The following is a 138,843-nucleotide window of genomic DNA, read 5'->3' as shown; positions in this document are numbered from 1 at the left end:
TCGTCATGGCCGTGATCCACAGAGGAGAACATCAATAGTATGGAGCTGCAAACCACAACCAGGTGCTTCCTGTGTCCTTTTTGGTTATCAGCCAATTATGAGAGCGTGTCTCACACTCCAGATCCAAACCCTGCAGGATTGTCCTCACAACTATGTTTGACCCATATATGCAGGAGAAAAACATGAAATAACAGCTTTTGTTGAAACCTTAATTCAAATAAGGAAAAATAAATAAAATAATAGCTTTTGTCAATATAATATCAGAAATTAGGTTTGCAAAACTGGACAGATGACCCAAGAATATGTAATAAGAATAAGAATTGTATTTAGAAAGAAAAAAACAGCATGTTTGATCAAGTGAAAACATATTCATTAAGTTTAAATGTAAGACAATAGTGCACAATAAGCATCAGTTAAAACATCTCTTCGTGTAAATAAAATGCATGCAAGACAGTAGCTGTTTTATATGTTTAATGAATGATTGGTCAAACTGGTAAATACTGTAGGTCTCACATTAAAGTGTCTATGTAAATATTCAAAGAACTATAAACATTACTATAGCTTTTTAAGCCAAAGATATTCAACACAATGCTTCCATCTTTGCTAGCCTTATTACACCCTGCTTGTCCCATCTCTCACTGCGCGTAGGTCTTGAACATGGCGTTGACAATTTGTGTGAGACAGTGTCCAAACTCGTTGAGGAGCACGTGCTGAGCCCAGGCTTCACAGCGCTGCTCCCACTCAGCCTCTTCAGCCAGAACCAGTAAGCACCCCACCACCGCCTCCACCACCCCAGGGGTAATGACCGGCACAGGCCCTCTGCCTCTGGATGCAGAGAGAACAGTTACGTCTTCTGTCATCATCAATGGATTCGTTTGTTTTCTAAGCACTGGTTGTGTTGGCACAGGCAGATTCACAGAACGTACCTGGCATTTCCACTGAAAGTCTTGTCTGCCAGGTCTGCAACACAGTTCTTACAGTCAACACATTTACAGCTGAAGGTGCAGCTGATATTAGCCTGAGAGATAAAAAATAATAATCACATACTAATAAACATGAAGTTAAAAAAGCAGAGGGGTTGTAATCAGCACCTCGTAGCACACGCAATAGTTCTTCAGGCAGCCAGAGCGCTTACAGTTGCATCCTTTGTTGTGCTGGCCTTCTAACGCTCCAGACTTTCCTTTGTATATTTTAGGTAAGGAGGCGTCAGGGTTACGGACAAGACAAGACTGGAGGAAAACAAAATAAGCATTTTTCACCACAGAGTCTACAGTAAACTTCAGTGACAGAAGTGGCACTGCGGAAGTTGTGACCAAAGAAGTTTGTTCCATTGGTTTGACCGTGTGTTAACATCATCGTGTGAAGAGTTAGGACTTCTGCCTCAGGCAAGACTTTGAGCCGCTTCAGACCTCTTACACTCACACATAAATAATATATATGTGATGTATTTAGGCTGTTTGGCTTTCATCAGACAGATGGTTGAATTAAAAACAAAAGGGCCCAATGATTCATTATATATAAGAATAAACCTGCTAAAAAATATACATGGCAAATCAAACTGAAATAGCAATATCTGCCTGAAAAGTTGAAATGTTAAGTGCGTATGACAAGTTTGTCATGAAATATTTTTCATAATCTTACATCAGTTAAGTGGCTGTTTGAGAAGAAACGTTGAAAACACAGGAAGTAGCACTGACTTCTAAAAAGTGATGCATCTATGTCATCAATACAAGCAAATCCATCCAAATAACACAGACAATTCAAGCACAAATAATGAGAATGGTAAACACTTATTTAGCAAAATAAAGGGGGTATGACTTTAATTGGAAAAATAATATCTATTGTGTGAATTAGACAACCTTTGGCCCTTGTTTACAATAATGTTGCTACGTTTACACCTGAATTAACTCTACACAGTATGAACTTGTTTGTCTAATAAGGAAAACTAGGCTAGATTTTTAGTTACAACCTCATTATAGTGAAATTAGACCCTGTTATGCCTGTATTTCGGTCCTAAACTGCTTACCCTCATGGCATTTCCTGGCTTAGCTTCATGTTTTGGGTTATTGTGGCAGTTGGTGCATTTACAATTGTTGCACTTGATTCCACTTGCAAAGCACTCGCAGTATCTGCACGAGAGATTTGTGACATTTAAATAACTGATAAAGAATCAAAGGCTGTGCAGTCGTACTCACAATTTGAGACACTTGGACTTGGTGCAGTGACATGGTTTATGAGACCTTGGTGCACGAGAGGTTCTGAAAGTCCTACAGTAACAAAGAGATGAACAAGCACCAAGTGTTAAGAATTTAGAGATCATTTAACAAATATTACACACAATAATAATGCTACTTATGAGTTATGAGCATTAAGTAACGGTTGACATCATTACATAAACCAACTAATTATTGCATATTTCCCCAACATTGTGGCAAATTATTTGATGCAAATACAATTATTGTGTATGTTCACATTATTGTCCAGCAGAGGGAAGTATACTCTTGTAAATGAATACATATGAACTTCTTTACTGTGACTCTCTATCCAATGTTAATTCAGTCTCTCTCTTTGGAGTGTTGCTGTTGTCAAAATTTGCTAATTTCTTCTGATGACGAGTTATTTTTGAGACGAGTTCTTACTGAGAAACAAAGGTTTGATGGCGTCTGTCGGCTGTTGTCCCTCTATAGTCTGAAGGACATGCTGCCTGATGATACACAGTTTGGTCTACCTGATTGCCATTGCCCCAAACAAGAAACGCTGTGAAGAAAAAACAACAGTTAATTTAAAGCCAAATGACAGGATCTAGACCTATCTGACTTAACTCACCTCTGTACTTATTGTTTACGTTTTGTCCAGTATTGAGCAATACAAGCTCATGATCAGCACCACAGTCCAAAGGGAGAGTTGGAACCACTACAAACCCAAACATTTTAGTTTCAAGTTTTCAAACACTAAAGATCCTTCAGCACGTCTAACCTTCCCCCTGACAGAAGCTATAGATTCCATGCACTGGAGCTTTTTCAGATGTAACAGGCCCTGGCTCAGATTTCACAAGGAAAAGTTGTCCATTTTGACTTCCATTGTCAAACTGTGGACAAATAAAAAAATATGACTTCTAGGTAAAACAAACTCTTGCTAATGATGCATGTAGTGTATAGCTACAGGTTGTGTGGGGGGATGCGCAGATGCTCCAATGTAAAAGCCACACAGATATTGACCTCTGAACTGGGACATAATATATTAGCCATATATTCTGTGTTTCTATGTGCCTGGGAACGTCTCGGGATACCCGGAGGAGCTGGAGGAAGTGTCTGGGGTGAGTGAAGTCTGGGAGTCCCTGTCTAGACTGCTGCCCCCGTGACTTGCCCCCAGGTATGCGGAAGAGGATGGATGGATGGATATGTGTCAAACTTACTGGCATCATGCTGCATGGAATGGGCTCGGTAACAAGCGGGGAAGCTGCAGCTGATCGTCCACCGCCCTCAGCACCGGTGAGAGAGCTGCAATTAAAGAAAATCTGAACTTACTCTGATTCTGAGATGTGGAGTAACTTCAAAGTTCATAAAACTAAAACAATGCAAACTGAGTAACTTTAGGTTATTGTGCAGCTTGAAGCAGATCGATCTCAAATGAGGATATATTGATATAAAAATGAGGATTGGCATTGCGGTGATTTTCATACATTTAGCAACAGTTTTGGCTTATTTGATCAGGAGGAAAGGAATAACCTAAAGACAGAGGTGCTCTTAAACTCTTAAACACTGTGCAGAGTGTGAGAGACAAGAGAGATGGGGATGAATCACCTGAGAGGTGCTCGAGTCAAGACACATAACTTAAGACAGAATTATTGTTTTTTTTAATGAAAAATAACAATAGCTGAATGCACAGTAGGTCCTTAAATGAGTTAAACCAGTGTTAGTCCTGGTGAGAATATAGTTCTAGATGAAATACACAATTTAACAAACCATGTTTTAATGTGAAACTATGATATTGCTCAGCTCTGGTCTGCAGCACAGACCAGGCAGAGCTCAGCCAATCGGAGTCAGACTAGAGGGCGGGGCTAGCTCAGGGGCACAGGTGGAGATGAAAAAAATACTAAATATTAGCTATTTTTTCTTATTTCACACACCAGCTTTGAGAAACGAATGAATGAAAACCTAAACCTCCGTGTTTTACAGTCCTGCCCCAGTTTAGATTAAAATGTTGTAATCCTAAAATAAAATGATTTAATATGTGATATCAAATCATAAATTTGATGCATTCTCTAAATACAATATATTCATTTTACTTTGACTATGACAGTAAACACATTAAAATGAATGTAATGTATGTAGTACTAGTATTGTGCATATCAAAACATTTTACTAAGATCTTTGATCGATTCCTTCTTTTGAATGAGCGTGGTCCTGACCCAATGGTTGTCACATGTCACTGTGCTCAAACTAACTAAACCAAACTTCTTTTCAGTGACAGAAAACTCAAGAGTTTGCCCTTAACTTAGCCCAAACTTAAACTAAATAAGCTTCTTCCAACTGTTCCTGTTGTTCGGAGCATTGAAGACACAAGGAGACACTCTAATCCTGTACTAGACCAGACCACTCAGGGACCCCCACTGCAAGCTGAAATTGTCATTTGAGACGTTAAGTTGCATAACAATTAAAACTGGTGTAATTTGTGTTTATCTAAGTGAATTTTTGTGTTGTTATACCTCATTTCACTCTGGTTCCAATTTTTTTTAAATTACATCTTTCAAGTCATCTCTCGACCCCCAGCTCATGCCTGATGACCCCTGGGCAGTCCCGACCCCTGGGCAGTCCCGACTGTGACTGTACTAGACAGCCTTGTGCCCCGGCACCAGCCCACCTGCATGTGAGGGGCCTTTACCTTTTGATAAGGGTGCTGAGCTGCTGAGGCTGAGGAGACCTGAGGAAGTCTGGGCACAGCTGCTGGTCCTCAGGAGCCGGGGCCCTGTGAGAGAAATGAGACACTAGAGGTCAACATTTGGACAGACAGTAAACTTAAACTATAAAGTACCTGAGTGTGCCATGGCCCTGCCCCTCTGCAGGGGGAATCCACTCAAGGGTCTCCACAGAGACAACATTGTCTTCACTACTGTCCATGTCACATACAGTAGTTATGTGCCCAATACCTGAATGTCACAGGCACAAAACCGCATTATCAGCGATATGTAAACTTTACTTATATCGCCACGTTGCTAAAATAATTCCAAATTCAAACTACAGATAATAAGCCTTTAGCTGTAGCAGCCGTTAGCTCACGGCTAACTAGCTTTAATAACACTTCCTGGACTTTACGAGCTGAAGCCAGTTACGGCAATAAACCATGATCTTAATGAAGGCAAGTTACTAAGTTAAAAGTCATTTAAAGCGGGCTCACAGTGTAGTTGAAGTGAGAAACACGAGCTGCCGCGGTCAGGCCGGACTCAGGACTTTAGCACCGAGGCTTCTGCTCCGGAAGGCCTCAGACCAACTCAAAGAACTGGAATCAAACACAGTCTAATAAAACGTCTTTGCTCTTTGACGCGACGGGAATAAAAACGCGCTTATAATGATTATAACATATGAAAGGAGAGACAATGGCTCCAAACTACGGTCCGTGGGCCAAATGCGGCCGAATAATGTGACAGCGGTCAAACCATCATCAGACTGGCCCTACATGTGAGGCCCTCAAGTCAAGTGTCTGGACAGTGGACAGCAGAGGCTTTTAACAGGCCTATAATAAGCCTATAATAAGCCTATAATAAGCCTATAATAAGCCTATAGCCTATTACGCCTATATTCAAAGTTGGCCTTGGTAGTTTTTGTTTTACCCTGAGGAAAAACCTTAAATTGAAGGTTTCTTGCCTGTACTGGTCAGGGCAGCACAAACCAGTCTGCCCCATTTACCAGTAAACCTAACTCAGGAGGTAAATAAGGTAATAATCTCAGCACTGTTCAGACGCGCAGTGATAATTTACATCAAAACTATTCCAGGAGTGGGAGAATTATTTTAAAACAGCCTTTAGCACTGCATTTATTTAAAAGGTCTGCTGTTTTCAATCAGTAGAAAGCCCTCAGCTATTGTTATTGTTGCCTCGCATTATTTTTATAGAGGTCATGAGGAAAAAATTGTGTGGACGGACGGATTTAAATGAAAACAATTTGAGGTCCAAGTGCAATTTCTTTATTTTTTCCATTCATATGTGATAATATCGTTACAACAGGCACACTCTCTCATAATCAATAAAACATTCTTCAAATATTGGGTTGTATCCACATTGGTCATCAGGGTAAGAGCACACACACACACACACACACACACACACACACACTAGAGTGACAGAGGAACATCTTCTCACTATGGATTGGCCATTTCTTCTGATGTCATAGAGGAAGGCAGGCTGTCCAAGGCTCCCATCTCTGCACACACAGGAGAGCTTATTCCGGTTTCAACATTTAAATCACTACGTGTAATGTAATCATCCTATTATGGCTGAGAATGGACAGTGAATTCATACAATAGGCTACTCTAACATAATAATAATGACCAATATTAGGCAAACCTTTGAGTTTGAGGTAGGAAAGGAAGTCAATGATGGTGTGGATTATGTCTTCATCTGCTATCCTCATAGCTCCTGCACAAGAGAACACCCATGCACTATAACCCATTCCATTACAGAATAAAAAGTAGCAGGAACAATAATTTGAGTAGAAGAAGTAAATTGCTGTTGCAGCTTCTGACACTGTGGTAGATAAAAAGACAGACCTGTTCTGAAGTCTTCCTCCTGGCCCATGTCTCTCTTTCCGGCAAGACCAGGCTTGTCCCCCAGTGTCCTGTGCCCATCTATGCCATCTGAACAACAAGCAGTGGATGAATGAAAACTTTAAGGCGACACATTTTCTGCAGCCTCACATGGCAGTTAGTTTGGTTTTGAAGAAGTAATCTACAGTTCTCAGTCCCTCCTCACTGCTTACTGCATTTTTGAAACGTTTGGTGTTAGATATCCAAACTTAAACAGACCACTACAGGGCTTGGTTCACGGAATTGCAATAATACAAAAAAAGGCACACATTTCAACTGTGATGCATGCAAACGACAGATGAACTAATGACACAGAGACAATGTGAGCATGAGCTTGACAAAGACACTATTTTATGACCCGTTTGTAAAGTTAAGAGCTATTAAATAAACAAAAACTTGCATTGTACTTTATGGCACACATTATTATTATGCCCTTCATGTTTACTGTGCATAATCTTAATTATTTTTCCTCTGCATTTTCCCTGAAGCTTGCATTGTATGTTTCTGTCCTTCCTGATTTCAAATTAAACAGGATTGTACATCTTATTTTATATTTAATTGCACCATCGAAAAACAGAATTCGTCATTTGATTAATCTTTCGGCCTTATCCAGGAGTGAAGTGGAAGGATCCTGAGCCCTCATTAGAAATAATAATACTTGATCTTTCCTCTCAACCCTTTGTTCATGAAGCTTCAACATATCTCACCATGAACAATTACTTAAATTACTAAAGTGAAAGTGGCTGCATTAAAGTAAAAAGAAATGGAAAATTAAAATTAAATAAATGGGAAAAGCTAGACCAACTCTAGATTATTTTTCAATTTTTTTCTCTTTCAGAAATCTTAAGTCAGGTTTTACTTGACTTATGTTGTCCATATTGCTGGAATATTTGGTCTGTTTTAGTTTAAGTTTAATGCCCACTGTAAAACACCCATTATCTTTATTAATTTGGTTTATTAATAAGTAGTTTCTGAATAGTATAGGTACATGTTGTCTCTATATTTGAGCAGTTATTCACTTCCCCCATCCCTGCCTGACACACAGATGCATGATTCTGGAGGCATGTGCAGCGACAGAAGCAGCTAACTGAGATGAGGACATGAGACAGAGCAATTCCTGGCCGGACCAAGGCCCTGCAGTGGCCGTCTGTTTCTATCTTACATTGAGTGACCAGCTCTTCTCTGCCTCTGGCACTGGGAGAATCCTTTATCTGAATTAGGTGATCAATACGACCTGAAACACAGGATGAGGCAGGAGCAACCTTTACCTGGGCTTTACACAAACTCACACAAAGGGAACATTTCCTGACTCCTTGTCCACGGCCTATTCACAGCAAACTGTCTGCTCTTCATTTGTGCTCTCTACGCTGTGGTAAAAAAAAAGCCATTGCTTAAATTACACTAAATTAGCTGACACAGTGGATATAAATGATCAATTTTGATTTCTAAAAAAAGGTCCTTATCTCAGGACACATTGTCAGGTCACATCAAAGAGCAAACACGCATAATGTGACTGCATGCTGTTCAGCAACTAAACGTCGTTAGGGCTCAATGAGAGAAAATGAGTTCTCGTAATAACACAGCCTGTATTCAGATGTCCCCGTTCCCACGAACCATCTCAAATCTATTCATGTTGACTTATCCGGGAGAAAGGTTTTTAATTGGCTTTGTCAGCCTTTGCACAGGTCGTAGGCAGCTTTATAAGTTGCCAGTAAATGCACAGCTCTTCTGAAGATCAATCATACTGTTCTTAAAAACTCTTACGAATTTAAAATTAGAATTGTCAAAGTGAATGTCCTCTCAACTTTAAAAACAAAGATTTCAACTTATTATTTTTTTTTTTATCATATTAATGAAGAATTGTCAGTTAAGATCTGGTAGAAGTTCTATTTTGGATATTTCTGTCATTTTTAATACTGGTAATAAAGCAAATGCAGCAAAAGAGGTTCATGTCATATTGAAGTGCAAAATGATTGTCTAAAGGTGTTCATCTCTGGACATGGCCAGACTCCGGAAAGTCCAACTGTCCTCCCGTAGACCAGACAAGATTATAGAGAGAATCAGCATAATGCATAATGCAATGTATAATCTTAATCTTTATCTGGCGGGAATCCAGTATTTCAAAGGTTCACCATGATATCTTCAGAGCTGTAGCACTGATGTGTGATGTGCGCTCAGTACTTACGGGGCCCCAACAAGTAGCCAGCACTGTTCAGAGTCCAGCCACGCTTCTCTTTCGCCTACAGGACAGGCATGGTTAACAAATTCACTCTTTTAATTCCTCAAAGAGTGTGAAATCTATCCTAAGCAATTTATAGAGACAAGAAGAAATAGACCATGTTGAAAAAAGAAATAAAAGTATGTTTTGCTTCCACCAATTTATGCTCATAACAGCTATTTGAGGCATTTAAGTCCAATCAGTAATTTCATACATTTTAGAATTTGATTGTTCAATTGTGTTTTTTTTATCAATACATCAATAACACATTAGTGCAATATGTTTGTATTAAAGAGAACATCAACGTAAAAAAAAACAACAACAAAACATCTATTTGTTTCCAATAAGGTAATACACTTTTTATTAGAGTTGGTCTTACCGCTATCACCAGGCTGATGGTCTCTGAGAGAGTAGCACAGAAGATGAGCGACACACAGAACAAGCCAAAGCACTTCTGCATCTACAACAGACACAAAAATAATGAGACAAAGAAATATAAAACACTTACATACTGATATCCCGTTAGACTCACCTTTGTGTGGACGAGGTCTTCTCTGTGCTCTGGAGTCACAAGTGGGTTGTGCAGATGTGATTTTCTGGATGTTGGAGATCCCAGTGTCTTTTATAGCGATGATGGGCATATCCAGAGCCGGGCCGGCGTCAGTAGCCCCGCCCAGCACACAGCAGGGGCAGGTCACGAACACTCACACAAAGACACTCAACATCACTTCATGTCATCACTACCATTTCTCTTTGTCCCCAGCAGCGCCACACTGCTGAGCATCAAAAGACTGTATCCCTGCCCCAATGTGATCTGGGGACCAAAAATGGTTGATTTCATATATGCACAGCAGACATAACGACTATAACAAGGTATTTAAGCCCGGAACAACAAAAACAGTATTACACTATGAAATGGACGTACTGTTTAAGATAAGATAAGATAAGATAAGATAATCCTTTATTGTCCACACATGGGGAAATTTCAGTGTTACAACGCAGTAGATACAGGGGGAGAGGACAGATAACTTATAGGAAGTTTCAAAAAAACACTCTTAATAGAAGAACTCTTATAAACACTCTCTACTATTTTAACTAAAGATAAAAAATAAAATAAAAATAAAATAAAGTGAATAATAATAAAGTAAAGTAAAAATAGCCAGCATAAGACTAAATAATACTAATACTAATGGTAAGTAAACACTCTTATTTACATCAGTTATATTTCATTATATGTATCTTTTTGTTGTTACAAAAAGCACTCGTGTGATGTTTTGACGTACTGAGAATAAACCAGAAACAAATGTGGCATATTTTTTTTAAATTATAATTAAAACTATTTATAACAGTAATAATGCTTTACTGCTCATTAAAATGTACTTCTAATCACGAACTTCCCAGGCCAATTACTTGGTAGCTGCGTAAAGACATGAGGTCATCACCTCAGAAGTGCCATTAGATTAGGCAGAATTACAGTTTACCTTGGATTTTGGGGATAGTTTTAATTTTTGATTTGCTGAGAGTGAAAAATGTAATGGAGCCAATGCAATTACAGAGCAAAGCATAAAATTAAACATAATTACACCTGTAGGAACAACATGGCCTTCATATCACCTCAAATTAAAACAAGCATGTACTCCTCAATATCAAAACAGGAAATGCACAATTTTGATTGGGGATTTATATCAGTGATTTGTTTTAATGTATTTTAAATTTGCTGTTTAATTGTTTGGCAAAAGCTTTGGTGAGTGTGTGTTCTTAAGGCAGGACAGTGTCACGAGACACAAAAAGGAAGGACAGGAAGGGCCCTCTGACCTATGACCTCTGTGTGTCAGAGGTAACAAACATATTTACAAACACCCACGGGTATTACATGACTCCAAAATAAACTGTCAAATGTCCAGGGTTTGTGTATACATTTCAGGAATTGATTCCAGATGCCAATTGTACATCCATCTATCATGTAGATAACAGCAGTTGTGTTGTTTTGTCGTACCTCAACAGTTATCAAGATTATTCCATAATTCCATTAGAATATTAATTGTTCCTTTAACACATTTTGCATCACAGCCTTGAGTAAGTCATTTGGTTGAATATTACTGTAATATTGAAAATGGTTATTACAATCCTTAGTACAGCCGAGTGTAACCTGAGGGCAAATCTCTTCTGTGATAAAGACGTGTGATGGAGGCAGATGCTTCATGTTGTGAGCACACACAGCGCCCCTGTCCTGACCCGGGTGAGGCTTTCCTGGCAGAGGACCAGGCACGGGCACAATTACCCAAACTGCACTAATGGAGACCATCACAGCACAGGGCAGCAGCAGGATGTCTGACTACCAGGACATAACAATGCAATACTTTCTTCAATGTTATTTCAAGTTTTAGATTGATTTAAATTACAACATGGCATATTTAGTCATAGGCTATGACTTTCAAGACCACAGTCATCAGTTTGCTGTTAACACAAATGAGGCTGTGTCTACCCTAAAGAAAAATAAAAAGGTTTGGTTAAGACACATCATTTCATATCGGAATGCCTCGATTTCGAAAACAGACAGAAAGACAAAAGACAGATAATGTCCAGATGACAACAGTCTTTATGAAGATGTGAGACACTAATAAGGACAATGAATCAAAAGATCGAGAGATCAATATTCAGTGATGTCAAATCCTCAATTATTTGATCGGGGTAAAATATGTGTTTTTGAGTAGACTTTGGAGTAAGAAGTTTGATTATTTTAATGTGTCAAATGACCCTGATTAATGTTCGTGAAATAATTTCTAATAGCCATTTTTATTTTGTTTTTGAAAAGACCAAATTAAAAATTAACAAGAAATAATGAAGAATGTTGATTAATAATCATGTTTAAATCTATCTAATATTATTCTACTCTATTAAATATTAAAACTATTGTTTGTATTGTGATTTTAAATTGTATTCTACCCCTTACGCTTATCGTGGGATGTTGTCCACCATCTTATAAAAGGGAACTCTGAAGCTGCTTGATATGCTGTACATAAAAATAAAGCTGTAACCCATTTCCAGTCAAATAAATCATTCTGGAATGCATCAGGGTCAGTTTGTACTTCAAACCCACAAGTAAAAAAATGACTCTTATATAAAATGAAAAATAAATTGGACTTTTATATGGAGACTTAGTCCCTAAAAATATTTTTTTGTGAATTTACCTTCAGCTTTTAAAAATAATTGTCAAAACCCAACAAAAGCAAATTTGACTGTCAATCAGCCGATCCCTCCAGAAACCAGCTTTACTCATTCATATATTATAACATATATAATACATATATATAACAAAGACAATCTAGGCAGGATTTAAAATCTGATTTTTGATTTCTGAAACAGACATATGAGTCCAAAACTACAGAGTCTCAGCTTCACAAAGACTACAGCCAATAGTTTGTGCTCCAGAAGGTTCAGGACAGATTCAGTTTTAAATGGGGGCACATTCTGTGTAAGGGGTTTATGTATTTTATAGTCTGCAAAGCACTTTGAATTGTACAAATTGTGCTATATAATTACATATTCATTGATCGATTTGTGACTACCTTTCAAACGTCGAATGATGGAATGAAATCTAGTTTTATCAAGAGTTTAAGAGGAAGATATTGTGATAAAATGTGAATATATGAGTATATTTCTGTGATGTATTTTATCTGCATAATAGTGATATTTTATCTGCATCATTAGTCTAAGAGAAGAACGGGTGTGTGACAGCATTTGTTTGTGAAGGGGTCGTAAAGATGGGCCAAAGGATGTTGCCCCAGAGGGGGGGGAGTTGCACCCCCCCTTGCAGGCTTTATCTCTACGGAAAAATACCAAGTGCCTTGATGTGAGGCTGACCAATGAGAAATGTGACCCGCCTATTCCAGAATATCTAATAAAACCAACCAGCATGGGAAAAAACGAGGTGAGACGCGGGGGTGAGACGCAGGAGGGTCAGCCAGGCTCCTTACAACGGCCTGGCTGACACAGTCCCCGCGTTTTCTCCCATGCATGCCACACAAATGTCTGATGTTTCTGTGTCGTTTCATATTCTAGGTTGAATTGTGTTCTCGATGTGTTACGGAATAGCATCGGTGTATGTCTAATTCCATGACATTTTCTGGTCCTTCGAGCCGGACGACAAGCAGCCCCTTCGCGGAGATTGACGGGTGAATCGGTGAAGTCTATGCACAGCTAAAAGAAGTCCACTTTTCCCGTGGCCGCCCATCGCACCTCAGTCTCCGCGAGGAGAGCGCGTCGTTTCGAAGCAGCAGGAGAACACAGGCGACAAAGAAGGTCAGACAAAAACTTTGTGTGTGAAAAAGAGTTAGCCATAAAACGTTTTATGCATTAGTTTGATATTTACTGGAAAAATATTGTAGACTTATGGACGAGATAAGTTTCTCACATAAGCAAGGCAGTTAGGTATTACTGAGGAAATACCCAGTTTCATATTACTGAGGAAATACGCAGTTTAGGTATTACTGAGGAAATACCCAGTTTAGGTATTACTGAGGAAATATTGTAGGCTTATGGACGAGATAAGTTTCTCACATAAGCAAGGCAGTTAGGTATTACTGAGGAAATACCCAGTTTCATATTACTGAGGAAATATGTGTGAATGTAAGCGCTGTGCACGAGCGAAGTGAGTAAGAGAGAAGTGTGAATGTGTGAATGAGGATTAATAAGTGATTCACTAACGAGTGTGAGAATCACAATTAATCATACAAGGGTCACAAGGCGTTATTCTGAGAGATCTAAAATTTGCAGTCACGGGTGAATCTTTAAACACCCAGCATTATCTCCGGTGGAAAATCAATAAGAAATTCTACTAGAAGCTTGAGATATGACGTGACTGTAAAGCAAGTAGCATTTCTCTCAGACGACCGAGACCACATAATGCCAGAATTATCACCCTAAACTGTAAAAAGACAAAGGAAAAGTCATAAGAGGATTTTGGAGGGAGACTTCCAGTGTGCTCTGATGACGTGGCAGAGAGGGGGAGATAAGGGGGGTCAACAAGGCAGGAGAATGGGGAGAAAGCAGTTCAGAGGACGCTCTGAACTGATGGAATAAGTAAAGCTAAACCCAGCTGGTTTTAAATTCTAGTAATGAGAACAGATCTGTAGAAAAAATTTAGGGTTTTTGTTTTGATTGACAACAATCAATTATAAAGATTGATTATTAAACTTACTAAGAAATAAAGATGAATTCAGATTTTTATAGATGGCCAATTTTTTGGGGAATGTGATCACAGACAAGACAGGACACTTCCTGTCCCCGACATAGATACAAAAGTTGTGTTTTGTTTTTTGAGTGCACAGAACAAACCTACGTTTTGTTTTGTTTTATTTTTGGACTTGACGAAAATGATCTTTTTGGACTTAATGCATGACTAGATGAAAGTACAGGAAGAAAAGACAGAAGTGTTTTTAAATTTAGGATCAAATGCAGGCACGGGCCTGGAAGTGATAATGTGGGTAAATGAGTGACTACTGATGTTTTTGGACATAGAACGGGCAGTAAGTAATGTGATAGTAAAAGTTATATCAGTAACTTATTTATTTGTATTATCATGAGGAAACCTCGTATTGCATGTAGACGTAAGTGAGGGAATAAGTTAAATAGTGACGTCCAATGCCCTCCCAGGAAAGACATGAATGGGTCATTAACTAGGGCAATTGACGCAGAAGTGGGGGGACATGGGACATACATGTGTTTATTAACTAAAGACAACAGGACACCAAGTCATAAAGATAGCCAGAGATAACAGGGGCTATTGACTGGCAAAGAATCTGGAGAGGACTCAGGATGGAGCAGATGTCGTTATCTTTACGTATCACAGTGACAATTAACAGCAACACCACCTCAGGGAGGGTTGACGTGATGAATAGGAAAAGTAACATTAACAGCGAAAGAATTTGACATTCTAAAGGAATTACCTGAAGGATTGTGGAGATTCAATCAAGAATTGAATAGATTTAAATAAGACAATATCATCTAAATTTAGACGTTATAGAAGTTATGAAAACCAGTGATAACAGGACTTAAACATTATAGGACTCAGGACGGAGGCAAGAGATGGTTAGACTGATAAAATGATGTGCCTTATGTACAAGGGGAAGGTTTAGGATCATTTCGATAGTTATACACATATAGACTTGCTAGAACAAACTAATACACAATGTTTGTAACGCACCACATGAGCAGGTGTGAGAGACTGAAGCACATATAGAAGATTAGCACATATTACATTAGATGGGTGATTTTATTCAGGCCACACAAACAGAGGAGATGTGAAATTTGATGAAGAATTCTAAGTTGTTAACTGACACTTATGGCCAGCTCAACGGGGGAATTATTGAGATAATTATTATTGTTTGATGTATTTGAATCACACACACACACACACACATACATACACACACACACACACATACATATACGCGCGCACACGTGGACACCAGACATTTAGAGTTTGAAACATTTAGAGTTTGAGACTTTTAGAGTTTGAAACATTTAGAGTTTGAAACATTTGGAGTTTGAAACAAATGGTGGTAAAACAGGTTAGGGCAGTGTAGGATAACAGACACATAGACGGATTACAGACACACAGGGTGGGGGCCCAGCGCCGTGGAAGGGGGGCTCAGCCAGGGATGTGACCACTGAACTGTGAAAGGTCAAGAGGTGACATTGCGGAGTTGGAGTGACAGACGCAATTCCATCTCTTCCTTGATTACATCCTGGATTAGTGAACGTTGTAAACTATCTGGATTATTGAATTTTGGTTAAATGTAGAAGTTTGAGAAATGGGCAAAGCCATTTATCAAATGGAGGGATGTACGTGTAAACAAATATTCCGAATCAATAATTACTAAAAAAAAAAAATTCAAAAAAAAATTGTAAACAAGAAAACTGTTTGTAATACACTGAATTGTCGAAAAGACTTTGTTTATCACCGCAGCAGAGAACGTGTTGGAGATGTGGTGTTTACAGAGACGAGCCAGGTGGACGAGCAAAGTGGACGGAGCCACACCGTGTCGTCCTCATCAGGGGGGGACGAGAACATGGGTGCTCTCATGGGAAAGTGAGAGAAATGTCTGGACAACACAGCGGCAGATCCATAACATCGCAGACGCAGGACTTCGTTTGTATGAGTTTTGTCCAGAGTCTACGGTAGAGTACGATACTCTGCTACGATGAACGAGAGACAGAGGCTACGGTGCGCAGAGTACCATACTCTGTGGAAAAAGAATCAACAGTTATCATCATCACAAGCGATGACGGTAATATGGGTGCTGAACACCTGTATTATGCACGGGACAATCGGGACAATCGGGACAATCGATCAACATACACAACTGTGTATACCAGTTAATGGAATATAGAGGGAAGAAAATAAGTGATCAACTTGAAAGGTTATGAAATGCATGATGTATAATGTACAATGTATAATTGACATGACAGAAGCTGAAGAAACACAATGGCATATTATACAGCCACTGTTGTTTGCACTAACTAAGAGAGTTCTTTTTTATCTGCTACAACATAACTACATGTAATGTTAATGAGATTATGAATTGAGATGGGAAATGTACCAGTTCACATGTGTCATAGGTGTGACCGAAGCGAGCAGCGGGAGGAGGTCTCTTAAGGAACCAAGAGAGGACGTATGGTGGTGTGGGGACACTTGTGGGACGTTGTGCCTATGTATCCCTTTTGTGGCCAGCCATGGTCATAACAAAGATCAGCATCACCCAGAACCATACCGCAGGGTCAAGATCGAGAGGTTAGAGGACTATCTGGTTCCAGTAGCACCTGATACTACGTATTTGAGTCTATTGGGGTGTCCAGAGAGGTCCCTGACGAGTCAAAGTGACTGACCAGAGAGCAGCGGGTTTAAGGGCTTTCCGCTTGTACTTCTATATTTCCCATCACACCGCACAAAATTATAGACAAGATAAATTGTCTGTTTGTCAAATTACAGAGATTGACCAATCTGACTCAAAATTTAGGACAGTAATGCTGTAGACATGTTGTGGGCCGAGAGAAAATAATTTTGTTCAATGTTGAGAAATGTGCATCACTTTTTAAGTGTAAAAGTGTCATTTTAACACCAATATGAAAGACATGTTGAAAACTGAAAAGAATAATGTGTTTGGCATATGATACAGTAGACTAATGCTTTGATAAACAGGAGGGAAATGTGATAAAATGTGAATATATGAGTATATTTCTGTGATGTATTTTATCTGCATAATAGTGATATTTTATCTGCATCATTAGTCTAAGAGAAGAACGGGTGTGTGACAGCATTTGTTTGTGAAGGGGTCGTAAAGATGGGCCAAAGGATGTTGCCCCAGAGGGGGGGGAGTTGCACCCCCCCTTGCAGGCTTTATCTCTACGGAAAAATACCAAGTGCCTTGATGTGAGGCTGACCAATGAGAAATGTGACCCGCCTATTCCAGAATATCTAATAAAACCAACCAGCATGGGAAAAAACGAGGTGAGACGTGGGGGTGAGACGCAGGAGGGTCAGCCAGGCTCCTTACAACGGCCTGGCTGACACAGTCCCCGCGTTTTCTCCCATGCATGCCACACAAATGTCTGATGTTTCTGTGTCGTTTCATATTCTAGGTTGAATTGTGTTCTCGATGTGTTACGGAATAGCATCGGTGTATGTCTAATTCCATGACAGATATATACATAAATATGGATAAAGCAATAGTTAGAGTTCAATGTCACTACTTCTATGTGTATTGTATTGCAACATTATAGCTTTGTGCACTATTGTAATGGCGGGACGATGTAATTTAGTTTGTTTGTTTGGAGCCACGTACAAACACATTCATCTTTTAAAAAGGCATGTGTGGAGTGACGCCCGGCGATGAGAAGCGTAATAGAGGAGTTTTTTTTTTAAAGAAGTGTTCCAGGATTGACGAATCACAGGCCATTTTTCTGCAGCCGTCTTCCTGCTCTGGTTTTCCTCATTGTCCTGTCAGTACAGACCACAGCATGGCAGTAAATCCACTTACAAAGACAGATATAAATAGTTTGCAGCACTATAAACTGCTTATAGATGAATTTATTTCTCTTTGGCCTTACACTGTGGGCGAGAAGTTTATCTTCCTCAAGAGTTATGCTGGAAGGAGACAGTTCATCGTATCATGGTTAGTGACAGATGCCCAGTTGTTAATCAGGTCATTTGCTTAGGTATAAATTAGGTAATACACATTTGTGTATTTTTCTAAGTTTGATAACAGTTGTGGAAAGTATTTACTGAACCTGAAGTAGTAATAGCAGTAGTTTAGTGTTTTATTGTTTTATTTACTTGGGTACCTATTACAACACAAAGGCATCATTGTTGTTTAAGTGTGTTTTAATGCAGAGTGCTTTCTCCTTAAGTAACCTTTATATGCCTGATATTAATTTGTAGTATCAGCATCCAACTTTATTACAGATTGTGTTTTCCAACAGCATTCTCTCCTGACATCTTAACCCAGAGGTTAGGGTACACAATGGGCACGTCACACTTTATTATCGGCTCCTTATTTAGTTGAAAAAGTTGAAAGTCTAGAATGTGTGATGTTCTTTCCTCAGACTCAAAGGCTTCCCGGCGGGAGAACGCTGATGATCTGAGGAGGAACAGGACTCGTGCTGGGACAGGACAGAGGGAGGAGACACAGACATTACCCGGTGCTGATGGGCCAAAGGAGGAAGAGAATCACATAACACAACAAAGCCCTTTCTCTTTACAGTGTAAAAGGCCCTTATCAGGCACTTTCAGGCCTCTTGAAGTACTTTTATACACCTTAGTGTAGAGTTGGGTGAGTGTTCTATCGGACGTATTGAAGCATTGATATATTGACACTGACTGAGTACCAATGTGTGTATCTATAGAACCATTCTTCCAGTTTGGGGGTCACTGCCCCAAGTGCTCCTACTATCACTACGGGCACCACCAATACCTTCACGCTCCAGGCCTTCTCCAGCTCCTCTCTGAGGCCATTATATATATATATATATATATATATATATATATATATATATATATATATATATATATATATGTATGTATGTATATATATATATATATATATATGTGTATATAAATAATATATATAATAATATATAATAAATTGCAGCATTACGATGCACTAATATGCGTAAAAAGGGTAATTCTACTGCGTATATGTGTGACTATCTCATGAGTGCCTATTAACAGTATTGGAAGTCGTGGCCTCCTTTTCATTGAAGAGCCACTTGAACAAATAAGCCCTTGTGGAGCCGATCTCTAGGTAATTGTACAAAATTAAGATGACATCAGGAAGTTGGCATATTGGATTTTAACAGATTTTCTGTTCGCCGTGATTGTCCTGTTATTGTCCTGATAGTTGCAGTTTCATTGATGTCACTGTGTACGAGGGACTTTGTCAATGAAGATGAAATTATAGGCCAGTTGGCATAGAGACCACTATGTTACATAAAACATATTTTGAGAATGAGAATGTATAACTATGATGTGTAACATTAAAGTGCCTGCTGGGCCATTGTTGATGCATTCATAGAAGGATGGAGCCTCAGTGGCCTGTCCAATTACTTTCCCTGTACTTCCTGCCACCCCATCCCCAGGATTCAGCCGCACACATTTGCATTTAGAAAGGCTGAGATCGTCTGTCCTGTTCTCATTTCTGACTCAAGTCTGATCTGAAGACTCCTGCAGTCGCACACAAAGGCTGACAGGAAGAGCCCAGCAGATGTTTCAGGTGAACACCTTATTAGTGTTGAACGAACAAGGGACACATCAGGATAAAACTGAAAGTTTTATCTCCACAAATCTGTCACTGCTCTATGTTCGTCAGTTTCAAGGTGTACTTATGTACAATTTGTGGATTTGACCCATCTGTCAGTGCGGTGTCTCCACTTCGGAGTAACCGAAGAGTTTCCACTTCGGTTACTCCATCAACCTAAAACAAGCACAAAAGCCTAATCCTCCAGCTAAATCATGGGTCAAATGGAGAGGACCCTATGGGCAGTGAGAGGACAAAAATAAGTGACAATACTCAATACAATACAATACTGCTGTCAGATATGATATAATGATTAACAAAAAGTGTTTTACAATTTCAATGTATGAACGCATTTTAAGGTCCATATAGTAAAATAACTACTATCTGCCTTTTGTCTATACGCGACTCCATTCTTGGACCGTATCGACTGTTCAGGGGCCACTTCCACAAATAGGGCTCATCTGAGGCTAATAGACCCGTGTCTGGGCTCCAGTCACCCATGTATCAATAACAGAAACAATCCAAAGAAAATTAATGAATCTGCACAGAATACATTTGCAGAGATACATGTATTAACAAACAAAGAGTTGTCTAAAGTCAGCCCCATGATTGGTCTATCCTCACCTCATAAGAAATGTAGCATTATCAAATAATCACAGAAACGTCACCTAATTGCCTAGTTTTGCCGTGTTGATCTTAATCTCTACAGTAAGAGCTAATTATATTACCTTTCCTATGGAGTTTTAATAATATGTGCAAATTACACTTAATCATTGGCAATTTAGGTCATCTTCAAATGGAATTGTGCGGCTGCTATCCGAACACATTATAGTGATGACAATTATCTGTTATTTAGGAAAGCGTACCATAATGGCTGGCTCTTTGTGACGCTGTTGTCATGCTTCTTGTGATCTTTAGGGGCAGCGGGGGAGCGCTCTTCTCTTCAGACCTGTGCTTGGATTGTTGTTGGACATCTTGAAAACCTTGTACAGAAAATGTGTGGTCACCTTCCCTTATCATGGACACAATCCCCATAATTTGATCATTTTTACTTAAGTTTATTAAGTCAGTGCCTAATCATAACCAGGTATTTTTCCTTGTACAACGACCATCATCATTCACTGTGACTCATGATGTATCCTCAAATGCTCCACTATTTTGGCTTCTACTTGATTTTTGGCCAATTTATCGGGCTATATAGGCAATATAGTATTACCGGTAATTAGGGTTACTTTGGGCCTATTCTTGGTATTGAAATCAGTCTATGAGTAACAGCTGTAAATTGTATTTCTTGTTAGAATTTACGGTTTGGTAAAATGGTTTGATAGTGAAACGAAGAGAATCTTCCACAATAAAAAAGTATTTACAGAGCAGTGTACGTTTGTTTTATTTGTGGCTCGATCAGTCAGTGCAAATGTTTCCCCTCTTCAAAGTCCTCTTATGATTATGAAAATCATATCCATCAATCATGGAGTGCAAGTTTGAATCATTAAAGAATTGAACATAAGAAAATGAAAAACGTAATTCTGTGTTGACGACACAAATGGGGCCCATAACCAACTCTAATACAATTAAAATGATGAAAGATTATAACAAATAGCAAATATTTGAGTGATCAAATTTCATCTAAGAGAATGTAAAGGGGCAAGCTCGTTTCAGGTAACGTTAACAGGTTCATGCACAATAACATAGACCTGCTACACAAGTAATACAAAAATAAATAACAAATAAATTATAACACATTTGTTATACACATAACTATAAATTGTTCGGTGTGATTGTAGTTTACCCTGTCTTTGTCATAACAGGCTGAGCAATGTCCATAACAGCGGTGCGTTGATTCCCCGCAGGCCGCTAGAGGGCAGTCATGTGACACGAGGGAACTTTCTCAAAACAATCAAGAGAATACTTCCGGTCCATGTCCCACAGAAGATTAGCATCCTGATTCTGCGTTACATTTTTGTTTCTGAGCTCCCTCAAACTGTTCAAGTTATTAAACACATGAAGATACGTCTTTACAAATATGAACTACTCCGACTACGACTCTGACGGTTACTCGTCCAACGAAGACGCAGATTACGTCCCTTCAGGTGCAATGCTTTAGTAGCTACAAGCTAAACAATCCAGTGTAGACTATTACAATGGGCTGATACCACTTTATTAGCTGTTGTTGTATTGCAATACCATATGGAATAAGCAATGTAGCAATAGTCTCGCTTCTTGCTTGTAAGATTGATGAGGAACCATGTCGTGTTTTTGTTACTCAATAGTTTCACAAAGAAAAAAGGAAAACACTATAAATGCATACTTGAAATGTAATTGAGAGAGATGTTTACTTTCACACCTAAATTGTGATCCATGTCTGATTTCTGGAGCTACTATATTGAAACCGTCATTTAAACCGTTGTGTCATAAATCTGATATCTTTCTCATTGGGTACACATGTGCATGATTTGTCGTGGAAAATTATGCAATTAAAAAGGGGCCACCTAGTTTGTGATTTTCAGATTCCCTTGTTCATGTAAACACACACACACACCCCATAAGTCATAAATTAGATCTAGTTATTGTGTTATCCTATCAGATTTTTTTTCTAGCCCATTAAATGAACTCACTGAAATCTCATCTTTTCTGAATCTCCTTTTGTTTGTAGATGGAAGCCATAGTGAAGATGACATAAACGAATGTGAAAAAGAAGATCCCCTAAACGAGAATGACGAGGTGCCACATCCTGGTAGTGTTCACAAGGGCAAAAAGAAAAACAAGGAGAAGTCTATGAGGTGAGTGACTTTGCAAACCCATAGAGACACTATTGAAGCATCTGTTATATTTGTTATTTGTGTGATTCGACTGCGAATGCTTCCGTGTCATGTCCTGTGTCTGTTGTGACCACATAGCCGAAAGAGAAAAAAAGGAATTTTTAAAGTGGAAAATGCAGAAGAAGACAAAGATAAAGTTGAAGGGACTGATCAGCTTCCGTTTGAGACACGTCATCCGCGTCAGCCAGAGGAAGAGGAGGCCAGACAGAAGAAAAAATCAGACGACCTATGGGCCAGTTTTCTGTGTGATGTTGGTTCTAGGCCAAAACAGAGCACAGCTGCCACAGACTCTGATACCAAACTCACGGTAAGAGTCAGAAATATATACAGTACTACACAATTCAGTAATCACAGCTTGAATCATTAAATGTGTTTATTCATCAACAGCAAGATGCTCTATTTTCTACCCTGTCATGTGTTAGGGCTGTTGTTGTAGGTCTATTTTATTCGTTTAAAGCTATATGACATCTTTTTGTCTTTCTCTTTTTTAAGGGTGACACTCAGTCCTCCACTGTCAAAACAGCTTCTCCAAAAACTGAAACAAAACCTGCTGAACCTGCAAAAGTGACTATTACGAAAGTATTTGACTTTGCCGGGGAAGAAGTCAGGTAAATATTTTACTTCTGTCCTTGCATCCCAAGAAATACATTGTATCACTTCCCTTAATCCAGCAGGTGGAGCCACAAACCAATAACACACATTTATTCAAAAATGGTTTGTGCTATTGGTTTGTGGTTCACATATAAACTTCAATGTGCCATAACATATTTCCATCTAAAATGTACAAAACATTTGATAAAGACAGATTTAGCTTTTATTATGAAGTGAAAACCTAATAATACTGCGGCCATTCACAGTAAATACGACATAGACTTCTGTCGTCTTGCATGCTCATTTTGAATATATGAACTGAGAATTAAATTGATCTTAATATCTTGTACATTAAATGTATTGATGTGCTTGATTCCCTTATGCATAAGTAATTGAAATAGTATAAACAGTCTAAAATAGACCTAAAAAAAAGATAATTTGGGGGCATTGCATGAACATTGTATTTGAAAGTAGAAGAATGACTATTGCAGTGTTTTTGTCTGTCACTAATCCCTAAGTGAAGTAGTGGCTTAGTTGTGGGTGTAGTAGTGTTGAGTGAGTCTCTTGACTTTGGTTGGAGCTGAATGTGTAGGATATTTTTCAAGCCCACGCATGGTTCTGCCTGTTACTGCACACACAAACCATCAGCACTACACAAACCTCTACTTATATGTGGATTTATCTGATCTTATACTATGCCATTCACTAAGGAAATTATAATTGTATAATATGATATGATATATGCAGTGTGGCTTTCAAGGATTTTGTCCACAAACCAATCCTATTCACTATCTCTCTTAAAATCATAAAGTGAAAACGTCTGTGATATTTTTGGTTTGTGAGAAATGCATCTTTGAAACCACACTTGCTCTTTTAAAACATACTCACCATCTCATCATCCATGCAGTAATTATGGTTGAATATAATTAGCACAGATAACAGGGACAGTCTCTGAGTAGTGCTTACAGTGTGATGGATGCCAGTAAAGAGCTCTTTTCCCAAAGGTTACGGTTTGTCAACAGTCTATGTTACCATCACACCAACAGTTATAGGAAGCCACTTTCTCTTATTATCAACTGAAAGATGACTTATAAGATTAATACTTTTGGGCTTGTCATTGGCATAGATATGATTGGTTCTTTCTTTTTTGTGATATAGTTTTAATGTATTGGATAGAATTGGTTCGTCTTAATATATCCAAACTGAATATTTTCAATATTTTTTCATGAATGGGTTTTCCAAATCTAAGGCTATGATATTTTTTGTGTGTTTTACAGGGTGAACAAAGAGGTGGCAGCAGACTCTAGAGAAGCCAGGGATTTCTTAAAGAGTCAGGAGAAACAAGAAGAAGAAGAAGAAGAAGAAAGTGCTTCAGAGAGTCCATCTTCTGCCACTGCTTCATGGTACACACAAACTGACTGTCAAGTCAATTATATAGAACACTTTGAGTTACCTTATTTAATAATCCTCACTTTGTTTATCCAACCTACACTTGTTTTAGTATGTCACTGTGCTCCAAACAAATATGCTGTAAACATGCCTGGAATCCTAACATTGTGAAGGAAGAGATGTGTGTTTGTGTGTTTGTGTGTTGTTCTTTGTATTGTGCCTGTATGTTCTATTCTTGTGACAGCAAATAGTTGAGGAATGTGCATATCTGGCCTCAAAATCCCTGAACAGGATAAAGGAAGTCATCTTCCCTCAGACGGGAAGCACAGTACGTCCACAAGCCATTTCCTATTCATCACAATGGACAGAATGAGAGGCTGAGAGGGAGTTGTCCTTGCAGGAGATAATGCTGTGCACTTTTATCAGCGCTAATCTTTCCCATCTCTAAACTGTAGTAAAAGAAGAAGTACAACTGCCCTATCAAGTACTCACAAATGCCTCTTTTAAAAAGATTGAGATGTGGGAGTTTGTTATGAAGGGAATGTGGCACAGAGGAAGGTCCAGGGTTACAGAGTGACATAGGTCACGATACACAAATACAAGAGTTTAAAAATAAACAACATTCATTGTAGCATTGAGGATTTAAGACCTCTGTGGGAATGCCACTTTTCAAATCTACCCTAAAAAGCACAGTTAGTCCTTCTGGCACTGATCAACATCAAAACTATTTAAAAAAGCAAAGAGTTTATTTCATTGGTTCAATGCACAGAAACAAAACAGAAATGTGTTTTTCATAACTGTACCTATAATACAAAATCAATAAATGAATGTCATGACTCTGCATTCCTAAACATGAATACATTTAACATTCAAAATGCTGTTTATTACAATAACATTTCATTGTTTAAATGTATTTGGACTGGAATAACCCTCATTTCCTCTAATGGTTCATTTCATTTGTCAGTGGCACGAAGCGTTCAGCAGGTTTATCTGGAATTCTGGGTCGTATTGGAGGCAAGAAGCAGAAGATGAGTACACTGGAGAAGTCTAAGATGGATTGGGATGCGTTCAAATCAGAGGAAGGCATCAGTGATGAGCTAGCCATTCACAACAGAGGCCGAGAGGGGTAAGACTCTGATTCTTTGTGCTTATTACAGGACACCACCCAGTGAAACATATATTAAAAGTACTACCAGCCAAAACCGATGACCTTTAAATATTCAGAGAAGAAAAAAATGCATAATTCAGATTCAGATCTGGATACAAGGACTGTTGTGAAAAAGGCATGAGCAGATGGTAAAGGGATTGCCCAGGGGAAATAACACCAGCCTGTTGGCTTCATTGTCATTCAGTGCTCCACATGCAATTTATACATGCTCATAGGCCAACATATTCCCTCTAATTTAACAGGAAACTTAAATATCAGTTAACTACCACAATAACTTTGACAGTTATTAACCTGAAGTACAGACCGACTCACAATCTTAAGACAAAGTTTGAGTTTTCAGGGTCCCTGCTCTGTAAATGGTACAGGGTGAAACAAAACTGAAGTGCACATCTGCTGTTTCAATAGGGGATTATGGACATTTTGTCATCCCATGTATAATTTTATCATCAATTGTCATGCTCATAAGTGAATATAAAGCCCAGATCCCTTGGTGTGCTCCTTTGTAGTTTTTGGAGCATATATTAATGCTATAATAATGTAATAACTCTAATGTTGGGTCTATTCTTGTGTCTCATGTAGGTATGTGGAGCGAAAGAACTTCTTGGAGCGCGTTGACCACCGACAGTTTGAGATAGAAAAAACAGTGCGGCTCAGCAACATGAAACAATGACATAGGCTGACATCGGCTCAGTAGAAGAGGATAAGAAGTTTTCTCTCACTTTGTAAATTCTGGACGTTTGCTGTCCCCTGCAGCTCAAGTGCAGAGGATTTGAACATTTTTGTCACATCTTTAAATATATTTCTGCAACTGTACTTCTCTGTACTGAGGGACACCTATTTTTTGTTTATTTGGTTGACATTTTAATTCAGTATCAAAATAATGATATAGTATTTCTTTGTCTTTGACTTTTTTTCCATAAATGTTAAATATGTTGGTGCTTGCATTTGAAAATCATGAAATTATTGCATTTATTGTAGTGGTCTTTGTTTGAAGCCAGCCAAGTATTAAAAAGCCGTTGTTATAAAACAGTTTCTATTCAACAACTACAAGAAGTCTTTGCAAAGAGGTTGACTTGGCTCTGGTCAGAACAACACAACCTACACCAGCTGGTTATTAGACAAACAGATACACGATTTTGATTAACATTTACATTCTTTTGATAGCTTCATTTTATCACTATGTAGGTGTTTTTATGGGTTAATTGTTACATGAGTATTCACACATTATAATATTTACTCTGTCTCTTTGTGCTCTGCTCTCTGTTCAAAGCGTGATTATTCCCTGTGTTTGATGGCATGTTTCTGATGATAATTCCACAAACTGTCCTCAGGCGCGTTTCAAAGGGCACGTTCTAATGTACAGATTGATCCTATGCGATGTGTTCCACCTTTAAACACGAGGCGTCCAGTGTCTGATTGAACTGCAGTCAGCACACGGGCCATGTCGGCATTAGGAATGCCGGGAGGGTCTCTTTAAGGGCGGGCTGATGCCTGGAGGACGGCGCAGTCAGTCCAGCGCCACAGCGGCTCCTGTTCACAACATCTTTATTCAGACAACCGGGCACTAACAGCCCGAGACGGGAGGGTGCTTCAGGGGCAAAACAAAGCCCTTTAAACGCATTTGTTCAGGCTTTGGTTATAGTCGAAGAACAGTTTTCTGACGAAGGCAAAAGGAGGAGCGACGGCGCCGAGGAGCAGACAGGCAGAGGCGGGAGCAACCATCCACCGGCCTTTCCACGCACCGCAGAGCCGGAGGAGAGCGCTCTACTCCCGCATGTCTGCCCGCTCTTCACCGCGTTAAGCATGGCGTGCAGGACCGCGGGCTGACCACGGGAGCACCGGACAAAAGGGCTCGAGAACGAATACTGCGTGTGTCAAGGAAGAATCTGCGAGTGTGAAGCAGAAGCCGCGGGAAGGAGCTGCAAAATGTCTGTCCCCGTGAGTATTCCCACCCCGAGGCGAACAAACAGTGCCGCTCACGGGCCCTTTACGCGTCTTGTGCATGTGAACTCTTTACCATACAGTCAGTACAGTGTGGAGCCGCCTGTGCGTGAGACACTAGATCTCCTCCGTCTGCTGCACCCAGCTCTGCCCCTCATGCACTTGGCACAGGGTGCCAACTTTCACAACTCCGTCTTGTTGCCACCGCGCACTTGGAGAGGATTTGGTGGAGATAAGGAGCAGCTGTGGGCAGCGCGTCATGGGTGTAGCCGGTGCGCCTAAACGCGCCTAAACGCTCCTTTGTCGTTGATCTGGACTTACATTAGGCTTTGCCACATGCCAGCTCGCTCTTGAGTTGAGTGGTCGCATACTGAGTCAGGTGCCGTGCTATTCTGGTGGGGCCAGACCTGTCAGCGCAGGAGGCAGCTGTTTGCGCTCGTACTTAGTGCCTGAGGCGGTGGAGAGCAGAGGGCTGGATGGAGCTTGTTGTGCTGCTCTACAGCGCATTCCTGAGGATGCCTTTCATCACAGGCCTGTTTTCTACCTCTACTTTTTGCCTCTGGAATAGGCTCTTTGCATTAGAGAAACTGGTGTCAAAAAATGTTTTATGAAAATGAGTATTTCAATTGTGTTGTAAGGACACACATTACACTGTACATATTCATGTATAATCAATTATTTGAACAGACAAGCCATTTTGGCTATTGGACTTCAAACATCAATCAAAATTGTGTGCAATAGTCTAGGCCAATGCTATTTCACGCCATGTTGTTAGATTGTTAAATTAATATAGACTAATAATCAGAATGGCAATTACTTTCTGCATTTATTGTAAGATAAAAGCTTGGATGTATTTTTGCATCCCAACTCTATATACTACAATAGTTATTATACTAGCAGTGATATGTGTCATAGAATATAAAGGGCAAGTGGGTCCTGCACAGTCCTTGAGTATGATCTAGAGATTAAAGCTGGACCCTGAATTTGCTCCAGTCACTCTGGTGGAGGGACAGGGCTGAGCCACAGTTTGACCTCTGCCCAGCTCATGATGGATCTTGTTGGGGCTGATTGAATGTGTGCTGGGAGCAGCAGGATGCACAAGGAGAAGGGTGAAGGTGGGGAAAGGGCATTGTTGGCTGTGTTTACATCACTGAGTTGAGAGTCTGGTGGTGGGTCAAGTTAAGAAGTCCACTGACAATAAGGACGTATATGTCAGATAATACCCAGCGAAAGTGTGTCCTATCACAATTATGCAGACGACACTCAGATTTATGTTTCATTTAACAGATCAGATCACTTTCTCCAGCTAAACTCAAACAAGACTGAAATGATTGTCTTCGGCCCACAGAAACAAAGAGAAGCTGTCACCCCCAGAGTCTCGCTCTAAAACCTACAAATCAAGTGAGAAATTTAGGAATAACAATTTATTCAGATTTGAACTTAAGCGGTCACATCAAATCCATAACATCAGCAGCTTTTTATCATCTGAAGAACATTGCCAAAATAAAAAAAAGTATAGTGTCTAAACCTGACTTCGAGAGACTTATCCATGCGTTTGTCTCCAGTAGATTAGACTGTAACGGCCTGTTCACTGGCCTCTCCAAACGAGCTGTAAAACAGCTGCAGTACATCCAGAACGCTGCTGCTCGGGTCCTGACTAGAACCAGGAAGTACAATCACATCAGTCCTGTTCTCAGGTCTCTGCACTGGCTCCTGTGGCTCAGAGAATAGACTTTAAAGCAGCTCTGCTTGTGTACAAGTCTCTCCATGGCCTAGCACCAAAGTACATTAGATTAGATTAGATTCAACTTTATTGTCATTGCACAGAGTTCAGCAGGATGACCGCTGCAGGGAGGAAGCTTTTCCTGAACCTGCTGGTCCGGGAACGGAGCACCCTGTAGCGCCTCCCGGAGGGAGGAACCTGTGATGCGTTGGGCGGTTTTCACCACCCTCTGGAGTGACTTCCGGTCCGCAGCAGAGCAGCTACCATACCATACTGAGACACAGTTGGTAAGGATGCTCTCGATGGTGCAGTGATAAAAGTTCACCAAGATCAGAGGAGACAGGTGGGCCTTCTTCAACCTCCTCAGGAAGAAGAGACGCTGGTGTGCCTTCTTGACCAGGGTTGAGGTGTTGAGAGACCAAGAGAGATCCTCGGAGATGTGGACACCCAGGAACTTGAAGCTGGTGACAAGCTCAACCTCCGTCCCGTCGATAAGGATGGGGGTGAGTGTGCAACTCTTCTTCCTGAAGTCCACGATGAGCTCTTTGGTCTTCTTGGTATTGAGAGCCAGGTTGTTGGCGGCGCACCACTCTGCCAGATGCTGAACATCTCGGACATGTTAGTGCCATATGAACCATCTCAGACTCTGAGGACCTCAGGGACCGGCCTCCTGCTGGTGCCAGAGTCAGGACTAAAAATGGGGAATCTGCATTTCAGTTTTATGCAGCTAAAATCTGGAACAGTCTCCCTGAGGTTGTGAGAAGGGCCCCTATGCTGGCAGTGTTTAAATCTAGGCTAAAACGGTTCTGTTTAGCTGTGCCTTTGAGTGAAGACATTTTATCTACAATTCTTTCATTTGAATTACATTTAAAATTAATTATTAATGCTTTTATTTTTTAGTTTAATATGTTTTTACTATTGCAAAGCACTTTACTTTTGCATGACCTGTGTCCACTGACAATAAGGATGGTGCCAGTCACGTAAACAATGCAATTATGTTTATGTGAAACATAATTACATTGTAATTGTACAATTGAGAGTATATAATATCACTTTGATTTCAAGAACTATATTTTTTTATTTAACTGATGATATTCTAAAGAAACATTTTACTAATGTTTGCTTTCATAAGGTCATTTATTCTGTGTTTTTACCCTACTGTCACCATAATGACACTGTCAAAACAGCTTTCCTAACCCTGCTGCCCTATTTTGTTTCAAGCAAACCAGGCTGGATTGGATGCCTTGGTAAAAAGCTTTGTGACAGCAATAATCCATTTGTCCTGGCCAGCAGAGAAACATATTGTGGTTCTTTTGAACTGGCTTTCCAGAACCTAGGAGCTAGAAGTAATGCCACTTAAGAAGTTGGACAGCTCACCTATCCCATCTCTCCCGTTCTTCTCATCTCATCATTCAGGCCAGAGCTTTTATCCTACACATATAGCATCTAATCCCTCTGTCTCCAAGTCTCTCACACATACACGGTGCAAAGTGCTCTGAAAAACCTTTGTGGGGAGTAAATTGCTTGGCCTCTCAGTTCACAGCCAATTGACAGGATGGCAGCTGGACAGATTAAATGCACAGCTTCCATATTGTGTGTGATGTGTTATTGCCCGTGATACTACCACCCAAGCCGTTGTCACCTCTAAGTCTGTCTGAGATGACCGAGTGTGAAAAGTGTGGACAATACCCTTCAAATATGTCCGGAAACCCGATGCGGGAGATTTATAGCTTTGGAGAAAGGCAGTGTAATAATGACAACATGATGATAGACATTTGACCAGTTTCGTTTTGATAGATGAGTTATCTTGTTAATAGGAATTTGTAAAAGAGGTGTAATACTAGGGCTGTGCTCGTAATGTGACGGACTTCGTGGCATCGATACAGATATGGGTATCATGATACTTTCAAACGACATAGATTCATCATGTTAAATTGCAGTGTAAAATAATGATTAACCTGCTGACTGCTGCATTAAGGCTGAATCTGCTGAGCTGAGTGAATTATTCATGAACGTGAAATTCCAATGCATTTGGTTACTCTACATAATCAAACATCAATTTAGCCAACATTTAACTTATTTGTATCACGTTACATATCGTTTACCCGTGGACCCTGTTTCATGATTCTTATTGTATCTTGAGGCACTAGGCAGAACCCAGTCCTATGTCATACTACATGATTCAAAAAGCCTATTTGCTAAAATTCACCAACATTGTATATCACAATTTCCAATTACTTCAAGCATGCATATTTAATATTACACATGAGCAACTTTAGTAAATGATTCCTTCCTTCCAATTACAGGAGTGTAAATTTTGTAATAGTAAGCATTTTTCTACCTTCAAATGAAAGCTAATAAGGCATAACACAATTGTGTTCATTCAGTATCATTTAATACCGGCCATTGCACCTTAAGAAAAGTTCATTTGAGTATGACAATAATTAAAGCTGTGAAAATCCCCCTCAAAAAACACTGTCAGTACTAAATGACAGCAACAGTCCTTTATTAAGTCTCAATGTCATCGCAAACATCAAGCCAAAATAGGTCAGACACACCTACTGGACCCACAGTATGCATGAGTATAGTGAAGAGTATATTTGTGTTGAGTACTTAAAAAGCCAGACTGGAGCACACTGCAGTCAGAGAGAGAGCAGAGCGGTGCAGACCTGATGATGAGGATACATGTGGAGTTTGTGCTGAGGAAGCTCTTACCGCGGGCTTTCTGCTGACGGCACTGTAATACTCGGCACATCAGCCTCATGGTGGAGTCATTAGGATCTGTGTGCAGTGAGCTTGTGCTATTGTGAACCGCAGCAGCACTATATGAGCCAGTCTGCATCTGTGGGACTGTGTGCTGGCTGGAGGAGAGTGATATCTGCCAACAACTGCTTTGTCTACAACGCAAATAGCACATTGACATACAAAATGACAATAGCAAACATTGTAATTGTAAAATCTGCAAAAGAGGTTATGTTGTGGGCTGTTTATCTGACAGCAAAAAAAACCTTTAAGGGTCAGATTCAGAAAAGGTCACAATGAATTAGTTATTTGTGTTAATAAAACAAGATTGTTTTAAATGCGCATATTTTTCCATGCTTTTTAGGGACATTGACTTAACATTCATTGAAGTCAGTGATTGATCCTGACGTTAACCATAATTACGACTTTCTTAACCTTAAAGGGACACATTATGTGTATTTTACTTTTTTAAGCTTTTAATGGTATTATAACAACACAATCCTGTATTGTCCAGCATTAGAGCCTTTAGTGCTCAGAAAATGTCTGTTTTCACCTACACCCTGTCCCCGCTCACTGCTCTGTACTTACTTAAAATTTTTCATAAAATTCAAACTCCGGGTCAAACATGCAGGTTTAAAAAATGTAATGTAAAAATATAATTTTTCAGTAATGCCTCTATGAAGAGGCCGCTCAGATCTGCAGTTTTGAACAGGAAGACATTGGACCTGTTCCAGTATTGCAGGTGACAATGAATGTTGTTATAGTTAAATACAAAACAAGACCCAAATTGCATGGTTTATTTAACAACTATGCCGTTGATCTAATATTGAAGAATTTACATCATATGGCCCTGTTTTTTGTTCCCATAAGGAAGGGAAGTATGTATTACAGATTTCAGTCCCCACAATATGATAAATACACAAAGCTACAGCTAGAACTGCAGTCCAGTGGCCCTTGGTCCTTTCTTCAGATGAGTTTGATAACCTGTTCATGACATCTCAACTTAAATGAACGATGCTGTTAAATAGAACACATGTTAGGCAAATATTATGCCAGTCAGTTTCAAGTTTCACCTTCAATTTAACAAACCAGTCAATCTACCCACAGTAATTATTTGCCCCACAGTAGTCTCTTTGTTTTATGCAAAATGATGCTATGTTGTCGTAAACGTACTCCCAATGTCAATCAGTTTTGTGCTCTCGCCATAACAACACCATCACCATATATTACAGCATCCATATTCATAATAACACGCTTGTAAAAATAAAGCACTTCCAGACAGTTGCCACTAAAGCCTAAGCAGCCTTTCACCATAATTCGACCATAATAATCCCTGTGCTTACGCTGAATCACTGGCTTTAACTCAAGCTGAATAGGCCACGAGGGTGTGCGTAGAGCTATTTTAGATTGTGTTTGGGCCGCATTTGACATGTTATGGCACCACCGAGGGCTTTCAGTGGGGCTCAGGTCACACAGAGGTGGGCACTGAACACACTGGTTTTCTTGGTGTAGTCACTGCCACATGAACTACTACTCCAAATGTACTTGTCAAGCTCTTGGGACGTGTCCAGGGAGCCAGTGGGGATTCAATGAGCACTGATGGCAGCACACAGGAAACTAGTATTCCCTCTGGCCACACAGAGACAGCGGGAACCGAGCCAAAGTGCAGCGTCTTCGCATCAGTCCAACACGTGTATGAGCAGAATGTGAGTGAAATGGGTCAGGAATATTTGAGATCATATTACACTAATGTGTCCCACCACGCCTGCTCATCCTTCACTCATGTAACCTCATTTATGTGATGTGTCTTACTATCTGCGGGTGTTTCGCAGCGGAGGCTAAGAGCTGGGCTATGTAAGATTCATACTTGATAAAACATTTAGTCCAATGGTAAAACAATAAAGTAGGCTGAAGATTGTAGGGTAATTGAAGTTGTTTCTGCCTCAGAAATCACACTTATCAGTAAGAACTGAGATCTGACCCTGTTTCGCATCGCTAAATAGAGTCAATCAGGATTTGAACCAGTTTCGGGATAAATGTTCTGTCCGTTCCCACACATTCATATAAAATTAAACGTAATTTATTTTTAGATTTCCGTCCCATAAGATATATTACATAGGATAGAAGCAGCATAAGAAGAGTGAAGATCAAGGAGAAAATCTTTCATAACATCACTGAATCCTTGGTAATAATCAAATATATCGAATGTATCTCCATGGACACGAGCAGGTATTGCTTATTGACACATAACAAAACATGTTCCAATAGTACATACATTTCCGTGTATTTAATTTTGCTTCGTAAAATAGTCATGATTATTTGCATTTAGTTCTTACTATGATATTGTAACCTGAACAATTACCATTACTGAATAACCGAATAAACCTTGACATCCCTAATATGTAATTCCCCACCAGGAAAGTTACATAGTGTACCTTTAAGCTAATAATTAACTGAACTTTCCACCAAACTCTGACAGCTTATTTTGCTTTGAACATTCCTCACAACAAACCAAACCACCTCAGTTTCCAGTGGGCTTTACAATGAATCTCTATAACATCTACAACGTTCATGTCTCGCTTAATGTGAACTACTGGCCCGAGGCATAAGGCAGAATATTCATGACTTTATAAACGCCGACCGACACGCAAGACCGTAAACTAGCAGACTGTAACTCGAGAGGCCAGCAAGGCATATTTGTGCAACATTCAGGTTATCTTATACAAGCAAAATTCATCTCAATCAATTAAACTGCTATTAGATTGGTCATACCTTTTAAAATCCTTCAAGTTACAAGTATATAGGTTACAAAACTCCTCTGCAAACAACTAATGCTGGAGTATTATTATGTATGCAATCTACTAAGCCTATAGTTTACTCCTCTACAAATACGTATTGAAATGCATATCATTCTCGTATTGGTTTAGCAGTTAAAATGTCAGTTTTCTCTCAAATGTCAAAGCTCCAGAATGTGTCTGAAATGTGAACTGAATCTTGATTGAGGCATAAATTGCAAATATTTTCTCAAACTCTGTGCAAAAGGTATTTCAAATATTTTCTCCACAATAGTCAGTGAACGTTTGAGCTTGCAGTGTTATGTCAAAACTTGTGACTTTTAAGTGGCCTTTAATTGGGGAAAAGAGACGTGTGGACTGTATATTAGTAACATTAGTGAGTGCTTTCTGCTGATGTGTGATGCAGTGATAGCCGGGCCCCTGTGATGTCTGTCTGAGACTTGACCAGACTGTTCTGAGCTCTGTTACATAGAAGTGTGCTATAATAAGACCCAGCGCTCATTAGCCTACTCCACTTGATGGCCTATTAAAAGACAGTAGCCTCTGGAGGACTGGCAGCGCTGCATGTCCGAATGTCTTTGTTTTTGACACTGATGATAGATGGGCTGTGTTTGTGCTGAGCTGGGCACACTTCCGCTTCTCTACATCAGACATAGATGTTATTTTACAGGGACATGTAGTGGGCTTATTATTATTATTACAGTGTATTTATATAGTGCTTTACCACCTTCAAGGCACTCAAAGTGTTTTACTAGGCAATGTGGGTGAAGTGTCTTGCTTAAGGACACAACAACATTTCCTCTAGCGCCCCACTGTGGCACCTGGTGTTCCAGCGGTCTCCTATCCAAGTACTAACCAGGCCCTGTCCTGGTTAGTACTTGTAATTGTAATGCAGACCTTAAATCCAAAGATATTGTCTACGGAGCTGTTTTAATGTCTTGATATATCTAGGAACGCAGGTCTGTTTCTAGAGAAAGTGGATCTCTGTCTGGATCTGTCTAAGACTTGCAGGTGTTCAGTCCCTGGGTTTATCTAAGATGGCCGTGTGTGCGTGTGTTATCAGCAGATCTAGATCAGTCCAGACACATTTGCTGGTCCTTCAGGCTCTGTTGCCATAGTAACCCCCTTTATAAGTGAATGTGGATGAGGGATGGAGACAAGATTGCAGATGATACTCTTTGATTGGAAGGTAACCTTTACTTTGCCACCATCCAAAGATGGTAATAGATTATATTTGCACAGCTGAATGTGTAAATGTCAAATATTCATAAATGTAGCTTCAAGTCTTTTTATTTCTGGTGTGTTTATATTTTTCTTTAGGTTTTCTGTAGAATGTTTGACTGCCTGCAGGGAGCGCCACAGGCAGAGGTAGGTCCCAGTGCATGGAGTGATGACACTGTCGTGGGTTAGCATGCCATTTGTGCCCTCTTCCCACCAAGTGGCACTGTTTTGTTTAGGTCACTCTTTGCCCACCTAAAACAGCAAATGTCACTAAGACATCTGCCAGAAGGAGAAAGAGAAAGTAGACACATATGGCAGTTTGCAGTGTCAGCGCACTACTGCAGTGACTAAATGAGTGCAGTTCCAGTGAATGTTTGAGTTCTTCAACAATGCTAACATGCATGTGTGCATTACAGACTTCTGACTGTAAAATGTTTTACTATCCACTACTATCCACAACCTCTGAGCTTAAACTGCAAGCGTAAACATAATACTGTTTGAAAAGTCTTTGAAAAATCTTTCACTGAATCAACAGGAACTGCCTACAACCTTCATTAATTCAACAAGAACATTTTAAGACATTTAAATGACTTTCTGACGAATGTTGTCGGAGTTTTCTTGTCCCACTTTCCTTGCAGTCAGTTGATAAACAGAGACATTCATATTCACTTGACATTCAATAAATAATAAAAATTCCCACTCAAGTGCGTTGCTCATGGGCCCAGAGCATTTGTCAGATGTACAGTCGACACAGAGGTGAAGAACACACATCCTCCAGCGTGTGAGTTTGAGTTGTCACATCATGTCTCTGTCAAAGGGCTGATTGTTGAACCCAGAGGAACAAAGCACTGCCTTTGGCATGACTCACTCTGCCATGTTCAGTGAGCAGAGACTCAGTGCTCTGGTGCTTTAGCTTTAGCTTTAGCTTTAGATAACTCGTAGGTGCCATTGGTGTTCCGATAAAATGTTTAAATGTTTCATATTAAAAGAACATAAAGAATAAGCATATTTTCTCGTGACTTATTTGGAACAAAGTTTAAAAAGTATATAATATAATCAAAATAGTAAAAAACAAACAAATTCTCATTTATATTTGCAGACAATTTTGTGTAAAAATCAAAATAATGTACAGATTTTGATCAAACATACGTCTGCTGCACAAAGAACCTTTCAGTGGATGATGGGTGCTTCTGTGGAGCGGGGTCTGAAATAATCGAGCGGTCACATCATTCTCATGCATGACCCCTGACCCCGGGACGCTCTGACATCATACATAACCCTCAGCTTTGACACGTCCCTTCTGTGTTGTACAAAGCCACGGACAGAACAGACATGTTGGCCGTTGCTTGAGGGATATTTGTGAAGACTGGTCCCCATTGACAATTCATTTAAGGAAATGTTACTGTTCTGGGAGCTGTATTAGAAGATTTTTTACCAGCTTCAATTTGAAATATTTCCCTTTTCCTTCAGTAAAACCTCATCCATCTGGAAACTTTAATGATAATATGTTTTCACGGATATATAGATTGAACATTGTTGACACAGTTATGGTTTATATTAGTTAACCATAACCACAATATCTTTCTGCTTAAAACATTCATGCAACTTTCTGCAGAACCTTTTAGCTTTTAAGAGTCCCAATCCCATGTGTCCTGGTGTCAAAAAGTGCCATGTCTCGGTTTTGTGTCCTTGTATTATGCAGGAGCCACGATGTCCAACTAAATGCCAAGTGTAGACACAAACAAAGCATTCACAAAGCCTGCGTTGACTGTGTGTCGTGTTCAGAAACTCGTTGACCTACATGTTGGTGTTGGGCAGGCAGAGTGGACAGTGAATTCGCATTGAGTCGGTCAAAAACACACAATGTCCCCCTGTTCTCTCACTGCAGTGGCACAAAGCCTTTGGGCATTGGCATTATGACGCAACTGATCCAAATCTGACAGGAAGTATGGCATTTACGATGAGCCCAAAAGAGAAGCCACGTCAACTTTATTCATAGTGAAATGTTTTGATGCTATACACAAAATGACACTGCACTTTAGAGTTTGTTTTTTCCCTTAGCATCTTTTTACGCTCCGTCAAACACAGCACCTGACATGCAGGGGCTTTGATTGACAGGTGTCTGTGGATATTTGCCTTACTGCCAGATTGAGCTTTTTTTGAATGGCAAGGCCCATTCTCCTCTTCTCAAGCCATTTTTTCTATTGGTAGCTTTATTAACAGCCAACCTCTTTTACGCTTAAAGGTGGTATGGACGATTTTTTTCAGCAAATTTGTTATCATATTTCCTCGTGGCGTGAATAAATCATTAGTCCTGCCACGTATCAATCATAAAACGCACCTACCGCTCACCTGCAGCCGCGTCAGGCTCGTCCCCACGTTTCCGCGTGCCTAAGCGCATGGATCTATCATAATATAGTTCCCTCAGTGTACGGGGCAAAATGAAGACGGAGAAAGACAGTTCGAGCTGACGCAGAAGTGGACAGAAATCTACGGGAGACGAGAGATGCGATGCGCTCCGTTGCACTAATAAACAAACGCACGTGTGTGTTGTATCAGTCCGCACGGGGCAGTGCGCATGCGCACTTCCGCCTGAGTTCTCAAATCGCCGAAAAATCGTCCATACCGCCTTTAAATAAATGAATTCCATTAACTCAACAGAGAAATTAATTGTAGTAATGGTGTCTTTAAATGAATAGGCTATAATGTAATTTGTTTTGAAGTTATGCAAAATTTAAATATTGAGTATATTGTTTATTTAAGAATGCTCAAAAAGGAGCTGATTTAAAATGACAATGACAAAAGTTATGTTTTAAGCTTATAAAGAATAAAGACATGTTTTAACACATTTCTGTCGGCCATAATGTGACATAATACTCTCTAATTATCGTCATTGGGAAACTCTTGCCCCACTAGAGATGTCACAATATCAGATTTTAGTGTTACAATTGTTGTGCGAAGAAACATTTGATTTTATGATTATTCAGCGTATGTCTACACACTGATCAAACAACAGACAAATCTTAAATTCATGTCATTCATATAGATTATTCTATGTAATTGGCTTTATGAAATTATACTTTCTGAATGATAAAGTAAAGTTAATGCGACATGAACATTCAGATAAAAAAAATCCTATCATTTAGTTTTTTTAATGTATGGACTGAATTGAAAATAGTTGGTTATAAAATCATCATAATTATTATTTCTTACTTTCAAGTTCTTATGATTTCATCGCGACGTGGATAATCACAATAATACTGGATCATTCAAACAATCTTGGCATCCTTTCTTTTTAATCCCTTTTTGTACAAACATCTTTTGTTTTATCTAATTAAGTCATTTGATTCACCGCTTTCTCTTCATTATTTTATTGTGGGAAGAATTAGATGTAAAAAGCGACTCAATTAGCAGCTTAAACAATGCAGCTCCTCACACACGCTGGATTAGTGCTCTCAAAACCTTTTAATGAGCAATTAAAGCTCGCATTGAAATGTACGTTCAGCTAATTACTAGAGAACATATAAAGTGCTATAAAATTTACGCCTAATAATAGAAGTAACAGCTAAGCAATACAACCCAATATAATTGCCAGACATTTTATGAAATTATTCAAATCAATGTAGATTTTGATGCTGATACAAACAACGTGGAAGTGGTTAGATCTTGATACTTTTCCCTAAATATGCATCATTTGGTGGGTTTACCATTTCAGTTCTCAAGAAATAGCAATACAAATAGACAGATTTACCTTCCTCTCATTATCGCTTCCAAAAACCTATACCACATCCTTTGTCAGTACCAAACTATTGTGTCCCGTTTCCAGAAGTGCGTGTGAGAGCAGCGCGCCTCAACCAGGGGGCAGAGGAGGACAGAGTCGCCCAGTGTGGAGGAGGAGGAGGAATACTGTGGCCATCCGGGGCCAGGGGGAGGAGAGGAGCGTGGAGCATTTGCATGAGAAACTCGTGCTTTAGTCCAATGACCACAGCGCACTGGGGGAATGTCAGGACCCAAGCAGGAAGTGACGTGTCCAGTTACAATCTCCTCCCCTCTTCTGTCCCTCTCTCCTTGGATCACAGCGGCAGGAGACCAGGGGGGGAGCAGTGCAGAAGTAAATGGGCCAAGCAACAGTCCCATACTTGAAGAGTTAGATCACAGAGCTGCGGCAGAATGAGCGCCTCCAACAGAAGTCTGTGCGAGTGAAGGAAACAAGGACGGGCCGAGACAAAGCAAGACCACTTTTAAGGATCTATTTTGGAGGTTTTTTCCCCAGATCGAACATAGCGGGGAAGTTGTCTGGCCAGGGCTTGAGCTAAAAGGCCCTGCCCAGAGCTGCCTTAACGGGACAACATGAACTATCTGGTGAGAGAAATCACTGCTTCCTTCAATTTTCCGTGCGTTATTTCTCTGTCTGTCCCGGCTTGGGATGGATGGACAAAGGGCTGAATGTTTTAGGAAAGAGAGGGGTTTGACCACCAGGAAAGTTCAACATTTTTCTGTGGATTCCTGCCTTTTGTTGCTCTCAGTAGGGAGTGTGTTTGAGTGGATTCCTTACAATGACATTGCTTTGATTCGAGAATTAGCAGGGGGTTAAGGGCTCTAGGGTTTCGGAATACACAAACCTTTAAATGGGAAGTTATTGTGAAGGGGAACCGTATTGATCAGAACAGTTAACTTCCGTCAGATTCCGTTACTGTCTCATCATTTATCATCTTTAAAGCACTTAATGTTATACTTTCAATTAGCTACATGAATTGTGATCTGAATCATAAACTTCTATTGTAAAATGTGTTGAAATGCAGTGTGTATTCAAGCTGTGGTGTTACTTCAGTGGTGGCAAAGACATCACTGTTTTGTGTCAACACATCCTTTCTGGCATTTTCCTATTCAAGACAATTCGACGTCATGCAACATAAGTATAGCTTGGACTCTCATATACTTTCTTTTACATGATTTCTTAACCACACATTTATTTGCGTTTTTCATGTTTTGCCAGGCCATTTGCAACAATAGTTTACTAAGATGAACTTACAAAGCTACTTGATGGTGAAAACATATTTGATCTTAAAACGTATGTCCTGTTGACATCATTCCAGTTTGCTGTTTACTAAAGCATTTTTAACTCTTTTCTTTATGGAATCTCATACACACCGACTCATATCGCTCATAAAAATGGTTAAGAGGACATTATGAGAGGCTGGGATTTTCACTACACTGGTTTTGAATCTCTTCAGGCTTTTTTGTAGCCATCATAACTTCATGTTGTCTTAAGATAACGTTAACTACAGCATTTATAGATGAGATATTATATGTGACTACTACATTTGTATTCCTGAGATGAGACAAGGTGTTTTACCAAATAAAGCTTGGCCCGGGCCACTGCATAAGCATTGTTAAGGAATGTGTACTGCCCACTTGAGGATTTTAAACTCTTATACTCATTAGACACAGGCTATTTAAAACATTCCTGTGTGAACCGATCACTACACAGCGCACAGAGGAGGGGGTACGGGGGTGAAAGAAGGGAACGGGGGGAGAGCTGTACTGTTGTTTCTGCTGACTCAGAGGAAAGAGGGGAGAAATGAAGGTTTTATTAGCTGCGGTGGGACGTCCTGAGCGGAGCTGTGGCTCAGTGGAGACGGTCTGGAGCAGGTACTGGCTCTCTAAAGGGTGGACACAAGCTCGGAGCCAGTGTGTGAGCCTCATTCACAGTAAAGAGCAGCATGACGTCACTCATTGGGGAGACAGAGAGGGTGTTTTATGACCATTATGGAACCAGAAATGACCATGTTTGGTAGAGGGTAGAATTTGACTTGCATATGTGTGTTTAATATGTTGTTTAAGCTTATGAAAGGGCAAGCTACAACTTTAAAGATGAAACACTGTAAGATCATGTAATATCATTAACGATATGTACTAGTATCTTTATTGGAATATAATTTGATAATTTTCCTACAAAAAATCTGATCAATAGTCCATTCATGTCCTCGATTAATTATGGATTCTGGTTTTTAAATGTAATCTATCACCTATTTTGCAGACAAAACTAATTGAAGAGCAAGAGAATGGAACTTCCATTTAAACTTTAGCCTATTGTAATGGCCTTAATTTCAGACATTGCTTACAATTGTCCAGTCATTTTATATGCAATGTTTACAACAATTATAATGTAAATCATATTAATTTGGAATATAGCAATATTCAGACAATTTTATGGAAACACGTGCTAAAATATGCCTTTAAATGTCATGGTTGAGGTTTGAATAGTACAAAAAACATGAGTGAACTATAAAATTAGACCAAAAAAACATAAATTCAAATGTATACCCTTATTTAAAAGGTTTTTAATCTTCTCTTTTTGCAGTCTTTTAAATTGTACTTTACAGATGATATACTCAATATTCTCATTTTGCAAATCACCAAAACAACAATTGTGATATTATAAATGTTTCAATATATCTCCCACCTCTATATTTAACAATATAAAGATAACAATAGGGAGGATAACCGACTGTAAAGAAGTGTGTTTGTCAGCCTTCTGTTAAAATGAAGGGTTTCATGCATCAACTACACGATATGTTTACTGGCCATGTTTATGAGTCATCACAGTACGGTGCATAAGGGTGTCATCACATGTTAGGCATGTTTAAAGCAGGTCTGTAATCTTGGCTCTTTGCTCACTGTGACAGGAGCAAGCAAAGCCCATAAGCTCAACACACACTCATCATCAAGGTGTCTGTGTCACATGATCAAAATTATAGACACGAGTCATGTGAAAGAAAATTTAAAGTGAAAGAGTTTGTGTGAGTGACCTTTGTGTGTCCTTATACTGTTAATGAACAACCTTTATAGTTTCACTAACTGGCAAGGTTTTACTTTTGAAGTTGGCTTCGGTCACCATTGATTTGTCATTTTTGCCTGTAGTAACTGACCTTCGCAAATACTATTTTTGTTTGTTTAGGTGTGTGTGTGTCTGATTCAGGGATTTTTCTTCAATTTTCAGGTTTTATACTGTATTTTATATCGATACAGCGAGATCAATTATGTTTTCTTACAATATTTCAAGATTGCTGGGCAGATTATATTGAAATTGTTGTTTTGAAGATTTGCAAAATTTGAATATCGATTATCAAAAGAGTAAAATGAAAAATATGTAATTTGGGTATAAAGTGACATTTCTTAACTTTCATGGGTCATTTTATAGTTATTTCACATGTGTCTGATGATGAACCTTAACTAACACTAGGAACAAAACCTTACCCGATTATTGTTATCGAGATTGAGATTTATTTGTGTCAATGTCGCCCAGCCCTAGATTGTATATCATTGTGAGAGATTGTGGCACTCTTTTCAGTGACTTTAAATCACTTTTTGCTAACTCCACAGTGTCTTGTTCAACCTGGAATAGTACAAGTTTCTATTTTAAACCCCTCTTCAGGTATAAAGCTCTTGTTTATGAGTTAGTCTGTTGGCAGCACTGAGTCATGTCTAACCAACGCTGTGTGTCAACAGGTTAGGCAACGCAGGCAACACCCCCTCCATGTATCCAGAGCTCAAGGCTGCCCATTCTGCCTCTGCTATTGTTCATATCCCCAGGGCAGACATTTTGAACCAGCAACAATCCACTTCTGAAACGTAGTAGTTGTTAATTTTAAAAGACAGTTTAAATCAGTTGATGGTGAAATATGCCAACAGAGCCATTTTTTTCATACTGAGTCATTATTTAGTCTGAAAGTTATGGTCAAGACAGGGAGGGGCTTTCCCAGCTGCTGAGGGGGTGTAACGGGGTACCGCCTGCAGGAGCGCTAAGTCATCTCAACGGTGACCAATAACAGTCATTTTTTACAACATACAAACCACACTCAACACTGTAAATAAGTCAAAATCGGATCATTGTTTTCTGACTTTAGTATGTTAATAGTTTCTTTGTTTATTTTAGGTTTCGCCAATTACAGGTGCTTTGAAGTGACTTTGACATGTTTCTCTACTCATTATTAGTTGGGCAGTGTACCGGGAATGTCCTCTGGCTATATTTCTTTGCAAGTTGTGGACATTGTGGTCCCAATTTACAGGGTGGGGATCCCTGGCTGAGTAATGTGAAGTGCACTCACTACTATTGCACTGGAGCAGAGTGACGTGCCAGGACAGGGCCAAGGAGGAGGGGGTGGGGGAGATGAGCTGGGGGAGGGATGGAGGAAAACAAGACTAAATCAAAAGCATTTTAAAGATGGTGAGCAGGAAGGAAAGGGCTTTTGGTCTGCAGCTCACGGCTCTGTCTGCTGTCTGTGGCCAAAGCACAGAGGACTATGTGACACCATCGGAATGTGAGCCGAAGCCGAGAGAGTGGAGAAGCTATGGAATGTCATATGTAGGTCTGTGTGTTTCGGGAAGGGGGTGCAGGCCTGGGCCTGTCCCACCAGAGCCCAGGTTCAATGGAATGTCTTCCCTCGATCTTTTGTGCCTGTATCCAAGCCAAGCCAGGAGTGTGACCAAACTGAGATCCAGTCCCACGTTGCATTTTCGTTGACAGGGATGGTTTGATTGATTGGAAATTGCTGTGTTGGGATTTGCGACAATTCAGTTTTTGAGATATTGTCATTTCCCCTGGTTTATGTTGTGTACATCTTAAGCATTGACATTTTATCCAACTATACCATTTTAATTAACATAATGGAGATGTCTAATCTGAAGAGATGCCTCTTTGTGAAATTACTTTTTTGTTTCATTTTATTTTCATCAAGAAAGGCCCATCATTGATCTAAAACTTTCCATTGTCTCAATTTTTCACAGAATGTTTTACGTTTTGCTTTTTATAGTATTGCCTTACCATTATTCACAAGTTAGATAAGAAACAAAACAGCTTTACCAGAAAACTTACTTTAGTTGAAAGTGTGCCTGACTCTGGTCAGAGCTCCAAGGGATGCATGCAGTGACCTCATACAGCATGCAGTGACCTCATACAGCATGCAGTGACCTCATACAGCCTGCAGTGACCTCATACAGCATGCAGTGACCTCTTACAGCATGCAGTGACCTCATACAGCATGCAGTGACCTCATACAGCATGCAGTGACCTCATACAGCATGCAGTGACCTCATACAGCATGCAGTGACCTCTTACAGCATGCAGTGACCTCATACAGCATGCAGTGACCTCATACAGCATGCAGTGACCTCATACAGCCTGCAGTGACCTCATACAGCATACAGTGACCTCATACAGCATACAGTGACCTCATACAGCCTGCAGTGACCTCATACAGCATGTAGTGACCTCATACAGCCTGCAGTCAGTGACCTCTTACAGCATGCAGTGACCTCATACAGCCTGCAGTGACCTCATACAGCATACAGTGACCTCATACAGCCTGCAGTGACCTCATACAGCATGCAGTGACCTCATACAGCATGCAGTGACCTCATACAGCCTGCAGTGACCTCATACAGCATGCAGTGACCTCATACAGCATGCAGTGACCTCATACAGCATGCAGTGACCTCATATAGCCTGCAGTGACCTCATACAGCCTGCAGTGACCTCATACAGCATGCAGTGACCTCATACAGCCTAATGTATCTCCACAGGAGGCCGGCTACTGCCTGAGTCACCACTGCTTACACTGGACTGAGGAGATAATCAATGACAGGGACATGCACACGCTGCTTTCACACAGACACTTTGTCACAGGCTATTCTGATCAGGCTATTCTTGGAAAATATACCTGCAGTTGTCTGACAATTAGATTTGTAATTCATTTTCAATATTGTACAGTGCATATTTTAGTCATGTTTTCTCGGGCATTAACCTGAAGAGAAGAACATGAACATCTAAACCTTTACAAGCTCCATGCATTTCTAAACATGTGGGAAGTTCTAAACTACAGGGTTAGACCATTTCACAAGACCAATGGAGACTGCAAAGTATACAACATAAATAATTGTGGCCGTCACAATTTGCTAATTGCGACCATTTGTATGATTAACTTTAATTAAATTGTTAGTCAGAATTCTAACTACTAGACTATAAATACATGTGCGTTTTTTCCTTCCCCATTTGGTCATCCTTTTCTTCTGCTGAGACTCCGTAAGATCACATTGGCTAACTGTTTCTGCTCTTTTTCTTCAGTAGCCAGGCAGACAGAGAGAAATACTGTTTGGAAAAAGTACCACAAATATGCTGGAACATTTGTGTAGTGGCTGCAGTGAGTGTGGTGCTGAGGGGCCGGTGGAGGGGCTGCACCTTGAGAACCAGCGCTCACGTATAAAGGGAGGGAGGGACTGTTTGTCCCAGGGGTCACGCAGGAGGCACAGGACAAAGAGCATTAAAGAGCACACACACATTTATAAAGCGCACTCCACCAGCTGTTCTCATTACTTCCTCCTCGATGGACCACTCTTGCCAATGTAGGGGACATTTTCCTATAAGCTATTTTGTCAATTTAATTTATCTCTAAAAACTCACACCAACATATTACACTTTTTTAACTTGATATATGCTAAAGCTATTGGTGTTGGAGTGTTTTGGATTTACTTCTACTATAGAAGGAGCCCTATGTGCGTATGGAGGGACGTTAATCTAATTGTAATCAAATTGAGATCAGTAAAAGCATATGATTTGATGGCACTAATCTTTTAATGATGTAAATACAGTTTTTGTTTTTGATTTATTTTATCTTTATTTTTCCCCTCCATCCCTTATTAAAAAATGAGAGGTTTTGTCTATAAGATTTTTTGTTTATAAGAGTTTTGTTTATAAGAGTGTTTTTAAACTTCCTATAAGTTATCTGTCCTTTTCCTCTGTCTCTACCTGCGTTGCAACAATGAAATTTCCCCATGTGTGGACAATAAAGGAATTTCTTATCTTATCTTATCTTAAAGGTTGAATGGACGATTTTTTTGGCCCAAATCTGAGTCTTATTTCCTCGTGGCGTGGACTGCCGATTAGTCCTGCCACGTATCAATCATAAAACGCACCTACCGCTCACCTGCAGCCGTGTGCGACTCATCCCCCGAGAGCAGCACGGTTCCGCGTGTCTAAGCGCATGGATCTATCATAATATAGTTCCCTCAGTGTATGGGACAAAATTAGGACGGAGAAAGACAGTTCGAGCTGACTCATAAGAGACAGAAATCTACGGGAGACGAGAGATGCAATCCGATGCGTCGCGCTAATAAACAAACGCACGTGTGTGTTGTATCAGTCCACACGGGGGAGTGGCATGCGCACTTCCGCCTGAGTTCTCAAATCGCCGAAAAATCGTCCATTGCGCCTTTAATAACCTAAAATCAAACTGAAATGTATTTATTTTTTATGCCCTACTGCTGCTATACTGCTATTACATAGTAGCTGTAAAGTGATAATTTCTGTCATTTATTTCACGTATTATGAGTTATTTCCTACAGAGGCCGATCAATAATATTTGTCTGAATTAAAAGTATTATAATTACTTCACTACCTCCTGTATTAAAGCACTATTGTCATGTAATTGATAGACTTAATCTCACCGGTTAAGGCTGACATTTATGGATGTATGACCCTTGAAAGTGCCGTCTCTTCTGTGCCTCTGTCTGCGCCGCCTGCTGTGGGTCTTTGTAGTCTGATTGGCTGGACATAGGTTGGCCCCTCCATAGTAACAGCACTGGGCCAAGTTCTTGATTTCTGCTGCTGAGAAATATCATCAGTCTTCTCACTTCACTTCTCCAGCAACTTGAACGTCCGTAGAAGTTTTCTGGTCGCGGACATGGTTGTTATCTCCAATAATATAGTTTCAGATGCTATATTATTACTATGGCTGTAGGGATTCATTGAAGTGAAGGGCAGGAAACAGGGCAGTTGTTAATATTGATTACTTTGATTATATACTGATTTTGTGGCGTAAAACAGTGGCCTGGATATATGGATTAACATACATTAAGACTATCAACTCTCTACGGTATTACAAGCATAGTAATGGTTAGTTCTGTGGAAAGGCCCCCCCGCTCACAATAAGACTCCAGTGGTTAGCCATAGACACGTGGCTCAATACAGGGAATTATGCAGATGTGTGCATTTAACACAGACCTGTAACAAATACCTTTAAGAAGGCTTGGAACGTTACTTTTAGGTCTGTATTACTATGCAACGTGGTGTTATTATGTTATAGTGGTAGAATTATTTAAATGTATGGTGAAAAGTTTTATTTTTTTCTCCAAGGGCCATATTGAATCCAGGCAAGTGGCGAGTGGAGAGTTTATTATTTAATTTCATACTCTTTTTCAAAACTAAGCAATATACTAAATTCTCTAAGCCGATTTCAAAACCACAATGATAATTCAAAATGCTCCTTTTAGGTCAAGTTTTTAGACAAAAAAAAACTGACTCAAAATAACAGTACGTTTTTTGACTACACATTATGGTCTCATAATAGTTCTGATAAAGCTCAAGATCATTTTTAAAACACAAAAAACTTCACAAAAAGTAAAATGTTGTCCTGTTAAAGTGAGGGTTTTTTTAGTAGCGATTCTTGCTCCAATGCTTTAGTTTCGATACCACTTAGAATAGAATAGATTAGTATCTGATTTTTTAAATGTCATGTAATCTGTATTAAGGACACAAGTGCAGACACATGTTCCATAGCTAAGACAATTAAAAAAATAAAGAGCTACAATTATCGTCAGAAGGTTGTGGTGGACCGGATTTAAGCAATGCCCAGTTCTGGCCTATGGTCATCGGTCATCTGTCTGGTGGTCGCATTTGCCCCCCAGGCCATAGTTTGAAACCCCCACATAAGACCCTTTACAGACCATTATGAGGAATTTGAAGAGCCATAAAAGAGCTGAGCAAGAGGAGACATGCTCTGAACACTGCAGCTTTGTGATCACTGCCTCGTCCACGTGTGGAGCCTTTACTAATAAAAGACCTGGTCAACTCACTACAGAGGGTGTTATTCAGCCTTTAATTACTTCACTACTACTATTTAAAGAGAAATGTATTACACAAAGGCAATCTTTACAAAAATTAGAACTGAACTCAATTCATTGCTGCAAATGTGTTAATCGATGCAAAATAGCCTAATTGTTCTTTGTTTCAATTGAACAAATTTAACTAAGATTAACATTTATCAGTGTATATGTAACCAATAATACATGTCAAAACTTTGCAGTTAATTGTTTCTCAGAACCCGATTTAAGAGTACTAGTACTTATGGGCATAAGGTCACTTTCTGCCCCAAATTCCTGTCATACCAGCTCTGTCCAGAATGCCCTCCAAAAGTGACGAGCCTTTGATGGGAGTTAGATTAGTACATTGCAACCGAGGATTTATATACTTTTCAACCTCAATTTTGCATTCAAAGTCACACACACATTTTTATTGGAGTCAGACATGGGGCAGAGTGAATCCTTAAATGTTGTTTTTTGGGGCCAAGCTGAACCTTGCGGAGTGATGGGAACAAGTAGAATGTCAGCGTAGGTCACTGACTCACCGTCCAATGACAAGGCAGTGTGATTCAGCCCCAACACACTTCCTGCTGCTCTGGAATGTGGACATCCGAAGAGCTCAGAGCGAGACGCATTGGAGTGAACAGGATCGTGTGGACTGCATAGGAAGTACCACTGACCCAACGCCACGCAACATAGAAAAGACACAAACAAATTCAATATTTTTCCAATCCAAATGAAATGTGTTAAAACATGTACCGGTATTTAAAAGTATTTTTTGAGTTTTAATTCTTACAAATGTGAAATGTCTATAAAATGAATCACAAACGTGCAGAAATATTACCATTAACCTTTATTTGAAAGTGACAACAAAAATGTTGTCAATATTCAAATGTTTTATGTATTAAAAAAACATTTAATCCCAATACAGTGCCTTTTAACTGCCTTATCAATTGTCAGTGTTTTCACTTCTGCCTTTTGAATGTGCAACATGTTATTTACGTTATTTTCTTTAGATGTCACTCTTTGGTTATGCTTCTATAAAGACCTAGAGCTGCAACAATTAATTAGGAACCAGGTCTGTAATCACTGATTCTGAACTATGGTTTAACTCTTTTGTTGTCATTTGTATTGCATGTGTGCTCAGTGCTATAGTGTATGTTGTGTCCTGACCTGCCCTGGATGACCACAATAGATCCATGTGGACGACAGATGGAAAGTAGTCTGTGGGCTAATTCTGGGATATTTACATTGTATATTCATTGATATGAATACATTCCCTTTAAATAAAAATAAATGAATAGGAAAAATTAGATACGGTAAATAGATCGATAGAAACATTACATTATTCCATTGGAAATTATCAGAAGCTAATTTGTTACTATATAATTGTTTTATGAATTTATTCACAGACTCTAAGACAAGCCATGTAGTTGTAGTTATTACATGTAGTTTTTACAACTACACGTTATAACTACATCTAGTTGTAGTTATTACTTTATTACTCCCATTGTGCATGTTTTTGTTTTCTCGCTAAAATGAATCTACTTAAATAGACCTACATTTCATTCATATAACAATCTTTGGACCTGTGTTCAATATTTTCAGTGAAAAATTTAAAAATCTTCTAGTATTTAAAAGTAACAGTTTAATTGTATTGGCAACATTCAAATGTAACAACAAACACACAAAAGCACTTGTCATTGCACTTCTGATGTCATTGGCTCGTCTTCATACTGTATATGGTAAAGCAAAAGCATTATAGTATTTAATGAACAGCCATAACTTTGACTGCTGTAATGATTGACTGGACCTTGACCGGGCTGTGCTGGTCTGAGCGTGCACAGGAGAAAGTACGAGCGCTGTTGGCTCGGAGCAAAGCGAATGTCCTCAGTGCATTATGTTAAACCAGCATTACAGTAAGGCCTTTTACTCTCACTCATGATGCGGAAGGGAAACTCATTCATAAATGTGGCTTGTCCCTAACCAGTTTACTATTTTTACCCATGTCAAGAAAATAGAATCAGGACAGGAAACAAATTCAATATGTGATTTCAAATAAGTTGATGAATGAGAATAAATAGGACAAATATGTGGTCTTATCTTACTGGAATGTTTGAATGAATTGGATGCAGATTCCTCCAAATTCATGACATTAGGATCCAGATTTTGGTAAAAAGAAATGTGCAGACAGTTGTAAATTATTAAGGTTTTCTGAAATATGAAATCAAAACCTAAAATGTGTCTGAAATCAAGACTTTGTAAAACATCAAATCTATTTTAGACCAAAAAAACATTAAATGATTTAATTATATTTTGTGAAATTGTTTGGTTTCCAGCTGCTTTTATCATAATTTGGTATCTCTAACCGCTGAATATGACCATTTATAGGAATGCAGTGGTTGTTCTCCTCTGACTCTTAAAGCAGTGGCACGTTCTCATTAAGAGGTTTGTCAGGAGCGCTGGCTCCAGGCCAGTACAGCTTGTACCTGCGCGAGAACAGAAACTGAGAGAATGACACAGAACGATGTGGAGGATCGTAGTGTAATTGGTTTAGTGAGGAGTTCCAGAGTGTTCCATCCAGACGTGTTGCTGGGTTACACGAATACCCAGCATCTTAACCACCAAAGATGTGCATGTGAGAGCCAGTTAATGCCTCTAGTATTAGAATCTTTCAAAACTGAATTTCCCGTTTTTGCTATTTTCTGGTGGAATGTCTGGTTGTCTCCATGGAGATATAACTTCTATGCCTAGAACAAGGGTGGGCAAACCGCGGCCCGCGGGCCAGATGTGGCCCGTTTGTCTTTATAATCTGGCCCGCCAAACATGCCAAGTAATGTTTAAAAAAATAAATAATAACAGATTTTTTTTTTTCTCACACCAACGATCACGGGCCGGCCCTCCGCTACTTGCCTGGATTCGAATATGGCCCTCGGAGGAAAATAATTGCCCACCCCTGGCCTAGAATGTTCCACAGTATTTATCCAATTACTGGTGTAGTTATTTCTAAAACAAACAAACAAACTTTATGCATTCTGTGAGTGAATTTACCAATCCACAGATAATATGCAACTTGGTCAGGTGATGTCACCCACTTGTCTCCATGGAGATTCATACATTTAATGCCATACAGTGGAACATTGTAGGCAAAATAATCATCTGAGCCAAATGAATCAACAGGGCTTCAAAACACTTGCATACATCAGATTGAACCTGTGGTTTACCCAGTCTATTCAATGTTATGCTTAAGCAAACCAGGATCGTAGAGTTATTTTAAATGTTTGAAACATTCTCTTTTTGTCTCTTTTCACAGAATGTGCTGGCTAAGGCGCTGTACGACAATGTGGCGGAGTCTCCAGACGAGCTGTCTTTCCGTAAGGGGGACATCATGACGGTTTTGGAGCGGGACACTCAGGGGCTGGATGGGTGGTGGCTATGCTCACTCCATGGTCGCCAGGGTATCGTCCCAGGCAACCGTCTTAAGGTCCTGGTGGGCATGTACGACAAACAACAGGGATCTCCCTCTACCCCTGACCCCACGACTGTCACGTCCCCGTCACAGCGCCCTCTTCTGCCCCCTCACAACACCTACGCCAAACCTACAGCCTCTGCCTCTGTTATGGCCACAGCGTCACAGGGCTATCCAAACAAGCCCTCATACACCCCCCCACAGTACACCTCCATGCGCCCCGCGACAACTAACCCTGACTCGATCTACATGATGCCCCCGTCCCATGAGCCCAAAAGCAGCGTGTACCAGATCCCCACTGGTCCGGTTGGTTCTACTCCACAACCCCCAAGTAAGGCTCGACCCTTGGCCCAGAGGCAGTACCAGGCGCCCTCTCAGGACATCTACCAGGTGCCCCCCGCCCTTCAAGGAGCTGGCTCATCGGCACAGGATATTTACCAGGTGCCCCCGTCTCTGGAGAAGAGGAACTGGGACAGCGGCAAACCTCTTGGAAAGGTAAGAATGGAGAGAGTTTAGTAGGGCAGTTTGACTTATTAATGGTTAACAAAATATGTTAACCATTAGTTGTAACTAATATGTGCTGTTTTGGTTTGGCTCCTAAAATGCATTAACCAAGCCAATTTATTGAAATACACAGACAGATTTTATGCTGAAATGTTTTCCCTACACCGCATCTGTTTTAAATGGTCTGTCACTTGTTTTGAGCATTTTTAGTGACTGAGAGTGGTCAGAACAATCCTGCCAAACTGTCTTGGAAAGTTAAAAATATGTTTTGTCCAACAAGAAAAATGTGTTACCAAAATATTTTGTATTGTATTTGTTCACAATTACAGAAAGCTTACAGTAAGCAAAGAGGAAATTGAATTATTTTTAACAGGTTTTTAGTATTAAACTATAGTCTAAATGGATCATTATTGTACATTTTCGTCATTGCAAACATCAATATTGATTTAAAACAGCCTAATAATACAGTAGAAACAGGTCCATTGACTTACTGTTTAAACCTGTACAACTGAGAGGTCCCGCCCCTTCATACAGCAGCAGAATTTCACTATTTTTTGTATGTATTTTTTGTGTTGAAAATGGCTATGTCACATTTTACATCTACTTGTATGGCCCAGAGTCAGAATTATTTAATTAATTGCAATTAAATGCAGGTATAACTTAAAATACCAGGTAATACAATGTTGGTTAAAAGCTCTCGAAAGTTGATTTTACATAAGATGTGCCCTTTAAGTAGTTTTACTGGTTTAATAAGACTGTTTCTAGCTTGGAAATGTCTGTATTGTGGCATTGTGTAGCTAGAAAACAACATGTGAAAGCTTATTTTTGTCTCTTTGCCTCTAGTTATCACCACACTGAAATAGACCTACCAGATGCAATTAGGGTGTAGCCTTTAAACTGGATGTTAAATGACTAAAACACAGCTTTTAACATTTAGAAATAACAGCCATTGAAGGTCAAGCTGCACTTTAATACAGTGTTTTTAACAAACTCTATTTTTAATATAAATGAAGGCCCATTAAGTGCATTGGTCTTAAACTGAATCTGTAAACCTGAAACTTTACTGTCTTAAGTTTAAATAATTGTAAATAGGCCTAAAATGCCATATTAACACTTGTGAATCGCCAATAAAATGTCTTTTCCTTTCCCTTTGTTGGACAAGATGAAAACTGAAGCGTATGGTTTTGGAGTGTTTGGTGGTAAAATATAGTTGCCACATTCAGCTCGTTCCTTCTTGGTCAATAACTGTCCGAGTGTGGAGTCCATGGACATCAACAGGTTTATCACGTTTTGTCCTTGAGCCCGGTGCCAGGCCATTACTGCTGCCGCGGCTTATCTGGGCGCCTTCATTTCTTCCACTTTTCTCTCTTTACTGCAAACCGTGCTCCGTTGGTCAAAAAGAAAGAAAAAAAAAACCTGATTTGAAATCTGTGGATCCCCTTGCCCAGGACACAGGCCTGTACCTTCAGCTGGGGTCATAATAAGTTCAGCACAATGGACCTTCCTCGGGCTTGGTCTGTTCTACAGCTTGATCCAGTGTGTGTTATACAGCCTTTATGTATTGTATTTGCCTATTCATTTTCCGTCACATTTACCAAAGTGGGCAAACAGACAGCTTTGAGCTAGTTAGACATTACAAGATAAGGTGTTCCTACTCGAAGGCTGTTGCTAAACATCTGTGGATACGTGAACGTTCTCTTGTATTTTTGATAATATAATATAGTCCCACTTTATATGCACTGTACACTGTTGGTCATAGGTATAAATAGGTATGATTTAATTGTAAAACATGTTATCAGGCATAACAATAGCTCAATAAAGTCAGACTCTTTATTGCCTTCCTCGCTTAGTGTCTGTTACACGTCTGTCTAAAGTACAACTTGGTTAACTGTTTTGGAGGGAAAACTGCTAGAGCTCAGAGAAATAGATAAAAAGCTGCCGAGGTTAAAGCTGCCAATCATGACGGCTAAAAGAACAGCACCAAAGAGGAGATTTGTGGTAAGGAAAGAGGGAAAGTGAGCGATGGCGAGGCAAAGGATGAGCTAAATTGCGGCAGATGTTTTAGTGCATCAACAGAAGGCTGGTGTGAGAAAAGTCCATAATTAGAAGAACAATAGTTTGAGAGTCATTAAAAAGTTACAATGGTCCAGTAATTATTTCAATTGATGATGCCCATGCCAGCTGTCGGGACTATTACCAGGCGCTGCACAATGAATTTTACAGATTCAGAAATAGCAGCTTCTTTGTGCGTCAGGAGTCTGCCAGTTTACACAGCTGTCATCTGACACATCAAAGAGTGAGCAGGGTGTGACAGCGGGACACGCGCACAACAGCAGCTGAGTGTCTGTGTGTGTTCTGCTGCTAATACCACGCTTATAGGCACTATTGATGGAGTATTGGTAACGCTATAGTGTGCTAATAAGCCAGTTAATACAGAGATTATAGATATGCACACAGAACTGTCATTTCTTTTCAGGCCATGGAGCTGTAACTGATAAGAGGGTTTAACGTGTTATATTTTTCAGTATTGTGTTGTTAAAAGTGATCAGGATTTACAAGGAGCCATGAAAAAAAGCAAAAAGACAGAAGGGGAAATTTCAATTGATAGTAATTTCTGTTTTATCATCTCAAAATATTCAAATTCCCTAAAACCAAGATCTAAACTTTTGGAGTTATTGCTAATATTGTCTGTCACATTATTAACTTATCAATAATCTCTACCCATTCTTTCTGGCCTATTGTGTGGATTTATAGTAGTCCTATTTTTTAATACTAATGCCGAAAGATCTTATTTTTATGACATTATCACTACAAAGACACGAGACAAAAATAACCCTTTTTATGTTTTTAGCTCAAATGGACTCAAGTGTCCTTTGAAAACAGTGCTATAAATATAAAGTTTGAGCGGCAGAAGTGTGACTTTGAAAGCTTGTCATATTTGTGTGTGAGAGATGCTGAGCAGCGGCTGTGGGGAGGGTTTTAGTGGCACATGCTCCCAGATTATCTGGAGTCTAATGAATTGAACACAGCTGTCTGGCACACTGCACCACTCAACACTGCAAACACAGACATTCCAAGTAAAGCTGCTACTCACACCATTGCTAATGCTAAGTAATGTAATAGTATATCAGATTCAAGAGATTTTGTCACAAAATCTAAAATTAAATTAAATTAATTTATAATTTTTAAAATTTTATTTATAAAAACACTCAATATATGTTTGGAGTAATACTTTCCATCAAACTGTACTATCCACATTTCAATTTAACATTGTATTTGAATACAACTTTAAAGAGGGGGTGTTATATAATTATAGTAATTATAAGGGAATTATTATAATTAGGGAATAAACAACAAAGGCATTTCTCTGGGATTTATGTAGTAGGGCTAAACAATTTTGACAAAATAGCTAATTGTGATTTTTCTGACAAGCATTTCAGTTGCAAATGTGTTTGTACAAGTCTAAACTACAGAGTTAGCAGGCTTTCTACAAACAGGATTCTTGTTTGGAAAGGACTTCAATCACTTCAGTCATTGCTAGTTACCAATGGCAACCATTTAAATATTTTTGACTCAATTGTGATATACTGTATCTTGCAGCCCTATCATTTAGTTTGCAGCAGAAGTATACCGCACTTAAATGAGCTTTTACATTAGCCTTACACTCCACCCCGCCACCACTCTCTGAGCCCACATCTGCTAATTGCGCCGTTGTTCAATTAGCATTTGTTTTCTTGTAATTAGCATGTTGCCAGAGTTGCCAGACAGTCATGTGCAGAGCAAACACAGTTGCCATGTGGCGTTCAGTGGGGGGTGAGCTGTGTAATCTGTTAAGAGACCTCAGCAGTCCCCTCTCTGTCTAGCTTTGGCATTCCCACTGTTCTTTTATACCCTGAGAAAACTACGGGACGTTAGCCGCTACCAGTTTAGACAAACCACCAAACCTCCAGTAATTATGGCCCTATTTCCACCGCTCCATGTTTGAAGCTCACATCTGTATCATAAAGACATCCTCCGAGCTGCAGCTGCATCCTTTGGGCCTATTTTGGAGCCAGTGTGGTTTGGGTGGGCATTTTGAAGCTATGTATTTGACGACTTGTTGTAATCAGCCTGATGTGTGTGTGTACTCGCGGTTGCCTTGAATAAAAAGAAGAGGAAAATGGGAGGGAGGGGGCGGGGCTAAGAGCAGAGGTCATCTGTTGAATAGTGCATGGCGTAATCATTCACAAGTCACAAAGAAAGATCTCCCATGCGTCTATAGCTATTGCTTTGTGCGCGGATCATATTAAGCAAAGGAAACAATCTTTTGGCGCGGGATGACAGGCGTTTGCTGGTTCCTCGGGAGCGGAGCAGTTATTCTGAGAGCACAACACAGTTTTATGGAGTAGTGTATTTAGGTCAGTGAATCTGAAAGTACACTGCCGTCCTTAGGCCACTTCTTTCGTCTATAAAAGACTTGTAGATATGGTCCGGTCACTGAGAAGAGGAATCAACTCGTCTTTGATATTTAAATTATATTATATCAGGCTTTTAAATTACTTTTCCTCATTTAAAATAAACCTTGAATACTCAACTTTGAGCCAAGCAATTTTATTTCAGTCTAATTATCATGTTTCAACGGGGATATCGGATATTCTTATTGTTTTAGAAGCAGTGTGCGCTAATTTAACTGCTTATACATCATGTAATCAGGTCATATGTAAAGGAAATAGTGGAACGTTGAAAATATTTTTGGTTAACCACAGACGCTGAGCGAGGACTCCTGTAATGTGCAACAGAGATGGCCGTCTATCATCATCAGTAAAAAAGAAACCGATTCAAAACAGTAATCGAGAAGACAGGCTCACTATCGAAGAAGAGTTCAAATAGATTCATCCAATAATAGATATTGACTTTGTTATTTGGAGAGTTTAAGAAGGAATCAATGGCACTTAGGATGCATTAAGGTGAACATCACTTCTGCATAACCCTCCCATCTGAGCATTCATGTTACACTAGCTGTGTTATTATGAAAATGGTAGTTAAATGAATTGCATTTAATGTCAAGTATTAATTATTAGTGCTATAAATCTGGACCTAAAATGTGGTTGCTGGTAAGGAAGTCACAATATCAAATTCAAAATGTTACAATTATTGTGAGAAGAAACATGACGACAACTATTGACACACTGACCATTCACTCATTATCTCTGTCCAAAAGATTAAAAGGATTTCTCCCGTCTGTGACCAGCTTTCTGAAATCCAGTTAAAGTGAGAAAAGCAGCGAGATATTAAGGATTCGATAGGAATGGAATTGCCTCTAATATTATTTTTTAGCTCTTATGATCATATTGTGACCTGCATAATCACAAAAATCAATTAACCTAATAATCCCGATACTTCTACTTAGAGGGAAGTTGAGTAAGTAATACGGGGCAGTAACTAAAGTTATTATTAGACTCCAGTTTACGGCTAATTAGACATTGTTCATACTAAATGCCAACACTGTTTCACTAATCCCGTCAGATGTTTTTAAATCCAGTATTAGCTTGTAAATGTAAACTGTACAGATGGCCCTTTATACCATGGGGTCTTTGGGGAGTGGTTTTCTTTCAAATCCTGTCCCAGGTGTCCATCAGTGAAACCGCTAAGTAGCATTAACATAACTTTTAGCATATCTGCAATTAGTCAAACTAGATCATCCTTGGTGATTTGTTGTTCAGCCTGGGTCACGGTTTTCTGATGTGAAGCGATGATACCAAGGAGAAGAACTAGTGTGATTAAATACTGCAGTGACAGTGGCATCACCAGTAACACGCCCACTCCTCTGATGTGCTTAAGGTATTAAATGTGTCTCGCTGGGATGTGTCTATTCCCTGGAGACACACAGTAGATCAATATAGTAGTATCAGTCAGAGCACGGTCAAGGCAGGACTCATCTGGCACTTAGTCTGGATCACTCATTACAGCTGAAAGCTTTCTGATGATGAACCGAGATGTGCTTATGTGGGGATTAAAAAGTAGAAAACAGAAACGACAACACTGTTAATAAAACCTTAACTGTGCGTTTATTTTTCCCTTTGCCCAGGGTTCTTACTTGGCAAAATTAGAATATTGAGTATATCACCTTTAATTAAACCAGAGAAAATGAGCTAAAACTCGATTATAATTTCACAAACAAGGGTATAATGCACTTCTGTGGTTCATTTTATGGTCCATTCATGTTTTACCTCAACCAAAACATCTACAGGCACATTTTAGCACATTTTAGATTTTTTAAAAATTGTTCAGCTACTAATTTCTGTCAATATCGCCCACCCCTACCATTAAATATACAAATCTTACTGGAATATAACAAAACTAATTTAACATTTTTTCCTCTTTTTATATATATTTTTTTCATCTTAAAATATCATTAAAAATCACACAGGCATTACATTTTTTCTTGTGTATTGACAAAAGTATAAATAATAGGCTGCTGTGTTGAGAGTAATATCCATTTTCAGAGGTAATGACAGCAGTGACAAGGGTGCTCAAAAGCATGATTATTATCGACTACCTCCTAGAAAAACATGAAAGTTATTGCAAATGTTTGGACTCACGTTTAGACCTCATTATAGGTTGAATACTTATAGATTGGTTATAAATACACAATTAGTCACATAAACAATAATGCAATTTATTCATCCACAAACAAACAAAATACACTTCCTAAAATGAACTGTGCCGAGTTACGATCTGTATATATTGTTGTTCATTTGTTGAGGTAAACGGATCCATCGGCGAGTGCAGGGCAGGGCGTGTTTGTCTTTGGTTTCATTTGTAAATGTGCAAAAATCAATGTGTAAAGGGGACACCGGGAAGGTACATTCACTGCAGGAACCCGGGTGTGTAGGTGCGGGGCGTTAGGGGAGGGCCACAGATGTTGTCATTTCCCAGCCTCTCTGTTGTGCTATGCTCACATCTCATAATGCACAGTTTAAACAGGCGCACAATAGAGCCGCCAGATTCCCACAGCAAATCAAACAGCCTGCTGCTCGAGCGCTCTTCCTGCTGTGGGCGACTGTGAGCTCTGGGGTTCATGTAGATTCAACAGTCTGGGGGCAAAAGTCTGCAGCAGTTATTGGTTTTGAAGGACGTTTGGGGATAAAGCTTTTGGCTTTATTGTTTTAAGGGGCAATCCTTTTTATTTAACCTCCATATTTTCATTGCCTTGCTGTATTTGACTTGTAAATACAGGTTAATTATACAAAGCATATCCTTACGTAGACATTATTATCATTGTTATTATTAGGACTAGTTGTTGTAGCTGCAGTAGTCAAGGTAGTAGTAGAAGTAGTAGTTGTGGTGGTATTTGTGCATTGAAATTCAAGCCACACAATATGGGTAATAAACATTTTTCCATATTGTGTCTTGTCTGTATTATGCACACTAAAGAAATGTTGCAGTACGAATCTACTGAAATGCAAATTGCAAATGCCTGCCTTGATTGGATTTTTTGCATAATGACTCTGTGGTTCAGTTTTGAATATTTATGAAGATACTACTCAATTTGAGCAACTAGTTTGAATCTAAAAACGTGCTCTATGAATAACCATGCCATCATTGCAGATAGTAAAGTACCACGCAATTTTGTAAGATTGTTAAAAGGCATTAGAAATACTTTTAGTGCACGACCCCTGACTATATTGTCTCTTTTTTGTGTCCAGGTGGTGGTCCCTACTCGTGTGGGACAGATCTACGTCTATGACACAGTGAAAGGAGATCAGGATGAGTATGACGTCCCCCCCAGGCATCTGACAGCAGCCCAGCAGGACATATACGACGTGCCCCCCGCCCGCCAGATTTTTAATACCCAAGTAAGACAAACTCTTGGCACATGTTAATATATTTTAGTTTCAGAAAGAATATTATATGTAAAGTCAAATCAAGTAAGAGTTTTAGTAATACAGATTTTTCTTTTGTGGTAGGTGTATGACACGCCTCCAATGGTGGTAAAGGGGCCATCTAGTGTTCAAGATGTGTATGACATGCCTCCAAGCAAAGACAAGCTTGCACAACAGCAGGTATGTACGTTTGTAATATGATTTAGTTACTGTCAAAACTGTTTGTTCGTATATATCTTATTTGCCAGATTTTCCCGGGTTTATCATCCTATTTATCCTACCCAAAATTCAGATATTAGTTTAACCAGTGGCTATGTGTGTTTTTGCAAAGTATCAAAGATTACCTGTCCAAACTGTCATGATTTATTTTTCGCTCTAGGTCTATGACTTCCCCCCATCTGTGAGCAAAGACGTCCCTGACAGTCAACCAATCAGAGAGGAGACCTACGACGTCCCGCCTCATTTTGCAAAACTCAAAGGTCCTGTCCCGACTTCCCAGTACCTGCACAACAATCTGAACGATGACGATGACGAGCCCCCTATCCCAGAGGATGTGTATGATGTCCCGCCCCCCATTCTAACTGAGAAGCATTTCAACAGCAGCAGAATCCAGCCCAGCCAAGACATCTACGACATCCCCACCAGCCTCAGGACAGGCTACCCCAGTCAGGACGTGTATGACTTCCCCCGAGAGAGGAACCCGGAGAGGTCCGCAGAGAGAGGGGAGCAGTATGTGTATGATATACCACCACAGGTATGTTATAGAGAGGAGAGGTGCTCTAAAGTACTGTACAGCCAACAAAGAGTATAGTTCTCTCTAAAATGTAATCATTAATGTCATAACTTGCCTTTTGTAGGTTGTGCGTGATCCTCAAACCACTGATGACCTCAGCATGTCTTTCAAACGCCTATCAGCCTCCAGCACCGGCAGCACACGCAGCAACCACTCAGCATCATCTTTAGACATGGTGCCCGTTCGAGATACCTCGGCCCCTGCCCCTCTTCCTGGGAAACCCCTCATGTTGGACCTGGATCAGGCCATGGAGCGCCTGTCCCGTCTACAGATGGCTGTGGAGTCCAACGTGTCGCTCATGATGTCCTTTATCACTGGGAACTGGAGGAGTCCGGAGCAGCTGGAGGGAAACCTGCCCGCCATCCACCAGGCTGTGGACCGAGTCAGGTCCTCTGTCAGGGACTTCCTGGAGTTCGCTCGAGGCGCTGTGGCAAACGCAGCTCAAGCCACAGACCGCCTGCTGCAAACTAAACTGGGGCGACAGGTGGGCAAAATGGAGGAAGTGTTCGATAGTTTAATTCAACACAGCCAGAGCTTAGACGCCATAGCTTGGTCAGCCGCCACACTCGCAGTGCCACCTGCCGGCGGAGATGACCTGGACCGTCTGGTCATCACCGCACGGGGTATCCCTGACGATACCAAACAACTCGCCTCTTTTCTCCATGGAAATGCCACACTGCTCTTCAAACGGATCAACAGACAGCAACAGCAGCTGCCTCTTCCTCCAATCCCAGGGGACAGTGGGAACATGACAGGGTCAGGAAGTGGCACGTATCATGGAGGAGAAAGAGGACACATTCAGTCTCGGCCTCTTCCCTCTCCGCCCAAGTTTACATCCACAGAAGAAGAGGGGCCAGTAGAGCGGCCGTACGAGAGCACCGAGGAGGGCTGGATGGAGGACTACGACTACGTGCACCTACAGGTATATGTTTGTCACCATATTTTCAGTCAGTGTGTTATTGCCGCAACACAAAGTCCTCAGCCTGTATTTACCCACTTAAGAGAACCTTTATTTGTCCCACAGTGGTCACATTTATTGTAATTTGTATTATTTGGGTTACTTATCTCTGTTTTAGAAAATAGATATATTATTTATATTATGGCTACTCTCTCTTGCTCTATTTGATGTTTTAAAATGTGGCGCCAAAGATAAACAAAACAAAATTAAAGAGTGTGTGTTTCTCAGGGAAAAGAGGAGTTTGAAAAGAACCAAAGACAATTGTTGGAGAAAGGCAACATCACCAGACACAATGCACACATGGAACAGACCCAGGTAAAACACATTTATATTGTTCAAATACATTGTTGTTTGAGCAATTCACTTAATGTTGCTTTTTTCTTCAAGATCAAGCAGTTTGAGCGTCTGGAGCAGGAGGTCAGTCGACCCATCAACAATGACATGACTGGCTGGGTCCCGTCTCCGCACCACCCCTTGCCCCACCCCCACAACGGCTCATCGGCACCACCTTCCAGACTTTGCCACAGCGACCGTCAGCTGCTGCTTTTCTACCAGGAGCAGTGTGAGCAGAACATCACAACAGTCACCAATGCCATCGATGCCTTCTTCACTGCCGTCAACTCCAACCAGCCTCCCAAAATCTTTGTAGCACACAGCAAGTTTGTGATCCTGAGTGCGCACAAGCTAGTTTTCATTGGGGACACTCTTTCACGGCAAGCCAAGGCCCCCGAGGTGAGGGCACGGGTGGCTCAAAGCAGCAACACACTTTGTGAAAAACTGAAAGACATTGTGATCAGCACTAAAACAGCAGCACTGCAGTATCCCTCACCAGGGAACACAAGAGAGATGACGGAAAGGGTGAAAGAGCTGGCAGGATGTACACAGCAGTTTAGGATGGTCTTGGGACAGCTCTTGGTCATGTAAAATGAATTCAAAACTGAGTCAGGACTCTACTCTTCTGGACCTTCCTCGTCTTTTGTTTTTATAGACTATTCTATCTTCAGCGGGCTGGGCCGATTGTTGTAAAATAATCTGTGTAAATACATAAGTTACATAATATTTAGCCAATAAAGAAAGAATGGTGTTGAATAATGATAAAAGATATATACAGTCAGTGTCAAAAGATGTTGTCATTATGCCTCAATGCAGCACTAAAAGGATGAGAATGAAACAAGAAGATGCGATCAAATTTAAAAGAATGTTGCACAATTTTACAAATAAAATAACTACAATACAGCAATTTTGAAATAAATACAAACTTTTGTTTTATTTGTCATTATATTGTAAGTGAGAATGTAATGATATCATAAACAGCACCCTCCCCAAGTTTGGAGGAATAAACAGGGTAAACCTCAGAAGAAAGCAAAAAAGACAATATCTAACATGGTGTAACTAAGTTATTGATGAATATGTTTTACCACATCTCATTTGTTTTGTATCAAATCTATGATTTCTTCCCAATTGCCCTAAAAGAGTATATAAATTGTTTTAATAAGCTGAGGTAAAAGACACTTGTAGTTTTTAGGAAATATATTGGTATAAATATTATAGCACACCATACATAAATATGATCCTAGTTCTTGTCATTGCATCTTCAATGTTAAAAACTTCTGAATTATGTCTAAAGATCTGTGCAACTCCAGTGTCAACCAATGTTTTTGTAGAATAAATAAAAAAATGTTTGTAAGAGAGGCATGTGCTGAATGGTGGAGTGTAATATATCTGCTAATGTAATTAAAGCTGCAGTTGATTCTCTGACAGTGATGTGATGATTTTTTTCAAGTCCAAATTATAACTTAAAAATGACTCAATAACCTGACCAATTGTGCTTTTATCAAATGTGTTTGTGCACAACCATCTGTGCATGTTCACTGTACAAACATAAATGTGTATATCATGTTCACCATTATTTGATGATAGACAGTGTTTCAGAGGAATTTCTATGGAGCAGCTGCTTTTATTTTTTCATAGCAGCAATTGTTCAACAATGTAGATTCAGGTGTTAAAATAATTATGCAATATGCATTTATTTTTTTCAAACAAATGTTTTCATGTCATTCCCAACCTGGGACCCCCTGAGGTCCAAACTATCCATCCCATTTTCTTCCGCTTATCCAGGGCCGGGTCGCTGGGGCAGCAGTCTAAGCAGAGACTCATAGACTTCTCCCTCCCCAGACACTTCCTCTAACTCCTCCGGGGGGATCCCGAGGAGCCGAGAGACATAGTCTCTCCAGCGTGTCCTGGGTCTTCCCCGGGGCCTCTTCCCGGTGGGACATGCCTGAAACACCTCCCGAGGGAGGCGTCCAGGAGTCATCCGGAACAGATGCCCGAGCCACCTCAGCTGGCTCCTCTCGACGTGGAGGAGCAGCGGCTCTACTCCGAGCTCCCCCCGTGTGACTGAGCTCCTCACCTTATCTCTAAGGGAGCGCCCAGCCACACGGCGGAGGAAACTCATTTCGACCGCTTGTATCCGCGATCTTGTTCTTTCGGTCACTACCCAAAGCTCATGACCATAGGTGAGGGTAGGAACGTAGACCGACCGGTAAATAGAGAGCTTTGCCTTTCGACTCAGCTCCTTCTTCACCACAACAGTTCGATGCAGCGACTGCATCACTAGATTATGCGAATCGTCATAAAGGGATTGCATGTCAGTTACTGTTCTGTAACACCATTAACCAGAAAATAATATTTTTCTTCATAAGATGTAGTTTCTCGGGAAGGATTTGTGGGTCACCAACGTGTCCACAGGTGAAATAAGGGTCACTGGGAGAAAAAGGTTAGGATCACTGCTTTGCCAGAAGATGGCGCCCTAGTGCTTTGGATTTTATTTTTGTGATCTAGACCTCATACCTGTTGCCAGTTTGATTCAATGAATAAATAAACAAAAATAAAAGACAAAATAATTGATCCTTCAACGTGAATATGCAAAAACTTTAAAATAAATCCTTTATTATGTAAATGTGTTTGATACAAAAATATCACAAGTAATTACAAAAAGCATTTTGCTGACATTAAAAAAATGTACTAGGTGTTGGACAGACAGTGGTTTGGGCTTAGCTGTGCTGGACTGTCACAGACTGAAGGACTCAAAGAGACATGTGTTTGTTACTGCTTTAGATGTCAGTCCAAATAGGATCGGAGATTTGCAGCAGTGCAGTAAATACAAATAGGCTACATATTTCTTTAATATAGGGAAATAATTCCGACCTGCTTTTCAAACCGTATAGATTACATGAGTTCTTTGTCCACAATAACTGTATGAAATGAAGTCATACAGGCATACAGAAATAATGAGAACCTGCAATGTGTAAATGTAAAAGTAATAGTTTAAAACTTCCTGTCCCTCAATCTGACTGCAAGGATATTTTACTTGACAAATACAACCAATATACTTACAAAGTTACAGACAACTTTTGTGCCATATTTTGTACACAAACACAACAGGAATAATCATTGCACTTTGGATCATTTTGAATGCTATTCAACATTTGAGTCTCCAGTTTTGGGGTAAAAATGCAGAATACAAATTGTAAGTAAATATTATCTGATATAGCTAACTTGTTCAATAATTGTTTAAGTGCTCTTGGTAGTGCTAGCTGGTTATTAGTTTTACAGAAATTTAGAAAGACATCGTCATCCTGGAAATCTCTTTCTCAAGATAAGAACATTTCAGTTTTTGAGCATTGAGTGATGTCTCATTGTCAGCCATATTATTCAGAATTTTTTGAGAAAAGTTTTGTTGTGTAAATGTTGCATTACTAAGTACATATTTCTAGAGGTCAGAGTGATTTGTTATGGACAAACACATATATATCTACACAAAATACACAAACAAAATACTTTGTTATTCAATGGCTTCACAATCTATTCTTGTAAGTGGTACTTTGGGGCTTTCTGTGTACACATTAATTCTTCACTAATATTCACAATAGCAGCAAACATACTTTTGGTGAATGGGACAGGATCAGATTTACAAAGCTTCACATCTCACACAACATTCAACATATGACTTCTTAACACATATATACAAACAAACTATACACATTTGGTACGGTGGTTTCAGAAATTGAAAAGCTCAGCCTCACTAAATGGTGAGGATACCAAAAAAAAAAGGTTTTACTAGGCCATAAGTCTTGTTTTTATTCAAAATCACAACATTCATTCAGTCATTCTTGGATTCAAATGTTCCATGATCCACACATTCATCCACTGCTTTCTTTAACATGGAGTAGTCCTTTATATTTTTACTCATCTTGTGGCTCGTACTGCTTGGACACAAATGCAACAGTGTCCAGTGTTTCTATGTGAGCAAGGTCAGTTGGAATGGATAACCAGAAGGAGCTGCTCAGTGTGGTTAATTATCAGCTTGAATTGTTCCTATAATCACCCGCCATTATTTTGAAATTCAAGCATTATCAATAAGCAATAGTTCATTTCTTTGTGTTTTTATACGGCAGATTCCTTTGGCCATGTCAGTCAGCACCACTTTCTTGTTGGTGAGCGGTTTGGGACCATGACTGGAATGATGAGTGACCACCGCGTCCCCAGAGGAGCTTCACAGACAGGTACAGAGCAGCAGCTTATGTGAGTCTTACATCATGAGTTTGTGATGGTGTGGGGTCATGAAGAGTCGGTGCAGGGCGATGGTGGAGGGGGACACAGGTGAAAGTAGGACCTCTCCGTGGACGGTGAGGGGGGGCAGCTGTCCTCCGCAGACAGGTACTGGGAGCGGGGCGTGGGGGGAGGAGGGTAGGGGTCTGAGTCTGAGTTCAGGTCCATGTAGTACTTGTTGTGTTTGCCGTGGTTGCCGTACCCCGTCACCTTCCAGCGGCCTGCAGAGGAGCCCAGGCCAACAGGGGGGTGAGGGTTGTAGTCGCTGTCACAGACGTCTGTGCTGCAAGGCGTGGTGGGCGGGGCAGCTCCACGCACCGGGTGGTACGGTCTGAATATATTCAATATTATTACATTTATACAGACAGTATATGTGGACGGGGGTGCTGTGTGCGAGCTATGAGTGAAACATTATCTCAAATTCATTCAAATTCAGTTGATGATTATCCCATGGTTTGGATTAAAACAATGACACCATTAACTCTGCTACATAGTTAAGCTAGTAGACACACACATGCATTTGCATTTCCTCTCTATATTTACATTTAACATCAACAAACTAGAAATGTCTCGCATGTGCAAATGTCAAAACACTTCACTATCATAATATTGAAATTCTCTGAAAAAAGTATACTGAATAATTTTGAATGTTTTCTCCGACAGACACATAGTTAGTGTGGAATGCTCTATGGACAAGCTAATATGCTCTACAAGTTTGGTAGATGCTCAGCACCAGTTAAGACTAAACATGTTTTTAAGGCATACAGTACGTATACTGCCCCCCTGTGGAGGCACTAAATAAAGAGCATTATGCACAGACTGAATGTGGCCCATAATAATGACATGCGGATGGAGATGGTGCCCACCTGTCCTGTTATGCTGCGCAGCCTCGTGTACAGTATCATTTGAATACTGACTAATCCAGCACTAGGTTGAGTGCCATTCTTATCACTGGACTCACTGGAGCCTGAGCCTCTATGGAAAAGGATGATGTATCCCATTTTTTATAGTCTTTGTAGTCTGTATGCTGTATGCTATCATTTTTAACAATCTATGTATGTCTATTCTAAAGCTGCGTTCACACTGTGGAGTCCAAATTCGCGCCGAAGATGCGCGTCCACATAATGTAATGTAACAGCTTAATGTCAACTTGACGCTTTGACACAGCGGTGTGAACGGGCCATAAGTGTAATTGTCCGAAATAAAGTTTGATGATGACGAGTATAGCAAATATGGTAGTATGATAGCATCTTCTTACACTGCACTTTTTTAGAAAATGTACACTTAAATGTGTCCTTTCCTTGTCCATATACAGGTGTATCAAAAAGTTAAAATTAGATATTGTACTTACCGGTATGACCTAGTGGTAGATGGGCTGTTGGAGGAGTAGAAGACCTCTGTGTTGTAGAGGGAGCGATCCGTGGCAGGGGACGGAGGAGGGTTTAGGATCTACAAATACAAAAAGACGGTGTCAGTGCACCTGAGAACTGCTGACAGGACACGCGTGTACAGATGTGTGATGGTGGGTACAGATTCAATTCATGGGGACCTGCCTCCTTTACGGGAGCAAAAATATGACGTAAATCCTTTATTATTAGACAACAAGACAACATGATTTTAAGTTAAGATGAGGGTTGAACTAGGCCTTGAATGAGGTTTAGATTTAGGTTAGGAAAGTAGTAACAATGGTAAAGGTTACGGGAAATGAAAGTAAGTCAATGTAATGTCTTCCAAAAGCATGGAAAGCCAACATGTGTGTGTGCAGGTGTGTGTGAGTGAGGGACCTGAGGATAGAAGGCTCCTTTAGTGGAGGACGAGCTGGAGGAGGAGGCCCCAGTCACATGGTTCCTATCGTACAGAGGGGCTCCGCTGTTGCTACTGCCCATCAGACTCACTGAGCTCATCTTTCCACAAGCGATGCCTGCACAGACATTATCATCATTATCAGTAGTAGTAGATTTTTTTTCTAACTATTGTTTAGTGTTTTTTCATGGATAACAAGTAGATCCAGAGAAATGCCAACATTACAATGTATTGTCAAACATATGAATTGCAACATATTGGATACAACTATTTAATATGAGAGCTATTAGTGCTGGTGTTTGTGTATTACCTTGAAAAGTGCCATGTTGGGCGTTGGTGGGAGCAATGAAATTGAGTGGTACATGGGGCGTCCCGCTGATGTACTCGTGCGGGAAACTGCTGCTGGGGCCCTTGTATCGACGACAAACCATGCGCTGGCACACAAAATACGCCCCACTGATCACAAAGACCAAGAGTATAATGGCTATGACCAGGCCAATGGTGCTAGAGCCTGTGGTCGGGATGCCACTGGAGGAGGGAGAGATGAAATCTACGAAAACAAAAGAACAAATAAGATGTATAGACAGAGAAGCATAATATACGGTAAGTTAAAGGTGAACTATGTAATATTTACAGGGTAGGATCTGCCACCTGCATATAATTGCTTTGCCTGAAATATTCCGCAGTATGTATTAATGTCTCTATCTTGCATTTTTTTAATTTACAGGGGATTTATTCATTGAAAAACATATATTGTTACTGTGAGCACGGTCTAGTTTAATGCCATACTGAGGAACATTCCATGCAAAGCTATAATAGCTACATGGAGACAAGCAGGTGGTGACCCATCCAGCAGAAAAGTTACATAGTGCACCTTTAATATTTATTTGTATTTTAGGAATCATTGTCATTACCACATTCAAGTTCATCTGATCCATCAGCACAGTCGGAGTAGTTGTCACACTGTTGTTTCTTAGTGATACACTGGTTGTCACCACAGCGAAACTGGTTTGGAGCACAGATAACTGCAACACACAGAGGAGAAAGGTTGTTTTAGTAATCATGAAGTGAGTTTGGTCACCATTTAGTACAGGATTTTGCCCTTGTATGCATTTGGAATAGAACATTTCCCTTTTTTTAATCCTATTCAGCTTTGGTTAAATTAAATATGCATATGGTTATCATATATAATTAATGAAACATGCAAGTGTAGTTAGAGATAACATACGTTCACAGTCTTGCTCGTCAGAGTGGTCAGCACAGTCTGGTTCTCCATTGCAGCGTCTCTGGGCATCGATGCATCCTCCTTTGTCACACTGAAACTGGAAGGCTGAGCACACGGGACAGTTCTCCTCATCGCTTTTGTCGTCACACTCTGGATAGCCATCGCAGCGCCACGCCATAGGAATACAGTCAATTTCGCCAGTGGAGCAGGTGAACTGCTCTGTGGAGCAGGTGGGTGGGTCTGAGGAGGAACAGTGAGGAGTGTTATCAAGGTAAATATGCCCTTGTTTAAAACATTATGTGAGTAACTCAGTACCTCCACAATTGAGCAGGTCCTGTAGTAAAACCAGGTGCATTGGACAGGAGCAGCGAGGCGTGCCATCTCCTTTGGCAATGCAGATGTGAGAGCAGCCTCCGTTGTCATGAAAACATGGGTGTGATGCTGTTGGCAATAAAAGAAAACATAATGCTGTTATAAGACAGTGGCAAGAAATGTCATTCTCCTTTCAGTAATTATTTATCTTACGAGAATGCATAATAGTTTAGTTAAATACATTGTTCAAAATGGTAACAAACTACAAGATACACCAGCACACTAGTCACCAGTATCCATAGTGTGAAGTCTTACTATTATAATACTCATTAACCCTGGGTAACTGATTGCTGAAAGTAGGTGCAATGTGTCATACCAAAGTCTGGTGGGTTCATATCCTCTACAGCGTAAATGGATGTCAAGTAGGAGATCCGTCCCTGTATCCGAGTGCGACTATCTCCCGTTAGTTTGTCCACTCTCTCTATCATCTGCTGCTGCCGGTCAATCCAGTACAGGTGGTCTCCCAGGATTGTGAGGTCCATCGGCTGGAGGATGTTCGAGTCCTGGAGAACAATACGATTTGCACCTGAAAAAAAAACAAGAAAAACCGATTCAATTAAAAGGAACCAACAACCACAGCTTTTATACAAATTGTTTGAATATTTTGATTGACATTGATATCTAAGAGGACAAAGCATACAAATATTGATCAATATAATAGTTGTGTGTGTAACAATGTCTTACCTGTGAGGTCACTGCTTTCAATACGTTTTAAGTCAGCGTCAGCCCAAAAAAGTTTTCCAAGTTTATGATCCAGGGCCAGAGCAACAGGTCTAATGAGTCCAGTGGTGAACAAAGACTCTCTTTCTGTCCCATCCAAACTGGCTCCTTCTATCTTGGCCGAGCGTTCCTGGAGTGTGGTGAAATACATGTATCTAAAAGACAAAAAAAATGAATTTATAAGGCCTCAATTCAGTCCATAAAATGAAAATGATAGATGATTGGTGACAGTCATACCCTTTTTCCGCATTGACCACAACGGCTCTGGGCCTGTCTGTCTCGTCTTTGAGGACCACTCCAACATAGTGCCCATCCATTCTTTGGACGTTGATGGTGTTGGTAGTTTCACAGGTCCAGTAGATGTGGCGACTGAATGGATCCAAGCTCAAGTCATGCAGCTGATTCTCCACTGATAAAGCACTGCTGCTCCCAACCATGGTTGCCTGAAAAACAGTAGAAATAAGATGTCAGTATTAGCAGTATTAGTACTCATTGTTTGTGTGTGTGTGTGAATGAACTTTGGACATCGGTGGAGGTATTCTGTTATAGAGCTTAGCATTTTGTGTCATTTTTTACTTTTATTTGTCAGATTTTCTTCACAAACTACAACTTGACTGATGAAAAACTGGGGATCATTATCTGCCACAAGTACTAGCTCAACAAAACAACGTCATGATTGGGAAAAACAAGAGAACCTGTCAAATAGGCTTGAACTATTTAAATGACCTACCATGGTGCCATCATCTTTAGCCCTCCTTATGTTCTGTCGTCCATCCAGCCAATAGATAAGATGCTCAGCGGGGTCGTAGTTCACGGCTCGGACATTCCTCTGGACGTGGATGGGTAGCACAATGTCTGGACTCTGCTCTCCCAAAACCATCCGGCTGACACTGGCCTTCTGAGTGAAGAGCAGGAAACTAGAGGGAGCTACAAAGGAAAAGAAAGAGACTGTAACATACTATTAAAGGCCTCCTCATTTGTGACTAGTTTCACTTGTGATTATGTATCTAACAGTTGAAGCTACAGCTCTGTGTGTGTACTCACAGCTACAGTTGTGTCCATCAGGGTTAAGTTCGTAGTGAGAGGCGCAGCGGCACTGAGCTCCAGCGGGAGTGGCCAGGCAGAGGTGGGCACAGTTGCCATTGTTGTGGGAGCATTCATTGGTCCCGTCCTGACGAGACGAGTGGAACACCAAGATATCCAACATCAACTCCAACTGGCCCTAAAAACACATGGTTCCTGTTAAAAGTCCCCCGGGAAAGTACTACACATCCCACAATGCAACAGGGTTCATTGTAGTTCCTTAAGGCCCGTATGCCGTGTGTTTTTCGATTACTGGTTTTGCCATCACTGTGTGAGGAGCAGAGCCCAGGTTCGCTGTCTTTTATCCTGCCCTTTTTCCTGCCTTTTTATCTTGCCCTTTTATCCAACCTTATCCTGTGTGTATAGGTACCGTGTGCGTCCATATGATGTGAGTATTGTTTGTAACCATGCATGCATATTAAAGTTCTATAAGTTAGAGCGCAGATGCTTGTTTGCGTGCCTGTTAAAGTGATGTCCATAATCCCATCCTCTGTACTGTATGTTTCCTGGTAAATAGTCCCTTATGTATATTTGTGCAGTTTACTTTGTATAAAGTTAAGCTTCACCTGTAACCACTTATAAGCTATGGCTCTCTCTGGTGGTCATTTAATGTAACTACACTATGGCTCTCTCTGGTGGTCATTTAGTGCTATTACACTATGGCTTCCTCTGGTGGTCGCCGAGTGTAACTGCATCAGGGCTCCCTCTGGTGGTCGCCGAGTGTAACTACATGCCTTTATCCATATTCAATGCAACCTGTTTGTGACTGTTCCTGACACAGTTTTTATTGTTTTTCTTTTCAGATAACCACACCCACACACACACACACCCACGCACCTTTCCTCTCAACCCATCTGTATATAGACCTCCTCCTACCAATGTTTGATCCCCTCAATAAATGTTCAAAGTGTGAACTGGAGTTGTCTGTTCCTTCTGACCGAGGAAGACTCAGCTGAAGATTTATCAATAATCAGTGCATACCGGACGCACATAGTATCGCACAGTTCCAATTCATAAAATATCAATATTTTTACACATTTATGTTAAAAAAAAAATACCAATCTTGTTAGAATCTTAAAAAATTGTAATCAATATTTTAAAACAACTTTTACTTGTGAAGTTCTCTGACCTGTAGCACTACAGTGCGGTTCTGTCCACTGCGCTTATCGGCCCGCTCAATGCTCCGTAAATTAAAGTCTGTCCAGTAAATAAAGTCTCTGTACTGAGTTAAGCCAAAAGGATGAGGGAGGTCATCGATTATGATCTCTCTCTGTAGACCTGTGTGCACATACAGTAGTATTATATTTGGTATGGGTGTGAATATGAATATTACATCATAATATAACAGGTAGTTTTACCTTGCATGTTGGTGCTTTCAATCATGCTTGTGTCCAGGTCGGTCCAGTACAGTCGATGGTCCACATAGTCAATAGTGAGCCCATTGGCACGGCCCACTTTATCCACCAGAGTCACTATGGTGCTGCCATCCATGTAGGCTTTGGCGATCCGAGGCCTGCCGCCCCACTCAGTCCAGTACATGTAACTAAGGAGACAATAAGTTCATTCACACAGAACAAAACAGGACCTAACTATTATATTTATTAGGCAATGAATGCCTGCAATTGTAAAATGACATCAGTGTGTTGCTCCATGCAGAAAAAGTGTCAGACATGTTGGCACCGGTCAATGCCAAACTATACACAGGGCATTGTGTGGGTGGATGAACTCACAAATAATGCTAACCCTGTTAGCAACAGCTTTAAGAGCAACACACCTGGACAAGGTGAAAATTATGGGATTGAGTAGAACTCTGTCAGACTGACTTCATTCAAACTATTTTGACAAGGAACTTTTTATAAATGACGACACCTAGACTTGCATGAACACCAAATTTGAAGCAGACACTATGTATCAAACAAATTATGTTTCTTTTTCTAGATAGATACTATACGTACTAACCTAAGACTTAGACTATTTGATTACAAATCCCAGAGATCTTTGCTACTCTAATCTCCCTCAGTCTGGGCAGAAAGCCTTACCCTTGGGCTGGATCCAAAGCCAATGATCTTGGGTTGTCCAGATAGCGCGGGGTGTCAATGTCTTTGCAGATTAGAACCTGACGATAATGCCCATCGAGTCGGGCCACTTCAATGCGATTTGTACCAGTATCAGCCCAGTAAATATTACGGCCCATCCAATCCACAGCCATACCCTCGGGGTAATCAAGACCAAACTCAATGACGTGTTCAATAGTGCTGCCGTTCATGTAGGCTCTGCTGATTGTCTGAAGTTGACAAAACATGTTTTACTCATTCAGTATAAAAAATATGACATGTTTAAAACACAAATGTAAACATTTTAGGGTAAGACTAACCTTGGCCTGTATATCTGTCCAGTATAACCTTTTTTCAGTCACATCAAAGTCAAGAGCAGATACTTCTTTGACTCCAGTCAGAGGAATGGCTACATCATTGCTGTTAGTGCCCAATGAGATGCTCCTGATGTTATCCCTGTAAAGGAGAGGTTCATGTCATTAGATAACACAATCTAATTGATTTTGAAATATAGTTCATACAAAGGGTATAATACAATGTTGAAAACCCTATTTTATTATATACCTGTTGGTGAAGAAAAGGAAGGCCTCAGGAACCACACAGGAGTGCATGTCGGAGAGCAGCTCCATTCCCATGGGACAAGCGCAGCTGACCTCCTGTTTCCTCCAAAAACAGAGATGGCTGCACCCACCATTATCCACACCACAGCCATTTGTACCTGCGCATAAACAACATTGTATTTTGTATTTCATCACCTGCCTTTTTCTTTCATATCTTGCAAACATTGTCTTTACCAAACGTCTCTGTGACTTTAGTTGCTTTGAGCCCCATTAAATCCGGGAGTTGGTCGATGATTATTTCTCGTACAGCGGTGGTCTTATGGACTCGCTCGATGCTGCGTCTTTGCCAGTCTGTCCAGTAAATGTAGTCACCGAGCAGCGTGAAACCAAAGATGTGAGGCAGCTTGTCCTCCAGGAGCACCTGCCTGTTACTGCCATCCACCTTTATCACCTGAAACATGACAACAAAATTAAACTTATCTCAATGTTCCTATGTTCATATTCATATTATTTATTAAGTTTACACTTTGCCATTTGGATTTTCTAAGTTATTTTTTGACAATTCTTTTGGCAATAACCTGGTGAATGGAAATTAGTCATATTTTTATCAAGACTATCAATCATTCGGATTATTTTCTGATGTGTGTGTAGTTGAAACAGATGGATTACATGCTGAAACTGTAACTAAATCAGATTTTACAATTGCTACAGCTGTGAGGAGCCATTTCTTCCCCTTTATCTCAACTTTAAAGGGGGCGTGAAGAGTACGCAAAAAGATAAACAAAACCATTCACATTTCAATGGGCCTCTGATCCAAAGACATTCCTGACCCCAACACAAAAAAACTATTTATCACAGTGACACAATTAGACATGGTCATCACGGTGAAAAGATGTCCGAGAGGCTCCCTTTGTAGGACCTCTGCTCCTTGCCTGCTCAGTCTTTCTCTGCTGTGGCTTTTCAGGGAGAATTATGGGCTGGGACTAGTGCTTTTTCTAACGCCTCATCTTTTTCATCTTCTGGGTGTGAGAACATCTCTTTTCTTGATGGAGCGCAGAAAAAAAGGCACAGAAATGAAAGAGAGCGGCCTAAAACTAACAAAGGGCTCATCAGACATGCAGGCAGTGGTCGGGCCATCACCGAAGTGTTTTTCCTGCGTCCACAAAGGAGGACTCGGTCAAAACAAAAGAGGTGTGTAACTAAAGCTAAAGAAAAGTGAAAAATGGCAAATGTGTTGAATGTTCACCGTATGGTATTTTGATGTCAAGCTCTGTGTGGTGCAGCGGTGCAATCTGCAGATCAAATGAGTATGTAATACATGTGGTATTTCTGCAGTACTATCACTTTGAAACGTACAAAACTATTCTAACAATACTTAAAGCTGAAGTACCCAACTTTATAAACAATAATGAGTAAACTCCCCAAAGAAACAGTAGTCTTAAGAAAGAGGCTTGATACTCAATAAAAATAGATACCACAGTGAAAAAAAAAAAAAAAACTTAAGACTTTAGACCATATAAGATATAAGAAGATAAGATAATATTCAACAAAACTTGTATTAGGTCAGAGCAGGTCATGGTTGTAAAGGAGAAATAGTACCGTAATCACAGTTCTGATAAGATCCTAATAAAACTATTCAGGAAAGGTCAAAATGTTTCATATTTATCATTTTTTTTACAGTATTGATACTTAAAATTAGTATCTAATATCGACACTAGTTTCAGTATCAATTAGTTTGCTTTTTCCTCACCATCGCAAACAAGGGATACATTTTACATCATATGTCCTTCCCAATGCCACTGTACATTTTTCTTGAGTGCATCATTAACTTTTCTTGAATAACACGACATGGTTACATCACCCTCTGATATCAACGACTGACACAGTTCCAAACCGTCTCTTTTTAAACAACACCACAGGGCAACATCTGCCTATTCATTCCACAGCTACATCTATAACCTAGGATTGACTTTTCAAGCCTCTGAAACACTAACCTCCGTACGTCTTTGCTCACAGACAAAATCGTATGAAAAACAGATTTTCAATTGTTAACTGTGTTAGTTTGTATCTTATTTGTTTCATGATCAATAGTGAAAATCCCACACAGCTGTCCACCATAAACCCAAAGTGTTACTGACCACAACAGTGCTTCAAGGCCACCACAGTGTTCTCATTATAATACGCAGCAGCACGCACATATGTGGACCAGAGACGGCACACATTGTACGTCTGCTAACGCTGATGTCAAACTGCATTACACTTCTCAGGGACAGGTGTTTTTCCTACTGGCTCAACATAAAAGTTGTATTAATTTAGCTACATTTGGTTTTCAAAGCCGGAGGATATCTGCATGAGCTTTCTATGATCTGGATATGTCAGCGCCTCCACAAACAAAATCAGTCAAAAGAATATATTTGCTTTTATAGTGCCAGAGTGTAAGTATATTTTATCTGTTCTAAGAAGCAGCCGATAGACTAAGACTAAAGTGGCTCTGTGCTGAAACCAGTAAACAATGTCATTGTGTCTGTTGCGCGAACCATAAAAAGATAACAAATTCCTGAAGTAATACATTTTACAGGACAAGTTTGATCATTTAAGAACACAATGTCTCTGAAGTAATTCCAACATTGTTTCAGTTATCAATAATTACCAGAGTTGAGTTATTGATTAAAGACATATTTTAATTTGCTGGACTAATATTGCCAAACTTTATAATATCTTATATAAGGCATTTCCGTGCTAAAGGGTGCTGCACCCTTTAAATAATCAAATCACATTCTTTACAACAAAACATGCAAATCTGTCCTCAGCTACTCTGCATTACAATGTGTTGAAATGCATTTTAAGACACCAACCAAGGATAGTCAACAAGCCAAAAGAAATATTGCTTTTTGAATCAAAAATGCGAGTCAGTCTCAAAGGCTTTTGTGCTAAAAGTGTAGTAAAGAGTGATTCTTGTAGGAACACAACGCAGGCATGAGGACGGCTTATTGAAACAAGGTGGAGGGCCTTAAGCAGGGGAAATTCCACCACCTCCGACACACAAACACACAACATAGCACATGCCTGTACCACGATTAATGGTAATGTGCATTATTGCAACAGAGTCTGCATTTATCCCAACCTTGGGCCTTTTGTGCAAAACGTTTCAGTGGTCAGTTTTCATTCTGTCCAGACACACACGGCAACAACACTGGAGTATTTATAGAAAGGAAATGGTTCAGTGTGCAGACAGTCTGACAGGCCAAAACTATGCTTTCCCTGATGGTTTTCATCTATATATCACTTAAGGGGGAAAAGATTTTGCTCTGACACACGCCAAACAGAGCTTGATAACCTACAGTTCAGTTTGTGTAGGTTTTGCACATAAACTAATATTTTGGGGTAACAACAAACATTTTAAAGATTACAAGGAAGAAAAAAGTCACAATTTGCAGCTGTGTTGGCCTATAAGCTAGTCACAAATGCACAGTATGGACATTTAAATACCTATTCACACTCTCATGCAAGATAAAATGCCACAGAGTTAGACAGTCTATCAGCTGCTTGCAGCAGCCATAGATTAAAATCAGTGGTGGTTTTCTGCTCAAGACCAGCCTGACTTTCCTGAATCTTCCCATTGACACATCCTGGCACCAGTCTAGCATCTTAATCACTGTGAGCACGCCACAGTGAACTGGAATATAGGTCAGGAGGTTAATGCCCCTGCTGCTGAGGAAGTTGGTTTTGCTGGATTCATTTATGAACGTGAAACTGCACTGAACGTACCTCGATCTTGTCCGTTTTGGCGTCCCCCCAGTACAGTTTTCCTGTGAAGTAATCTAAAGCCAGTCCGTTTGGCCAGCCCAGAGAGGTGTTCACCAGGAGCAATCGTTCAGTTCCATCCAAGTTGGCCCGCTCAATCTTTGGGTTCTCCCCCCAGTCCGTCCAGAACATAAGGCTGAAAGACACAGGTAGCACCATGGGTATGTGTCTAATGCTAAGTGGAGAAAATCAATAATAAGACAGATTTTAAAATATGTATTTGCAAATACCTACCCGTTTATTGGGTCCAGAACAATGGCTCTAGGTTCGAATAAATTGTCTGAAATTAAGATTTTGCGAGAGGTCCCATTCAATCTTGTTACCTAAAACAAAATATGCAAAAAGCATTTAAATAATATAATAATAAAGAGGCTTTTTTTTAAACATATTCTAATTGATATTTCAAGGCATAATTGATTTCTTAATTCAGCTCCATTGTTAACCTCTATGTGGTCAGTGCCGGTGTCCGTCCAGTACAGGTTTCGGGCGACCCAGTCCACAGCGATGCCGTCAGGGTGTTTGATCTCTGAGGTAACCAGCGTGGTGGCGTTGCTTCCATCCATGCGAGACCTTCTGATGGCTCGGACTTCATCATCTGTCCAATACACATAGCCCTCCACCGGGTCGTAGTCTATGGCTATAGCGTGCCGTATGTCGTCAAGCTGTTACAAGAGGAAAACAATTACAATATATATGCAACAGGACAATGTGAATAAAATAAGTTTGAGACGGTTGTCTGATACCTGAAGTACAATGTCTGTGAAGTCTGGGAGATCCAAAGAGATTCTCCTTAGGTCAGTCCGCCGCGCCAAAAACAAAACCTGCTCCGCTCCTAAAATACAGATTAACATTCATCACTAAACAATACTAAACAATATATTTTCACTAAATTCACTCAAATGTTGCAGTTTATGTTTTAGTGTCTTGCATGTCTATAAAACAATGGAATGGTGTGTGGTGTGAGGGCAACATGATGCATTTGGCAGGAGGCATATGAGCTACGTGCCAGGCAGGATCGACAGAAAATGCTGGGAGCAAAAACACACTAAAACATTGTTCTGTGTAAGAGCTGGCTGACTTTATTAAACGAAAACATCAGAAATACTGCTTATGTTTAAGAAAGTTCTGAACAATCAGTTGAGACTGCATTAAAGAAGAATATATTAAACCATATTCACAGTCATCTATATGAAAATTAGAACAATAAAAGCTGAAAATTACAGGAGGAAAATTACATTGTGATATTTTGCACCCAAGGTTATATACCGGCATTCTCAAATCAATATATGTATGTACGGACTACATCATCCCAATATATATATATATATATATATATATATATATATATATATATATATATATATATATATATAACATTCAATTGGTACCTAACCTAAAACAAATGTAAATGTTCAACAATGTATGTGCTTACTAGACAATTTACTTAAACCAAACCGAGTTTGAGGAAAACAATGAGCTAAATTGGAGACTAGAGACATGTCAATGAAGTCATTACCATATTTGGACAGTACTGTATGTATGATTTACTTTGTACATAAATACTCTGCACTATATAAGGCTAATGAAGCTCCAGAAGAACTACAAAGAGGTAGCATATCAGTTAAAGTTAAAGCAACACAGCGTATCTTAAACTGCCTAACAATCACTTTTCCATCCCCAAAATGATCCACAAAATCAATTAAAGGATAAAAAGCAAGGAAAAGGGGGAGGTAGCGATTTGAGTGATTTTGCTCTTTTCTTTGCTTGGCTTCATTCTGAGACACTTCAAGACTCCTGACAAGCAGACAGACACACACTGCTGCCAGCGGAATAACAAACGATGTCAATGTAACCAGCCAAGCAAAACAAATTAGAAGCACGGACACAAAGGCACACACAAACTCACCATCTCCAGCTTTCTGCGAAGGCACAATGCGTTCTTCGGCCCATTCCAAAATTTACCCATTTCAATTGAATTCCTAATCCTGGCGCAAAACAAAGCCTATTAAAAAGTAAAAACTAATGTTGTGTAGAGGCTAAACGTCTTGCCCAAACAGCTGTGGGTAAACTGCCCTCCACAGAACACACACATAGGTCAGCGGGCGGACACAATGGGGTATTGTTGTGTTTTATAGTCAACTGTGGTGATTGGTTGGCCTACTTCGTTCAGATTTGCCGTAATAAGTTCACAAAACATACATCGGCAGTCAAACACAGCGTGATGTTTGTGTATGTTACCACAATAAGGGGCTATTGTTTAAACGACGTGGGAATCAGCGTGGCTCCTGCTCAGCTGGTGTCTCACAGCAGAGCATTTATCCTTTTACAACCTGTCCTCCCAAGCTTCATAGGGATTTATTGGGGAAATCTACCTGTTGCACATACCGCGGGTAAGGAGTAAACAAGATGAAATGGAAAAGACCTTCTCAGAAATGGGTGAATCAGGTGAACGACTATAAGGCTGTAAACATTGTGACAAAGCTCTGTTTAAATTAATTCATTTCGCGACTGGAATTATGTGGGACGAATAATACCTTTTGCAAACAACAAAATGGATCATGCAGGCCACACTATGTATAAAACCGGCTAACCATTGGGATTTGACCTCAACAAACCTAAATATATGTACTTCTTATATATCATTCATTCGTGTGAGGATGTGGTTAAAATGTGCACTGTAAACGACATTACCAATATCAAATGAGATCTCCAGATAAGTTGACTAAAGACATGTCCTGTGCATTGATAAATCACAGGGGACATGACATGGCGCTGGCAAAAGCTCGCACAGAAATGATGTACAGAGAAGTACCACTTAAACAGAAAGTGAAAAGTAAGTTAAAACTGTCCCGTCACTTCAAAAACTCGAGCTAACTCAGCATTCTCTTTCTCCTTTCTGATGTGGCCCGTGCAAATCCTTCTTATCCTGATAAAACAATTAGTCAACTATAAAACATTTGGTTTTACTAGTTGAACAGGACAAATCAATTTCCCTATGGAACAAATAAAGCTATTTATCTCTTTATCTGTTTGACGAAGGCTCCATTGACTGACTAAAGGTCAATCACCTAACAATCCAGTGCATGTTATGAGTAAATATACGAGGACATTGATTGACCAACCTGGTTTGCATGTCTTTTTGTCTGGATTGAGCTGGACCCCGGTCGGACAGGCACAACTGTAGAAAGGAGGCACCGGGGAGAGCAGGCACAGATGACTACAGCCCCCATTACTGTCACTGCAGGGGGTCTGAACTGTGGCAGATTCAACACAGAAGAGAGGTATTAATAATGAGCCTGCAGCAGATGTTCAGAAGTGCTTTGAGGTGCATAGAATCATACTATGGGGTTGTCTGTACGCCTCCAGCACTTGGATGTCCATCGGGGAGTAGATCCCGCTTAGGATCTCCCTGGTTTTGTCCCCGCTGTGTTTGTTGCAGGCGTGAATGGAGCGGGTCTGCCAGTCCGTCCAGTACAAGGTCCCCTCAGAGATAGTGAGGGCGAAAGGGTGGGTCAGGGTGCCCTCTACAACCGTTTCACTGGAATATAATAGAGTTACATACAAATCATCAACATATTCTGATAGCATGAAGTGAGGATAGAGTAGACTTAGAGCTGTCAGTACCGTGCAGTGCCGTCAAGGTTCGCCCTGTGTATGAAACTGAGTTTGGCGTCCGCCCAGTACAACTTGTGCTCCACCAGGTCAATGGTCAGACCATTGGGCCAATAAATATCTGCACCTACAATCACTTTTCTGTCAGATAAACGCAAAACAGAATTGACTAGTGAACAATGTATAAGATATTTGTTGATTTTACCCAAATTTAAAAAGTGATACATTACCTATTGGTTCCATCCATGCCAGCGCGCTCTATCCTCGGCTCCTCCCCCCAGTCAGTCCAATACATGTACCTAGACAAAAACATGACTTCAATATTGTTCCAGGTAACTTGCTCACAGTGTGCATATTTTATGGATGATTCAACTTATGGGCTAACAGACCTATCCATTCTGAACCATCTCAGTTACCAAACCATTGTAAGAATTGTGTATTATGTATGAACACAATTTATAAATAACATTCAAACAATTTATGAATGTAATTGCATTTGGATTAAATTCACTTATCCTTAAAAGTATCGAAGGGCAGGCATGCATTATTATTCCTTTTGTATCAAAGAATTGCGATTACGTGTTAGTATAGAGACTCCACAGTAACAATCATCTACAGTAAATGTGTGTGTGTGCCTGTGTGTGTGTGGGAACGGGTGTTTATCGCATTGTGGGGACTAAAAACTATATGAACTATAATTTAACTATAATTTATGAGGCAAAAATGGTTAAGGATCAGTCGCCAGGAAATAAATGTAAGTCCTAGTCTAAGAAAAGAATAGCTTTAATGGAAAATGTCATATAGGCACTCAAAGCACCACCCATTCTTCCTTTTTATTATTATTCTGTTATTCCAATATTTGGTCAGTTCATGTTAACGAGCACACATGCTATACATGCTGTAAACATGCTATACATGCTGTAAACATGCTATACATGCTGTAAACATGCTATACATGCTGTAAACATGCCAAGTTGTAGCAGTGGTGGCCAACTTTCATCCGCTGTCATCACTCTCACAAACATACATTGTTTTCACACATAAGCGTACTTGGACAGTTAAGACAAGGTGGGTGAAGTGTCTTGCCCAAGGGCACAACGACTACAGCCCCTGCCACCCCACTGCAGCACCTGGTATTCCCAGCGGTGCATATCTTAACAAATGCTTTAACATACACTTCAAACATACCCTTCTAGAGTGGTTGTCTGCGGGGTAAAAACTACCGGTAGTAGAAAGTCAGACAAAAAAAAACAAAACCCTCCATCTTGTCTGTTTTAGAAAAGCTAGAAAGCCTTTATTCCCTCTTGGCTATCAAATATTAAAAATGTACACACCATCGTGGATTGGCCAACGTGGCCTTCATGAGGGCACAAGGACATACCCTTCTGATGGATTGAGTGCGATGGCTCTGGGCTGGTCCAGGTCCATCCAGAACAGGACCTTCCTGGAGGTGCCATTCAAGTTTGCTACTTCAATTCGATTGGTCTCTGAATCCGTCCAGTAAAGTTTTCGTCCTAACCAATCACAGGCCAGTCCATCAGGGCTGTCCAGCCCCGCCACCACCACACTCTGCCCTGTTCCTAGAGCCTCTTTTAGAGCTACAACAGACGAAAAGACAAGTTAGTAAATTATAATACCCTACTCTTTTAATCATTTTAATAATAATTATAAAACATCTTGTTGATTACGATCAAATATATGAATGCATCTTACAATTAGACGACTGGTTCCAGTACGTCTGTTTGATGGCTTCTTCGCTGACATCTGTCCAAAATATGAGGCCTTGGTCGTACAAAAAGTCCACAGCAGCTGCGTCCTCCAGGTCGCTCACAACGATGGCCGACTCACCACGCACCCCCTCAGCATCCACCAATCGGATATCCCGCCGGTTTGCAAACAGCAGCAGAGGTTTGGCTGTAAAGTTGAGATTTTTAGGGAAGAGTTGATCAAAACAAGGTACGCAAGAGACATTTACAGCATACTGAACAGAGGTCTGTGTTTGTGACAATTTCACAAACCAGAAGGAGGACCCGACATAACTTATCACATAACTTATGGAAAATCTCACTCCCTAAAGGGGCAACCACATCTGCAACATCTGCCAAGTCCTACAAATTGTTTCCTGATGCAACGCAAAGTCATGCCATGTTATAAAAGAGTAGGGTATTTAAGTGCAAAGAATGTTTGTATTTTTCTTCATAGCTTTGTAATGAACAGATATGATTTGAGAATCGTGGTAGAATATCAAATGATGTAATCAGCTGCCAAACAAAGTATCAAATTCTCAGAAACTCAGTGACATTTTTAAATGGAAAATCTAATTAAGCTTGTGTTCATAAGCTTGCGTTTTTAAAAAATAGAGACATGGGATGTAATGGGGTAATTGTTTTCAAGGTTAAATTAAAGTATAATTTATTAATCCCTCGTGAGGGAAATTCACTTCTCTGCATTTGACCCGTCAATGCCGCTGAGGCTCCCAGTCAGGAGCAGAGAGCTGCTGCCGTACAGCGCTCACCCGGGATCCGTCTCCATCTTGAGCTCGGCATGATTGGGCTACGATCGCTAAAATGATTTATTAATATGTGCACTACTTTTCTGGTGGAGGGTCCATTGCCTTCTCTTCGTTGAGATGATATGATCTTGTAACAGTATGGCATAAATTATGATTTATTTCACCTTGAAAAACTAACTACAGACCGGATATGTAACTTAGTCTAATGTCATCACTTTCTTGTCTCCATGGAGATAGATAAGTTAAATTCCACACTTTGGAACATTTCAGGCAAAGCGATAACATCTTTGTGGACCCAAGCAAATGGCAAACTCTCCACCAGTAGAAAGATTCACATTTACTTTGTGAAATGAGCATAATAACGAAAATAAGAAGGAAAACTCACCACAAATAACTTTAGAAGAACGAACATTAACATTTCCCTTAATAATTCGGTGAATTACATTATGAACCATAATAGAAGGAGTTTGGACACGGCATTTTCCATTTTCCAGCCAAACAAATGAACACGTGTGAATAATAAAAACATGCATATTGAATAATAGCTGTACTTGTGTTTCAACAGCCGACCACATGCTGATATGGAAATACTTTAAGTTTTGACTCATAATTATTTGCCTTGTACCAAAGTCAACTACTGAGATACAAATTCTGAGCAACACATTCCAAAAGGCCGGTTAATAAATGTGGTATAGTAATCACACCATTATAACATACTAATGTACAACAGCAGAAAAGTTAAATAAACTGCTGTCAGCTCATTCATAAGGGCAGTATTATGTCAACACTGTGGTTGTAAGCAGCACAGAACCTGGACACTTGACTGAAAGTAATCCTAGGCAAAGTGCATACATAATAAAGCCTAAAAGTATAATAATAATAATAATAATAATTCATCTGTGCAGGCAGGAAACAGAAGCAGAGGTACTTCTCATGGACCTACATCTCCTCTGGGTGCACTTCAGCCATAAGCTCCGCCTGGCGAGCAACAAACTATGGATTGAACAGTCTGTGCTGCAAAATAACTCATCAAAGAAAACGTGAGGTGAAACGTGGAGCGTGAACGGAGAAATCTCAAGAACTCCTCGAGCTTTTGTGTTGTCTTGGAAACATCCGGTAGAACTTTATTTACTATAAAGACAAGACACCCGACACCGAGCAGGAATGGCTGGAGCTGCCGAGGCCCAAAAAAACACTGACACACAAGAGACGAGCTCCAAACTTTCCCCTGCCCCGCACTTCCTCACGCACGAAACACCACGGATCACGCATCAGCCCCGCGCGTGAAGCTAGAACACCCCCGCGCGCGCCTGTGCGTGAAGAAGCCTCGTGAAGTTTACGCGTCTTGTCGGAAAGTTTAACGCAAAACGCTCGCCTCTTGCGCACACTTTCGGCCCAGTGTCGAGAGAGACTTTCCCCGGAGTGGAGAGCGGCACCTGGAGCGGAACAACTGCGCTCCGAACAAAACAGGGCGCCGCGGCTCAAAAGAAGAAGAAGAAGAAGAAGTACACATAACAACAAAAAGAGAAAAGACTTTTACGTACCGTCCACCGCCGCCGACAGGAGCCAAGTGTGCAGCGTCAAACACAGCAGCAAGCCGCCCATTTCAAGCTCCTTTAAATCCACAAGTCCATGATCAGAGGGTTAGTCCCGGGCCGGCTCTGCTAAACGTGTCCTCGTCCGCGTAAACATGTAGTAGTAGTAGTAGTAGTAGTAGTAGTAGTAGTAGTAGTAGTATGAGTAGTATGAGTAGTAGTAGTAGTAGTTACGGTCGCGCTCGACATTCACTCGCGCTTCTTTTTACACTTTGGACTGTGGAGCTCGCGCGGAGGAAAGAAGAAGGGACTCGGGCGCTCGTGACGTCACCGCGGGTGCAGGGGCAGCGCGAGAGGGGGGGGCGGGAGGGGGGAGGGCGCTGTGATTTGTTTGGGACGCCGCCTCTGGGACTTGTGGCCCCGCTGCTGCGTGTGGGTCGTGGGCAGTGGGGGGTCGGGCGAGCTTGGAAGTGGTTAAAAAAGTGAAGCGTTGTGTGTGTGCGCGACCGGCCACTTGTGATTTGGAAGGACGCCACCTAGAGGATGCACGTGGGAACGGTGTAAATAAACGGGGGCCCGCTTTTGGGGTCCGCGCCGCACGGGAGCGTTGACTGGACATGGCAAGAACCTGAAGCAAACGCAACATAAGATCTAACTTTGAACATTTGTATGGGTAAACATGGGTAAACCTTAGGCATAGACTTTGACCTAGACAAACTTTATTGATGATAAACTACTACAAAGAGTTGAACATTAACTGTAATAAAATTCTGATAAAAATAAAATAGGCACGGTTAAAGTAGAATGGCAACAACAAAATAGCAACAACAAAAACAGCAAAAGAAGAATACGATGTCGAATAAGACACAATTGCTGTAGCCTTTACATACACAGCCCTATGTACAAGATGAATAACATACATTATAATGCATTTATATGTCAAGGCTATTTATCAAGGCCATAGATAGGCAACTGGTGGTGTATTTGTAATATAAATAAGACTATAGTATATTTTTATCTCACGTCTTTCTTCTTTTTGCTGATAAGCTTATCTAAACCAGCCCAACGCTCCTTTTCTTTCTTCTGGACACATTTAATCCGAAGTGCCAACTGGCGCCTTCTTCAAAAGATCTGTTAACTCAAAGCATGTGTCCTGGACTGCTGAACTGAGATGAGCAGGAGTTGGTTTTATTATTTCTATAGAACTGAGTAGCATACACATTTGAACTAAATTTAATAATGTTTGAATATTATTGTGTTTTTATTTTGCTTGTGTAGGGGCCACTTCAACAGTCTCTCACCTTGGTAAAACCGCAGAGTTATTCTTACACTGCGAGTGAGCACTCTCGGCTCACAGAAAGTCCCTGGTTCAGTTCAGGCTTTGAAGGTTTATGTGGAGTTTGCATGTTTTCACAGTGTCTGGGTTGGGTTTCTCTTGGAGCACTGGTTAAAACCTGCATTAAGGCAAAAGGTATGTTCTCCTGGTGCATGGCTCAGGATCGGCACAGACTGAACTATGTGAACTCCGGGTCAAATTTCAGGGGACATTATATCCTCAACCATTATCATAATCCACAAACAGTAGAGTGTCAAATTGGTTCTGTTTTATTATGAAGCAATATGTCAAAGAGTGTGGATGCAAAGACAATTGTTATGGCAAAGAGCTACACTAATGATACGTGCAGTATTTAGTTCCTACATAGATTCAGAGTGATAGGGGTGGAAAATGACTGATAAATGAGTCGATTATTTTTTTGTTTTAACAATTGTACTTTTTTGAGCATTTTTTTCAACATAATCTTGTACTTGTTGTTGTAATTGTTTGTGCTGCATTTACAATCATGTAGTCCCATCGTCCCAATCGTCTCTCACCTCCGTCTCTGCTCCTCTTCACTGACAAAAACACAGCCCCGCATCGCCTGCTCTAATTGTCCAGAGAATGTCAAGATTGTGGTTAAAAATAACTAAATTAAGGTTTAAACTGATCAATTTCTCCAGGTTTGTAAAAAAAAAAAAAAAAAAACTACTATATTATACTTTTACCGTATTTTCCGAACTATAAGTCGCACCAGCCAAAAAATGCATAATAGAGAAGGAAAAAAAAACATATATAAGTTGCACTGGAGTATGAAATAAGGTTGCAAGTGTGAGAATAACAAATAATATCACATATAAGTAGTATATAAGTATAAGTCGCACCCCAGCCAAAACTATGAAAAAAGATGCGACTTATAGTCCGGAAAATACGGTATGTAAAGAATTGCAGCAATACTTGAATTGGAATTGAACTTGAACTTTTACTTAATCCCACATTTTCAGTACTTTTTCCGCCATTGAGAGTGTTGACCTACAGTAAAGTTCAATTTCAACTCAAATCAATGTATTGTTATAGGGTCAAAAAACAGTAGTTGCCTCTCGGGGCTTTATCAAATTGCTGATTGAACCAACAGAAAGTTAGAAAATCCTACAAATGGATGACTGTCCCAGAGCATTTCTAGACCCTCCTTCTCAGCTAAGAAAAACTCCAAAAGATCTGAGGTGTACATTAGGAGTAGAGCTTCTTGTGTGCCGACCAGACACAGGAATGTTGTAATGAAACATATTTTCCTCCTCCCATCATCTGCATCCCCGCCGGTGCGCTTTGATTCACACTTGGGCCTAAACAAACATTAAAAAACATTCTCCGCATTGGTCTGCCTGCTTCCCATAAATACCACACTTTAGAGCAACATGACTGATGTAACATACCTTTCTCTATTTCTCTGCCGTAACTGAAAACAGGTGCGGGCAAAGAAAGATATCTCTGTTTTAGACACATCTGTTCAGGTCGCTCTGCACAATAAATACCCAAAGTCTCAGATCAGTGATGTTTCAAAAGTTGACATAGCAACTAGGCTTATACGGCGGGTAGAAAAAGTACAAGTATTGCTGTTTCCAAAGAACGTTACTAAAGACGCCAGGAGTATTGACGTATTCAATTAAAGGTTGAGTGAAAACCTCAGCCTATAACGTTTAATTTACAGGTCTGTTTTATATATAAGAAAACAACTTAAATAATGTGGTCCTTCCTTGTTAAAAATATACACTTTTTGAAAACATGTGTTATAGTAAGTTTTGGAGAATTACCAGAGAAAGTTCTGTGCATTAAATGTCTCAATCTGAATCTGAATCATATTGAATATATATCTGAATAATATTGGTTGAAAACGACTTTATGTGGTCTGAAATTTAAATTAAATCAATTTAAATAAATGTGGTTTGAAAACTGGAGCTATTGGTTTAACAAAAGTGCCTATGACAGGTTGGACGACTCATTGAACCAAAATAGATAAATGTATTAAAAATTCTGCTAAAAATGATTTTAAAAAATGTATCCCAGAGTAGCTCATTTGTTTAGGTGTATAATTGCACTTCCTGATTGTAATTGATGACATCACACAAGGAAATTAACTTGCAACCACTGGGAAACAAATTTTTGACAAATAAAAATATATGAGAGCACCTTCATTTTGTTGAATTATTGTTTTGGGGTCAAAAAATGTGTTTATTTTTTGTAAATTATGCATAAACTTGGGATGGAATTATGTTGTTTTCTATAAAGAGTATAAATACAAATACCAATTAATGTCAAAATTAGAAAACTGTTTAAGCTCTTTGGCGATGGGCACCAGAAACTTCCATAAGGACATAAAACAAAATAAGTTGCATTACTCTAGTGTAAGAAAGTATTTGGGTCCATATTTTGTTCCATTTTGTACTTTAGTGTGAGATGATCTTGTCAATTTGAGTGAGCCAGCGTTTTGTTGTGGAAGTTCCTCAAAATGTAAGCCAAAAACACACATTTTTCTCTTTCTCTAATATACCTCAATTTAGTTGGAACAAAGGAATTTAAATGGAAACAGGTGCAACAGTTTACCAATCCAACGTATTTAGTGTAGTAAACACACTTCATGGGGAACAATGAAGTGATAAAATTAATTGGCCCACCCAATGTCCACCCACCCAAAGGGGCTATGAGTTTAGCAAAGATTAAAGACACTCAAGCTTCAGTAAAATGTTGGCAACAATGAGAATCAGGGCTTCTTCTTCAGTAATACACATTTATTTATTTTTTAAGTGAGAACAGCATCAGGAAAAAAAACTTCTAGACACATCTGTCCACCTTGTTGCAGTAAAACACACTTCAGATCCTTGGTATGACTTTCAGCTCCTTCGAATGCAATCCATCAAAAATGTCTACGAGTTATTACTTTTTCTTCAGGTCTGAGGCTTTGAGGTGAATACTATGTTACAACGTCTTCAACTTCTATCATTACATTCTGGAAAACGAAAGCATCTCAAAGCGAGAAGCGAATGCCTTCAATGAGAGCTCAGAAAAATGACATGAAACAGCTCCAGAAAAAGTCAATAACAGGATACATCTCAAATCACTATTATTTGGGTCATAATGGTGTTAATAGTGTTTATATTCTGTGTTTTGCATGTTTGAAAAGCCACTGTAAAGGGTCGTGTGCTTTTTGTGGGCTGGAATGAGCTCTGAAGAACAGACTTTGACTTTTATATTTGCATTCTTAGCTGTAATGGGGGCATATTGCTGCTGTGTTCTTTATGAGTGTGGCGTGTGTTACTGATTGAACATTATTATTCTTAACCATGAGACATCACATGCATTATTCTGTTCCTTTATTGTATCCAAGTTAAAAATCAAAGTGCACTGGTACAATGTTGAGTTGGCACAAAGCATGACGTTCCATTGTGAATTAAATACATGCATCCACCTTCACAACAACCAAACATGGCTTTACAATTCCCTTGGCTTTACAATCATGTGCTTTTACTTTCTTTTTTTTTGGCATATTTAAGACAAAATCTCCAACCAAAAGTAAACATTGGAAAAAAAAAAAACGTATTACACATCACTTGCATTTAACACATTGACATTTGGTCTTCTTCTCATAAGTCACGTATTAGAAATGCAATTACGCTACTCTCTCTCTGAATGTTCAGTCAATGTGGGAAAACTGCTCCCATCTTTATTGGAAGTGCAAGAAAACAACACTTTAGGCAAAGCTGCTCCAAAAGTAAACGCTGGCACAAATTAGTTTATTTTGCTGTGGTATTTCACTATAATCATCGAGACGCAGATATTGCATTTTCATTTGATCACACAACATTGATGTAACACAAAGGTCCATTGAATTAAGATTGGCAAATTCTGCTTTTGCTACAATTTACTACACAAAGTTGGTGGATGTGACCCAGATTAGTTGAACTATACACATTGAACAAAACCAATTTTAAAGGCAAAACTGTAAGTGGCTTTTAAAGCCAGTGTAAACCTAAACATTTCAGACTGTGGTGGCTTTCTTTAAGAAATATGTGAAACTTTTCTTAAAGAGAATACTTAAGACAGATCAACCTTACAACCTCAGCATTCTCAACAAAGATGCAACTTAGGATGATTTGGGTTGTGGAATGAAGTAAAGGAATGGAGATTGGCTCTTAAAGGAATCCTGAAAAACTGTAAAAATATATCTGTACCACTCTGAGTCAAAATATAAAAATATATATTATTGCAATACAGCAATGTCAACAGAAGACACTGCAATGAGGTAACTATTGCTCAAATTTGCAGTTATTTTTGCAGTGTCATTTGGAATAACTTGCCCATTAATAAATACATTACCTTTGAACTACGGTAGTCAGGTGTAATTGTAGCAAATCTCTGAAACTGCTGCAAATGTGTGTTGTGTTGTTAATTTCACCGTGGAATGAAAATAATAGGCATATAAAACGAAAGTATATTTCAGTAAGTGAAAGTCTGCATCTTGTCTCACAAACCAATTTGTCAAAACCTGCCCCTGTACAACACGCATCTCAAAATAAATTGGGACTTTTTTGAGAATAAGACAAAGTTCTGGATAAGCTTTCATACTGACAAGTTAGCTTAAAGCTAATCTTATCTTATAGTCACACCCCAGAGTCAGCGTACATACCATTAATCAAATAGTCCACTTGAGTGTAGTCCTTCCTCCTGTAGCTCTCATAGGCCTGTGTCACAAACACCGCCACCACCACACAAAAGAAGAGTAAACCAAACAGCAGGATGGCCAATAATGATGCCGTATCTAACAATTGACTGGTCAAATCGCGGCCTGCCACTTCCACCACTGGGCTCAGATACTGGACGGTTGGGGAGGAGCTGGTAGAAACAAACTTAGTTGAAGCAGCAGAAGTAGAAGTAATTGTAAAGGGAACAGTAGAAGTAATAGCTGGTTCCTTGGTGATGGGTGTGGTTGTTTTGGGGACTGTTGCTGTTACAATGCGTGGTACAGGTGAAGTGGTTTTTGGTGCAGGAGTAGAAACCATCTTTGTTGTGGACAAAGTGGGCGTAGTTGGAGGAGCTGCGGTTGTTTTTTGGGTTGAGGTCACTAGCGTAGTAGTTGAAGTAGTTGTCCCGGTGGTATTTGCAGGTATGATTGCATGTGCTGTATTGGAAGGCACACCAGCAGTTTTCTTCAGTTCATTATTAATGGTGTGTGAAAGTGGAGCGTCTGTAACTTCAGGCCGTATTGTTGGATCCTTGCTTTCAGCTGCTGGTGTAGTCGGTTGTAATAAGGAGCCATTGATTTTTTGGGTTAGGTTTTGTTTGCCATAATTTAAACTCTGATTAAACAGTCCATCTTGGCTTTCATTAAGGTCATGGTTATGAAGCTGCTTGTTCAGTCTGGTGGTGTTCACAAGAGAGGAGTGTGTCACATTTTCACCAACTTCTGATGTGTTTTGACTCGTGCTGTTGTTGCTACCTGTAGTGGACAGAAACACATTTGGTTTTAGAAAAATCCTGAGTAATTCTTTACAAAAGAAAATAACAGAATGAGCCTCACACGGGAGTCTCATTTGTGTTGCCAGTTTCAATGCTTAAAGCCAGTGTGTCTAAACTTCTGTGTCCTCTCTCTGATCTGATGGTCTCTATCTAAAGCTCAGCGCCTGCATCAGTCATGAATCAGTGCTAAACTGAGAAGGAGACATGTGTGTCACCTCTATCTGCAGGTTAAGGTACTGGCAACACAGATTCAGTGTGATTGTGATTCCTTTTTTAAAACCGTAACTGCGAGATTACAAACAGTTCCTTTAAATGAAAGTGGTTTTATAAAAAGGTAAACACAATAATAACTATATAATAACAATAATCAAAAGGTACTCATAACATTTGGCATGCAACTTTAGATTCATTTATAGGTTCATTTTATTAGATACTTCTATAGTTGTGGTAAAATAACATCTCCTATCATTGATTAGAGCCCAAACTATATTATTGAGTGCCTTGTAACCTTGGGTTGCAGGAAATACTCAAAACAAATTTTCTTGTGAAAACAGTGTTACTGAGTCTGGCTTCTGGCAAGTTCAGTTCACATTTTCAAGCTTCAAAAACAGACAAAGAAAGGCAGTTCAACTGTTGTGTGCTTTCTGAAGACACCATTTTCTTTGTGTCAGATCAGTGATTGTATCTTCTCAATATTTACATCTGGTGAAACACCCGTAACATCAATTCTAACAAAAGCATTTGCATTTACCATTTTTAAATAAAATTAGCGGGTACATTTGTAATAATTAAAGAAAGCTTAACCATGTGTATATAAAACAATACACCTATACATGCTAAAATGTCAAGAAATATAAAGTTAGACGCCTTGTAGTAGTATTGTAGAATGAAATGCAACTGTTACCCCTACTTACATTCATTACAGACTGGGGAAGTATTGTTTTTTGGACTTGGACTTGAAAGCATCAGGCTCTTTTTGACAGAGCTTGAGGGGGAGGACACAGCGAGCAGCAAACACAGGACATGGAGGCGCACAACTGGACCCATCAGGGACATGATGGGCAGAGCGACCCGTCACATGAAGACACTGTCCCGGGACAAACTAGGAAAGAGGCACAAGTCACAGTCACAATCGCCTGAAGAAAAAGTCTTTAAGATGAGTGCAGTTATTAGCTTTGAACACATTGATTGTCAGCTTATTTATACACTCGCAAATTATTTATTCAGGTAATTTTCCCTCAATCATTTCTTTTTTATATTAGACAAACTTCAATATTCAAGTTTATGAGCGTGTCATTCGTCAGACTTGAGATTTGTGCGACGCGAAAAGCACAAAGTTCAAATAGGAGCTCCACACATGTCACATGACATGCCACTGAAACTTAAGTCAACATATTTATACTAGCATTTTAGATAAACAGTGGTCTTTATTCTTCATAACGGGCCACAACAAAGATATATTTTATTTTTAGCAGAAAAGAGTTTGACATAGCTTAGAGACACACAATTAGTCAAGCTATTAAAAATAAATTGAACAAATAGCAGGCCCTCTTGTACATGTGAGGTTAGTATTTAATTTAGCATTTAGGTTAGTATTTAGTTCATTTCCCATTAACCCAACGCGGATATGTATTGAAGACTAACGTAGTAGCTGCAATGGTCCAGGAATGCGTTCACCTACCAGCAGTTTTTGAGATTATTTCGTGATTCTTGGTTGAGAAAAACACAGTTGATGGTGAAAAGAAAAGGCTGAACTTTACTTCCTGGAGTTGATGTGGCTCATCTTCTTCTGTTTTCTGTTGTACGTTTTAGCGCTGATGGTGCAAAGACTGTCAAAACACCGCCACCTGCTGGTTTGATTTAACAACTGCAAGTTTATTAATTAATGCTGTTTTTACGCTTCCGCCTTTATGGCGTGTCCACCAAACCCTCATATTCTCATTATAGCAGAAGCAGAAGACTTCATTTATCCTCAGGGAAACCTTTGCCCCCTTTTATATTTCACAGTCAAATATTAAACACAAAATCATTTTATTGCAAGAATTAAACAAGTAACTACGCCTGGTCAATGGGCGAAAACTAAGAACACCTTTTCGGTTTATGTTATCCATATCAAATTATTTTATTTTCCATTGAGCTTATAGGTTTTGTTATGACCTGACTAGAGGATAGAGTTGACTTCAGGTCGCGGGGCGCGGAAGATCGTATGACAGGTGGTTCTCTCTCTCTCTCCAGACCAGAGCCAGCCGCACCGAAAGTAACTGACGCGCACATTTCTCTACTGTTCCGCAGAGGGACGTCAAGTTGGATCAAGACCAGAACCAGGCCCTGGACCAGGACAGCACTTTCTCCATAACTGCTCCTCTCCTCTTCACTACAGCCATGACCTTACCCGCCGTGTCCAGGCTCTTCAGGCACGCGCTGAGGACGCAGGTGACCCCTGTCGCCCGCGTGTCCGCCAAACCCGCGCAACACAACATCTCTGCAGCGGTAAGTTTCTCATCAGGACCCCCCGCAGACAGAGCAATTTGGCTTTGCACCACCATCACTTTACAGCCGGTGCGCACGTAGCCTCCAGTCAATATTTGAACTCGTTTCAACACTTTATGACTTGCGATATTCCCGTCTCGCCATTATCGCACTTTATACCATCACGTAGCCTTCTGTGAGTCCTGACTGTGCTTATTGTAGAGCGAACAAAAACCTACGCGTGTGATACCTGGCGTGGAGATGTTGGTTTAGGACCAGATCGAGGTGGATGTTTGGACTGTCATGTGATGTTTATTGAAGGATGACCTTGGATTTGGAACAATTTCAAAGTCGGTGCACGTAGGCCTAAACTCCTGCCTGCAACAGAAATAGACAACTGCAATTGTATACCAAGCCGATACATTTATTATGCAAACAGAAAACTCTTCCTATTGCACACAGGCCTATTTAGTACAAAAATGGTCAACTTTGAAAGGTTTTGTTAGAGCTTGAAATTATTATTATTATTATTTTAAACACCCATATGCATATTGTTTAGAGATAGTCATAGCCGGAATGATAAGAGAAAAACAACTTTCACAATAGGTCCTTACAGTTTCCAGGAAATGAACAGGCAATGGGCTAAATATAGCCTATAAATCAGAGGTTAAAGAGTGACTTTTGTGGCCTGAAGAATCTGTGAGTGACAACAAAAAGCAAAATATATGATACACTTGTGTGTGACGACTCGAGTGACACTTGATGAATGCCTTGACTCATACTACCCTTGCCTTGAAGTTGATATTTTTGTTATATTGCATGCAGAAAAAAATAAATTAAACAAATGGACAAAGGCAGATGCAGAAACACTGTCTCTATTTTTTAACTCTCTGCTTAAAACGTTAGGCTCATCATGACTTTGTCTAATTACCTGTGTTCAAATGTCACTTTTCTGGTAGAGAGTTTGTCAGTTGCAACCATGGAGATGTCATTGCTTTCCCTGCAGTATGGAATTTAACTACTCTGTCACCATGGAGACAAGCAGGTGACGCCACCAGGTCAAGTTACAGGTCAGGTCTGTGGAGAGGCAAGCTTTCTCACAATAAAATAAATGGTTTTAAGGCATTTTGAAGCAATAAAAAGTGTGAGATGGATCCATTTAATTCCATATTGTAATATTGCAATAATAACTCCATGGAGACAAGAAGGTGTCGGATCCTCCACCAGAAAGGTTACAAAGTGCACATTTTTATCAACTAGTTCTGCTTTCAATGCAGTTTGTTTATGTTTGACCAGTAATAAACAGCAACATTTGTGTCAAGTCAGGTATATGAATCTGTTCATAGATAATACATTTACAGAGATACATTTGCACATGGGCACACATTAATAATAAACACAATAGGACAAAATAATAAGGCGACTAATATCTATGGTGAAAACAGTGGAATCTATTTAAGATGGCCTATTGATCCAACCATTTTATTTCTAAACAATATAAAAATAAATTTGTTGTTGCCCAGCTCATTTGCAAAGAGTCAGTTTTGCCTAACCTGCTTTCGGCAATCATCTGTTTTTGCAGTTGAACTTTAGAATTTTAGACCATTACAAAAGTTGGCTGTATGTTGCAATAAAACAACTGTCGAGAAATGTTCATTAAATCACTAATTTAAATGCAACTCCTGTTTGTTTGTAGGAGCAGGCCTTTGCACTCACATGCATGTTTGTGGCGATCCTGGGCCCAAGTGGATGGATCCTGGCTCACCTGGAGGACTACAAAAAGAAGGAGTAGACGGCACCATGAAAACAATCGGGGGCCGTTTTTATTATGTTAAAATCCACTAATAATAAATACATTAAAAGAAGTAAATGTGTGTTTCATTTTTCTACACACCTGTCTAAAAAAGTCTGAAAGGATGATCTGATTGACTACTCAAGCTTCCCCTGCTGCCCAACTAGGGAACATCTTAAAAGGGCTTCCTACTGAGACCCAACTTTTGTCTGAAGCCTTTTGTGACCAGCACATGTGATTTCTAGGTGCCGTCCTCGGCTCTTCTCCTGCTTTATGCAGTACATACATGTCAATAAAGCCCTTGGTACTTCTGTATTTTGTATTTAAGTGCCTGTCACCAGTATCTTACTGTCCCTAAGTGTTAATAACAGCCCTTAAACCTGGTGTCTTCTTCTTCTTCTTCTTCTTCTTCTTCATGTGATTCCTGCTATTACTTTTGGTATTTCTCGGTCTTGTACTTTCTGGGGATTTTTCATCAAATTTGCCATTCATAGAAAAACTACTTTGTAGTTCTAGTGAATGTAGCGCCAATTCTTTTCACTGCTCTCATTTACAGTCCAGGTTGAGGAACATGACGTTTCATGAGCACGCTCAAGAACACATTTTGAGAAATGACCAAAACACAGTGGTACGAGTCCACACCGCGCAGAAAGCAGTCTGTGTGTGACGTGTGGACCATGGTAAAAGTGGTCACTCTCATTCACTCATGCTGTTTCATCATGGAGATCTCTGAAGTCTGACAAACTGCAATGGAAACTAATATAGAAACTTTCAACTTGTCATTCTGAAAACATATATTATGATCACTGTATACGCTACCATTACTAGAACTACAATGTTCTAGAGTAGTTCCATGTGCTTTGACGAAAACACAAATTATTTTAGGGCTGTGAATTTAGTTTTGTGAAACATACAGAATAGGGTTAGGGTTAGTACTAATATGGAAAGATTTAACTTTCATTCATTCTGAAAAACTACAAGACCGACAAACACCTAAATTAATCCTACCATGATCACTGATTGTCATTTATCTGTGCTGACAGGAAAGACATTGAACTTTGTGCCAGTTTTTCTAATACTTACAGAGATTAACAATGAATCAGAACACAAATGCAATCTGACAGTTAAACAGCTAATTCTACCATAGAATTCTGACCTTGTTGTTGTGTTACTTTTAATGGTGGTTTGCATCCAACTGGAAAGGTGCATTTACCGCCACCCACTGTAGTTGTACGTCTCAAAGTATGTGTTTTACATGCAGTTGTACGTCTTCTGTGGTTGTCCGTCTCAAAGTATGTGTTTTACATGCAGTTGTACGTCTTCTGTAGTTGTCCGTCTCAAAGTATGTGTTTTACATGCAGTTGTACGTCTTCTGTAGTTGTACGTCTCAAAGTATGTGTTTTACATGCAGTTGTACGTCTCAAAGTATGTGTTTTACATGCAGTTGTCCGTCTCAAAGTATGTGTTTTACATGCAGTTGTACGTCTTCTGTAGTTGTACGTCTCAAAGTATGTGTTTTACATGCAGTTGTACGTCTCAAAGTATGTGTTTTACATGCAGTTGTACGTCTCAAAGTATGTGTTTTACATGCAGTTGTACGTCTCAAAGTATGTGTTTTACATGCAGTTGTACGTCTCAAAGTATGTGTTTTACATGCAGTTGTACGTTTTCTGTAGTTGTACGTCTCAAAGTATGTGTTTTACATGCAGTTGTACGTCTTCTGTAGTTGTACGTCTCAAAGTATGTGTTTTACATGCAGTTGTACGTCTTCTGTGGTTGTACGTCTCAAAGTATGTGTTTTACATGCAGTTGTACGTCTTCTGTAGTTGTACGTCTCAAAGTATGTGTTAAAAGAGTAACAGAGAGAGAGAGAGAGAGAGAGAGAGACAGAGAGAGAGAGAGAGAGAGAGAGACAGAGAGAGAGAGAGAGAGAGAGAGAGAGAGAGAGAGAGAGAGAGAGAGAGAGAGAGAGAGAGAGAGAGAGAGAGAGAGAGAGAGAGAGAGAGAGAGAGAGAGAGAGCTCTAAGAAGTTAAGCATGCTAAGCTACGCCTCCTTGCGTGGAGACTTGTACTGCACTTTTCACTACAAGCAGCTGTTCCGGACAAAGGGGAATTATGATGAAGTATTTGATTGAGCCAACATAAGGCCGTTGGAGTGTGAGAAACTGCTGCTAGGCCCTGCAGAGGCGCCGTAAAACTGTGTTTGTTGGTCTTTGCAGCTCTACACATCATAATTGTCCACAGCAGTCTGATTTTAATTTTCTTTGCTGTCCAAAATTAGGCTAATGGCACAAGCATTTTGACATTGGCATTTTATGTTTAAATGCCATTTGCATTGAATAGTAATCTCCTTCACTTCCTTTGTGTCAACAGTAACACAATTGAGTCTTCATGTTCAGTCTTGGCCAAGAGGACAATATCAACTTTAAAGTATTATAACATATACTCGAATCAATTAATCTTTATGGTTTGTAGGCAAAAAAAAAATAAAAAATCAAGAAAATCTCTTATTTACAATGATGGATAAAATACATTACAATACAGTATTCCAATAAAACTCTGATTAAAACAAATAAATAACACTTGTATGTATTTTTACATGGCAAGACTAAACCAAGTGATGCAGTTGGGGTTCATTTCCAAATGTGAGAAAATCCCTCTACGCTTATTATACATAATATAAGTGAAACATAACTATATATAACTAACAACTGTATCAATGGAAATGAGAAAAGTTTTATGTAACATTTTGTCATTATTAAGAGAGAGAAAGAAAATGCCGTTCTCATGTTTCTTCAGCGCAATATGATCCAGAATATGATCCATGGTTCTGTCTTGTATTAAAGAATCTGACGGTATCTACTAACACCGGTAGAGGGCAGCATTGCGCCACGTGGTGTACAGCCTGCCGGAAATCATTAGAAGAAGACGAGCTGCGCCGCCGCTACAAGCCGCGCATCAGCAGCTCGCGCCGCGCTCCTCTACGTGCTCCCGTTCTCAAGTCCGCACTTCTCGTGTTCTCAGCAAGAACGTACTTGCTGAGAACACGAGTACGTTCTTGTGTTCTTGAGTGTTGAGAAAGGGTCTATATGTTTAATTGTCTTTAAAGCCAATGGGACTTGTTGGCAGCAAACAGATCACCTTTCAGTCTTCACCACAGAACTCATGGCAAGACGATTGAATGGGCTGAATCTACTTTGCAGTGTCACAACATTGTGATAGCTTCTCACAAAAAAATGGATGACACTAATTGCTCCGACGATCAAGGACTGAACTAACATTATACTGGACATTCGAAGGATGGAATTACATTCTCACTTGATTTGAAAATGGACAACTTGGACAGACTTTGGACTAAAAGGAACGTTTTCTTTGGGTTTTGTGTGCCTTGATTTTCTCTTTTTGCTTTGTTATTTATCCTATGTCGTTTTTCTCTTTCATTGTTTATATCGTGACATGACCGTGCATCATGACTGGGCGTGATGTCATCAATGTTTTATATCATGACATGACTGGGCAGTGATCATGACAACTGTACAGGATATGGCCATGCATTACACAGTCACTCACAATGGCTTCTGGCCATTGCACAATGAAAATAAAGTCTAAAGAATAAAGTAGATGGGGATAAATGCGCCTTTGCAGTTGGCTGCCAGCTGGCATTAAAAGCAGCAGCTTCTAGTTGAGTGACTGCAGAGGTTTTTTTGGCACATATCACAGGTCGCATCTCTGTCGTTCAAGGTTATTTTTGTAGATAAAGATAATATGATTCTTGCTGTTACTTTCTGTTTTCCTCTGTCTTTGCGTTTTTCCCCTCTATCTCTTAGAGTGGGGGAATGTTGGTGATTCACACACTTTCATAGAAATGTAATGTCATTACAAACAGCTAAATCTGAGCATGTAAAAAATATTTATGCAGATTTGCATGCACAGTGAAAAGGAATCATAAATATAAATCATGTCATGTACAATAAAGGTTTAGGCATTCAAAAAGGACAAGAACCAGCTGTAGTCAAGGATAAACTATGACAAAAAAGACCTCAAGAATTTTACAGTACATTCACAATGTGTAATAGCCAATAGACGTCTCATTTACTCAAGTGATCTGCAACCACAGACAATAAATAGCGCAACAATGAATGAAGTGAAATAAATCATAAGGTTATATTGTCCATGTTCCTCTGTACTTAATCAGCATTCTACCAAGTGCAGCATTATTACAGCTACTCATCAAGTTTTTCTGCAACAATTTCAAGCTCGGAGACTCAGTTGTCGTCATTTTAAAACATTGATGAAAACTGTCTCCTCCAAGTTGGTCTGTAATATTTTAGACAGACATTTTTTTTTGAGACCAGTGTTCAATTGTAGCCACCAATGTATTCAATTGTGGTCATAAATCCACTCTGTTGGTAATAACTCGCTTGGTGAGGACTTGAGGCAACTCCAAACAATGGAGCATTCAACTGCAGTCACAGTGAGCTTTTTGTGGGGCCCTGCTAAAGTGTGGCTAAAATCCTGAGGAAAGAGATTATGAGAACGCAAAATGACTGGCCCACACCAAACACCAGAGCTTCCAGAGAGATCATCCTCTTCCCCGCCGCCTTGTACACACCAGCAATAGCTGCACCTTCAGAAGAGAAAAGGAGAAATGTTGTAGTTCCCATCTTATTGATACACATGCCGTTGGTAAGTTGATATTAAGAGACCAACTGGAGCAAAAGTCGAACAACTTACTAGTGAGAACACCCCCACAAATTGGTCCAATGATACCCATGAGGATGATGGCGATGGGCATGAAGCGGGCGATCTTGTGTTGGCGCAAAGTTGCCAATGCCAGCAGTGCAGCCGGCAAGTGGAAGACCAAAGAAGACACAGCTGCCCACAGAAACACCCCGTACCACATCTCTGTACAAGAGGACAAGCAAGACTCTATAACTGACCGTAGTTAGCAAGGAAGCTACGTGCTGATATTAAGCCTTGTTAGCTCATTAACTAGCTGTTCGTTGTTAATTTAATTTAACAAAGCAATAAATATGTTATACAGATACATACGTAGAATGTACAGGACACCTTTAAAAAAATTAGATAATACAAAGTCGATTGCATGTAAAACTAAAAGACGCAAATTGTTACAAACATTAGCAACGTTAGCTCACCCGAGAAGTCACTCAAAGATGTGTCGTTTCCTAGAGTACCATTTTTTCTTGGCACCAAATTTAGACCTAGTATTTGTTGGACGAAGCCAATCTCATTGTATTGTTCAACCATGTTTGGTCAAGAGAGGGAAGAATGACTTCCCAAGAAACTTCCCCAGCAAAGCAGCTAAACATGGCTAAAGACCCATGGCTAACCCAGGCTTTGCAGAATTTCTTCTGATGTCATACGTATGCGACCGGCGTATGCGATGTGAGGCCTGAGGCATGTCGTGGGATATGTAGTTATTTAGCTCTTGTTTGATTTTAAAAAATGCCACCATCAGCTCGACTGTCGGAGCACTAACAATTATCTGCGGTGAACTATGTTGAGGTCAAGAAGATACAGGCTAACGAGGCTCTTTGTGAAATCTACCTGTGAATGATCCCATTAGTTTAATGGCTGCAAAAATTAACCATAATATGACTATTCAAATTTGGCTAACTACTCCCAATTGTGTGACTGTGTAATCACTAACTTCTTGTAACTTTTTATTATAGAATCCGTTTTTCGGCACGCATCACACGTCACATCTCTTGTTCGTTTTCGTCATTCAGTTGATTGTGTAGATAATAATCGTATGATTTTGGCTGTTACTTCGTTTCCCTTGGTCTTGTCAACTTTGTGATTTCCCCCCCATCCCTTAGAGTGAGGGAATGTTGGTGATTGGTGACGTCATAGTCATGGTGCGACGTCGTCACAGCAACTGCACAGAATAATGGCCATGCATTACGCAGTCACTCTGCCTCTTGACGTTGCACAGCGTTTAATTTAAGCATAAGCCGTACTTGCGTTAAAATTCATTAATATCAAAATGAAGAGGCCTATAAAATATTTTTTGTAGTCACTGTTGCAACATATTTCCAACTTCTGTGCGCAGTTTTATTAATAAATGCTCAACAAAGCCTCTTTAGCAAGCCCACAGTCAAGTGGTGCCTGCCTCTCTAATAGTACAAGTAATTGGGTTACAAGTGGTCCGGCTTGTACGGCCTAGAAAAAACAATCTGCTGTCAAATTAAGTAGAGTTCTATCAGGTGCACATACGGATGTGTGACGTTAACGCCCAAAAAACATGTGTACCTTTAACAAATTTGACCCCAAAAAAAAAAAAAAACACGTATCAAAAGTGGTAGAAAAGGTCCTGGAGACACTTGCTTAGGTGCAACCACACATGAACACCTTCTTGCTCAAGCTGTGTTGTCAGAACATTAGAAAATGTGAAAGCTCAAAAAGGGACACAATTTGTTGGTATATCCCTTTAGGAACTATTGCAAAATAAATACAAAAAGAAAATTACTTTTTAAATCAGTCTCATTTCTGAAGACAAGAAAAAATATTTACATAAAACATTAACAGCAAATTAAAACTGAGCAGTGGAGGGTGAAACTGTCAAATATATCGTGGTAACAAATTGATTCACAAGTAAAACCAGTTTAGTTGTACTTCACCTTCTGTGTCAATTCCTAATGTTTCTGTATACATGACTTTTTGTAAAATATTTTATTCATACAATCATTTCTTTAGATATTGCAACATGACTATCTAATGTTGAGTGGCAAGATATCAGTTGCACATATCCCCATAAGAAGAGTTTATAAACAAATGCAGAAAAATCTTCCGTTTTCATTTTGAATATGTCACACGTGTCTTCAGTCCATCTTATGTCTGTACAACTGTCTGTCAGTGGTGGTGAGCTCGTGGGACTATTGCTGATCCTGAACGGGTGTATGATTGGTACAGCACTGATCGGAGGCCTCCACTGACCGAACCAGGGGGGGGAGGGGAGAGGGGGGGGGGGGGGGGGGGGGGGGGGGGCATGACCCACGAGGCACCACAGGCTGGCTGCACATGAGCACTATGCCACTCACACAGGTCCATTTACAGCTGCCTCTGGGGAAGACGGCTCCGGCCTGATGAAAACCGAAAAGTAAAAAGCTGTTAATGCTTTGTGGATTTTTGTATTGAAAATCAATAGTACATTGTAAAATACTAACTTGGCTTCCTCGGTAGGGGACGTCTCTTCTAAAGGGCCATTGGGAACCTTCTCACTGCTTTCAAGGAACAGATAGTTTTTAGATAAATTTGCATATGAAACTGTAATAATAATATTGAATACAAATGTTATGGTCCTGACCTTTTTTTCGGACAGCAGGCGGCAGCTGGACTGTTGGACTCTGCTCTCTCAGGATCTCTGCTGTCCCCAACCGAGCATTTCTCTGGTGAACTGTTTTCTTCATCACTGGAACCAAACAAAAATAACGCGTTATTGTGATCACTATGTTGTACAACCACACAACACACAGTATGAAGAAAAGTGATGCATGCTGAACTGACTGACACGGCACACAGCAAACAAAATATGACGTGTTGAGTGGGGCACACAGGATACAGTGAAGACATAAAATGTACAGCAAATGGAGAAAGTCAACTGAATTTTCTGTAGTAAAAAAACAACAGTATTTACTCTGTTGCTTCAGTGCCAAGAAATAGCAGGCAGGCATATATTCAAAACAATTGAACCAGCCGTTGGTCTTGCTTTGTCTCAGAGAACCACCAATACATTATAATGAGCACTCAAAGCAAAACTGCATGGACAGCCTGCTCTAACAGACTGAAGGTCTACCTCGATCTGAAGGATTCAAGAACTCAATTATACTCGAGTCAAAATGCACCCGAAAATACATTTTATAGTCTCCAAACATTGCTCAGAGCAATTCAAAATGTATTTCCTAAGGGCCCTCAGTAGCTAGCATTGGCCTGTGTGTACTTGCAATTACACAGATGTACATTTATCTTGTACAATATATTCAACATTTAATTCCAAAATCCTTTCCTTACGAAACATCAGCTCTTCGTGTGTTTCCATACTTGGTCATTTCTATTGTCAAGACCACCAGGTGATTATTGCATCCACCTCAATGCGCAGTTAGAATATTACATGAATAAAATGTTATGTTGTCAATCTATGGACAGATTTATCACACTTTTTTTAATAATATGATTAACAAATGGATTTAGGCTATTTAAAAAGGCCCTATTGGCTATAATTTAAGTCCATTTAAAAAAAAATCTGGTCATGCGTTTCAAGTTACATGACCAAACAACAGGTTTGGGTTCAAGGCTCTTATGGTGACAAGACGTGAGCTGCTGGAGTTGGCCTGGCATTTCAGTGTTATGGATAATTTGGCCCGTATTATTCTCTTTAGCGCTCGCAGGCAACCGTCATTTTCATCACGGTGCTCAGCACGAAATCTCCGGTGACTGGTTTGTTCTGCTGCTCATAAACAGCATAAACACGTCCATGTGAGGACTGGTGGATTTTATGCGCAACTTTAACTGTGATTAGAATTCTGCTCCTGTAAGCCTCTCACATAATCTAAAAGGGCATGTTTGGTCTAAACAGACCGCGTGATTAACCTACTCCTTTTCTATGATTAATCGCACAAGTTTATGTTTTAAAGTTGACAGCCCAAATACAATTAAATATTAAGACTGCTCTGTAAAGACAAAAGTTTACTTAAGAACGGTACTTTGAAGAAAGACATGCAGAATGGAAATATGAAATAAAGCAAGGAGCTAGAATCAAAGACAAGATAATAACTGGGAAAGAAAAGTGGTTGTTGTGGTGGTTGACGTGACAACAAGACTACATCACGGCTGCAGGCTGATCTCTGATTGGCTGTACATACCGATAAGATTTCAACACTCTGAAGAAGCCCACACCAATAACGCACAGCAAGAAAGAAAGGAGGGGAAGCTCAGGTTGTAAGTGTCAGTCACTTCTCTGGACAGTTATTTACTCACACACACAGACAACATAATGTAGCTCAACAGGTAAAGAGAGGGACAGGCAGCGCTTATGGGAACTATTGATAAAACTGAAGAACCTCCCCACCTCACACTACTCTCCAAGAAACATGCTTGCATGCATGCTCAGAGGGAACATGCTACGGTATACATTTTCCCCTCTGATTTAAAAAGATTCCACAACATATTAATGGTTTAAGAAATTATAGGAGGAATAGTGTTTAGAATTAGACTTTAAAGACATACATTTAACATTCTAGTTGTCCTATAATATTTTGAATTTAATTTGAAATCATAAAGGCCATTAGAACTGGTAGTAAAGAGTTAGTTTCATAGCTCAAGTGTGTGGGTCCAAACCTCTTGAAGACGGCAGTTTCTGTCTTGGCGTCTACAGTGAGACTGACTGTCTCCTTCATAGAGCCGTTGATGACAGTCTCTGTCATGCTGCGCTGCTCCGACGATTCCTCAGACTTTGATTCATTCGAGTCTTTTGGGGAGGATGGGGGGGCTAACCAGCCATCACATTCTATCACAAAGATGAAAGTTGAACAAATATAAACATTCTTTCAAGCACACATTTAACACACTGGCTTAATGACAGCTGAATTCTGTTTGGACTGTGAATTTAGAATATTCAATAAAACCGCTTCAAAGTAATTTGGATAGAACATTTGTTTTAATTAATTTCCACCGAGGTAGGATTGCTAGAACAGTGAACTATTTTACAGTGCAGTTTTTACCTTCATGTCGCAGAGGAGCGTTTACCCCGAGTGGATCGGTCTCTATGCTGGTGGTCTCCATAGCAACAGGAGAGTTGCACCTCAGAGGATCTTTGGGACTAAGGTAAAAAGCACATATAATGAGCCAACATGTCCATGCCAGTAATAATCTGAGCTGGTGAAGGATACAGTAGTACCTGACAGCGTTAAAGTTGCAGAAACTGGCCCAGCCCGTTTCAGAGTTGGACGCTGCTGGAGGAGGAGAGCTCCAGGAGACATCCGCAGGGCCGTCTGTGGAGGACGACGTAGAAGAATTGTTTGAGTTTGCGGATGGGGCAGTGGAGGTCCCTGTGTCCATTGGTATGTCATCAAAGTTAGCTGTCCATACTGGCCCTACATCATGTAGGAATGAAGGTCACTGGTAAGAGTGACGGAAAAAAACAAGACATGTAGTTTTTAGAATAAAACTGACCCGTGTCCACTTCCATCCGGTCATCAGTGCTGGGAGCTGCAGCTTCAAAAGAATCTCTCTTGACCTCCTCTTCTTCTGAGTCCGTGCTCTCCTCACTGTCTGTACTACCTGAACTCCTAAAATACACAAAAATCCATTTCATTTTTGTTAAACAAATCTGGCATTGATAACAATACAGAATAATAACAATAGAAGACTCTTTATAGAAGAAGTCTTTTTGATTTAAAATTAAAGTAACCAATCCCAAAATACCTGGGGCGTCGCTGCGCCTCTGGGGCAAATGTCACATCTTTTTCATCCCAAATATCTTCCTCATCTGAACCAGCGTCTTCAAACTGCTGGATTTTCTCCTTACAGCGGGCCTCAAACAAGGCTATATTTGCCTGGAAAGAAAGAGGATTTGCATTTAGACTTAAATGGTGATTGAATGAATCCGCCCAAAAGCTACTACTTACACTTTCATTTGTATTCAGTGAAAAGTTGATGTCTGATATTCTATCGAAGGGAATACTGTGGCATCAAAAAGAAAGCAGTTTTGGATCAGGGAAAATTGGTCAAATGCAAATACAAGAATCTTACTGTCGCTGTTGAAATAATGAATTGAACAAAATAAAATGACATTGAATCTTCAGAAAAAAGTACAGCCAAAATACTCACTCCACAACATCGTCCTGATCAGCAAACTCTTCGTCATTGAAGCCAAACTGCTCAATAAAATTGGACGTCATTTGTTGCATCTGATAATCAGAAAAGGCCTGGCAAAGCCCAGGACCAATGATATTGATATAGACTTAGCTACACAGAATGCTGGCAATTACTTGAAATGTAATGAAATGCCTAAAAACCTTCAAATTTCATTACTATTTAGTTAGTTACATTATAATTACTATGCATTTTTTCCATGTCATATGAAGGTAAATATTAAAATCATACTTGTTGAAGAGAGGAATCCTGATGAAAACCGCTGTCTTTGAAGTCCACCTCGTCGTCACTTGATGAATGGATGTGGTGTGTGTTGACCTACACATGCAGATTTGACAAATGGTCAGTTATAAATTTTAACATTTACAATTGAATGAATTAGAAACCATAATCACCAAATCAACGGTGTTTCTCTTATTTGTGTCAGACAAATGCCCTGAAATAAATGCCTCCCATTTCTCCCTGTCCTCTGCTGGCAGATCTATGGAATAAACAAATGAAATTAGTCCACATAGCATACTGTATATAATTCAGGTAATTATTACAAACTGCGTGGCTAGCAAGAAAATGACAAGATTATGAAGATCCTTTTTGTGGAAAGACGGTAAAAACACATAGTACATAATATAATTTTACCTGAAATAAGTTGTTGTATCTGGGGTCCATTGGGACCTTTGTCGCAGTTGTGTACTATAGAATTTGCTATTCTTGTGAGATGACCCATGTATCCTCGTCGCCGACCACCCTCCGCCCTTAAAAATAACAGCACAGTAAATTAGCACAATGCTTTGATGTTTAATTTAATAAGTCCTAATATAAATGTTAACTGCACCGATAGAATTGAATTTGGAAAGGCGCTAATGAAGCAACAGAACTGTATTTTGCCAAAATAGAATAGACGTACTGTTCTTGTTCATTGGAGTTCCATGCCTCTACAATTCTCTGGATAAACTGGCACTTTTGAAACAACTGCGTTAAAAAAAAAATCTTCAGTTAAGTCTATTACAAATATAGCCACCAAAAAGACATTGGTTTAAAAAAATAAAATAAAAAAATAAAAATGTCAATGAGTTACTGCAGTCCTCTTACATGTTTGATGAGGATGCTTTCCTTTGGGCCGTCCTGGTCTTTGTCCTGCTGAATATCAGTGGGGGTTGAAGGCATAGCCAGGATCATGGCAGTGCAGATTTCCACTTGAATGTGAAGAAAGTTGTTCCAGATATATTTGAAATACATATCCTGTAAAACAAATGTAATGTAAAAAACATTTTTGAAAACAACTATTGCATAAATACTTTAACTCACTAGAATAACTCCCAGTGTATTGAGGTTGATAAGTTCTGTGTTAATGCTGTGTGTGTTGGTCTGTAACAGACTAGCGACAAGTCTGACTACATTTAACCTGGTGTTGCCAACAGGAGGATCCAACACTCCCCATGTTGTCTTCATCACATTCTTCTGTTGGAAAATAATAAGGAGCTAAGTTATACAAATAAAAGGATGATATAGAAGCTTATTTTTTACCTTTGGAGGTTCTAAAAGCAGTTTGTGAAAGTCTTTGAGTCTTGGTCTCACAGCCTCAAGGATGCTCTGGTTTACTGAGAATGAAGAGTGAGACATACCAGGGAGACATTCCATATGACCCTCAAACCTACAAAATGAGTTAGCATTAAACTACAAGTAAAATAAAACAGGAAAAGATGGTACAATTAACAAAAACATACGCTGGTCTCCTCATCTCAAACAATGTGAGAAGGATCTGGATGACACTAACAATTGCTGACTCGTTTTTTTCACAGTCAAAAATATTGGACAGCAGCTGCTCGACGGTTTCTTGCCTATGGACAGAAAAGTATGAGATGTTATAAACTAAAACAAACTACAATCCTATTGAGCACCAATGTGTATTTGCTTGCCATACTTTTCTATTGTCGAAAGCAGCGGGTCGGGTTCTGTGCAGCCCTGCACCTGAAACATCTGGTCTCTACTTAGCCTGATGATCTCACAGAGGGATTGGGAGGCATTGGAGTGTCTCTGTTTGTAGAAATGCAAATTATGAAAAGGATCAAGACAAACCAAAAATGATGCGATTTAAACTTAAATGTTTCAATGAAAAGACAAACTTAATATTAAAACTATTGAAACTCACATCCTCATCTTGAGATGGCTGTACCACATTTATAAGTCTCTGGATAATTTTTTCCTCATTAAGCCACTGGAAAAATAAGACAGAAAAAAAGGATCAAATAAAACACTTTTAAAGATATAACAACACGTGCATAATATTGGGCTAAAACATGCAGTAATGTATGAAAGAAACAGTTGCATACAGCATGGACAGCCATATGAATTTATACATGTATTCTATTATCTGTAATGATCAGAAGAACACTGGTCTGTTCTGTGTGCCTTCTAGGGGACGTGACACTTAAAGCAACTCTAATAATGCAATTTAGTTCCAAAGGTCACTTTGCTTTGGTTGCACAATAATGTACACAAACCATTTAGTACAGTGCAAACTAGAGTCCACTTCTCATTCGAGTGAACAAAGACATTTGTTTTACCAATGCTTTCATCATTGCTTGGACAAGATTCTAATGCACAAAGAAGTTAGACTACACTAAACAACCAAACTCAATTAGTCTTTTACCCACAACCTGTCAGACCGGTCTTGCCCCAGTTTTAATGCCGTTATATGAACCAAATAGGTGCAATCGGGGTCTGAGGGATGTTTAGGAAGAAATTTAGCAATAGCACCAAAACTTTGCAGCTATAAATTGTTAATAAAAACGTACATACATGTATCTTGCGTATAAATTCCTTTTTGTAAAACATTGAAAAGCAACCCCTTTCATGTCATTTGACTTTCAGACATGCTAGTATATGCGCCCCCGTCTTTATCGGACTGCACGGTTTACATGCATCTTAATATGTCTGAACCGGGACCATTTGCACCTGGTTTCGGGAGAATCAATCCACAGCACCTCAATCGACGTGCCCAGGTTTACATGCACATTGCCCAATTGATTTAAAAAAGGACTACGCTGATTAGCCGTTTTAACTGCCTGCATGTAAATGATCAAACTGACCTTTACGGTACATAACACATTTTGAAGAAACTTCACTTAGATATCAAATGCGATAATGGGCCACATACACTGAGAACGTCCTGTCGCAGCTGTTGTGGTTCGATGCAGGTGAGCATTCTGAGCAGCAAGTCCATGATGGCTGATGTTCCAATGTGCCGGATCATCAGGTCAACAAAATCCTCTCGTTTTCTTAAAAAATCTACTATCTGTACCAGAACAGATAATAATGTTAATGGCCAGTACACCAAATAATTGACTTAATAACAGGCTCACCTGTTCAGGCTTGCGGCCTATAAGAATGGAAAGGACCTTGGAGAAGAAACTAGCCAGAAGTGGGTTAAGAGGAGGTTCATTTTGAAGGAAGCCATAGAGTTTCATCAGGAGTTTTTCATCTTCTCCAAGACGATCATTAATTTGACCAACATCCGAAGTAAGCAGCTCACATGAAATATTAGGGTATCTAAAGAGAAACATTTCCATGATTTTACCTTCTATGATAAAGTAATCAAAGTTGACAAAATATTTACATTGAACAAAAAGGTTTAAGCATAACTATCCATAGTTATGCTTAAACTGTTTTGGCATGTTAATACCAATGTCTTGTGTAAATGAAATAATGCAAACAAGCAAAAAACAGCAGTATCATACTTGTATTTAACTTTCTCCTCAACATCAGTGTTTGGCTCTTGTGTGATGAATGTGACCAGGTCTTCCATACACTGAGGTCTCAACAAAAAGTCCACCAGTTTATGGTTCTGGGCTTTACACTCCTGCAGCACATCATCTTCATCCATTATCTCGGTCAATGTCACATCTTCTTTCTCCAAAAGGGTGTCGATGTGAGACGTGGTGTGGAGGTCAAATTTCCAAAACATATTGACTAGACAAGACAACAATCATTAATATAAAATAGTGTGGATTTACCTGCTATGTCCTAATTAAATAGTAATCAAATACCTGTAAGATTTACACTCCAGATGCTGGAGCTTAGGTTAAAAACAAGTGTGTTCTAGTCTTTGTAGGATTTGGCCCATTCCAGCCTTGCTGGATTTACAGACAAGCAGACAGTAGTGTAGACCCCACACAATGGCACATCTGTAAAAGAGGAGTAGGTGAAATATTTGACGAGCAACACAAACTAGATTAATAAATAGGTGATTCAGACATTTGCATTTGAACTTCAGATATAAGTTGGAACTAAACAATGCACAGATAAATGAAACAAACAAACATAAGTGAACATTTCTTTATGAACAGCCCAATGTCATGTTACAAAGAATGTTTGTAAACAAAACCTTTCCCCTCAGCCCATCCTCTCTCAAACTGGTAAATCCAAATCTTTAACAGTGGCATGAGGCACTTGTCATTTGAAAGAGTATTAAAGTATTATTAAACAGAAAACCTAAATCATACATACCCATTATTATAGAGCGTGAAAGGCACTGTGCCCAACCCAATATATGTCCTTATCAAAATGTCCTAATCAAATATAGCCACGGCCAAAAACAGTATATATAGTTTTACTTTAGCAAGAAACCATTTAAGAGAACAATACGGAAAATAGACCAGTTTGGTACCAATAATTGTTACCAAAACTGCTGATGTTATTCACAACTGTAACCGTTTCTGTATAAAACAAGTTTAATGAGATCAATGTCCTGTCCCTATACAATCCAGGGCCCACTCCAGCGCACCGCTAATGTTGAGGGATATGAAAAGATGCAGCGTAAACTCACATCATGATCATCTTAGTGCATCATGTTAAAGTGAATAGAACTACAGAAAGCAGCGATTAAACTGGCTTTGACGACAAGTTGCGTCACGTTGACCGGTAGCCGTGGGCTTCGATGCTAACACGTTAGCTTGACTCGTCTTATGTGTGGTTTATTTTAGCTACAGCCCAGTTAAACAGAATACAATCACCAATGTATGGATTAAAGAATAAACCAAGAGCCTGATGGCAGAGTGTCAACCCAGTCAACTGTATGCTTGCCGTTAGCAAACTGCTGTTAGCCGGCTATCTGGCTAAAGACTGCTGGGTAATCGTTTCTACAGCACCTATGCTGACAAGTGTATCTTCTTACCGGCATACACAGGCAAAGGGCAGGTATCCAGGACCTATCCTATCTTGCCATTTGTCCTAAGACTTCGCCAAGCATTGGGGGTGAACGTACAACTTCCACAGTAAAAAATAAAGCATTAAAAACTGATTCTAACAGGCGCGAAAAAAGGTAGCTCGGCAGAGGGCACTTTTCAAGATGGCGGTTCCGTCAACTTAAACGGCCCTTCCCCCACCCCAGCTGCAGCGGCTGTCCGTCAAACAGTTTCTGCGCTTTGATTGGTCTACAGCTACATCAATCAAGCCAGAGTTTGGTCGTGATTGGTCGAGGGAGATCTTACTTCAAAGCTGTACACCAAGGATGTTATTATTCAGTGGCCCGGAAGAGTGGAGTTTACAGTTGCGTAAAATATGGCCGCGTTGCTCTAAATTTGCCTTAAGGAAATGTTACGTTTCGATTTTCTTTGTACTTTTATAGCAGAAGTCTGTGGATGTTATTATATTGTCGAGATGCTCGTCCAATAACTGCTTACACCCACTGTTCCTTAAATTGTAGACAGAAACAGGAACGCCCAACTTGCGGAAGCCACTGAAGCTACAGCATATGACAGCACTGGCTCTAACACGATCTCACACAGCAGGAGTCTTCCATGCTAAACCCAACACTCTTCCTAATTGAATACACAGTTCTTTGAAACCAGCAAATTCATCTTCATGCTGTTTCAATCTGCATCTACAAAACGCCATAGCCACAATATGAGAATAGTTTATGTAGCCTACAGATAGTGATGAATGCTGTTATTATGTGGTAGTAAGTTATTAGTTGTTCTAAATTTGTTGTACATAACAAGACAATAAATAATAGCAGCAACAGCAGCATTTTCCCTTAGTAGCCTATATGTGTACAGCTTGCGATAAATGTATATAGACTTAAAATATTTTACCTTAATGTCATATGGCCCGGTCAAGCCTACTGCCAAGATTATACAAAATAGTGATCTTACTTGAGGTCTTGGTTACACATAAATTGCTCGTAAACTCGCCTTTAAATCTTTGCAAAGCCAAACTTGATTGATATTTCTGTAGAAGACGTATTCTTTAATTAGACTCCATTACAGCTTGAATACATTTACACACTGCATTATGTATTTCCAATGTTATTTCAACGATAGACATTCTTTTCCGAGTTTCCGATGTCCCTTGAACACAGCACTGGTTTTGCGTCTTCTTAATCCTTTGATAATCGCTCCTCGCCGGCTGCTGCTGAGGAGAGATCATGATGTCACAGGTAAACAAGCCCACAGAGGGGTTTTGCATCAAGTCAGCGTGCTAAACAAACTAGCTCTGTGAAGATACTGTCCGGGCGATAAGAAGGTGCGTACTATTTGCTGAACAAAATGGATCTGAAAAGCGTTATTGAACAGCTGGAGACAGGAGACCAAGATTGTGCTCTGACAGCTCTACAAAGCTACAACTCACAGGTAAGCATCCTCCACCAAGGCTATCACTGCATGGAACAGGCCATTAGCTGGTGTCCAAATGGAGAGGCAGAGATTGATAATGTTGTGGGGGAAATGTGAAATAAATTTGGCCCAGTCTAGACAGACACAATACAGTATATGTCTTAGATTATATTACTGTTTGGAATGTTTTACATCTTATTTATGGAAAAGGATAGGTGATTTAAATAGTAGCCTACAGTAAGGCCTACAGTATACTTATAACATGTTGTAAATCTGGCATCCTTCTAGAAAATACTTAAAAATACAGCATAGCAGCTCCAGAGTTGGTCTTTGGTCATTTACAGGTGTTGTGGAAAGTCTAAGTCTTAGGGGCAAAAGGATTAGATTCTGTGGTTCACAAATAGATGATCCTTTGGTTCAGTCAGATACTAGGCTACCGAAAGCTTGTAACACAATGTGTATGTTGTCGTAGCCTACATTAGAACATTAAATGTTATAATAACTTACTTATAGGGATGTAACACTAATTGTAATATTGTGATAACGTACAGTGAAAAGCTATTACCGTACATTATATAATATATCAAATTACGAGCTCCTTTTTTAATTGCATTGTTTTGTTGCAGCTAGAAAAAACTGTGAACAACATATACCATGATCCTTTGCTTCATTTAAGTGTAGACGGCAAGACTAAATGACTACTTTTAGCACTTTTGAAATATGTAGTTATTTGTACCAATGGCTTGTCAAGGCATTAAAAAGGGGGGGTGAAAGGCATAGTTACAAGTCTGTTAGGCTCTTCAAAATATTTAAAATAAAGTATTCTTATGCATATTGTGATAATATTGTTCTGAGAGATTTGGATATGGTTACATTCCTACCTATGACATAAATATCAGAGAAGCTAACATATACAGCAGTTTATGCTCTTTGCTTGCTGCTGACCTTTAAGTGTTCATAACTCTCGTGATGCTAAATCTGTTCCTCATACAGTTCACCATTTATCTAAACGCACACACCTACTTGCATCCCACCCCTGCATCAATGACCCAGCAGGGCTAGTACACTGTAGGTCTCACACCACCCTCTGCCTCTTCACAATAAAAATAGCCAAACATTATGGAAATAGCTTAGTTATATGTTTGTTTTTGTGTTTTACCCTTAGATGACCCATTGCTTTACGTTTGAAAAGGAAGATGGACAGGAAAGAGAGGTATGGTATTGAATACTGACCCCATTCCTATAATTAAAAGAAAGAAGAAAAAAATTACTAATTCAGTTATGTTTCCAGCATCTAGGTGAGTTGGTTCTGGGTTTTTTGAAAGGAAACTTGCAGTCGTCATGTCAGGTGGCTTGTCTGGAGACCATAAGAATCCTGTCGCGGGACAAGATGTGCCTTGGTCCTTTTATCACCTGCTCGGCCATGTCCACACTGGCCCGGTATGCAGGTATCGATGTGGGCTGTACCAGCACTGAAGACCAAAATGAGCAAGGAATAGAACAAGGTAACTGAATATATATAAGTAAACAAACCATTTGCAGGAAATCCTACCATGTAAACATTTTAGGTGAGGAATCCGGTCAGCTTTCTGGAAATCCTGACTTGGAGGTGATTGTGGAGGCATTGAAGACCATTTGTAACATTGTACTGTATAATGAGACAGCTCAGGTCAGAAAAACAATAATGGTGTAATTATTTAGTCTGCTTTTATATAGCAACATCTAACTATATTTATGTAAGGTGGTGGCTGCGGAGCTACACCTGATTAAAGGCGTGGCCGAGAGACTAAAACAGTGTCGTGATTCCACCTGGACATACGAGGTAACCTATAAGTTGTACAAGTTAACAATAGTTTGTGAAAGTTGTTATGTCTAGTCCTGATTCCAACATTCATTTAACTTACAGCGTCTATATTTGTATTCTTTCTTTTGTTTTCCAGGTACGCTTCTTTGACTTGCGACTAACCTTCCAGCTGACTGCTCTGAGAGTGGACATCCGCGCACAGCTGGCCAAAGAGCTACATGGAGTCAGCCTGCTCGGGAACCAACTGGACGCTACTCTGGATCTGTCCTGGCCCGATTCACTGGAGACCACCAGGAAGGGCTGTGAAGGTGTACTATGGGAGAACCTGCCACATCTCTCCCAGCAGCAGATCAAACTAGCTATGGAGATACTCAAAATCCTTTTCAATGTTACTTTTGACACAACAAGACGGAAGGTGGATGAGGTAATGATGTTAGACTGCTGTTTTATGAGTAGTTTCAAAATGTTCAGTGATAAAGCCATGTTATGAACGTGGTTTGTGTGTAAAGGAGGAAGCAGCGGAATATAGACATTTGGGAGCGATCCTGAGACACTGTCTGATGAGCCACACCGAAAGTGAGCAACTCACAGAGGAGTTCCACAGGTACCGTTGATTGAATCAGTTTCAGTTTATTTGCTATATGCAGTATTAATAAAACACATTGAAAAAAGGTGTGTGAAGCTCGAAGTGCATATTGTTCATTAATTTAAGCCAACATGAAAAAAAATAAGGTGGCTCAAACCAAATAAAAAAAAGTATTGTAAGCAAAAGACAAAACAATATTAATCATATGAATGTGTTAATTTTGAAAAGGATATAACAAATTTAAAGTGCCTGTTTTTTCGTCACCAGTGCCAGTGGGAAGAAACCCCTGTTGTGGTGGGATGTAGTGCATTTAATGGCACATGAAGTACAAATATGTTTCTGGCAGGACAATCAGACTTGTCGTCAATAATTTATAATGGCTGAGAAAAAAAATCTCAGTTTATAAATATCCTCCAGGACAGTTAGCTCTTCCCCTACTGTCCTGCTGGGCAAGCAAACCACTTTGTGTAAAGGTCTCTTTTCTTTGACTGTGGCATTTCCAAACCAAACCGCTGTTTTACATAATGATAAACTTAATAGTGGTAGTAACAGCAGCATTAGAGACAAAATACTTTCTTAGAACACACTACATAAAACATTTTAGTGGCAATGTTGTTACATTTGAAACGTAAAATACCCCTCTTATGACCAAGAGATTAAAAAGTAAATGTAATTATTTAACTGAGCCTCTACTTTTCCTAGTCACACCATCAACCTGCTGGGTAACCTGCCACTGTCCTGTCTGGATGTACTATTGATGCCAAAAGTACAGCCCAGTTCCATTGAGTACATGGGAGTCAATATGGATGCTGTCCACATGCTGTTGGCGTTTATGGAGACGAGGGTAGACCAGGTACGACTTATGTGCTTTTATTTTTGTTTTCTTGAAGAACGCTGTGAGGAAAATCAACTGAATCATTATAAGTAGATTTAGCTCACAATATGTACTTTTTCTTTAAAAAAAAAAAGTAAACTTACAGAAGATATTGTTGTACACATAGAGGGAAATTTTTGCATGATAACATTATTAAGCCAGTGTGAGTTTTGCATCTTCATTTGACTGGACTCTGTTGTGATCCTTTTCTCTGTTCTCTTTTAGGGACACCGGCTAAAAGAAACCCTTATTCCTTCTCTAAATTTATTAACCGAAAGTTCCCGCATCCACAGAGAAACCAGAAAGTTCCTACGCTCTAAGGTTAGAAGTAAGACCAAATTGAACAATGGATAATAAGGCATTAACTACTTGGCATAAACAGATTTGTGGTTTATGTGGGTCAGGTGCTGCCTCCACTGAGAGACGTGATGAACAAACCAGAAGTGGGCAACAGTCTGAGGAATAAACTGGTCCGACTCATGACTCACATTGACACCGACGTCAAAAATGCTTCAGCTGAGTTCCTTTTTGTGCTCTGCAAAGAAAGTGGTACGTGTTTGACAAGAATGCTACCTCTGAACATTATTCTCATATGTCAACACAATTCAAATGTACTATTAGAGGAAATGGTTCAGTTAGGTTCAGTTTTGACTGCTTCTCTCGCTCTAATGTTGCACCACTCCAGAGACTCAAGTACCTAAATGAATGTGAGGGATTGTGGTTCCTTATTGTCACTTTATAGTTCTCACCTGATGAAATATATTATTCTTCCAAAGCCATTGTTTAAGTCCCAATTTCCCTTTAACAAATAGCTGCTATTATAACACTTTTTTTAGATACAGACATAAATAAAAGTCAGACACAGGGCATATAATTGAAAAAAAAAAAAAAAGTACAACTTTCAACAATGCATTAGTTAGCCAAACCTGCATTGTGACAGTGTGGCGAAGCCAGTTTGCAGTAAAGTACCGCAATGACCTTTTCTGAAGTTATGCCACCATTTAATGTGTTCCTCCAGTCTCGAGGTTCATTAAGTACACTGGATATGGCAACGCAGCAGGACTATTGGCTGCCAGAGGACTGCTGAGGGGAGGCAGAGACTCTGGCATTTACTCTGAAGATGAAGACTCCGAGACAGAGGAGTACAAGGAGTTCAAGGCGCGGTAAATAATTTGCACTTCACAACAAAGACTCTTTCAGCTCCATGGTAACTATTATTGGGGTATACATTGGGGTGCATCATTAACACAGTTCTCTTCAAATGTTTCTCTCGTGGAGTCTCAGGGAAAACATAAAAGATTGTACAATTTTGGAGTAAACTATTGCTTCTTGCATGATGTTTGTGTGGACTGGGAAAGCACTTTTGGGAGTATTGCTACACCTGTTATGCTCAGTCAGTTCATAGACACATTTACACTAGGGAATATTTATTTACTTCACTTTTACATCCCCTTTGCAGTATAAACCCAATCACAGGAGTGGTGGAGGAAGACAGACCTGATCCAATGGAGGGAATGACAGAGGAGCAAAAGGAATATGAAGCGATGAAACTAGTCAAAATGTTTGACAAGCTGTCCAGGTTGGTGATAATGTGCATCTTTATAGTTTTTTTCCATAAGATGTGCTTGTAAAGAATATTTTTTGGGGAATTTGAAAAGGTTTATTTGATCATTTTGTTTGTAGGTCCAACATTCAGCCAATGCAGCTTGATATGGACGGGAATATGAAGGAATTAACCACAGAGGATTTGAACAGACTGACCAACAACCCTGTGTTACAAGCGGAAAGTGAAGACAATTCAGACCGTGAAGATGAGCCATAGAAAAACAATGACAAGTTAGAATATTGTTTTGTTGTTGCACTAATTCTTATCTATCACTCTGTGCTCTTTTTGTTTTAAAACACTAACATTTTACTCAAGGTAAAATTCAGATATTATCGTGATTAGATTGGTTGCTGTTCCTATCTACTCTACTGCATCCATACACTCAAAATCAAGATGGATGCAAATCAGGGAAAATGGTTTTTCAGGGTTGATCTTTGTTTGTTTGTCTTCTGCAGAATTTCAATAAGCTCTACTATTCTTTTACTATAAAGTGGAAGTTACATTTGTATGCAGACGGACAAAAGAAAGAAATATTTTAATGAATTAGCAAACTTGATCTCTTCTCTGTTATTGTAATCTCATAAATCTGTTACAATACTAGATAAATAAATAAATAATGCCTGTATGATATTCCTTTCAACTTACACCTACACAGCCATAATAACACATTGCTTATTTAGATATTTTCTCTTTCCTCAAAATGGTAAAAATATACAAACAAACCAACACTGGACTATGACAAGAGAATTTAATATTTGAAACATGTACAGTTATAGATTTTAACTCTGCTCATAACGTAGTGTCTGTCTGTACAGGTTTTGTGCGTGCAAGGCAAGGATAAACATGACAACAGTAGAAAAAAAACTCCTGCAAGATGACACGGAGGCTTCGGTCTCAACAACTGAGGTCTTACAAAACCTATACATTTCACACAACCACCCTGAGAGTTTCATAGACTGAAGACATATTCACACTTTATCCTCTCATATAATTTATGCCTCCCGGTAAAATAAATATTGTTCAGATTTGTTCTTATATTTGATTTTGAGTGCTACCGACTAAAGGTGCATTGATCTGAATGTGCTTTCAGAGAAACTTTGCAGAAACATGCAGACGGCTCAATGAAACCATAAATTCAAGTAAAACAGAATAAAATAACCAAGTCAAATGAGATGTTAAAAACAGTTTGCAAAATGTCTCTGCACTTACAGTATTCAAAATGTTTTCTAATAATTCCTCATCAGTCTGCTAAGGCAAACTTCCCCTTTCTCAGTTCTTACAGTTTGTGCTGAACCATCTGCTGCATTTCCACTCTGAAATTCACAACCTCAGTCTTGTCTCTTGGTCCTGACCAAGTCTTATTACTTTAATGTTATTGTGCAGCCACCTTTGTGTCTAATCCACTCATGGATATATAAAGAGGGTCGCACAATGAAGCGCACCTGGCATAAAACACAAGGCAAATGTACATGGGTCACTGCATGCTATTGGCGTGACCTTGGAATGAAGAAGCTGAAAAGTTTAGTATATACCAGATTTACAGTTTAGTATTTTGGCACATTTACTGTAGATACCAAAATGCAAATGAAGCAGAGGTAAGAGAAACCACTGTCCTGATTATTAGAAAAAAGAATGATCATTATTAAAAAATATTGAAATGAATTTAACCAGCCAGCAAATCCATAACTGAGGTTCAAATTACAGCTCTCAAAAATTGTAGGATCAAGTACGGTAGTTTTCACATTCTCAACATTGAAAAGAAGCATCTAAATAGGTTGATGCAAAGCACATATAAAATTAGTCTGGAGCTGCATGTATAAATGGAATATTATGGTGTATGAATACCAAAATAACATTTGATATTAAGAGGCTGGATAAAAATGTGGCACAAACTTTATCACTAAGTAATAAAGCCAAATCAAGTATTAAATAAGGCTATAGGGAAACACTGCTAGTTACTAACGGCACAGACGTAAAAAAAATGCACAGTATTAAAACAGAAATAATTCACGCAGAACTCACCAAGTGCATTCTTGTTCTAGTCCTTTTTGCAGTCAGTGATGCACACATACAGCATTATAAATGAGTTGTCATAAAACATAGCGGTATTGCAACTCTCTGATGTTGACCGACACATACAGCTCTTCAACAAGCGTGTGGAAGTCAGCTGATGACCTGACCATTGCCGGGCTTTTATATTTAAATAAGGAGTTTCTCACATTTTATATCACCTTTCTGACTATGCTTGTATTGAATCCTGAGACTTTCTGAAAGAACATCTATCCCTGTCCAACCTGCATGATTTTTGTGCCTTTTTAAGGACACTTTAGCAAGACACAGTGGCCAGGGAGGACTTATTGTAAGTTGGACCCTGTGACGCCTCCCTGTGGTCATGCATGGTACCACAGCCGCATCTTGAGTCATTCTTTTCTTATCTATTACTCAAAGACCAGAAGCTGAATTTGATGTATGCTGTTTTGAAACATCCTCAGCTTTTCTTTCTTTTCCTCCCGTGGGCATGCTGGGACTTTTCTTTGCATCAAATGGTGGAGATACAAGACCACCTTTAGATATTTCAGATGAAGTTAATATTGATAGTTTTTCTTGCGATTGTGGAGATTTTTGCAGTTTTTCAGCAGTCTTTGCTAGTGCAGGGCTCTTGTCTTCTGGTGGAGGGCTAATCGGTGTGTGTGGGAGTTTGGGTTTCTCTTTCTGGTTCTGAGATGTGGAGGACACACAACTTGAGTCTTCTCTTTCTTGGGAAGTGGGCTTAACTCCAACACCTGTTTGTTCTGTTTTACATTTCAGCTTTTCTGAATCTAAAGTGAAAGGGAAACAAATATCGGTTCATAATTATATATTAATGGCATAACAAACCAAGGAACCAACAAAATTATCAAAAGCCAGTAGCCCCTCAAAAGCCCCTCAACCTAAGAAATGTATAGGGTTGCATTAAAATAGGTTTCTGGCAAATAATATATTATTCAAATCACTGCACATTGGGAAGGGGATATTTACTCAGACAAACTCATAATTAAAAAAAAAAAAAAAAGGACAAAAAAGGCATCAAAGAACAACCACAGTTTCCTTTATCTGCAATGTTCTTTTTTTCCACCTTCTGTTTCCACCTACATTACACCAAGTGAGGTGGCGACACAGAAATGCAAAACTACACACTCAAATGTCATGGTTAAAAATGCAGTGCTGATACTTATATACTATCATACTGAAACTGCCTTTTTACAGTGCTTGAAAAGATGATGAAAAATAAAAATAACTTTAAAAAAACAAACATTCCAAATAAAAAATGTTTACCACCTTGGCGGCTTTGGGCTTCGTCCCCAGCGTTGCTGTCTTCAATGCAGGTGGGCAGTTCTCCTTTGTTGCCACATAAACGAATTGGCGACTTCTGAAGCACTACCTTGAGCTCTGGAAAAAAAACAGTTACTTAATAATCATTTTTGTGTGTCCAAAATGAGTACCGGAAAGTCCTAAGGAAAACAAAGACACTCATGGACAGACAAGAAGTTGTATTTCATGAATGTTTGTAAAGTTAGTAGAAAGGCAAACGTAATGTACAGACCAATACAGGTATTAAAATGTAGTATATGCAGCTTGTAGGTGTGACCTGGACCAGTCCATATCACATTAGTAATACCTTGTGTCATGGTCAGTGTATCCTCATGGACGGACACTGCTCTGCGTTGGGCAGGGGGCTTTAAATTTGGCCTTGGCTTAGGCAGACTTTCTGTAAGAAATATCACAAGGATAATTTAGGATAATTTAACCATAATTAAATTTTGTGTACATAGAAAGCCTATTTTTATTTTATATTTATTCTTGATTTTATATAAGTTGTTTTATCATTGTTCATTGTTTAAAGTTGCACTGAATCACAAAAGCAAGTTCCTATGTTTGTGAATTCTGTTTATTAGCAATGTCAATAAAAAAAAAATCTACACTGGTTTGAAAAGTAAGGGAAAAAAAAAGAAACATAAACCATACCATCAGTGATGGACTGTGCTTTTTCGGAGCGCTCCACTGCACTGGGAATCTTTCGCAGAGCTGGAGAGAAGTGCTCTGTCTTGGGGAGAGTGGCTGGAGGTGGCCTTCTGGTGCTCTCTTGGTTTTCACTCTAAAGAAAACATATTGTTTAAAATAGAAATGGATAGGACTATAATGAAGATGTATTCAAATTAAAGCTATAACTATCGGTTCACAAGAATAATACTCATCAAGCCAATCCATTGTCTTATGCATTAAACTGCTAAGTGAAAAGTCCCATCACTGATACCTGTGCTGGACTGTCCACAGCTTTGCCATCTTCAGAGAGGGATCTACTTTTGACTGTGTCCCCTGCAGCAGCGTGGACGGGCAGGATGGGCTTTGCACTCACAGGAGGTTTAAGCAGCGAGGGGCGCTCTGAGACAGGTGGTTTGGGATAGATCAAAGGCCTCACAGGTTCCGGGGCTTTTTTAGGATCTCTTCTCTCAGCTGCAAACATTTACCCACTTTTTAGACTGAAATCAAAACTACATCTTAAATCCACTCTTTTTTACATACCTGCTGAGGAGGACATAGTTCTTGGCTTAACATAAGAAGGGCTGTCAGGTTTGTCCAAAATTGCACCTGCAGAATAATCATATATGCAGTTATCTAATTAAAGTAAACACATCACTATTACTGCATAGTGGCAAGAAAATGTCCGAAATGTGAAATAAAATATAATCAATACCTCGAATATTGCATTTTTCAAAATGTACGATTTTACCTTCAGAGTTAGCCTTTCTTAGCTCATCTTCTTTATTCTATAAATAGAAACAAACTGTTATGGAAACAATTAGACACTATTTAATTTCTTAATGTAATGGCAAATAGGAAAGACACTCTTTCTGCTGTATGTCTTATTTTAGAAATAATGAACGCGCTGCTTTGTGGCAGAGACCTTTAGTTACAGCAGGTCTAATTCTGGGCCCCTCTTGTATATGACCTACATGATCCATTTTGATTAAATAAAATAAGGTAATTACAAGTTGCAAGTAAGCGACATAGATGATATGATGTTTGGGGCTAACTGACAATGCATTCAACAAATTCTGCCACACAATCCATTCAGAGTACTATATTCTCAAAACTCAGAGTACTGTATTCTGAATACTTAGAAAACTGTCACTTTAAGTTAAAATTCAACTGTAGTTTAAAAACAGCTTTATGTTCATTTCACTATTAGTTTACATTTATTTATTGCGGAAGAAGGAAACATTTCACGCGCTCTCACCGCAAGAGCTGTGTTTCAGTTTTTCTTACTAATATTGTGCAGTTTGAAGCCTGACTTGTGATCAAGTGTCAAAATGCATTCCTTTGATTAGAAAGTAACTATTCTGAATATCACCAAATGAAAGTGCACTGGAATACAGTTACTCAAAATTATTATTCTGAATACCCATTTTTTGTTCATTACTTCCCGACACTATCAGTGACCCATGTCACATGTACCTGGTTCATCTTAGTGTTTGGGGGAGGACTTCTTCCAACACTTAGTCTGTGTAGCATCACCTGCAGCCGCTGTTCAAAACTATTGGTGCTCTCTTGTGCATTTTTCTGCATAGACATATTTGAAAACTATTACAATGAAATTTTACATTCATAAAATAAGAAAAACATCTCATATAAAAATTAGATTGAATTAAGATTATTTTGGTTGACGGATGTTCTACAAACGCAGCTTCTGTCAGCCACATTACTTTATAAATAGCTGTGTATTTTGTGTCCACTGACCTTTTTGTGTGCTCTGTCCTTGTCCTCATCCCCTGTCAGCAGGATCAGACTCTGGCTCTTGCCCTCTCGCAGAGACCGCTTGGTTCTTAGTGCTCTCTCCACTGAGGTTTGTCCCATCTTAGTGTCCCCATGCTCAGAGCCCTCAGGCCTGACTTCAAAGGGGTGGTCAGGCTGACTGACTGTTGCGTCTGTGTTGTCCGTGTGTGTGGAAGTAGAGGGGGCGTGAGTCGTGGGGTGGGTAGGGGCGCTCTCATTGGATGGTGTAATGGTCAATGTCTTGACAGGCATCAGCACATCCATCCCTTCGCCTGCAAGACGCATCCCCACGGCAGCACTTCCTTCTGTGATGGCGGCATCATTACAAACATTAACATCCTCCACTGATTTGGCCCCTCTCTCCTTGTCCCGTTCTCTCTCCCTGTCCTTGGCCTCACGCAGGGGGCGAATCAGGTCAGCAATGGAGGTCCTTTTGACCTTCACTGACTCCCCACCTCCCTCCCCCCCGGCAGCTTTGGCAGCCCTGCCAGCCCGGGCCCTCTTGAAGGCAAAAAAGTCACCAAACTTTTTCTTAATATTTTTGGGGGCAGTGGATGTGTTGGTAGTGTTAGTGTTGGACAGGGGGAGAGAAGAGGGTGGGCTGGAGAGTGTGGGGGGTGTGTCTTCATCATCAGTAGGCGTGACAGACTGGGTGTTAGCGGGCGGGGCAGGGGCAGAGGACACAGTGGTGCTCTCAGGGCAGGAGGGGACAGTGTCTGAGGAGGGGGAAAGGGGTAATGGGGCTATGGAGGTGCTGGACTCTGAGGGAGTGGCTTGGGCAGAGTTTGACTCCTCCCACCGGCCTTTTCTGCAGCAGGGAGACAGCAGAAAGAGCAACAAAAACAAGAGACACTCAGTACCACGACTACTGCTACGTCAAACACACATGCTTAGTCTAAATCAAGTTCATGCAAACAACACACAGAGACTTATGTTTGTATAAAGGGTAAATCAGCTGATGGTAATTGATGATCTGACATAATGGATAACTGGATGTGAAACCTCTGTGTGCTTGTGAATGGAAGGTGTTGTGTCTAAAAACTGGTCTGGACTTAGAAATTACAGTTTTCAAACCGTTAATGCAGGTCTGACGGGACAGAACTAAAGAACATAATGAAAAAGTGTGACATTAATGATACAGTTCTACAGCTACATTCAATATGATCATTTCAGAAAAGTGAACTCATGATTCATGAACAGGTGACAGTAAGGAAAAAACTGAAAGTCCAGAGCAGCGCGTAGACACACTATGATTACATGCACAATAGTGTCAACTTACTTAATTTTGATGGTGTAACAACACATTATCAACTAACATGGATATATGCATATAAGTTATCTGCTAAAAATATTCAGATGAATAGAGAAATGCTTGTGTGGAATAAAAAGAAACAATGTAACATGTTTTAAAAGACAACTCAATACAATCACTTGCACTGATTGTACTACACTGCTCTAATATATATAACACAGTCAAAAACCTGTAAGACTGAGCACCAGAATAACATGCTAATTAATGTTACATTTAAATTGAACACACTTCACATTTATCTTGCATTACAATTGCATAGGCCTCTAGTTTGAGTGTTACTCACAGTGCATAGTCAGGAATGATTTTCTTGGTAAAGAACTCCTCAACTCCCTCGTCCACTCTGCCCATGCCCTCGGTGGCCTCATTCTCAGCCTCTGCCTTTAGCTCCTGCAACAGAAATAACATGTTTAATTACAGAATGCCAACTCAGCAATGTAATCATGCCTAGTTTCATTTGTTTGTTAAGAACTTAAGTCAATACTGCTGATGCTTTGTAGCTACAAGCTACGGTAATTAGGCAAACAGAGGGAAATTCATAACAAAGTGATGATGGGGCTACTTTTAAACAGTTTAGTATGCTGTAGATAAGTCTGATGTTTTAAAGTCAGATCTCATGCTCCCTTTTATAGCATTCAACAGTTTGAATTTGCATGACAATTGTGACAAGCCTACATTATGTGTAGCCTAATAAAAAGGAGGTCCAAAGTACAATCAGGTGCATGGTCTATTTTGCTACACTGTGTATCAGCTTATTGTGTTAATAAATGAATTATTCCCCTGATGGGTTCAATTAGAAAACCCGGATCTAAGGTTAACACTAACTCTAATTTATGAATACAGTAGGTCCATGAAAGAAGTTAGACAATGACAAACCCCAGGTCCATTTAAGACAATTTTCATTTTCATATAACTGTATATCCCTATGGCTAAAACATAAATAATTGAGTTAATGAAAGTATTCCCAACAGAGAGAATAAAGGTGGGGGTTGCTGAGTTCTGGGAACAACCTGGGAACACCCCTCCCAAAATGAACATAAAGCGTCTAGCCCGCACAAACTGTAGCTTAACAATGACAGAACACACAGCCTGTATGTGGTAAATAAAAAGATGGCCCCCTGCACTACATGGATTCATACCATATCTCTCCACCATCACAGCATCACCTCCCATCTCTCACCCATTTCTCTCACCCATCTCCATCGTGTACATTTGAGTCCGACCATCCTGCTTTAGCGTCTCCTGCAGATTGTGGTTAGCCATACTGTCCTGCACTGGATCCCTTTGTGATTGCACACGCTCTACTTCCTGATTTTCACACATTTGAACGCGGGAGTGTCGACTGGCGTGTGTTTGTGGGTTAGCTCTGTTACCTGGGGCCTGGAAGAGGGGGGCTGTGTGCGTGTGCGCCGTGGCCGGGGTCTGAAGGCGGTGTAGTGCCTCAGCGTCTGTCCCTGTGTGGGTAGAGGCTCCATGGGAGATGCGGAGGATCCAGAGCTGGCGGAGGGGGCAGAGGCCTGTCCAGCCACGCGGGAAACGGAGCCTCTCTATCGGGTAAACCTCGGCGACACAGCCTCCTCCCCAGCAGCAGCAGCAGCAGCTAGTCCGGGGATGGAGCATTGGGGGTTATCCTCTCTGCAGCATCCACAGGCACCACCCCCATCCCTCCACTGCCTCCAGGGGATGCAGGGGGAGGGACCAGTGGCCTTGACTGACAGTGGGGTTGCTATTGACAACAGGAAGCCACACCCTCACCCGGTGCTTCCGTTGCTTCCCTTTGGACATTTAAAATTACTTTACGCATGAACTGAACTGATAATTAGGTGACTGAGAAAGAGAACGGCCCTGCTGTAATAAAGTAGTTCTGCGAAAAAGGAACACATTGATTCATGAAAGGCTTGTTGGAAAAAAAGAAACAGTGCTCTGATGTATAAGTCTGCTTTATCTTTAGCAACATTTAACAAGACAATGAACCCTTAGACCAGATATACGAACGTGTGGCAAAGAAAGCACAATCAGAAATGCCACGGACAAAAAAACAAAGCAATTACAGATTGGGAAGTACCAATACAGCCCGTAAATCAACATATTGAAAATGAACAAATTAAAAAATAAGAAAACATCATGTACACATTATTGGTTTAATTAGGTGGAATGTTCAAATCATTACTTTTGTAACTATGATCTATGTATGAAGCTGTGCCCAAAATATTTTGGGAAAAACAATTTGAATCTAACATGCACACACTATCACCTTCTGAAATTCCAATGAACAGACTAAAACAAAGTTTTCATTAAAAAACTAAATTGAATGATTGTGAACAAAGCTTTGGTTGATGGGTTCAATATGAAAGTATACATTTGAGATGGTCTTGAATGTTTTTGGAACTGTTCACATAATTGACCTGGGCAGACTTGTTCCATGTGCAAAATATTCTTCAGATAATGAAAGGAAAGAAGTAGAGCCCAATATCTGAATCATGTCACAGCCCAGTGTCGCAACATCCACAGAGAGATTTGGGTAATCTGCTCAAATGATGTGATGCAATTATTTTAAGCCTTTTCTTTAGACTTTGGGTACAAATATAGTAAGGCCAGTGAGTCCCAAACCACTGCTTTTACTCCCCATTTTTTATTTTGGCAAATAATTAAAACTGAAGATTTATGATTTCCACCATGGACTGATGAAATATTAAATTTTTAAGATAAACCATTGGAAATTTAGTAGCTTTCATAATCGGCTGGAACTACAGTTTTGGTAAGAGAAATTCATTGTGGAATAAAGGAAAAATAAACATTATATGCAGCCTTGTACAAAAATAAGCTTTTTTGACTCTCATTTATAAGACACTTGAAGGCCATTTTTAAAACTACGGTACAAATGCGATGCAGGGATATTTTGACATTTGCTTTGTTCATGCACCTTCTGGTTTAACATCCTTTTAAAGCCAATTTTAGCAACATTATTAGCATTTTTTCTTGTCAATTGTCAAAAAAACTGATAAAAAAAAAGAACTATAACGTGGCAATAATACATCTTTCTCTACTTCTGCATACATATATATACTTGGGATAAAAACTGGGCCTGAAAAGGAGGAAAAAAGCAACAAATTGTGTATGACATGTCAGCAAGCATAAACGTCAGTCTTTTTTCTGCATTGATGTCTTCACCGGTCCATCATGCTCAGGATCATCTCTGGAGTCAAGTCTCCGTTGGCAGCAGTCGTGGCTTCGTTCAAACTCAGCTCCACAGTCTCTGAAGCGTCGGTGTCCAGCCCCACGGCCTCCACCATGAGAGCCACACCCTGTTCGTCAGGAGTCACCTCTGAACCGTCTCCCTCCTCCTTCTTCACTATGATGTTCTCAACAGCCCCGGTGCTCTCATCCTCCACCTGGATAATGGCTGCCGCTGTAACAGACAAGAGGGATTCATGTGATTAATTGACAGACTGTTACAATGCAAGTAAATTAGACACCGGATCACGGAGGTTTCAGCTCTGGTGTAGTTACCGACAAATGTGGATATAGGTGTGGTATAAAGTATTATTGTTGCAGGGCTCAGCCATACACACACTAAAGGAAAAAAATGTGTTTCTGAACAGACTAGGTAAAACCCAAAAGTTTACATTTATATGAGTGCAACTAACATTCCTATTTCAGGCTGAGCAAAATAATATGTCTGTTTGCCGTAACCCGACCGACCCGGTATAAAAAGTGTCAAAATTACGCTGAATTATTTTATTTTACGAATATTTCGCCGACTCATCGACCAAACTTTCCAAAAGCACTATGTCGAATAATTTTATTGTGCTGGTGAATTTATTTTTCATCTCAAGGGACAAATAACGCATTGTACACTGTATATGCACTTGCATTGTCGGTCCTCCGTATTCTTCAATATGAACCAGTCAAGTTGGAAGCCACATTGCCTTTGTTAGTTTGCCTCTGTCAGCGCCACTGAACTGGCCACCGCTCATGCCGTTCTGCGTCATGGTGTGGCTTTAAGTTAAATTTGACCTGCGCTTTGCATTCTGGGACATAAACATGCCCAGCAGCATTATCACAACAAACATGGCGGTGCCCCGTGTCCCCCCGCTACCAAAATAAAGAATAGCGGCGTACAAAAGGATTGAAATATCTTAAAATCGGGAGATTTAGTCTCCTGATCGGGTTGATTGAGACGTTTTCCGCCATTGATTGTTGAAGCCTGACCCCTGGCGGTCACTCCGAGTCAAAAAATGGCGACGATTTGGATCTTTTTTTGCCTCCAAAGTAAAAAAAAATAAGGATTTACCTACCGACTTACTTGAAAAATGTTGGGTTGGGTTACAGCAAACATACAATTTATTTGGGGTAGCCTCATGAGAGATGCATTTTTCTTCTAGACTCATCTTATTATAACCCTACAATCCACAGTAGGCCTCTTGTAAATGTGGCATGTTCCAGTTACTGTTCAGTGTTACAGCAGTATCAGAGGAGCTTTTACCCTTGGCAGGTAAAACGTGTGTTGGAGTCTTGGGAGGATTCTTTGGGGGCCTTCCCCGTTTCCTTTTCACTGGTGGTTCCTCCGGAGCCGGCACTGGGACAATGGCTGGGGCCTGATCCAGGTCTAATCCCTCAGCCTCGTATTCTTCCTGAAGCAGAGTGGACTCCTCATCAGGGAGCTCATCTTCATCCTCCTCTTCATCATCCAGCTCCACTTGGTCGTCATCTTAAGTGAAACAAACTTTTGTGTCAAAACACAGCTCACAGAATAAAATGTCCACAATTGAAAATAGAAGACTTGACTTACCACTGTCATCATCTTTCCTGCTCCTCATCTTTCTCTTCCTGCCTCTCCTTCCTTTCCTTGGGGTAGCAACTCCATTTTCACCCTCCTCTGGGTCACCATTGCAGTTCTCAGCATGACGAGACATGGTATTCTGTAAAAGCACAAGTACTGAATTTTTTAACTAAATACAACAATGGTTAAAAAATAATCATAATTTTTGTAAAACTTAAAAAGAGTTCAAGACACCAAACATAGCCATCAGAGGTTTCTCTATGTCAGAACTTGAAAAAATATGATTACCCTGCGAGTAAATGTCTTGCTGCACTTGGGGCACACAAAGGCAGTGGGGATGAAGTTGGGGTCATGGTAGCGTTTGAAGTGCATGTCTAAAAGCTGTTTCTGCCTGAAGGTTTTTTCACACTGGCTGCAGGCAAAGGGCTTTTCTCCTGTATGGGTGCGACGATGCATCACCATATGACGTTCCTGAAAACACAAATACAATCGTTTAAATACATGCAAACCACACCATTTCTGCGACTTAAACTTCAACAGTAGCTTTTACCTGGCGACAGCAGTAGTCACACATGTCACATTTAAACCTCTTCTCGTTTTTGTGGGACTTTTGATGCTGAATCAGGGCATAGCGCTCATGGAACACAGCATCGCAGTAACGGCATTTTTTACCTGTTTCAATGAAGGAATGCTGCTTACGAAGATGGACACCTGGGTGCATAAAATGTGATAAAAATATAAGGTAAAACACAATGCAAGGAATGGACAGCTGTTATAGTAATTATTGAGGGCAAACCGCTACATACCCAGGTCGCTTTTCCGGGCAATAACAGTGTCACAGTGGGGACAATGAAACTTGGCCACATTCTCTGTATGTTTCTGCAGAATGTGCATCTTCATAGTTCCACTTTGGGTAAAGCGAGCATGGCAGATGTAGCACTCATACGGTTTCTCACCTGAAAAAAGAGATGTTCATATTATTCAAGTGTCATAACTATGAGCTGATGTACAATAAAAAATATATATTTTACCAGAGTGTGTTCTCATGTGTCTCTTCAGTTTATATGTATCTCTGCTGGCATAGCTGCAAAGGCTGCACTGGAATGGACGCTCACCCGTGTGGGAGCGAATGTGGCGTTTCAGCTTACTCACCTGTGTAGCCATACCCATAACATTACCATATATACAAAAATTGATGTAGCTTAATGAAGTTTTGATCCTACCTCCACACTTGCATAGTCGCACATGGAGCATTTGAAGGGCTTTTCGTGGGTGTGTTTATAGCGGCGATGACGAACCAACTCTCCACTGGTCACAAAAGCCATATCGCAGTCTGTGCACTTATGTGGTCGAGTTCCTACACAGACACAGGGGAACAGAGTTTTTACAATTTTATTACAGTAGACCGATTAAAGGCTTTTTGACACTATTGTTTACTGTAACTGGTTCCTGCTTTGTGGAACATCTCGGTAAGTGTGAGGTAAGGTATTTTTCAACAGTTTAAAAGGTGCCACAAAGTAACTTTTCTAGCGAAGGGTTTCCCATCTGTATACTGACCAGTATGTGTGTTGAGATGGTTTCTCAGGAGAGTGACTGTACGAAAGGCTCTTCCACACAGGTGGCACTTGTGAGGCCTCTCGTCAGTGTGGCTCTTCATGTGCCGGTCCAAGTTAGAGCGACGTGGACAAGTGTAACTGCACAACTCGCACTGAAATGTCTTTTTCACTCCTACAAAAAAAAAAAACTGAGATATAATTTCTCGCTACCTACGATCTGATGATACGGCTATCCAAACAACTTACCTTTCTTCTTGATTTTAGTAGGTTTGGGTGGCTTCATATTACCTACTACTTTCTCAGCATTCACCTCTGACAGAAGCCCTTCCTGCTGCTCTTCTTCAAAGTCGTACACACTGACATCCATGTCTTTGTCTCCTTCTGCATATCGCAATCGGCTTTTCTTACCCTTTCAGAAATTGCAAAGCATTAGGCTAAATAACATATAACTCAAACATCTCATATAGTAGCTTTACACCATTGTACCTTTTTGAATTTCCTGATACTTCCAATGGAGGGCTGGTAATCTGGATCCTTAGCCCAGGCTTGGTCTTCAGCTGAAGGCTCAACTGGTGCACCCATCATTTCTTCAAACCGATTATCTTCACCATCATCATCATCATCTGGCTGACAATCAACTTCCTCCTCCTCTTGGTCCACTGTCTCCACTTCACCATTTGCACCAACCTTAACCACCTGTTTCAGTACACATGCAATGATAAAAGGTGCACTGATATTATTAAAAAGGCAAACAAATAAACAAACAAAATTATATATATATTATATAAAATAATAATAATAATATATATATATATATATATATATATATATATATTTTAATAATAATAATAATAATAATAATAATAATAATAATAATAATAATAATATATATATATATATATATATATAAAAAACAATATGTGCAAATTAACTGCTTTCAGAACACAAACATCCAAAATGGAAATGTCTTAGTGCCAATATAAACATTGTAAACTGCATACCTGAAAGCCTTCAGGCAGAGGCAAAGTGTGGCAAATGACTGGGTCCTTTTGCATGGCAGAGGCATCTACAAGGGTTCCCTGCTGCAGTGCCTCCACTGTAGAGGCCGACACTGGCACTTGTACCAGCTGGAGCTCTCCAAGGCCTAAGGCAGCTTGTTCCTCCACATTCACAACCTGAAATAATGCAAATAAAAAAACACTAAGTTGTAGGGTGACCCATCTGAAAGAACCATTTCACCAGACTTTCAAGTTTATGTTGCAATCTGTCTTTTACAAATGCTTTGTTTACCTGCAGTGTAATGATCTGAGTTTGGTCCACAGTTGTAACCGTTGCTTGATGAGCACCAGTAGCACCTTCCATTACCTGAAGGAAAACAAAATCTGAATAGACAAACAGCAATCCTATGAATGTAAAAATGTCAGTAATTGCATCAATTTCTTTCTCTCAGATTACGTGTCTTGTCAACGCAATAATCAACAAACCTCAGTCTTCATCTGCAGCAGTGTTGGATCTAAAGAGTCCATAACCATCATTTGAACACTTCCTCCACCATCAACACTAACTGTTGTGGTTTCAACCATTTCTTGCCCTGAATAAAATAAAAAAAAATTCAAATTTTAGGTTCATGGTTAACTGCTTTATACATGTAAAAAAAAGGGGTATATTTGAACCTTGGGCCAGAACAACTCCAGCCTGGCCGTCAACAACTACCCCTCCGGCTTCTGCTGCCTGTTGGAGGAGATCAGCCACAAGAGCATCCTGCCTGTGGACTGCCTGAACAGAAGAGGCGTCTCCTGCTGATGCTTGGTCCATGCTGGCTGTAAACAGAAATATCATTTCAACTTCGAAAAGGTTTAGAAACAAGTCACATTTGGTGATTTGAAAGTAGACTAAAGGTTCGAAGTTAATATCACAACTTGTTGTTACGCTTCAGACAGACATTTTAACTTTAAAAAGGACAGGTTTGAAATGTTGCATTTGATGAGACTGAATAATAAGTTATATTTCTAATGTAATTTTCAGAGTTTCTGTAAAGGATAGATTCCCTGCACTGTCTGGACTTTTCATTGAAATATGAAGATGATTGACACGTCTGAAACTTCCACTTTAGTCAACATAAACATTGAACAAGCAGAAAATAAATGCTGCTCAAGCTGCGGCCGCTTGATGGCCGTGTGCTCGCTGTTATTGTAGCTCCGTGAGCCCAATTGTAGAGGGAGCTCTTTGCAATGACATATGTCTCAAGCTCAGCACTGGATCAACCGGTCCGAACCAGAGGCGACGGGAAATAACTGTTACACGGAAAAGAAGAACTTTTCGCTGTGGAATTTGGGAAGAATGCTTAAACATTTTAGAAGCTTTGACCGACGCGTCCATTTTGTTCCACATGCTTCGTCATCGTAACTGCGAATAGGTGGCCTACAACGCAGAGAATGTCATGTTATGGAAAACGGTGATTCAGATCCAACATAAATTTGCTCCGGGACAATTAAATCGACGCATTAAGCCACAAAACATCGCGTAATGTCTTAGAATGGCGATTGGCCACCATTTTAGAGGACAATGTTTAAACGGGACACTTGCCCAACCGCGTGGAGGGCGGGGAAGGCCGGTGGAGCTAGCTAGTTAGCCATTAGCTTTGTCTGCGTGAAGTTATAACTTAATCTTAGCAAATACATTTGTGCCCGTGTTGGCGTTAGGTGTTGCGCATTTAATGCAACATCACTCTGTGATGGATATTTGGGAACGTACATCAAAACGTTACAATTCGAAACTCAATAATATAGTGTAAAGTTTTCATTAGCTAATAGCATTAGCCACAAGCCGCGCTCTATTTCCACGACGTCGTGGTTTTAAAGAGGAAACAAAGAGACACAGACAGGACGGTGTGGCCTTAAGTCTCTACTGACTTTCTTTAAGCAATCCTTAACACTAACTCTGCCGTTTTCTGCCATATGTGTGCGAAATATACATTTTAATGCATATACGGTTCAACTTAGGCGCATTTACACATATTTCTCCCGATTTTTCGAAAACGATAGAGGGAGACAAACACTCCTCGGCGGGCTGCCCGGACCTAGAGCCCCATCATGACACCTAGAGGCCGATTAAAGATCCTGCAAACTCCCCATTGCTTCCCACCAAAGTAGTGACACTTTACCTTTTGTCGGTGGTTGTTGTTCCGACTGCCCGCAGATGAAAGTGTGGCCACTGTAGCAAAAAGTTTGGGTGTCCGGAACAAATGCGAGGCTCTCCGCAGTTAGTTTTAATCCTTCTCCCGCTTTAGGAGAGTATTCTGTGCACAAAATGGCAGTAAGGCTCAGTGCGCCTGTGCGGCCGCTGGGGGGTGGTGTCGAAACTACTGCACTCTCCTGATTGGCCAGGAGGGGGCTCCGCTGGAACACACTCAAGCCATTTATCAGCAGTCAAACTCAGCCCAGCCCACAACAGTAGACACATTATACTTTGTGTTTTTCTATTGCTTTGACACACACACAATTCCATTCAAAATTGACAATTGCAAAACATCTCACACAGAATACAAATACCAAAGGTAGATTTAGTTTATTTTCAAAACAAAATCTTCCAAATTATGTCAGGCTGTACAATGAACACTGCCAACAATTAGCCCAGTACATTTGTCATCTACTTGTCATGTGCCATACTGTAATGTAATCAAAATAATCTGTCTCATTCTATCCATACGTCGCACTGTTAACCATAGCCATTTATTGTATATATTACTATAATACACAGTTACATTAACTGCTATTCATATAGTTTTTATTTTGTCCATATGCTGCACTGTACTCAACCATGATCATAGCCACTTATTGTACATACGAGTTGCTGTTTTTTTTGCTCTACCTGCACTTTGTGTTAGATTTAAGTTTTTTTTAAAACTTGTTTGTTTTTACTGTGCGCTGCAACCATTGTCCTATCCTAAAATGCATATTTAACATTGAATTAAAAGCAACGTTATCATCCAAACTCTCTAAATTCTGTGCATAATTTTCATATGCGTATTAATTCATTTAATACAGATTATTCATTTTGTTGTGGTAATGTTTTAGTTTCAAAAGGACTATGGCCAAAGTCCTTTGTGAACTATGAGAGCTGCTGCTGTGTTAAAGAGCCCTAACTAATGAGAAATGTTCAAAATGATCGATTGACCATCAAAGTCTGTGTTTGAATGGACTAATTGTTTGAATAAATTTGTCCAAAACAACCTCCCAAAACCATTTGCCTTGGAGCACATTTGGATTCATTCTTGTTATGCCAAAATTGAGATTTTGAATTGTTGAATCACCACTAGATGGCAGCAATGCACTTTCCTGAAACTCCCTGATTTCCCCTCTCAGATGAGGGAAATGGATTTGTTTGTTTCAAACTCACTCATAATTAAGTCTGTATGTATAGAAAGATATGGCCTACTTTAAAGAATGTACACCAAACTAAGACTTTTGCATAACAAAAGGTGGTTATCACTGTGCTAAATTTAGCACATTTATATCATTTTGTCCCAGCTTTCTTTTCTTGAGCCTGTACTGAGAACAGTGAAAAGCTTCCAAAGAAAAGTGTTTAGTTCGACACTCAAAAATGTCCACCTGAGAATTAGAGTGGTGACGGGACAGGCGCATCTGAGGAGCCGCTGACCGTCTGCTGACGTGTGCTGACCGCTGTGGAGGAAACCAACATTCACGAGGTCTCTACTGCTAAAAACTATGTGAGTGCACTTACGCCACTTTATACAAACACGATTATTTTTGTCTAGTTCTTACAATTGTCATGTTTGAAGAAAGCGCGTGTGCAGTTCGATATGGTGTTCAGTTTATCTATGTCCAGTAGCAGTGTCGCACTTACACTTTGCTGCGCAACGTGGATGCACTCGTTAAAATAGATAAATGTAGATCTTGTTAGTTGCAGCTTTTGTTCAGTTTGTTAAAGCATCTGTAACCAAACTCAGGCCATGCCTCCACTACTTTCACAGGTACATGTGGTTCAGTTGCCTTAAGGCTACCAAGCATTCATTGTCCCCCATTTATTATATTATATTGTTATTATTATTATTATTATTATTATTATTATTATTATTATTATTATTATTATTATTATTATTATTATTTTAGGTATTAATTATAAAAATAAACCTTTTACATTGAAATTGGAATGGCACAGTGTGATTGCAGCCCTTTGCAATCAAGCACAGCACTTCATTCCTTGTTTGCAGTTAATTTTTACTAAAACGTTTTAAGCACACAACTGAGAATCAAATCAGAAAGTCAGTTCCACATCCAGCCCTTTACAAGCATTTA

At 39.9% G+C, this 138,843-nt stretch overlaps 13 protein-coding genes across 24 annotated transcripts in view; 4 read left to right on the top strand and 9 right to left on the bottom strand.

Annotated features, from left to right (window-relative positions):
* The window catches only part of LOC140349076 (spexin prohormone 2-like), a 1,565-nt gene extending 1,277 nt beyond the window's left edge, over positions 1–288 (bottom strand). Inside the window, exon 1 of the mRNA XM_072435293.1 lies at positions 54–288. The gene's annotated coding sequence lies outside the window, so the exon portion shown is untranslated. The remainder of the gene's footprint in view (positions 1–53) is intronic.
* A 212-nt stretch (positions 289–500) lies between these two features.
* tesmin (testis expressed metallothionein like protein) lies at positions 501–2,703 on the bottom strand. The gene is made up of 6 exons (XM_072435679.1): positions 2,640–2,703; positions 2,196–2,267; positions 2,027–2,129; positions 1,092–1,229; positions 927–1,018; positions 501–825 (listed from the first exon to the last, which is right to left on the bottom strand). The coding sequence occupies exons 3-6, from the start codon at positions 2,030–2,032 to the stop codon at positions 636–638; spliced, it is 426 nt and encodes a 141-aa protein (XP_072291780.1). The 5' UTR covers positions 2,033–2,129; positions 2,196–2,267; positions 2,640–2,703; the 3' UTR covers positions 501–635.
* Positions 2,704–6,316: 3,613 nt separating this feature from the next.
* gal (galanin/GMAP prepropeptide) lies at positions 6,317–9,813 on the bottom strand. Of its 2 annotated transcripts, XM_072435037.1 has the most exons (7): positions 9,552–9,813; positions 9,399–9,479; positions 8,987–9,041; positions 7,964–8,035; positions 6,766–6,852; positions 6,563–6,634; positions 6,317–6,419 (listed from the first exon to the last, which is right to left on the bottom strand). In XM_072435037.1, exons 2-7 carry the CDS (start codon positions 9,477–9,479, stop codon positions 6,358–6,360), a joined length of 429 nt encoding a protein of 142 aa, XP_072291138.1. In that variant the 5' UTR covers positions 9,552–9,813; the 3' UTR covers positions 6,317–6,357. The 2 variants fall into 2 exon arrangements, with proteins under 2 accessions (XP_072291138.1, XP_072291139.1); XM_072435038.1 differs by lacking the exon at positions 7,964–8,035 and having other exon boundaries at positions 9,552–9,787.
* Positions 9,814–21,698: 11,885 nt separating this feature from the next.
* Positions 21,699–26,706, top strand: cfdp1 (craniofacial development protein 1). Its single transcript, XM_072435607.1, has 7 exons — positions 21,699–21,905; positions 22,469–22,595; positions 22,713–22,941; positions 23,127–23,242; positions 24,503–24,628; positions 25,579–25,740; positions 26,362–26,706. The coding sequence occupies exons 1-7, from the start codon at positions 21,839–21,841 to the stop codon at positions 26,450–26,452; spliced, it is 918 nt and encodes a 305-aa protein (XP_072291708.1). The 5' UTR covers positions 21,699–21,838; the 3' UTR covers positions 26,453–26,706.
* Positions 26,707–27,350: 644 nt separating this feature from the next.
* On the top strand, positions 27,351–64,471 carry bcar1 (BCAR1 scaffold protein, Cas family member). 3 transcript variants are annotated; one of them, XM_072434636.1, is made up of 8 exons: positions 27,351–27,720; positions 52,436–53,086; positions 60,784–60,933; positions 61,045–61,140; positions 61,340–61,714; positions 61,818–62,675; positions 62,940–63,026; positions 63,099–64,471. In XM_072434636.1, the coding sequence occupies exons 1-8, from the start codon at positions 27,709–27,711 to the stop codon at positions 63,633–63,635; spliced, it is 2,766 nt and encodes a 921-aa protein (XP_072290737.1). In that variant the 5' UTR covers positions 27,351–27,708; the 3' UTR covers positions 63,636–64,471. The 3 variants fall into 3 exon arrangements, with proteins under 3 accessions (XP_072290737.1, XP_072290739.1, XP_072290736.1); XM_072434638.1 differs by lacking the exon at positions 27,351–27,720 and adding an exon at positions 40,269–40,566 and having other exon boundaries at positions 63,108–64,471; XM_072434635.1 differs by lacking the exon at positions 27,351–27,720 and adding an exon at positions 40,271–40,566.
* Positions 64,472–65,642: 1,171 nt separating this feature from the next.
* On the bottom strand, positions 65,643–86,800 carry lrp5 (low density lipoprotein receptor-related protein 5). The gene is made up of 29 exons (XM_072434634.1): positions 86,612–86,800; positions 84,269–84,469; positions 83,937–84,153; positions 82,786–82,854; positions 82,568–82,696; positions 82,285–82,481; positions 82,066–82,197; positions 79,687–79,775; positions 79,387–79,605; positions 79,178–79,266; positions 78,908–79,079; positions 75,374–75,590; positions 75,144–75,297; positions 74,900–75,035; positions 74,565–74,809; positions 73,884–74,068; positions 73,655–73,803; positions 72,487–72,664; positions 72,173–72,369; positions 71,680–71,885; positions 71,407–71,597; positions 71,039–71,248; positions 70,666–70,791; positions 70,354–70,590; positions 70,040–70,150; positions 69,436–69,675; positions 69,107–69,243; positions 68,674–68,771; positions 65,643–67,653 (listed from the first exon to the last, which is right to left on the bottom strand). The coding sequence occupies exons 1-29, from the start codon at positions 86,670–86,672 to the stop codon at positions 67,332–67,334; spliced, it is 4,914 nt and encodes a 1,637-aa protein (XP_072290735.1). The 5' UTR covers positions 86,673–86,800; the 3' UTR covers positions 65,643–67,331.
* A 4,470-nt stretch (positions 86,801–91,270) lies between these two features.
* Positions 91,271–95,291, bottom strand: cunh11orf24 (chromosome unknown C11orf24 homolog). Of its 2 annotated transcripts, XM_072435395.1 has the most exons (5): positions 95,110–95,291; positions 94,343–94,530; positions 93,154–93,408; positions 92,368–93,123; positions 92,310–92,325 (listed from the first exon to the last, which is right to left on the bottom strand). In XM_072435395.1, the coding sequence occupies exons 2-4, from the start codon at positions 94,482–94,484 to the stop codon at positions 92,573–92,575; spliced, it is 948 nt and encodes a 315-aa protein (XP_072291496.1). In that variant the 5' UTR covers positions 94,485–94,530; positions 95,110–95,291; the 3' UTR covers positions 92,310–92,325; positions 92,368–92,572. The 2 variants fall into 2 exon arrangements, with proteins under 2 accessions (XP_072291495.1, XP_072291496.1); XM_072435394.1 differs by having other exon boundaries at positions 91,271–93,408.
* Positions 95,292–101,643: 6,352 nt separating this feature from the next.
* tmem170a (transmembrane protein 170A) lies at positions 101,644–103,014 on the bottom strand. The gene is made up of 3 exons (XM_072435031.1): positions 102,846–103,014; positions 102,424–102,594; positions 101,644–102,316 (listed from the first exon to the last, which is right to left on the bottom strand). The coding sequence occupies exons 1-3, from the start codon at positions 102,955–102,957 to the stop codon at positions 102,186–102,188; spliced, it is 414 nt and encodes a 137-aa protein (XP_072291132.1). The 5' UTR covers positions 102,958–103,014; the 3' UTR covers positions 101,644–102,185.
* A 1,161-nt stretch (positions 103,015–104,175) lies between these two features.
* Positions 104,176–113,958, bottom strand: ppp6r3 (protein phosphatase 6, regulatory subunit 3). Of its 6 annotated transcripts, none has more exons than XM_072434989.1 (26): positions 113,756–113,958; positions 112,629–112,766; positions 112,320–112,551; positions 111,945–112,131; positions 111,740–111,877; positions 110,732–110,797; positions 110,504–110,616; positions 110,307–110,420; positions 110,107–110,233; positions 109,888–110,040; positions 109,672–109,821; positions 109,487–109,551; positions 109,219–109,334; positions 108,978–109,063; positions 108,814–108,900; positions 108,538–108,635; positions 108,336–108,390; positions 108,133–108,263; positions 107,881–107,996; positions 107,606–107,801; positions 107,430–107,527; positions 107,047–107,215; positions 106,572–106,589; positions 105,017–105,121; positions 104,877–104,933; positions 104,176–104,792 (listed from the first exon to the last, which is right to left on the bottom strand). In XM_072434989.1, the coding sequence occupies exons 3-26, from the start codon at positions 112,544–112,546 to the stop codon at positions 104,747–104,749; spliced, it is 2,718 nt and encodes a 905-aa protein (XP_072291090.1). In that variant the 5' UTR covers positions 112,547–112,551; positions 112,629–112,766; positions 113,756–113,958; the 3' UTR covers positions 104,176–104,746. The 6 variants fall into 6 exon arrangements, with proteins under 6 accessions (XP_072291090.1, XP_072291091.1, XP_072291093.1 ...); XM_072434990.1 differs by having other exon boundaries at positions 104,877–104,930; XM_072434992.1 differs by having other exon boundaries at positions 108,538–108,617.
* Positions 113,959–114,909: 951 nt separating this feature from the next.
* ric8a (RIC8 guanine nucleotide exchange factor A) lies at positions 114,910–120,691 on the top strand. Its single transcript, XM_072434999.1, has 13 exons — positions 114,910–115,211; positions 116,359–116,406; positions 116,485–116,698; positions 116,762–116,862; positions 116,935–117,015; positions 117,134–117,421; positions 117,507–117,601; positions 118,286–118,436; positions 118,683–118,778; positions 118,862–119,006; positions 119,476–119,620; positions 119,917–120,036; positions 120,141–120,691. The coding sequence occupies exons 1-13, from the start codon at positions 115,128–115,130 to the stop codon at positions 120,277–120,279; spliced, it is 1,707 nt and encodes a 568-aa protein (XP_072291100.1). The 5' UTR covers positions 114,910–115,127; the 3' UTR covers positions 120,280–120,691.
* Positions 120,692–120,792: 101 nt separating this feature from the next.
* carmil2 (capping protein regulator and myosin 1 linker 2) lies at positions 120,793–128,885 on the bottom strand. Of its 3 annotated transcripts, none has more exons than XM_072434996.1 (11): positions 128,560–128,885; positions 127,473–127,576; positions 125,842–126,685; positions 125,560–125,685; positions 124,835–124,871; positions 124,627–124,692; positions 124,358–124,557; positions 124,069–124,198; positions 123,722–123,811; positions 123,379–123,492; positions 120,793–122,882 (listed from the first exon to the last, which is right to left on the bottom strand). In XM_072434996.1, the coding sequence occupies exons 1-11, from the start codon at positions 128,659–128,661 to the stop codon at positions 122,506–122,508; spliced, it is 2,190 nt and encodes a 729-aa protein (XP_072291097.1). In that variant the 5' UTR covers positions 128,662–128,885; the 3' UTR covers positions 120,793–122,505. The 3 variants fall into 3 exon arrangements, with proteins under 3 accessions (XP_072291097.1, XP_072291098.1, XP_072291099.1); XM_072434997.1 differs by having other exon boundaries at positions 123,382–123,492; positions 128,560–128,884; XM_072434998.1 differs by having other exon boundaries at positions 125,560–125,664; positions 128,560–128,882.
* Positions 128,886–129,110: 225 nt separating this feature from the next.
* Positions 129,111–135,116, bottom strand: ctcf (CCCTC-binding factor (zinc finger protein)). Its single transcript, XM_072434397.1, has 14 exons — positions 134,994–135,116; positions 134,816–134,880; positions 134,527–134,700; positions 134,012–134,221; positions 133,772–133,934; positions 133,527–133,697; positions 133,193–133,326; positions 133,001–133,121; positions 132,776–132,925; positions 132,520–132,680; positions 132,258–132,440; positions 131,979–132,108; positions 131,673–131,897; positions 129,111–130,595 (listed from the first exon to the last, which is right to left on the bottom strand). The coding sequence occupies exons 3-14, from the start codon at positions 134,578–134,580 to the stop codon at positions 130,354–130,356; spliced, it is 1,944 nt and encodes a 647-aa protein (XP_072290498.1). The 5' UTR covers positions 134,581–134,700; positions 134,816–134,880; positions 134,994–135,116; the 3' UTR covers positions 129,111–130,353.
* A 3,119-nt stretch (positions 135,117–138,235) lies between these two features.
* Positions 138,236–138,843, top strand: part of ripor1 (RHO family interacting cell polarization regulator 1) — a 14,001-nt gene continuing 13,393 nt past the window's right edge. The window contains exon 1 of the mRNA XM_072434713.1: positions 138,236–138,254. The gene's annotated coding sequence lies outside the window, so the exon portion shown is untranslated. The remainder of the gene's footprint in view (positions 138,255–138,843) is intronic.

This window comes from Eucyclogobius newberryi, unplaced genomic scaffold, assembly GCF_026437365.1.
Source record: "Eucyclogobius newberryi isolate DKJ021-1_F unplaced genomic scaffold, fEucNew1.0.hap1 SCAF_7, whole genome shotgun sequence".
Lineage (NCBI taxonomy): Eukaryota > Metazoa > Chordata > Actinopteri > Gobiiformes > Gobiidae > Eucyclogobius > Eucyclogobius newberryi.
This window is presented reverse-complemented; position numbering and strand designations above follow the sequence as displayed.

Coding starts and splice junctions, on each gene's coding strand:
- tesmin (XM_072435679.1), bottom strand. Junction 1,019..1,091: donor ACTATTGCGTGTGCTACGAG/GTGCTGATTACA, acceptor TTTATCTCTCAG/GCTAATATCAGCTGCACCTT. Junction 826..926: donor ACTTTCAGTGGAAATGCCAG/GTACGTTCTGTG, acceptor CTCTGCATCCAG/AGGCAGAGGGCCTGTGCCGG.
- gal (XM_072435037.1), bottom strand. CDS start 9,479: ATGCAGAAGTGCTTTGGCTTGTTCTGTGTGTCGCTCATCTTCTGTGCT. Junction 9,042..9,398: donor CCATCAGCCTGGTGATAGCG/GTAAGACCAACT, acceptor CCTGTCCTGTAG/GCGAAAGAGAAGCGTGGCTG. Junction 6,853..7,963: donor AGAAGAGCTGGTCACTCAAT/GTAAGATAGAAA, acceptor CTTGTTGTTCAG/ATGGCATAGATGGGCACAGG.
- cfdp1 (XM_072435607.1), top strand. CDS start 21,839: ATGAACTACTCCGACTACGACTCTGACGGTTACTCGTCCAACGAAGAC. Junction 22,596..22,712: donor AACAAGGAGAAGTCTATGAG/GTGAGTGACTTT, acceptor GTGACCACATAG/CCGAAAGAGAAAAAAAGGAA. Junction 25,741..26,361: donor CACAACAGAGGCCGAGAGGG/GTAAGACTCTGA, acceptor TGTCTCATGTAG/GTATGTGGAGCGAAAGAACT.
- bcar1 (XM_072434636.1), top strand. Junction 53,087..60,783: donor GCGGCAAACCTCTTGGAAAG/GTAAGAATGGAG, acceptor TTTTGTGTCCAG/GTGGTGGTCCCTACTCGTGT. Junction 60,934..61,044: donor GCCAGATTTTTAATACCCAA/GTAAGACAAACT, acceptor CTTTTGTGGTAG/GTGTATGACACGCCTCCAAT.
- lrp5 (XM_072434634.1), bottom strand. CDS start 86,672: ATGGGCGGCTTGCTGCTGTGTTTGACGCTGCACACTTGGCTCCTGTCG. Junction 84,154..84,268: donor CTGGAACCAGTCGTCTAATT/GTAAGATGCATT, acceptor CGTCTGTTGTAG/CTCTAAAAGAGGCTCTAGGA. Junction 67,654..68,673: donor TCTACCACTAGGTCATACCG/GTAAGTACAATA, acceptor GAATATATTCAG/ACCGTACCACCCGGTGCGTG.
- cunh11orf24 (XM_072435394.1), bottom strand. CDS start 94,484: ATGTCCCTGATGGGTCCAGTTGTGCGCCTCCATGTCCTGTGTTTGCTG. Junction 93,409..94,342: donor TTCCCCAGTCTGTAATGAAT/GTAAGTAGGGGT, acceptor TGTCCACTACAG/GTAGCAACAACAGCACGAGT.
- tmem170a (XM_072435031.1), bottom strand. CDS start 102,957: ATGGTTGAACAATACAATGAGATTGGCTTCGTCCAACAAATACTAGGT. Junction 102,595..102,845: donor ATCTTTGAGTGACTTCTCGG/GTGAGCTAACGT, acceptor CCTCTTGTACAG/AGATGTGGTACGGGGTGTTT. Junction 102,317..102,423: donor TTGTGGGGGTGTTCTCACTA/GTAAGTTGTTCG, acceptor TCTCTTCTGAAG/GTGCAGCTATTGCTGGTGTG.
- ppp6r3 (XM_072434989.1), bottom strand. CDS start 112,546: ATGTTTTGGAAATTTGACCTCCACACCACGTCTCACATCGACACCCTT. Junction 112,132..112,319: donor GAGGAGAAAGTTAAATACAA/GTATGATACTGC, acceptor GTTTCTCTTTAG/ATACCCTAATATTTCATGTG. Junction 110,617..110,731: donor AGCCATCTCAAGATGAGGAT/GTGAGTTTCAAT, acceptor TTCTACAAACAG/AGACACTCCAATGCCTCCCA.
- ric8a (XM_072434999.1), top strand. CDS start 115,128: ATGGATCTGAAAAGCGTTATTGAACAGCTGGAGACAGGAGACCAAGAT. Junction 117,602..118,285: donor CTCACAGAGGAGTTCCACAG/GTACCGTTGATT, acceptor TACTTTTCCTAG/TCACACCATCAACCTGCTGG. Junction 118,437..118,682: donor TGGAGACGAGGGTAGACCAG/GTACGACTTATG, acceptor GTTCTCTTTTAG/GGACACCGGCTAAAAGAAAC.
- carmil2 (XM_072434996.1), bottom strand. CDS start 128,661: ATGGAGCCTCTACCCACACAGGGACAGACGCTGAGGCACTACACCGCC. Junction 127,577..128,559: donor CCCCCTCTTCCAGGCCCCAG/GTAACAGAGCTA, acceptor TTTCTGTTGCAG/GAGCTAAAGGCAGAGGCTGA. Junction 123,493..123,721: donor TACACTGACCATGACACAAG/GTATTACTAATG, acceptor TTTTTTTTCCAG/AGCTCAAGGTAGTGCTTCAG.
- ctcf (XM_072434397.1), bottom strand. CDS start 134,580: ATGCAAAAGGACCCAGTCATTTGCCACACTTTGCCTCTGCCTGAAGGC. Junction 133,122..133,192: donor GCGACTATGCAAGTGTGGAG/GTAGGATCAAAA, acceptor ATGGCTACACAG/GTGAGTAAGCTGAAACGCCA. Junction 132,926..133,000: donor ACACATGAGAACACACTCTG/GTAAAATATATA, acceptor CTCTTTTTTCAG/GTGAGAAACCGTATGAGTGC.